Below are 144,179 nucleotides of genomic sequence, written 5' to 3' on the forward strand. Positions count from 1 at the left end.
CAACTTCTGCATTTTTATAACGATGTACTGGACTTGCAGCGAATTCTGAACTATACACAAAACATCTGTGGGAACCAGAGGCATTTTCTAATCCAATAAAAACAAGTATTCAGAGGCAAAGAGCAGCAGTATTTACTGACTGTATGCAAAATCTGCATTCACGAGTGAGCATGAATCAGCCTGAAAGCTCACTGAGTCAGATGGATCCTGTACTGACACAGCTATAACTAAGCAATTACACATCCCTTTTCCTGACTGTCTTAACGGAAAATTCAGCTTTCAGCCAGTTAGTATGTGCAGATTTATGTTAAAGAGAGTGGAACTAAAAACTAGCAACTTATTCTTCATATCACAGAGTCGAATATGCTATTAAATGAAGTCTAATGGTACAAAATGCTTTAGAACGTACCTTTTGTTTCCAAGGTGCTAAACGTGGTTTTTTTTCTTTCCCCAAAAATGTTTTTAATGAACTGTAGAAACTACCACAGATCACCAACTTTGCTACATTTTTCCTGCTTTTGGCTTTCTTGGCAACAGCTGCAGAATGCTGCTTTCTCTTTGAAAAATGCACACAAGACACAGATTGTGCTCAACAGGTTTACTCAGACTGAACTCTCAAATGCTCAAGAAAAAGGCACAGATTAAAAGAGACTCTGATGACTCTTTAGAACACAGCGAATGGGATTTTGTTTATATGAAAAAAAACACCTGCTATGAATTGTATGGGCTGAAAAATTCAAATATTCTTCCCTGTTACTAATTATTGGCCTTCATTAAAATGGATTTTAAATTAAATTGTATAAACATATGAAATAAAGTCTCAGTATTAGGAAGTTTTTCTTTTGTTTCCTCTATGTACAAGTCTTAGTATACAATTTTTACTTTTCATTATACATTTACTACATACTCTTTTCCAAACTGTGTGAGAGCAACTGCAAAGTACGTGTTTCAAGAAAATGCTTTGCATTTGGAAAGAATCCACCTGCGTTCTTGGCTGGCAGTGCCAATCAGAATTTAGGAAGAGATGACAAGGTAGGGAGGGTATCCACTCAAATGTAATCATCCTCTACTGGTTCACCGTTGACATCACAGTAATGGATGAAAATAGCCACCACACGTTGGAATACACCTTTTTTCATCTGGCGCAGTTCAGAGATCTCTTCTCCTATTGTTTCCATACAGATGTCTGCAGACAATTGTCCTTTCCTTCGGGGTGCATAAATAGTAGCTGTGGAAGGCACATAAGAATAAAAAGTAGAATCTTTCCTAAACAGAAATTCACAAGCAAATCTATTTTGCATTAAATGAGATAGTCTTGGAAAACAAAGCAAACAGAAAAATCTTCCATTGAGCAACCACGTTTAAGGAATATTATTCAAGCAGAAAAGGTATTCTGCCTTCCTCATATTTAAACCTTTTGATAGCTCCTACACTCATTTATTGTACACAAAGTCCATATGTCTCTGAGTGAAGGGAATCCCAGCACATAACAAAGCCTTCCCCCTGAGACTTATCTGACATGCTTTCAGGTTATCCATTTCAGTGATCACTTAAATGTTTTATAAACAAGAGCAATTAAGGATAAAACAGCAGTCTTGTCTTTATTTTTTTAATGCCTTTAACATGTTTAATCTAATTACTCTTTTAAATCAAATACATATTAATTTTTTAGAATTCACGCTACATACTGAACTACAAGTCTATGAATCTGTTTCAAATAAAATACAAAAAAAAAAATATTAGAGAAAGATATAGCCAAAAGAGATTTTTTCCGCCTCCTCTTGAGCTTCATCCCCTTGAACTGGAGCTAGCTAAGAATATCCGAAACTATGTCAATTAAAAATACCTCTAATGAAGGAGGTTTCAAGATTTTCCTAATTAAGTAGTCGAAGAACAAATTTTTCCCTTGCTACCAAGCAAGGTTCTTAATTGTGCCCTAGGAACTGCCCACTGTCACATTTCATAAGACAAGCTCCTAAATAGAAAGAGGCATATCTATCCTAAACCTAACCCACATCATCTCTTTTCCGGAGTTTTCAAATCCAGTTGTTTTCTCCCACATTTCTGTAAGCCTCACTTCTCTTTGCTGGACTCTCTTCGGCCTACCTTAATAACCTTTCATAAAGTGAAGCCCGAGGCAGTAGTACAGCTGACCTTTCAGCTGTAATGCCAATAAACTCCACAGAACATGCATTGCTGGGACTACACAACACAACATTAGTTTCACGTGTGTTTTAAAGGCACTTGTTCTTCTGGATGTGACAAACTCATCACATTTTTAGGCTAAGCACCGGTTGGCTCTCTGATTTTGTCAGTATTAGGGTCTCCAGTGGTCGCTACACTGTTGTAGTACTATGGCCTCTCCTCTGCCAGACCCCGTCCTCATCCAGCTCCTGACACTGCTACAAGTAGTTATTTATAGTCTACAAAAAATAGCATAAGAATTAGAAAACTGAAAAATAAAGGAATGCATTGTCAGCTTGGGACTAAGCAACAAGTTAAGCTCTTTGAACACACTAAAAAAGATTACTCACTTCTCTCATCATCCTCAAAGTCATATCTAGCATAGCTGTTTGGCTCTGCTGTTCTCAGTGATCTCAACCATGGGAAGTCAGTGATCATGGAGTAGGGAGCACCATCCACAATGCCTAGAAGACAGACAGGATGAGGATACAAAGAGGATAATGTCATACCTGCAGCATCAGCACTCATCAAGTAAATTTCACTGATATCACATAGATTCGTCATTCTAATGCAGGAAAAGCATCTCCTCACTTCAATTCCCCCACGCTGCGCCAGAAGTCCTCTACTTCCCGCATAAGAATTGTTATTGATGTCTCTGGTAACTTGACTGCAAAGTTACTTATTTTAGTAAGAGACTAATAATCAGCTTTCAGCTCTCTAAACACTTACCTTCTAGAGTGTAAATATCTCGTCCCCAAGGGTACTTAGTGTATTTCTTCAGGTCTTCATCAGTTCGTGTAGCTTCAGGGAAGAACTCATATTTAATAAGCTCTCTAGAGAGAAGACAGAAGAGATTACAGCCAGTAGTGATAGGAAATGTGAAGGCAGGAGAGAGAAAAATCAAATGTTTTACAACCACCATTGCAACCTTTTACACAACCTTTCCTTTAATAAGCCTGAATCCATAGAAACACTCCTGTAAAACCTGGAAACACTCCTCTAAAACCCTCACACAAACTCAATATGCAATCCCTTCGTTCTGAGAGTGACCACAGAGAATATGTACAGTTTAGACGAGAAACCAATTAAGCTACCTTTTAAGCAGAGCTTTCTTACAGATGTAAGCAACAATCTAACATAGCTAAACTAAACAAAACTTCAAAAGTAAATTTGCTCTCTTCATTTGTTTTAGTGAAAAACCAGGACAACAAAAACGCTGGTTTAACAGTTGGATAAGAGCCACCATATACAATCCCCTGCTGCAGGGAATTTTTGCTCCTTGTTAAGGAGCTGATATTGATTGCACACCATCTTCCCCAGAAACTAACATTATTTCTTGGAGTAAATCAGTCTTTCTCTTTTTTAATAAAAGAAACTTGTTTTCAGATTTGAAGATATTCCTCAGCCATCCTGACTACTTCAATGTTCAGTTGCATTACTGCTGGATGGAACAGAACTGGAGAATGTATTTTTCATATGGTTAGGTTTATTTAAGCTACATTTTATATTAGGTACATCTTGACACTGAAATGCTACATTGCACCATCTAGAATTCAACCTTTGCTAGTCAACGAACCTTTTTTTTTTTTCCATTTGGCCAACAGAATGCAGCAAGTTTACAGCTCAACTGAAGCCACAGCTGCTGAATTAGGCTGAATACCTTTTCCGTAAAGTTACTGAAAGGCAAATACTCACTGGTTGATATTTGCTATTGTGTCCATCCAGCTCCGAATGCGCACCTTATTGCGGACATTAGGTGGGTTACTGAATTCATGAATTATGCAAATGTGGTACGGATAAGGGCCACTAAATATCTTCTGCTCGAGAGTCAACGTGTCAACCTGTGAAAGGCAGCAAACAAAGAGATGTGACTGCAGAGTCAAGAGCAGTTATCTACCAAATCCCTCTAACTCTGGGGGAACATGTCCAGTGAAAAGAAATTTTAACAGCATCCATAATCAAATAGATGATTAAGTGGAGTCGCACTTTCCAAGTGCAGCCTTGCCAACGACTCCTCAAGAGTAGTGGAATTTGATGGGAAATGTCTATTTTCTGATGTGTTTCAAAACTCCCACTTGTAAGTCACCTTTCATAAAATTACATAATGCTCTAACTACAGTCACTTTCTCAGAATTTGTCTCTGGCTTAGGGGGAGGGTTGGTTTTTTGTTGCGGTTTTTCTTTTTTCTTTTTTTTTTTTTTTCCTAATAGGAAACCACTGTCCTCTAAGAGATAAAGCAAGAGATCTGATTTCAAAGAAAAGCTGGCTTTTATATCAAGTCAGCTTTCCCTCATCAGCCAGGCAAACTGAGGGAGAAAAAGCATTATCTTGCATGAGGCAAGCACCATGACAGTATAATACAGAATGCTCTAGTTAGAGGGATAAAGTCAAAAAAACATTCTGGATCTTAAACTAAGCCCTCTTCATTACTTGTCAAATGCCCTCAACAACTCACTAAATGCCAGTGCGTACATCTCCTACACTAATCTGGCGGAGGAAAGGGTGGCTCCCAGGACCACAACTGTCTTGCAACATTGTTTAGCATCAAAAGCCGATGCAGCTTTCAGCAAAGTAGTATTCAAATCACTAACTGCTGTTACTAAATCTAATAGGACATGGGTTAAACACTTCGGGTACCTATGTCTATGTCATGCTCCTGCTTATACGTTACTACAAGCTGACTAGTAGCATCCAGGTTCTTACAGTTACTTTTAGTTATTCAGTTTGGAATGAATTCAACACGTCATGATTTTTTACAATATCTTCTAATGAAATTAATATTGGAGATAGTAATATTAAGTCTTAAAATTCAGTATCATTCAAGTGCTAGATTCTGCAATAACAGCCTTGATGGGCTAAGGCTTTAATAAACAAGTTTCTCAGAGTTGTATTATTGTAACATTTACATTTCTTGCATTGATTGAAAAACACATGAAGCCAATAGTGATGAAAGAATACAGGCAGAACTTCAGATGATCAGATGAAAGCTGGTTGCGTACCTGCTGCATTGGACGAAGATAAATGATCCGGTTTCTTTCCGGTGGCATCCTGAGAATCTGATCCAGAACCTGATCCATATTTAACTTCTTGCACTGGGCATAGTCAAACCGATTGACAACAGGTGCGTTTTCTACTTTTAGGTGTTTCAATACACGGCACCTTGTAGCTATAAATCAGCAAACAAAATTATTAAAAGAAAAGAAATTTAATACTGAAAAGACCTTAAGAGCCTCCTGTCAGAGATTTTTCAAAGCCAACTGTTTCAAAAAAGGCCAACGAGTTATGAAAGTAACAGACAATTACTGAAGTAGTTTGGATAGCTGGCAACTTAAGTATATCAAAGAAGCAGACTACGTGTTCATTTCTTCCACGTTATGATCAAACTTTTCATTTGTGAACTTGTAAAAAGAGCCCTTTTAAAAGGCTATGTCAAATTTAATCTAACAATAACCTTCTCCTCCCTTTGTTTTCTTTCACAAAGCCCCCTGAAATGGTCTGTGGACCACCACAATTGAAAACCACTGACTTGAAAATCAGATCACATATGGAGTCATGAAGCCACATAATGTAAAATAAAGCTATTTCCTTTCTAGTAACACTGCTCATGTAATCAAAATTTAGTTCAAAATTAACGTATGTTCAAATAAATATTCTGGAATAAAATAATTTCTTTATTCTCTGCTAGAGTAGAGATACCTCATTTCAGAAGAAATAATGTTTTTCAGTGTAGATGTTGCAGAAAACAGTAAATGACCTAATGCTTCAATACAGGACTAGCCACACACCCTGGTATGTGAATCTAAGGCAGCCTAAATGCCATAATTTAAAACAGATTTTTATCATGTCAAAGAGGAAAGTATCATCATGCCAGCTAAATAATCTACGGAAGCAGGATGAAATGAGAGAAAAAACAAGGTACTCTGAAACTCATTTCATCAACTTCCAATAATTGTAACATTACTCTTCCATAAACATGTCATTTTCTTAACTGTCATATAATTTCATCTGCTTATTTTCAGATATACACCTTTATTAAATCTGCTATAAAGAAAGAGGCATTCAAACTGAGAAGCAGTTTAATATTTGGTGTTCTAAGCATCAGTCTGACATGTAGCAAAGCAGTTGATGAACACAAAATAAGCAGTGGACTGACTTTAATTCTTTCAGAAATTTCTAATAATGTCAGATGGAGGAGATACGCATGACATTAACTACATACCGTGTATGAACATCATTTTGGGGCAGTCTTTCAGTACCAAATCTGTTATTCCACAATTGGTTAAGGTGATTCCAACAAGGTTTTTGGATTTCAAAGTCAATATCTGGTGAAAATTAAAAAAAAAAAAAAAAAAGAAGTAATCTTTGACAGGGTAAAACTAAAGACAAATATTAAAATAAACTGAGTTTTAAAAGATATTGCCAGACATGGAAGGACATTAAATGGATACTAATCAATATAATACAGCTTCTGTTTGCAACAGATATTTGAGACTAGGCTGCTGATGGCAATGAGGAAAAAAAAGACTCTTGCTGATCAGCAACATCACAAAATGCAAAAGAACAACTTCTCAAGGTTAAAAGACAAGTCATACCAGAAAGCCCAATTTCTATCAGAAAACTTAAGTCATCTCTCAGGAACTTCAAATTCTCTACTACTCAATTTCTATTTTTCAACCATGATGACAAAAATGGTAAGTGTGGATAGTAACACTTGTTTAAACACAGAAAGAAGGTATGGCAGAGAATCACGGGTTGAACTTCCCATACTGATGTATTTTACCAGCACTATCTCAGAGGAAAACCTCACATGGAGGGTTGAAATTCATAAACGTAACTCATTTAATCCTCTACGTCCACTATAACTGTTAGATAAGTAAAGCACTCATCAAGCTCAAGCAGAATAATTTCCAATAGCATGAGCACAGGGAGAATATAATAAGAAAGAATCTTTTTGGGTTTACGTCTGAATTTTCTCAAGTTTTATCACTAAAAATTCTAGCAAAATTTAACAGCTCAAGGATGAAGCTGACCAATTATACAAAGAAGACTAAATGGTGTTCTATTAAAACAAAATAAACACGCATAAAGAATAAAAAAGAAGCATTCTGCAACAGGTTCTTTCAGTTCCAGCTGTTTCTTGTAATCACAGATAAAAACCCCCAAAACTTCACAATATTGTTCTTTCAAAATGGCGTATTTTAAGAAGAAAAATCATATACTCAAAAACTTCTTCTCTGCTAATTATAAAAGCTGTAATGCACCCTAGTTACCAGAAAAGCATGAAATTATCAGAAATTATCTTAAATCAGTGAGGCTAAGTGCTTCACCAGACAGAGAAGGGCAGGTTCCTCTACAGCAGAACTCAGAAGAGAAGCTTGAGTCAGATGTTCAGAGCCACCCTCTGAAGCAATCTCATGCTCGGCTAGAACACAAGCCCTGGGTAAACAGCCTCCATATAGTGAAGCTAGACCTTGCAATTTCTCCTCCCATGATTGGTCTTCACTTCAGAAGAATTAACTCATATTATTATATACTAAGAGAACCTCTGGCCTCCAAAGTAACAGCTGAGTTGCTGTGTCCAGAGGTAATTACATATCCCATGATTCTTTTAACAGCAGTAGGCTATGCTGTCTTTTCAAAAACAAATGCCAAAGAACAAATGTTTTCCCTGCACATCAAGACGGACACTGTGGGAAGGCAGGACTTCATGCAGCACTACAGCCATGAGCATTTGACAAACTTCAAGTTTAGCTTTAGCTTATACTTTGCTCTTCTCAGGCCAGACAGAGTATCACTGCTCCTGACACAGAAATTTCCTGTATATGGTTAAGACCAAAGAGCAGCAACACCAGTCATAACTCATCTGGCTCTACACGGAGGACAAGCTTGTTTAATTCCGTCATTGTTCATGAGCATCCCCGGCTGATAAACCTGTAGCAGGTGAGGAAAAAGACCTTACTTGAACATGGTCATCTTCAATAACTGGGTCACTTGTACTTGTGGACTTGTCAGCTGTCCTTTTCCGCTTTGTGGTTTGCCGTGGCTTTGGCTTGGCCACCTCTGGAAACAGAAAACCAGAAAAATCTTTCCTCTGTTTACATTTCAGAACAATGGAGGCATTCCCCAGCTGAAAATGTCCAATATGAACATACATTTATTGTATAAGCAGATCAAAATAACCTGTCTGGCTTGAAAACATCTCTTTTCCTTGCACAAAAACCACTTTCAGGTTTGCTGCTCAGAATCATTCACACTAAATAACTTGGGCCGGGGGGGGTGGGCTGTTTATAGATGAAAACACAGCAATGTTGAACCTACAAGTTCAACATCACAGAAAGATGCAGAGCCAAGAAAAGAACAGAAGATGAATTGCTAGGTTACACTTGGTTCTCTGCAGCAAACAGAACATTCTTGACAAATATAAGAACCAAAATAGCTTTAATGTTTTAAATAGTAGAAATAATCTCAAGCTACTTGAAAGTCTGCTCTTTACAACTGTCACTAAGTTTTTCCTAATATTGCAGAGCATGTCCAGGTACAAAATACTTTCATGTTCTCAAGCTGCTTCTTACTCCATTCCATGCACCAGAGACATCAAATTCCTACTTGATGTAAAAAACGAGGCTTTGAAAATAAATGATGATAGATGACCACACTTACTTCCTACAGTAAGAGAAAAAAAAAGCCCTAGAATTAGTTTTGTGTGATTAAAATACCAAAATGAGAAATTATTTTACTAAAATTAAGCTTCCTTTGACTTTTCTGCTAAAACATATGGCATGTTCACAAAGATCCACAATGAAGATAGAAGTGCAAAATATTACAGACTATATATGAACTGCTCCATGTTATACTACCATTAACATTGACAAATCTCTCTTTTCCTACTTAACATCAAATTCCACCAATACCTGTAAACTATTTATTAACATGCGACATTCAGTGGACCTGTGAGCTCCAGAATTCAGGCTACTGCTTTAGGGGATCCATAGGCTGAAAGATGTGATATTAAGTACTCAACTTGTAGCACTCATGAATCATCATCCCCAGAGAATTTTTTTGACAGTTCCTAGAGTACCTACAGATAGTGAAATACTTCCTGGCTACATTATAGGAAAAAACTTTCCAATTTTCTCTTGAATCATTCAAGGTGCAGCCCAAGGCCAAGAAATCTTTACAGAAGGTTTAACATAACGTGGTTTAAAATCTGAAAAGCTTACTTCACTACAAATGCAAACTAAAACAAGGTGTTTTTTTTTAAAAACAACATTTCCAACGAGAAAAAGTGTAGCTTACACTTTTACTAAAGTAGAAATCACAACTATACACTCGAGTTGTCCTGTAGCCAGCTAATCTGTGGTGATAATGCTTTAAAAATTTCACTGTCTTTAACACTTGACTTGTTCCACTGTTTGAGTAAATAATTTAAGAGAAAAAAAATACTTCCACTATCAAACATAGGTTTGTAACAGAAGCCGAAAACTACAATGTCATTTATGCTAGAATAATAGAAAGTAACCATATTCAAGGCATATTTTTAGACTATTTATTGAAAAACATTTCCTACTCCGTAACAAAGCATTTTCAGGTTATACTCTAATGAGCTGTATATCCTGTCTTAGTGGAGAAAAACACAGTCAGGCAGAAGCAGCCTCACTGTCCTAGGTATTAAATATGGCACATCGAGTCATATCGTGCCTCAAACATCAGCTGGTATCTGGTGCTTCACAGAGGAAAATAAGTACACAGACACGTACACACAATTGTGCAGAGCTGGGAAAACAGTTCGGACTCTTAGTAAGCTAAATGTAAGAAACTCGGAGACGTTTTTCTCCACGAGCAGAACGGATCTTTTTCCTGACTAACAACTGAAATATGAAAACAGAGATACTTTCAGAAAGATACTCATTTAATACTTAGATCTGACTGACTTCACTTCATGTTTTGGTAATGGATGGGGACAGGAAATACTTTGCTTTCATTTTTGTAGACTAATTACTAGTCATAATGGAGCAAGGTAGAAAACAGACATTTTAAATTTAACAGCAAGATCGTTTCTTCAATCCGAGATGCATCTAGCTACAGAACAGTATCGTAGGTGATTCAGGTTTTGTTAATACTCGGGAACATGAAGTTAAACTGGAAAGACAGTAGGACAAATTACAGAGGTACAAATTTGCTATCAATCTTTTCTACCTCCAACACATACAGTTCAGTAACTAGCACATTTCATTTTACTTGCCAGATAGTCTCAGCAAAGAATGCTGAATACATGAGGTAATTTTGGACGATTTTAAGACGATTATTTTGGAAAGCAAGTATATTTGGAAGAAACAGTAAGTTCCCCTCAACTCTATTCTTTTCACCCAACATTTCTGGCTTCATTCCAGTGCTTCAGTTTTTATTTTATTGTTTTGTTTGTTTTGCATGATATGAAGCATGAACCTGTTTAATAAAAAGACAATTTTCAACTAGTTTGATCACCATGCCTTATCACTTGGAAGTAGAATCCAACATGCAGGTGCACAAGCTTGGCTCAATTATAATTACGGCTTTCTTTACTGGCTGATAAAGTATCAGTTATGAACTTTTTCTTTCTTGCTAAGATCTGAGCATACCTGCTGTCTTCTTCCTTTTAAAGGGAGAATTTTAATGGGGGAGACAGTCTTATGTTTCAATGAATAACAGCCTTCACAGGAAGAGAGAAGCTGTCAAAAGAAGTTGCATTTGGTTTTCAGACGAGTAAATCAAACACTTTTTCGTATGTATGGTAGCACATACAGAAATACTTGCATGGAGAAAAAAGTCACTGATGCTCTTTCAGAGAGATCCATCACTTCACCTAGCTATAGTGGTGAAGTTAGCCATTTCTGTTCCATCAACATTCTGTCCCTTTGACAAATCACTTAGTTTTAAATTATTACCCAATATACTTCATATTTAACTTTAGTATTATCTGTGCACGTTGCTGCTGTTGTTCAATACTGTCTCACACCAGCACAGTAGTTTACTCAGAAATTAACATATGCATATAGGTCCTACCTGACTCTGACACCAGAGGGACATGAGACAGCTTGCTTCTAGCTCTTGTTAGTGGTCGGCGAGGATATTCTTCTTTATACTCCATTTCACAGCTCCTTCGCTGGGAGCTCGTGCTCTCCTCACTGGCAGGTCCACAGACACTCCCACTAGTCCTCTCCTCACTTGTTTCTCCTGGAGGCCCACAGTTTGGCAGTGTCCTAAGTGCAAAATCTGACCCACCGCTATTTGGTCCATTCCTGCCAGCTCCACTCGTGGAGGGGCATTCCCCATCGCAATACCCACTAGTCCTCCGTTGTGCATCCCGTGGCTTGTAGCAGGAACACCTGGAACAAACAGAGGTCTCCTCAGTCTCTCTCTCGCTCGAACCTTCACTTTTACAAGGCGAGCAAACACACTGTCGGGATTCATCTCCAAGTGCTGGACTGGTGCCAGCAGAGTGGCTATTAGCTGTCTGTGCATAGTCAGGGCTAGGAGAAACAGCACTGCAGGAGCTGGATGTTCCCGTTGATCCTGTAGAATTACTGCAACCTGGGTAAGAATCTTTGCTTTTGTTCCTTTCAGGCATGTCACTTGCTGCTTTCATGTCTGCTTTAATCTGTTCACTTGTTACTTGACAACCTTTCTCACAGCTGCTTTCCTCGGTATGGAACTGCTTTGTCTGGCTCACTTGGCTGGCACTACATCTCTTCCGCAGTGGTGTCTTGCCTTTACCGCTCACTGGAGGAGTTAAGCAAGAGAGAACAATGAGACAAGCTAATACACAATCTAAATAAATGCTAAGTGCTACTCTTAGAGACTACTTAAAACAGAAGGCAGCCTAGAGGCCAATGACAAATCTTGTCAGGACCATGCTGCTATTCATGTTATGGGAATTAATAGTATTTCTAGCAGCTGCTGAATCTCTACAATGCCTTGCAGCTATTTTTGTAGTGATGTGCTGGAGTGTTGTCAGTAAATGAGATGCATATTTGCCAGAGGGGCTAATATTTTCACAAAGCAGCTAGCTGGTTAAAAAGGCCAAAGCACAAAACCATGAAAACCACATTGATAATAGGCTTCTGTTTTCTTAAATTTAAGTAATAAATCTGAGGAATTAGATAGTAACATAGATAGGACTAAAGTTTATGTTTTCAATAGCAATCCTTAGCTCCCTCTCCTGGGTATGGAAAGTGGTGTCAACAGGTAACAATAGTCTCAGTTTACAGATTAATAACACACCATAGCAAATAGTGTACAAATCACAATTGGAATTTAATGTCTACTGTCTCAATTCTCTCAGCTAATTATACTGAAACAAGCTGGAAAACACATTATCAGCACTACGAAAGTTTATGCAAATTGTCTCCAAATGCAGGTTATTTCAGACCTCAAACCAGCACTGACATCCGTGCTGTAAGTGCAGCACTCTACAGGTTTCCAAGCTGAAACTACCAGTCTAGCTGAAATGTACGAAAATGACAGACCACAGAATCACAGAATGTTAGGGATTGAAAGGGACCTCAAAGGATGATCTAGTCCAATCCCCCTGTCTGAGCAGGACCACCTAGATCAGATCACAATGGGCTGATGTGCAGGCAGTATGCTAGTTACAATAGGAACATACTTGATTCATTACAGCTTTGATATGTCCTAGGCTTTGCAGAAATTAAACCAGTACTAGACCAGTACATTTCTCAGTCCTTCACAATGCAGGATTTTTACGTTAACTGCTTAGCTAAATATTCACTAAGGCTTAACACCATACATAAGTCATCTCTCACTTACTTATAGATTACAATTCGATTTCAACTTCCTCCTTTCTTGTGTAGGTACTACTTCACTTAGAACACAAACTACAGGAAACAGCATGTCATCTCTAATGCTGGAAAGGCTGTATGTTCCACGGCACTGGACTCAGGACTTGGAGCCACAGATGTGCAACTTATAGCTGTAAACTCAAAAGAGAGGGAATGTCCTTTTCTATGTCTCTCTCTAACTGTCATACTACCATGAAGTTCTAGGCCTCCAACTCTGAATGAGTCATAATAATATATATAAACCATTAATAATAATAACCACTACTAATAATTATATATACACACACATATTCTATAATAGTAAATGTTGTTCAGAAGTGAAGACAGTACTGAACATCACTCTGCGAATTCTAACTAACATTCAAAGTCCCCAAAGTAAACTTGATCTCAAAGCGTCCCCTTCAGCACGCTCCCACAGAGCCCCCGTGAACCAAAAGATGGCTACAACTCTCATGCACCTGCCCCAGTGGTCATGTTTTGTTTCAGCAGCAACGCTTTAACAGATGAATCATACAGACAACATAGCTGCAAATTTGGCTTCACAGACATGATAAATTCTGTGCACTTGGAAATCCAAACGAGGAGCTGCAGGTTTCTGCATGCGAAGCAGTGCAGCATCACTGGTTTTGTGTTTCTGTACAGAGACTATGTGATTTGAGCTGAGAGACGTGTCCTTACGCTTCCATTCTAGATTTATATCAGGAAGAAAAGAGTAGAGGGCAAAGAAATAAGCATGCTTTTACAAAGCTAGATATAAAACTGAAAAAGATGGAACGATGGAAGCTTAAGAATAAATTTTGCTTAACGATGCCCAGGAATCAATCTGTTCCACACCTGAAGGTTCTCTAGTTTCAACTGGATCTCTGCTTTTCTCTTCTCCATCTGAGTAATTCTGTGCAATGCTGTTAGAGATGCAGGCTCCTGAAACCTCCATGTTTTCTTCCTCATCCTCACTGTCCGAATCATGCACAGTAATAGGTGCTGCTTTTACAACAGGCTGAATGCCACTTGGTCCTGAAAACAGTAGAAGAACGCCAACAGTTCATGTAAAAATGGGCCAAGCACGGATTAAAGGGCTGAAGAATTTTTAGAACTGCTTGAAAAAATGACAAGAGATGAAATTGGTTCAATTTAGCCAACCATTCTGTGGCTCCCTCCTTAAAATCCAAAAACAAGAAGAGCAAAACACTGCATTTCAGCATTAAAGCATTCTAGTTCAGCAGGGGAAGAGTGTCACAATGTAAGACAAAACACAGGTTTTCTGTAATGTTTCTCTGCTTCAGAACAGCTTAAATGTTCTTCCACAATAGTATGAGTAACTGCACAACTACGTATTATAATCAGTCCCTGAAACCTCTACCACAAAGGCAGAAATGTTGGTCAGAACACCTGCAATTATCCTTCTAAATTCCACCAGTAGAAGTGGGAAGGAGAAGCACGAATTATCAAGCTTCAGCATAAATGTGCTTTGTTAGTTATCTCTCCTGGCTGCTAACTGAAGGCGCTAGGCAATCACAATGACTTATCTGTCTGTCAATAGCACAAGAAATGAACGTGAACATGGAAGTAAAATAACATTTTCAGGAGTTATCTTGAAACTGATCAGATGCAGCATACTCATATGTTACTTCAGGTTGTTGGCATATTTAGTAGAGAATTATGATGTTCAACAAATACAAGAAAATCAAGACTGCCTTATGTCACAAGTGTGTGTCACTAATACAAAATAAATTAACCCTGGAACAAGTTGTTTTGGCCTGAAAAAAAAAAAAACCACAAAGGCAAAAAATAATCCACATGCTGCAGAGAAAAAAGTAAGGCCATTAACACCAACATCAGAGCATGACAAGCTCATTCAGGCCTTTTTATTATACTGGGCACAAAAGTAAGGCTTTAAGATCAAGATATTTTACTCTACATGCAAAAGAAAACTGAGGAACGTAAACCAGATTTTAAAACAGAATAAATTTCTTCACAGCAGTAAGCTGTGCTAGCATCATTATCAGAAATGCACCAGACAATCCAGCTAAAGAAAACCACCCAAAACGTGACATACTGAAAAATTTAACCCCTCAAGTAGGGGAAACCAAAAGGTAATTCCTTTCCAAAACCAGAGTTACCTGCTTGCTCTTCATCAACCTCCATAGGAACAACAGCCTGGTTGTGAGCTGGGAGCTCATTCTGGCCCTGTCCAGCAGCCATCCCTTCTTCCTGTGCCACCTCCTCCATATCATTCAGTGCTGGAAAGATTAAGATGAGGTCAAAAAGAGGAAACAGAAGCACGAGTCCATAAACATAGGAGGAATTCAACCAGCACCCACAAAGAGAGTCTGAGAATCCTCAAGAAATAAGTAATAGCTGCCTTGATTCCTTCAGTGAGTCTCCAGATTGTACAAAGTCTCTGACAGATTTGTTCTACATCTCTTTAGTCAAGGCCCCAGCCTAACTTATGGCATTTACTTCTCCCAAACTTTCCAATCCTCCTCAAAAGTCTTGTTCTACTGCAGTGAGCGGCAAAACCAGGATTTACATATTCATTCTCATTCCCTCCACTGACTTCTGCCTTTGCTGGGAAAGTTTAAAAATATACCATCTGACACTGTGATGACTGCTGTGACCAGAGGAGCCTAGAAAACACTTCACGCTTCCACAGATGAGTATCACACTGAAACTCTACACTGCCAACATCTGTACTGACATACATCATTGAATTGTCACGTCCCTGTAACAGCTATTAGATACAACACAAAGACAGCTTTTATCACATCGGTATCAGAGATGTGCAGATAGCCCTCAGAAAAGATTAAAGTTACACACCAGGAACTGAAAAAGCAACAAGCTTTCAATGCATATTCATATCTTCTCTAGGACCCTATGTAAGTGGCAATGCAAATAAAATCACTTCCTACAAAGGTTCACCAAGACCAGAGATTACCCTCAGCTGCAATCTGCTGCTCTTGAGCTTGACCATCCTGCCGCAGCTCATTCTCCTCATTCTGGTCATTTGGGTGTTGGTGATTGTTGTGGTGGATGTTTGGATTATTGTTATTCTGGTGGTTATTGTTGTTGTCATTGTCATTGTTAGAGTTCTGATTGCTGACTAGGGCAGATGACACACCAATTCCTGTGCCTGCACTTAGACCTACTCGAGCACAACCCTGAAAACAAAGAGCAACTATTAAGATTTGAAAACATGGACACATTATCTTGACAACATATCCTAATGCCCACAGAAAAAACATCCTGTCAGTAGTATTCAGGATAGCAGAACAATATGCACATGAAGAACAGGGAAGTATTAGGGATAATTTTCCTATGCTACACATTGCAGAGGTTCATCTAAAGTTTGGCAACCCAGAAAACTTACACTCTGTTAAACTCCTAATGAAAGGGAACTCCACAAAGCATATAATCTTACTTTATTAAATTGCATTTCATTTGCTATGAGATCATATTACATCAATACAAATAGCAGATTATATAGTCTTCCCAGGAACACAGTAGCCTCAAGATAGAATTAATGATCAAAGAACACAGTTTTTTACATTAGGCAGTTTTCACTACAACAGCTGTTACAAAGATTTGTGTTACAGTACAGGAGAGGGGATAACATGAAGAAATAAAATTCCTAAGCTTGGAAAGCACTCCAACAAGGGAACAGTACCCCCATTTCATCTACTACCAAATCATAAAAACCCCTTAGCATTGTAAACAGATCCCTAAGTGTGGGAAAAAATCATATAAAAAGCAGCAGCAAAATGAAGTAGCAGCAGAGACCTCAACAGAAACAGAGTCCATGTGAGTCTTATTTCCTGGTCACGTATTCATACAAGATCATACCTTGTCACTGCTCCCATCTGCAGAAGAACCACCATCCTCCCTAACATATCATGATAACAGCAACTGCAAACCAAAGTAATTTATTTACCAAGCTATTTAGCTGATTAAAACTTTTAAAAGAATGCGTAACAGCTGCAGCTCATCATATTTCCAATGAGCCTGAAAGACTCACCTTAGGAGGTTCACGGAACATCTGGTCCAGAGAAATAAATTCTAAGCTTGGCAGTAACTCAATGAACTGACTAAAAGAATCTAGCTTTATCGCATGGCATCGCACCAGGGTGAGGTCAACCAGTCGGGTCCACCTTGAATGATCTGCAGAAGAAAAGAGATGCATTTACTGAAGGATTCCTATCTCAATTCTTTTTCATTATACCCTTTCCAGATTTGAGAGTAGGTATCTTCTGTATCTCCGTTCTGATTGTTACCAGCATCATTATGGTTCCAAACCAAGCATCATCTACTGTGCTTACTACGAAATAGAACAACCACTACTATGAGCAGAAAAATTCTCTTTTAATATCACAGCTAATCACAGAATACCGCTAAAATTTCAAAGGTGCGCAATACCTGTGATCCAATTATTTGGGTTATGTAGATGTGGGCAGTTGTAAATGACCAGATACTTGATGCAAGAAAAAACTTCATTTACAGCTTTCATACCAATATCTGTAATAATTCCGGGATTTTCAACCACATCAGCCAAGCCATACTTCACCAAGTCTCCATTCGTCATTTTACCTATGAAAAAGATAGTAGCAAACACAACAGTAAGTTTCAGAAACTTGCCTTTTATAGCATGATTTTCTAACTCCTGATTTTAGTCCAATTCAGCAAAATGGATCAGACTATCACTTCAGTTCAATAAAGCTGAGACTTTCCCAATTTCAGCAAGAGTTTCAGGAAGAGAAGAAAAACATATTTGGCTGTATGAGATCTGCAGCCTCAGTACAGGTACGTTAATATTCTTTTTGATTACTCCTAGAAAATGATTGAAAACGCATCAACTTATTTAATCCTCGTATTTGTCAAATAACTAACGTATATAAAAAATGTCATACACTGTAGTAAAAACTCATCAACATATCCTAGATGAAGAGTTTCAAACTGTGGAAATTCCAGTTCAGCCATCTTCAAAGCAGAAAAAACACCGTCTTTGGTCAAGGAAGGCTGGATCCGCACTTCATGCAACCTGAATGCAATTAAGAATTGTTCCTGTTAAAAGGCATGCCAAAACACAATTGCCATAGAAACCACCCAAGAAGATGTCCTCTCGTAATTAAATGAAAATATTCTTTCGATGGCAGGATTAAGAAGATATTTGTTATATCGCTATGGCAGTATTTTGCAGTGACATAGCAATATAGTTGTGAGACTAATAGCACCACACTTTTGAGATACAGGTCTAAGAAGAAGGCTTATGACACAAAGTGATTCAGAAACAGACAGAACAAGTTATTTTAACCACAGAATATTCCTGTTACATACAGTTTAAATCTTTATTCCTTAAATTTTTGAAGGTTGTTCTGCTTCTTCATGTTCTTGGACTTTGTTACTAAGATACTTATTTTGAAAAAGGATAAGGAGGAAAAGGAAGATCTAAAGGCCCATACCTTCGTGCAGCAGTTATGATGAGGTAGCCAAGATCCACTTCAAGCGCATTCTTGCAAGCTCCCAGAACTATAGTGTGCAAATTCCTAAAACCACCTGACAAATAAAAAGCATTCCTTCACTTCAGTCACAGATCACAACCTTAAGCCTTACACATTTCCAACAATGTGGTCTTGACAAGGGAATTAACAAAACACGTCTTTTTCAGCAAATCAATAAAACACATCTTTGCACCCAACTCCCCTCCAATCCTGCTAGTTCTACTCACCAAATGCAACGGGAAGGTTAGCAGTCAAGAGTTAATTGCAGTTAAAAGACCAAATCAATACTCAATACAGAACTATACTTAGCACCACAGCGATAGTTCCAAACTTAATACCTTTAAACTAATGATCAAGAAAGGATATGCTACAGACAAAAAAGCTAAGCTTCACATGTCTCCAGTATTTGCTAATATTTTTATTTATGAACTTGTTTATGTGTTTTAAGCATGAAGGATAAGAAGTTTCATACCTGATCTCCAGCTATCTTCTACTACATGCTGGATAAGTCCCCCAAGAAACGGAACACGAACCAGTTCTAAATGCTCCAAATTTCGAGCAGAAGCCAGGCCTGTCACTAGGGGAACATACTTCAAAGAATTTGTGGGTCCTACATAGACAAGGAAGGTTGTTCACTTAACACTGAATGTATCATGTTAAAAAACGTCCACATATATTCATCTAGATCAGGAAGTCAACAGAACTACATAGCACAATGTAACGTACAGGAGAGGGACACGTTTCTACCCAACATCATGAATAAAATAACTGTTTCCAGAATCTTGTATTCTAAGATTTCCATTTACAGTTGGTGCCTATGCAGCTTTAACAGGTTTAGTAGATTTCCTGCATGCTAAAACATCCCCTCCATACATGAATCCCACTTACCAGCACAGTTCCTCATGACAAAAGTGCGTAAGCTGATACAAAGGAAATCTTTAAAAGGCTGTGGTTTGGTGAGTCTCACCCACTTCAAATAAAGGTGCCTCAGCATTGGGATACAAGGAATCTCAGGGACATTCACCCCTAATAATATATAAACAAAAACATTTTAAACAAGTTTTAAACTATAAACTCAGGAATAAATTTATTTGGATTAACATTCTGGCTTTAAAAAGGAAGCATTTTCTTTGCTACGTGGCATGCGAGAAAAGCTGTAAACATTTTAAACATGGGTTGTTCACCCCAGTTTTTTTACATAGTTTTTTAGAATTTGCCCTTTGGACCTTCTATCATATGTATAGCAACTAATATTTCAAAAAGGCCACATGCCAAATTCCCTCTCAAAAAGAATTACTACCTTGCAGAGTTTCAAAGCTTTTAAATGCACCTGTGTTGAAGTCAACTACTTCACCATTACCACACTTACCTACTAAGTGCAAAGTCTGAATTTTAGCTCCTATAGGAATTTTCAGCTTGTTCTCAGGAGGAATTGGAAAAGCACCATTACGATTACGAAACTTCCCTAGAATGTGAACTTGTGGCATGTATGTCCATATAGCTTCCACCAACTCTAAATGAGAAGTCTCAACACCCTGGATAAAAGGAAGCAAAGCAAATGCTCTAACACCAGTTCAAGCAACAATATCCTCTTAACTTCTCAATAACACACTATACGTAATGCAATGTGTTATTTCACTTGAAATTTGCAGCAAGACTTGTCTTTTAAAAAGCAAAGGGATCAGAGTTTTAACTCATTTCTGCACTTCAGAGCACCTGTGATTCCCACTAGCGCAACTAAAACCAGCACCCATTTGCACATACAGTCACAATTAACTGCTACTCTGTACAGTCAAATCTGAATACAAAGCCCAGGTCTGAACATGAAGCCCTGTAGGCAATGAGTCCCTGCCACTTTTCTTCTGCTCTGTTAACATGCACCATCTCAGCTGCTGAAGGAGGTTCTCTCTCGAGTCTAACCACTCACCAGCAGATTTGGACAAGCCTGTAAAGCCTCTAAAACACCTGGAATGCTGAAAGCTTCATGGCCACGGACTCTGCGTCTTTCAAGATACCTGGGATGAAGACCATAAAGTTGTTCAATGTCCGGCATCTTCCTCAGCAGTGTCAGGAAACTGGAATCAGTGAAACCTAAGATGACAACAACAGATTTGGTATTTGTGTGACAGCAGACACCTCGCTATAAAGGGAAAGCCAAATACATTGTTCTTTTTATAAAAAGTGGTATAAATTCTACAATGTCAAAAGATGTACTCAGAGAAGCAATAGCTTGTCTTCTACTTCCAGATTCTAGAAATCATGACCTACATACTCTTCTGCCCTGAATTTTGCAGGCTTGCTTATAGGTTTCCTTCAGGGGAGTTGCATGGCTACAGGGTTAACTATACCTTCTCCCTTTCCAGATGAAGCATCTCTGCAGACTGTCAGGCTTTGTGTCTCTATCTTTCCTGGAATTCCATTTATCAACTACATGGCTCACAAATGCCCAGCTGGATCAGTTATATGCAGTTCATCACTATTCACCACAGCTCACAATTCTCAAAGAAATAAGACAGTTTCTTAAAGTATAAGATTATTTTATTCTAATATTAGACAGCACATTAAAAGGATTTTAAATTACTAAGTTACCTGTATTTACATGTATCTTAGGTTAGGTCTAACCATCTATCTGATATCAGCTCTAATAAATCTAGCTTTACAGATCCTCGCACTTTTAGAATTCACTCATCTTAGCTCTCTCCCCCAACAAATCCCAGCAGTGTAATTTAAATCCAACAGAAATCCTAATACTCACAGAGTTGACCTAGGTTGCCAAATTTATCTATTGATCTGAAGATCGCTTGAGGTGTGACATCAAAACTTATTTATTCTTACATTGTTAAGTGTTGGCAGATGAGTTGCTCTCTCATTCCATTGTATTTTTTCCTGCCTGCATGCAAACAGCCTCTTCTTGGATTAACCCTTGGATTAACTCCCTTACAATAATCAGACAAACACAGATTGTATTTACAGATTGCTACAGAGAATCCCCATTTCTGCTACAGTAATATCCAATATATATATATACACATACACACAGATAAATTTTCCAAACCACGTACTCAAGGAAGCCACGCAAATCTCACGAAAGTCAAAAGGAATTAAACATCTAACTCCTTTTACTGCTTTTGAAAATTTACCCTGCATATGTCATTATAAACACCAGGACAGTACAGTTAGTTTTACATAATATCACTTCAATGTCGTATCTTGAGTGTGTGCATTACTCACCAGTGGGCATGTATTCCCACCAACGGCCTGCACACAGATCCACAACCTTCACTACTCGCAGATAAAGAGTGACTGCTTCCTTCAGCTTCCTAGACAGGCATTCCATGCACATGATATCCTGCAAGGGAAGGTACCTTTGGGAGAGGAAAAAACACCCCTCTGATTTATCAAAGGTGGATCCTTTTTGACTTTTTCCAAACTAAAGACCATCTCAAGCATGACTAGACAAATTCATATATTTCTAACACCTAATAACATTAATTCAAACAGAACTGTCAGACCATACTCTAATAAAAGTGTGAAATTTTGCTAAGCAGAATGACTCACCAATTTTTGACACTGAATATAGGCTATTTAAGGTACAAATATAATATTAAAATGGATAGATGCTTTAGTTCTCTAATACTGCTGACCAAGCCATTTGCCACAATAGTTTCTACACGGTTTAAAGGTACTTTCATTTTCTAGTACATACTAGCATGCTCGACTTGCAAACATTTTGGAGAGCTACTGTCTTTAAAGCACTTGTCAGTAACACATTATGTTTCAAATATAGTAGGCATGAGTGAACATCTTGGAGAAGGACCATGCTGTAGGGAAGATTATACACTTATCCAAGTTCCCTTATGCACACATGAAGCAGATGCAGTAATTTCAAAATAAACATCTCAACTATGTAACACCCGAGATACATTTCTGCACTGCAATCAATATTTAAACACGTTACCACACACTGGTGAGCAGAATTAAATCACTTATTTATTTTTTCTTCCTTTTACCATTCATGATATTCACCTGAATTAATTTCCAAAGTATCCAAATGAATTCTGAGACTGAAAAAACATTTCCCACTCCTTTTTATCCAGTTTTTACCCACCAGTTCACTTGTGGTACAACTACGCTTGCTGAATACTATGTGATATAAGCACCAATGCAAGTAAGATTGGGGGAAAAAAAAAACCAACAGAAAACAATATAGCAACAAACAATAAATTGACTTCTGACAAGCCGCTCACCTAAAGATGTGGCAAAGCACCTCATGAGAGAGCTGGTTCATGTAATCTTTCGGCTCGTCAGCTTTGGTAGACTCAGAGCCTTCCCTGTTCACTGAGCACGGTTTCACATTTTTCCGCCGGGGACCCATATTTGCAATGATTTCTGATTAAAGGAAATGTTCACAATGTTATGCAAATTCAGTACAACTGAAAGAGAAAACAGACAGAGAGTAGAGGAGGACACACCAGTTAAACTCCATTTACCAGAAAAAAACACAGCAAAATCTGCCAATAAATACAAGCTCCAGTACAGCTGAACTGAGTTAACTAAGAGAAAAATCCTTCCAACAAGTTATAGTTTGCCTCATACATGAGGTCTTAGGCATAATCTGATGATTATTAACAAACTAGAAAGTCCCTTTGAGCCAAGGGAAATTGACAAAGAGGAAAAACACCACAGGTGTAATAAGAGATCAATTCTTTTGTATGAATAAAATGTCTTCAGAAACACCATCCATACACCAGCTGATCAAGACGAATCACAGGAAAGCTGTGTGGAGACTACAGAGGTTACCAAGCAAATGCCAACTAGACATATTCCAGTGAATCAGAAATCCCAAAGCCTCTGTCTAGCAGAAAAATAAATCATTTTCCTTTCAGAAAAAATAGGCTCCTACTGATCATTCCTAAAAAATGTCCTATTAAAAGTCGTCAAACTAGTTGTTCTTAAGAGGTTGGAATGCCAAATAAAATATTCAGGTTGCTTAGTTAAAGATCAAAGCCTCAGAAAAGCTGAAAGACCTTGCCTCAGCAGCAATGTGCAGGATATCCTCTCCTCTTTCCCTTTACGAATTAATGTGTTCACGTCTACATTGTTCCTGCAGCACACACACAAGCACAGAAAGACGGAAATAACAATAAACCATGTTTCATTTAAAAACATACAAATTGATTACATGAAGTAACAAGTAAGTAACTAAAATAAATATGAACTTAATGTTAACATTAGAATAACTGAGTTAACACCTCATGCAGATGAATGACATGAGAAACATCTTCACTACTGCTATTTATCTGCGGAATGCTTTCTGGTAAGGAGGGTAAAGCATCATTAACTCAGTAAACCTGTTTAACAGGTTGAATACCAAAATTCAGTGGATGAGGAGAAAAAACTTCAAAAAGACCATTTTGGAAAACTTATCAGATGTGTCTCTTACAGCATTCACTGTGATGTAAACATAGCACAGTGTCTGCTTGACATTATGTGGAAGTGGTAACTGAGAAGAAAAACAAAGTACCTCCTGGAAATTAAAAATAAAAATTTTGCTTTCTCCAACACAAATGATTTATATGCTGGCACAAAATTTGAACTATTTATAGTTACACTGTGATCTAATTATTGAAAAACATGTGCTTTCACACATTTTTTTGGTACGCATTTTAAATTAACTTTATGTTGTGGCAATTAATTTTATTTAAAATGGTGATATTAAAATAACTAAATTAGCACTTTCTGCCTATGAATAGCACGAAACGTATCTCTTCTCCTTTGGATTGGCTGGGATTTCTCCAGCTAAAGCTACACAAGCCGAGTTTGTTGCCTGTACACATACTACCCTTCTTTTTGGTGCACTGGAAGGGTTTAGTATGTTTGTAATACTGCATCGTAACGTTGTTCAACACCATGAAGTCCAAAATTGACTTAAAACTACTTAGGAGATTGGATTCCAATGAAAACAAGCATTACATGGACCGCCAGTGAATGTCACCTGATGACACAATTTGAATACAGGGCAAAATACAACGTAAAAAATTCCAGATTGATGTAGGCACATGATGGAGCACAATACAGCAGTATTTAAGGGACAGCATTAAAAGGACTGTGATATAAGGTAAGAGAAAGAAAGATATTAACAAACAGAGCAGCATATTGGGAAAAAGTCTGAAAGAATCCTGTAAAATTTAGATGCAATGAGCACAACCCGCCCTCTCAGTTTGGGCTGTAGTCTAGTTTGGCTCCTGTCATTAAGTAACAGGGAAAAAGAATGACCTCGTCTCTTGTGAGGCTGCTGTTTCTGCAAATACGTTCTCCTCTTGACACTATTTTGAGCTAACGTGTGCAGCTTTAACATGTCATTCTACATTAGGAAGCTGACCCCGTTTGCCTAAAACCCTACTCTCTTCAGATATTTTAAAAGGCGAGCTTTGTTCTCCCCAACTCAGTTAATTCATGAGAGCCTTTGCACGAAACAACAGCTTGGTGTGTTTTCTTCTCGATTAGTAACTACTACACTGAACTTAAAGAGCTTTAAAAGCCACGGGGAGACCCGCCCCGCCCGGCAGAAACGCCCGATTTAGGGAAAAACGCGGAGAACAGCCAGGAACGGCCTGGCGAGCGCTAATTTCAGGGAGGGGGGGGTGTTCCCTTATGGAGAGAAGAAAGAAAAGAAAATTAAAGAGAAGGAAAAAAAAGAGTAAGTTGATGCTTGCTTGGATAAGCAATACAAAAGCCGGTTTCCCTACAGCTCCTTCCATGCAGCCAGCCCAAACGCCGCCGTTCCCTCAGCGGGGGGGGCCGGCGGCAGCCGCCCCTAACGCATGTCAGAGCTGCCCCATCTCCCCCGGAGAGGCGGGAGGGAGAGCAGCTTCCCTCAGGGCCTGTCACACCGGAGAACGGCCCTCGCCGCCCCAGGCCGGACAACGACAGCCCGGCCGGGGAAGGGGACAGCAGCCCCGCTAGGCCCACCCGCCGCGGAAGAACGGGGGGCGGCAGCCTCCGGCCCGACGGCCCCCACCGCCCCGTCCTGGGCTCGTCCCCCCGCCGCCTGCCCGCCGCTCCTCACCTGCCCCTCAGCGCCGCCCTGTTATTGTGGCCGCGGGGGGAGGGCTCACCCCGGCAGCCGCTTCCTGCGCGTCCCCTTCCGCCAGCGCCGCGGCGCTTCCGGGCCCTCTTCCGGCACCGGCGGGAGCGGGGCTGCCCCGCCGCCATATTGGAGGGCAGCGAGGGGCGGGACTTTGCTGCCGACATCTTGAGTGCGGCGTCGCCACCGCCATCTTTGATGCGTCGTCCGAGGGGCGCCATGTCGGTGGTGGCTCCGGTGCAGCCGCGGCCGCCCCCTCGCAGCGCAGGGACGGCGTCCGAGCGCGGCTGCGGGACCGGAGCGCCCCGGCAGCCGGGTCGGATCCCGCCCTGCGCCGGCTGGGGGGGCGTGTGCCACAGGCACGGTGGCGGGGCGGAGATCCCCGCGGCAATAAACGCGAGCTGAGGTACAAGAACGTAAATGGGGTGTTTTAATAGAGGGGGAGCTGAGGGAACCCTGACAGATCGGTGAGGAGCTCTGACACGAAGCAACTGCAGCGCCGTGACAGCGAACCTGCGAGGGGGCGTGGGTTAAAACAGCCCGCAGGGAGGCTCCGAGGCCCCTTGTCACACGTACGGAGAGGAACGTGATTTATAACAATTACAGCCCAATCCGCCGTTCCGGGTGAACCGAGAAGTTACAGCGATACGTTATCTGCAGAGGCTTCAGCCCGGCCCCGTGCCCTGCTAACTGCCTTTGCCAAAGTGTATTTGCAGCGTTTCGTGGGTCTGTATTTAGGCCATCCTTTAATCGGTGAATTTGGATTGATCTCGGTAGAAATCACAATTTGCTAAACATGTTGAGGCACATTTCATGCAAACCCCAAGGAACTGAGTAACAAAGCTAATTTATTACTGAGCAGACCATTTGTGGTTTAAGGCCAACATGCAAAGAGTTGGTTACCAGTTTAATGATCATCCCAGGATAGTCCACAACACTCTGTGGTGAAATACAGAGCAACACATTTTTAGTTTGACTTTGCAAAATGAGCAGAGCAAGTCACAGAGACACTATTAGGAAAACCCACATGTGCAGGATGCATTGAGACCATCTCTTTCGAAGGATCATGCAACAAATGCATGCAGTAGCATTCACGTTCAGTCTGATGTTATCCCAACTGTGAAACGGCTTCAGGAAATGTCCCTGTTTAGCTTTTCCTCTTGCATATTAGAAGCAATTTGCATGACTACAAAAAAATCCAATAACTGCTCTGTCCAAGTCTTGTTTCTCTTCAACACTCAGCTGACTTCTCACATCATCACTGTTACCTATCACAAAGGCAGCAGGAACATCTATTGGTTAATACCTCATACAATCTACCCACAGCCTGGCAGGTTACAATCCTGTAAGATTCTTACAGTACAGAAAAAGAAGGCAGCGGCAGCATACAGCAGAAAAAGAACGACCCAGTGACAGGATTTAAGTTGGGTTACTGAAAGAGAGAAACTCGTGCCGGTGATGCTATTGCTGAACATAGAACAGTTGGTAACAGCTGTGCAAAACAGGGACAGACCCTTTTCTGGCAATCAATGTGGGTTTTCGGTGTGTCAACAACAGCATCAAAAAAATTTAGACCCCAAAATATGGGGAAAGTAGGCGATTGAGACCTCCTCTGAAAAGAAAAAAAACAAGAAAACGGAAACAATAGTTCATTCAATAGCAAGATTCAAGTCTAGTAATGCTTGTTCCTGCCTGCCCCACTCCCAAAGGTGGGGGGCACACAATTAGTGACAATAAGAGAAGACTGCAGAAAGAACACAAGAGAGACTGAACTGAATTAAGGAGTTTGGTAGGGCAGTTCGGTTTAACTGTCATTTAAACTTATGTATAAACAGTCATAGTATATGAATGGTTTAGGTAGTTACAAGATAGCAGAAACAAAAAAACACCCTCTTTTTTTTCTTAACAGAAATGCTGTAGCTTATCAGATAGATCAGTTACATGTGGATTTTTGAAGGCAGCTTGATAGCTCTATTTCTTCCTCTCTCCACTGCTATGTAAGAGAAAGTTTAGAGTTTGAGGCACTTGATACCTAAACTAAAACCCAAAGCAAAACAATTAGAAACTAGACAGGCTGAACAGCCACCAATAAAAATACTGTTCTGGTCTTGATTAAAATTGAGCTTTATCTACAGAACACTACTGAGAAGTTTGCAGAGCTAAGAGGCTGTAATTTCTTGAACTAATATTAAAGCATTGGCTTTGCTGCCTTTTATCCAAGGTATTAAGACCTCTCATTTAAAGCTGGTGGAAACTATTTGGACATACATACTACAAGTTTATACTTTAGGGAGGTCTCATAATCTTATTTCTGTAACACAAATGTTATTGAATCAAAAATAAAAGACCTGAGGGAGTTAATGCATTCCTTTCTGCTTTAAAGAAAAGAGCCTACAACCCACAGACTCTCAATACTTACCAGTCTCCCAAAGAGATGTTTCTAAGCTTTAATCTTATGAGACAACGAATGCTCTCCATCCCAGCTGATGGCAAAATTAGGAACTAAATACATATGAAGTGGCTTGCAAAAACTCATCAACATTTCAAAACTTAAAGCTTCTAAGCTAACAACTTATTAAACACCCATCTAGCTCCAAGCAGAAACTTCAGGCTAAGAAGGTCTTCTAAATGCAACACATTTACAGTATCCACAACTCCTCATTAACAATTTATGTATCACTTTTCTTGTATCTGTTCCTACCCCATCAGCATCACTCTTAGAAAATATCTTAGCACACCCTAAACCCCAACCTAACACTGTTTTCTCCCAAGAAGAATCTTTCCACATTTATAAGAAATCGGTACCTAATGTGTCTCACCTGCATCACTGAGTCAGCAGTTGGTATTTTGCTCCTCTCTCCATAGCAGATACCTGATAAAAGTGAATCAAAGGGATTCTCTCCTACAGGGTTCCTCTTACTTGTTAGTAGTATTTTTACCAAGGTTTAAATATCTAGCCTTATGGTTTTGCATCTTCTTCACATAGAGATTTTTCTATTTTAACAAGGTTAAACTTTGAAAGAATGAGTTCTATTTTCTGATAAGCACATGCCCCTCTTCACCCTGAAAGAACTCAAGAACATTTTATAAAAACTTTGGCGTTAGCATAGCACTGATATTGTAAAAATATTTACTTGTTATTTCTAATACTTGCTGTTGTCTGCCTGTTTCCTTTAACTGCCACCATACTGTCTGTATCCATACCTGGATGTTACAACTCGTATCTGCACTGGCCATGCGTTTGGCCATGAGACATAATTTAAATATAGAGGATTCTGGGACTACATGTATTTTCGCTTTAGGGAAAGTGGTCTCAGCTTGAACAATTATATACCTGTTTGTAGTAGTATAAAGTTGCCAGATCCATAGTGCTCTTGGCAGTCGTGGAGGTTTACAAAGTCATGAAATCACTTCTCACTAATTCTTTAATTATGGAAGGATTTATGGAAAAAAATGATGCGTGCATTTTAAAAACAGATTTGGTGCTGTGAACGTGATGTAAGTTCATTCACAGGAGAAAGTATCTCTTCAGTGGCACTTGGGCCCTTCTGAATTATATTTACAGTTTTGTACATGGGAAGTCCATCTGCTGCCAGGGTGTTTGGGTTGCACTGAGTGCAACTGCCTCGTCTTCCCTGAGCATAAGCCACCCAGGGCTGTCTTCTGTTGACTTGACTGATGGAAGCTGTTGTGATTTCCTCGGGTGAGAAAGAGACAGTTCAACTGCCCAGTGAGCATGTTCAGAATAGCCTTGGTTACTTGAAAACATGGAGGCATTGCTTAGAAGTTCCTGTAAACTGCTGGCTGTTTAATTTCCCACATGACAAGGGGTATCAGTCCGTGGGAGGATTACAGGGAGCCCTTTGTGGCAGAATGTGCCGGTGGTATCGAGAGGTGCGGTCTGCTGACAGGCACAAATGCACCTCTCCTTTAGGAGGGTGTGGAGTCTGTTAAAACAACAGGCTGTGCTGCAAGTCAGAATTCAGAAACAAAAACAGCTTCCAGAAACACAATAAATACTTAATAAATATTAAAAAAATCAAATAGTGTAGCATCTCAGTGTCTGCACTCTTCCCTCAGGCAGGCATGGGGTGAAAGGCAATAAGTACAGGGGTGATATTCTGTGATTTGACAGATTTATAAAGGGAGCAGAGAAAACTGTGTTTTCCCTTGAGCTTCTGATTTTTTTCCCTGCTCAGACAGGAAAGCTATGGTAAGCATTAGTCTCAGAAGGGAGCTATAGTTAAATGTGTGTTTGGAGTTGGGAGGTGGAAAGAAATTCACAGACTTCTGCTTCAGGTTAGGTAGGGTTAGGACTGGAGTAGGGAATTCAGGGCCTTCAGATCTGGAATTAAACTGGGGTCCTGCTCATTGTGGGAGATGGGTGAGGGCTGGGGCCATGACACGCTATAATGCAATACTTGTTGGGAACGGGGAGGGAACTCTCTTGCTTTGTCATTCCCCTGTCTGGAAGGCTGTGAGTCCTTCCCAATCAAAACCCTCAAGCCCTCCTGTAAGGTCGCACTGAAGTGTAGTCTATGGACGTAATGGCAGCTTCTGTCCTTGCAACGATGGGCTTGTCCACTGCAGGTGTGGAAACCAGCCACGAGAGTGGATGCAGCAGCAGAAACAAACCTGTGCTGCTCTTGTTATGCTCTGTGTCACGTGAAATCATCTTCCTTCCAGCTGTGCTCAGAAAGGGCAGAGGTGTGCTGGTGGGAGGCCAGCAGCTGCAGATGTGCTGTGCTTCTCCCAGGAGGTGGCACCTCAGCAGCGTGGATGGGAAAAACCTTCCCCATGCCCCCCACGTTCCTCTACCTTCAGGTGCTGCCTCTGGGAGGTCTGCAGGAGCACAGCTATAGTTTGGCCAAATTAGCATAAGGTTTCTGTGACGTACTTCTCTGTCAAGGGAGGCTGCTGTTCTTTGAGCAATCATTGACCTTTGGGAATGAGATACTAGAGCTGTCATGCTTGTAGCTGATGCATTCTGATTTCCTGCTATATCTGAGAATATCTAGGCCTAACAGGAGGAAAGCTTCATAATTAGTGATCTCTGTGACCGTCTTATGCTGGAATTTTAAAGTCCAATTAAGAGGGGAAAGAATTTTTTTTAGATCTTTTCAGTTTTTCAGCTTTTAAATGTGTGTGTCTGTGTGTTTCCTTGTGTCTCAATAGTGTAACACACCTCATGTCCCACAGAATTGGAAAAATATCCCTTTGTGGACAATTGATAAGTTAATTCATGTAACTCACAGTGTATGTAACTTTCATACAAAGCTTTGCATTACTAGAAATTGTCCAAACTGTCAAAGAATTTATATTCTGTAATATAAAAGTTGAAAACCTTGTTACATGCTTGTGAGTTGTCCAAGGACAGATAGATGCACAATTTGGATTACGATTTGAATTCGATCATGCTTCCTTCTGAGTGATTCCCAAGGAAGATTGCTACTACCTCAGTTTCCCAGTTCCTCAAGGAGCTGAATCCCAGAACCCAACTGTTATCAGACTTCAGTTGTTTTGATTATGGTCCATTTATTTTCTACAAAACAGATAGGAAATTTTGCTTCTTTAATGATTTTTGCAAGGACATCTGTAATATTTGAAACTGAGGAAAGGGGAAAAAAGCAGCCAAAAAGCTATATATGGAATTTGTTAAGGCATTAGTCCAAAAAATTGAAAGTCATCAGGTACATTTGCCTGAGTAAGGATGGTAGGTTTGAATCATGTTCTCTGAAGAATATTTGAGTTCATTTAATTTCAATTCACTTTAGTATTAGTCTGTTTTGGTTTATGCTTATGGTTGCCTCTGTTGAATTGGAGAAAAAAAAGTGAGACGATGATTAGAGTTGTCATAGTGATAGATGAAGTATGAAAGCCTAAACAGAACAGAAGAAAACTAGAGATAATGAGGTCCATGCCACAGAGAGTGGTTGGAATAGCCTTTTTGGGAAAGATTCCTAGGCAATTCTGTGTGTGTATCATTTCTTGATGATCATCATGACTTTTTGTTTTGTTTTGTTTTTCGTGACAGATATGTATTTTTCTCCATGTGGCTTGTTAAACTCAGAAGACGACCCTCTCTCTTGTAAGTGAATATGTAGAATCTTATAACCATTTTTTCTTTAAAAAAAATCTGTCTTTCCTCAGTCACCAATTTCTTTTCCTGCTCCTTGATTAATACACTATATGTGTGTTGATTGTTACTCATTACTGAAATGCATAGCTTCGGTACTCCGATGTTCTGCTTTGTAACTTTTAAAGCTTTGGGGAGAGAGGGCAACATACCTGTTTAAACAGAGTGTGTGGGAGTCTGCATGTTTTGTGCAAAGTAATGGGATAGCATTCCAGTCTCCTCGACTGTTAAAGGTATCAAATCTGGTAGGAAAATGTTTTTTTCCTATCTTTTTCTGAGCTTACAGTGCGAATGTGATCAGAGTTAATTTAACACCATAACCTGGTTGTTTTCCATTACCTTAGCTCAAGACTTGCTTTTAATCCTCACCCTCATTCATCTATTTTTTTTTATGTTGGAGCCAGCTGAAGAATGTTCCAAAGCAAGAGATTGCCGTGAAAATGCAAATCCAATAAAACCTTAAACCTTTGAGATGTATTCTTCTTGACATATGGCTGAAATACAGAGTGCTAAGTGTTGAGAACTTCTCTGGTATTTTGATGCTGACATTTTTTTTTACCAGTTCTCTTTGCAGCCACAATTTACAAAGTCTTATGGAATAAGAGCTGATGATCAAATAGTTGAAAATGTCTTCTACTTGCAGTCTCTAAGTTGTGACACTGAGGGCCTGTTTTTTTCCAAATACTCAGTATTATTAGAAGATTGAGAAACACCAAAGAACTGTGGTAACTGGAAACACTCAACAAGCATGAGATAACCTTTGAGCTATTTGGTGTAAACAGCCTGACCATTATCACACTGGTTTTGGAGTAGGGTTAGAATGCAGCGCTCCAGGCTGACCAGACACTGATACACCGTAATGAAGCCAGTCGAATGTGAATTATATTCCATTATACTTCACCAGTCAGTCATCTGGTATTATCTTCAATCCAGAGACATGGAATTCTGGTCTGATCTAGAGAATGGTTTATGCAATAGCAGCTGTAGAGCACAGCTGGCAATTTTTCATGTTGCCCTTGATGTCTTTAAGAAGGTAATTGCTAGTGTAGGAGTTAAGAGACCTGGATGTTGGTTCTGGCTCACCCATACGTCTCGGATATGTAAGAGGCTTTGACAGAAGTGGCTACATTCTCCCTCAAGAGTTTGCTTTCCAGGTCAATCTCTGAGGTCTTAGGGGCAGGGTCCATCCCTTATATCGAGCACATAGAGGACCTAGCACCAGTGGTCTTCATCTGTTACACTTACATGCTATAACAATGACAGTAACAACATCAGAAAATGACAGTAACGACAATATCAGAAAATATAGCGCAGGCTTTATGGACAAATGAAGTAGCTTTATTACAGCACTGGCATTTTCTTTTTCTGGAATCCAACCCATCTGATTTTAAGGCCTGTATTTCATTACGTCTTGTCATAGAAGTGAAAAAGAAAATGCCATAAGACCTTACTGTGAAAGCCCTTCTTTCTCCTCCACATATAAATAGATACACCAGCAATGTGAGTACCTTTTCAGTGAAGAGTTTTGAAAACTCTAATCCTCAATGACTGCAAGGAGTTCCCTTCTATTTTTCCATGCAATGCCAATATCTGGCTACCTTTATTTTATTTTTAGCAAACAGGATCTGAGCATGTTTCATCAGCTCACTCAAGCTACATACATTTTTCCTTCCCCATATTTCTATGTTGTTGCTCCATCACACAAACTCGACTGTCCAGATTGTCTGGCTGCTTCAGCATGTTCTTCAGATGTCATTTACAGCAATTTGCAAATCATGTTCTTTGCTATGGTATGTAGCAAAAGCTGGTATTCTTCTCAGCATTATCTGCAGCTATGGGCCAGCACAAGATGCTAGCAGGAGGTGACAAAAAGCACAAGCGCTCCATGTTGGAAAGTATTGCTCTCCAGCTGCTCTCATTTACTGTTTCATGTCAGAAATTATCAGAAACAAATTAGAGTCCCAGGGTTTATGGTAGATGCAGGGGTCTGTGGTGGACTACTTTAGATCTCTAACTCACAGGACTCTGAATCACCCTTGTGGTTGTGCATTGCCTGTATAAGAAACTTAATATTTTATGTTTGGTCCACAAACACAGCTAAATATCTCAATGTACTAGAGCAGATGGTGTGAATATCCACTTAGGCTATAACAAGCCAAGGTAGAAGGCAGAAAATATCCCCAAATTGTCTGCTGGATTTTCTGACATCATGATGAAACATCAGAGTTTGGCTTTGTTTTCTCAATTTGATCTTTGTTTTCTCAATTTGATCTTTGTTTTCTCATTTTGATCTTTGTCAGTCAAGACACATTCAGGGCAAGTTGACCTGTTGTGAGAATCTTTTTAGGTTAACTGTCTGGAACCACAAGCGTTTGAGCTATGATAAACTTCTACAATATTACCTTGCTCATTTGCATTCCTGCTGCCTAATTGCTGGGACCTGGTTTCCAGATAAACAGAATTCATAATAGTTGTAGATTTAGTCTGTGTCCTAGGATAGACAGAATAATTTTCTGCCAACTTCCTCCACTAATTCCTTTCTTTCAATACAAAGAGAATTAGGTTCCTTACCTTTCTCAGCTTATCTCTTTTAACAGGAAACAACTCTAGCTGATGAGCAGTAACATTTCATACTGGGAGATTTTTTGCTGCCACTGGTTGATCCTTAGTTTCAGTACCAGCCTACATTCTCATGCTTTATGCACGTCCTAATCCAAAAGATAATAGGCAGAGGCATCTACTAGCCTCTTTCACCAGTCCATGCACACAGCCCTTAAGTCTTGCTGGTCTTGCGCCAGAGGTCATGAGCACTTGTGGCTCTAACTAACAGTTTCTTATTACCTTAGCACAGATTTAAAATTTAATTCTTTACAAGCAACTTATCTAATTAATGCTGAGGTACTAATGTGAGCAGCGTAGCTAAAGAAGAAAGAAAATACATTGAAAAATACATTGAAAATACATTGAAAGTTCCTGAATAGTCTGGTGATCCAATGCAGGATTTTTATTGCATTACTTTTCTAGTCAGATGTCTTACTTACAACTTCAAGACATGGCAACTTCACTAGACTCTCAAAGATTTTTAGAAAATTTTTCAATGGTATGTAATGTCCCTATCTTTGGCCACAGAAAAATGAAAATACCCTCTAGTGTCAGTTTAAATCAGTATTTTCGTAATATATGCTACCATTCTAGTATTCTCCATCATTTATTCACAGAAGCTCCCTCTGGGTTGAAAGATAGTGGGAAGATAACCATATAAACCCCTAAAAGAGTCCATGTGACTTTGTTCATGTTAGAATTACAAGGATTTCCAGCCTCTTTATTTCACAGAGAAGATAAAACGATGCCATCTGCACCTAACCCTTTACTAGTGTTTCAGTCAGCCTGCAGGATTCTTGAGTACATGGCTTAGCTGATTGTGTGGAGTCTTCTCCACTAAGGAATGATGAGGAAAGAAAGAAGGCAGTATGGTCAATGTGTATTTTACTACAGATTTTTTCAGCTAACAGATGCGTCCTTAGGAATCAACAAAGATTATGTTGCTCTGGTCTGTGCACTAAAGTAAGCCTGAGGAGATAATAAGCAGAAGGAATGGAAAAATGTTCTCCAGCATCCTGGTTTAAAATCGTTCCTGAGCTTTTTTGTCCTGAAGGTTTCCTCTTATTTTTCTTAAGATTTGTAGTATTTGTTACGTTTCACCTTTAGCTTCCCTTGTGATAATATATTTTACCTTCCACAAGAAATAATCCTCTTTGACTTGAATTCCGTTGCTTCTCAGCATTTGATATAGTCATCTCCAGTGTTGTCTACATACCTTCTGTCTTCCCTTTCTCTTTTAGGCATCAAGGTGAGGGCTAATGGAAAGGAAGAGATAAACAAAATTCCAGCAATCTTATGGGATGTTAAGCTCTAATCGATATGTGTTGATCTCTGTTTGGTAGATTTCTGATTCACGTTAAAGCATTGTCCATTGGTTCTGCTTGATATTCACCCCTCTGCCCATGGTGCTGTCACTGCCACCATCTGAAAATGATTGAACATGCCAAGTTTCATCACCTGTGATTTGTTGCATCCATTCTTCACTTACATAGAAGGAAGGTCTGCTCTCCAAAGCAACCATGAGTGTAAATTACATTTGAAAATGTATCGTTCTGGTAACTTGCTTCAGCTGTTGGGGCAGTCTAATGAAAATATTTTAAACATATCCGTGAGAACAGAATTCATAGCAATATAAACTTCCCACAATCAGAAAATATTAATGATGGAGGGACTAAATAAAGAAATATGTGATAGAAACCTGCTTACTCTCTGTTGAGGCTCTCTTTTTTAACCATGAAATGAACGTTTAGTTTCATGGAAATGGCCTTTATTAACTAAGTCTTCATTAACAAGTGCAAAGGTGAAGAGTATAAACGTGATTTTTCTGTGAGCTTTTCAGGAATAACATCAATAAATTGGCATTGTAGGGAACTATAGCTTCTTCTTAATGAAGTGTGCTTTTTCTGTTTCATGACAAACACGGCCTCTGAAGATGAGCCCCTCCACCACTTCTCCCCACCCACACCACAAATTAAGTCTGATTTTACTGAGAGAAATAACCAAGCAGAAACACAGTCTGGGAGGTACCATGAAGAGTGACAACACTCCTCACACTAGAAGCTGTATGTTCCTCATATGCTTGTGTGATCTGGCATTCGGAGCAGTAGTCCATCCTTTGACACCTGGAGATGCTAATTAACCCTGACTTCAGTTACAAAGAGAAGGGGGCTATAGTCAGTGCAGAAACCCTTCATCTGTTTTCATTAGCCTCAATATTTAAGTTTCCAATTTTATCCTAGCACTTGGCTAAGACTGTTGTTCTAAACTGATAGCCTCAACAGAACATCAAAGTGAGTATCTTCTGCTTAGGCATCACCTAGAAGATAACATGCCCATTTTCTCCATTCTGAAAGATAAGAGTTAAAGCCAAAATCACAGGTAGCCTCCCATCAGTTTCAGTGGCCTTTGGATCATCTGGAGTATTGAACATGTTTTTAATGTACTAAGAGCATCACTATCCCTTAGAAAGGAGTCTGAAGTCTCCCACAGTGGGGAATAAACCCCACTCCGTCCCCGAAATAGTCCCCAGGCTCCTGTTCTACTACCTGTGGTTTCATGGGACACACCAGTGACTGGTTACAGCATGTAATGATGTTAAGAAATCCATCTGGCCAAGGTTTACATAACATTCAGCAGCTACTGCTATTTTGCCCACAAATGCAAGGCATTAGGGAACTGTACAGTCAGGAAAAAGAAGTTCCTTGTTAAATACACTCATTATTTAGTATTATTTGACATGGAAATGCAGAGTATTCACTTTCTATGGTGTTTGCTTGGTTGGAAAATATCACTCCATTTACATACTTAACAGCATTTCATTAATCCTCAATTTTTTCCATTCATATTTTGTTGTTTTCAGCTTTATTATTCTTCCAGGTGTTCCAAATGTACTGAGTGCAATAGGCAATTAGTGTAAAAATAGTTCAGCCAGTTCATGTTATAAATCAGACTAGAAATTAGGGTTACATCAGTGTGTACCAGCAAATTAAACAGACCCTTTCTCATCCAGAGGCCAGCTAGTTGAGTCTAGTCACATCTCCGCTAGGAAATGATTTTAGCTTCCAAAACAGGGTGCCTTCATCCAGTTTTCTATTTGGGAATGGTCTCTAGCCTCACAAGATGTGCTTGAGAACTGTTGGGAAGAATATTGATCCAAGACAGGATCATGCCAGGACCATGCTAGCAATTTCTACGTAAAAATGATGGAGTTCCAGTGCTCTGAACCGAGTCCTGGTACTGTTTAATTCCTTGGTAAAAAAGTAGCCTGTGGAAGGCTCTCTCCTTGCTTGTTAATCAGCATCACAAAGTCCAACAGCCTCTTCTCCTCTACAAGGAATGGGGGTGATGTTCTCAGCTCTGCCAGGAGAAAGAGCACATACTAACACTGTGGACTAACAAATCCTCGTGGTCCTTCCATTACAGAATGCAGCCTGCCTGATGCTACAGCAGCATTCAGCCAGCAGTGGAATGGCTAGGCTTTTTGCTGTCTTGCCTTCAAAGGCAAGGACATGGACTGCTTTCCTTATTTTCCATTCTTTTGAAGTATGGGTCTTACTCCAGCCCAACTAGCATACCAGACAGAAGTGATCAGAAATGATACCCACATTCCAGTTCCAAAATTTTCTTCATGTGTGAGCCCAGTAAAGTCAGTCATTGATAAGTTTTAGTTCTGGGAAAATGTATTCCCTTGACTGACTATTCAAGTGTAAAAGACAAACTGGCTTAATAATGAAGATAATAAGAATGTAAGAGCACAACAGAAATTTCTTCAAGTCTGAAAGCAGCCAATTTATCAGAAGGGAACAGAATCATTAATCATCACATTTAAATGACAGGGTTTAACAGAGACACTGTTATGAAGCTTATGCAGTCTTATAGTTTACTGGATTTGTTTCACCTGAAGGAAAAGAAGAGCCAGATTGTAGCTTAAATTCCAGTAACGTGAGGCCATCTAGTGCATATTACCAGTGTTACAGCTTTTGTTTTCCAGGCTTTGTTTTTTTAACCTCTGGCCCTAGCTCATGCTCTGAGACTTTTGGTAACTTGAGAAATATCTCTTTTGTGAATAATGGATGCAATAAACTTATTCTTTAGAAACGTCACCATGGACAAAAAGAGTCAACATTTATTTTAATAAACATGCAAACTAAGTAGCTAAACAACATATATGAATCAGAATTGTACAAAGTTAGAAGAAAAATAATGAGCATTTAAACTTTAGCTACAAAACTGGAAGAGTCAAAGCACTGCCTAGGAAAGCTGAAGCCTTTGAAAAGAAGAATCTGCAAACGTTTCTGGGCAAGTGAAAGAAAACACTTCACCAACAAGTAAAGCAGAGGCAATGCCTGCACTGGCATGTCTCCACTGAAATCAGGTGGCACTGTCAGAAGATTTGAACTTTAACCATGGAGACAGATATATAATGAAGGGCTCATGTGAAAACCAACTTGCTACAGGAACAGGAACGCTCCCGAGAATCCCAAGGAAATGCTTTGTAAGGAGGACAGAAGTGTCAATCCTAACACTCAGGAGCAGAGAGAAGCAGCATGTGACTGAGCACAACTGAAAAGCCTACTTTGTGTTTTGGGGACCATCATCAGAACAGGCAGGATACATGAAATTAAATTAAGAGATTGTGATAAGGCAGTGTAGAGTTGTTCTCAGCCTTGCAGAATTCGATCAGCATGCCCCTGCTTGCTTCATGTGTAAGGTACCTCGACTTCTCCTGCAAAGGAAAGGGAGGACATAGATATTGCAGACAGTAAGCTTAACATTATCAGCTAAAATCTCTCTGAAGTCCTCAGCCAACAAGTTGCTAACAGGCACTGTAAACATTTGTAGCAGACAAGAAGGCACTGATCTGTAAACTATTTTATTTTAAAAGTTATGTGTTTTATCCATAAAAAGCAAGATAGTTCCAGTACCACTTCTGGATTCTTGTTTGACCTGAATTGGGTCCAGGTGCCTTATCAGCCCTGTGTTGCTCATTGGACTCTTCTCTTTACTGTCCAACTGCTATAGTTGCTGCTACAATAGGAAGTTGCTCACACAAGTATCAAGGTCATTTGTTTAGCTCAATTAGACTTTATTGGTGGGAGAAGCAATTAGTCTATAAAGATTAAGCAAAGAGGCAGAGGAGTAGTGACCCTGAAAAAAGTGATAGCACTTAATTGGAATGGAAATACCAGATAACTCAGGTAATCTTAGATTTTGGCTTATTCAGGAGTAATTAGGTAGTGTACTTACAGGACAGCTTTGCAGAAAGAACATTTGTTGTTGTATGTTTTTCCATCAGAGCCACAAAAAGGTTCATAGAGTCTTTCACAGTAAATAGGCCTTCCTCTCTCTAACCTCCTGTATTCACTGCAGTCTACCTGCAAATACATTATAATTTTTTTTTTAATCCATCTTTCTTACATTCTCCATTCACCTATAGAAGTAATGAATATATGAAATTTTTGGACAAGCTTGTCAACTGCTCTAGAGCAGCACAGTCAATGAGACTCCATCTATATAAGCTGAGCCCAAGCCTCAAAAAAGAAATGTTCCTTCTGACAGAGATGAGCGTGATGTCACCCATGCCAGGTACTGAGCACCTTCAAGGACTTCACCATCTGTCTGAATAAAAATACAGCCCCTTTTCCCTCGACAGAAAAGTTGAGGCTTAGCATTTTTTTTTTTAGCTGACTGCAATTGCCAATAAATTCAGGTGAGGTTAGTTTTCAAGGATGTGAAGGGTTCCTGTCTCTTTATTGCACAAGTATCAGCTCTTGATGCCTTTTACACTGGTGGAAGGATTTGCCCAGGCAGAATTAAGTAAAGTCCTGGTTAAGTATTAGTATGAAGAGAAGTTGTTGAGAGGCCCTCGTCTGACAGTGAGACTGTATTCATTACAGATTTATATACGAAAATGGAAGTCCAAACTAATAAAAGAAATGACTGAAAACCCTCCTGTCCTAGTTTTGGAGCTCAATCTTCTGTCAAGTGAATGTTGCTCCCAGTATTTGACAAACAAGGTGTTCCTTTTGCAGTGCACCTATTCTATTTAATGTGCTCTTTGCTATCCTGAAAAACCTGGGGTTTGCTTGCCCTCCTGTTCTTGTAGGTGCTGTTGTAACTCAAATTGGTTCAGCTCCATTTGCTGCTAGTCTAGTGACAATCTGAAACATATTAGTCTTTGGAGGAACACTATGACTAGAGATTTTTTTCCTGAGGGTCTAGCCAAACATGTATTACAAATGCATATGTTTAAACCAGAACCCAGCCTTGCTGTTCTCTTGTTATGGCCTGATTCTTCTCCCCTTCATTCCAACTCTTAGTGGAGGACAGGAGTATTGCTTCAGCCAAAACCTGGAATTTACTACAGATTATGTGATTGGTTTTATGCTAGTCATTGCCCAGGACCTGCAGGTGGGTGAAGTGAGGAGCTGTGTGTAGTCAGCCCCTTCAGCAGCCCAGTCCCTGTACCATGCCTGCAACACAGACCCAGAGGTCTCCACTGGCAAAAAGAGTCATTAGCCTATCACTTTTTTTGGGTATTATGGGCTTAAAACCAGTGTCCCATTGAAAAAAAAAAAACATATAAGATGTTATTTTACCTAGGTTTTTCCTTCATTTGGTCTTCTCCCACTCCTCCAAAGCCTTGGCTGCTCACACATTTCAAGCTTTGGATGGAAAGCAGGAGGCAGCACAGCTCACCTCGATTGCTAAAGCAGGTCAGAGACCTGACATAGCTGATAGGTCTCCACAAGGTAACCCAGCAGAGGCAGTGGCCTCAGAGGGAATCTCTGTAGCTTGTAAGTTATCATTTTAAAGCTGGTCAACCACCAACACATCAGAGGCAAGGGCCAGCTAATAAAAAAAGTAGAATTAGGTGAATTTATGTGTAACAGCTGGTAAAATGGGGAAGATAGTTTGGCGTGGAAAGTAGAACAAGCTCTTCCTGGAAAAGCATATGTCTTGGTGTAGTTTTAGGCATCAGAGGCTGCATGTGCCAGCATGGGACCAGCTCTGTGTGTGTGTGTGAATTTCCGCTCCCTGCTACTGTCCACTGGACTTCCAAAGGGCTTGTCTCTGCTCATCCAAGTAAGGAATTTTACAACCTCATTTCTTTCAGAGGTTGACCCCAGGATGAATACTCCAGCACAGTCAGAGAGAAATTAAGAACTCTAAGTACATGATTTAGATCATCAAGAGAGCCTTATAATGTCATCATCAGATAGACATTAAAAAAAAAAAACAACCTTGTTTTCTCCAACTTTAAATTTGGCCTTGCCCAAGTTCCTGCTCAGATCCCATTACAGGTACAAACATCCAGAAGCTATGAGGGCAACTGTATGGAAGCCACATATCTCAAACTCAGGGATTTCTTTCTGAAATACTTTGTCAGAATTTAATTAATACTTAATATGGTATTTTTTTACCTCATGGATCTCAGTTGTTACAAACTATATATTTTTATTCAGAAACAAAGGAGAAAATTGCTCACCTCATTCTCTTCAGCAGCATCTGCAGTACAAACAGAACCACAAAAGATAAAATAAAAAACACTGTTGAACATTCAATTTGCAACTGAGATGGCTTCACTAGCTCCAACTCTTCCAACACCACCACATCTCTTGCCTGCCTTTAAGTAAATACTAACAGAGTTTTTCAGTGTTTAACAAGATACAGGTGTCAGGACCAATTAAACAGGTAGACCTCATTGTATTGTTAACTTCAGAAACCTGTGTCAGCAACTGGAACAGCCTCTGTTGTTGGAGGTAATTTCTCCTTTTCACCAGAGGAAGACTGAAGACCCGGGAGTTAAAATTATGTTCAATGGCCAGTCTGTTTAGGATGAACTAGTTGTTGAGCATGACTGGATGTTACTTCCCAAGTTTATAAAAAAAATTGTATGTGAATGTATTCAAATCACATGATCTTTTTATACTTTGATTTTCTGTCAATAATGAGGATAATACCTTCATTAAAATGTAATACTAAATATATATAATGATGACAATGCAACTTGGATCATAATACCACTTGAAAAAGTGTTTCCCCGTGCCAGTCAATATGGATTCTCAACTATTTGGCAGAAGGATTCGCTCCTATTTTGTATACACATGGCATCTAATACAATAGAGCCCTGTTCTCAGGTGGAGCTTAAAAAATCTCCTCCAAAACAATGATAATTGCACCTCCCAGAAAGTAATCAAGTAACGTTGGCGTGTCTCCGTTGGGGTGACACATTCGTTACTTTCTTTAGGAATGTATTTTGTTCTCCTGTCCTGTAATCATCATTCTGTGGCTTCCAAGGGATAAAAGTTATCAGGCAGAGGCTTCTGTACAGAAGGAGCAGGAAGCAAATACGTTACGATCTAAAAGGCAGTGCAACTCTAGCACTTGTCTTTTGACTAAATGTAGCTTTTTTTTATCTTTAAAGCCGTTAAACTTTCCACTGAAACTTCCTTTCATGGAGCTGCTTGCATCTATCTTCTCATCAAATAAAGTTGCCCAAGGTAAAGAAAACTAGCATAAATAATGTTCCATGTCAAGTTTTAATCTATGTCACCAGAAGTTTGACTGAGTTTTCGTTTTTCTGGAATTGGATCAGATTTAATCTGCTTCCACAAAAACATTAAGATATTGTTTTTTCTCTGGTAACCTTTTAGTATCTGCCATGTATTTGGGAATGAATGCAAAAAAGATGTTGCTCAAAAAGTATCGATCCATAAAGTTTTCATGCAGACAAGATAAACTAGGAAGTTCAAGGAAGGGATTTGCTGGAATTCTTATGAAAGCAATATTTATTTATTTATCTTCAGTTAAACTTCGTTTTGAAAAACTGTCTTTTTCAAACTTTGAAAAAATAATTTCCATCAAAAGCATGCCATTTCATTGAAATGGTTGTTTTTCATAAAAATTTTCATTTCAATTTTCAGAGCAAGCTTTTCAGAGCTATTCAAAATGGAAACAGATTATTTTGTTTCATAATTTTGGTTTTGTTTTAACATTTTCATTGTTTTGCCTCTTTAACATTCATAATGCTATTGAACTGCTATACTTCTAGCAGAGGAGATTTGGACTCTCCTCTGTCAGTTGTTCTAAATGTACTTATTTTTCTATATTATACTTTTTTTTTTATTGCAAGCTTTTGTTTTAAAAAAAAATTACCAAGCGAAGGCTCAAGAAATCATCCCAGCTTCCTATTTTATCATAGAGCAACCTGCGCCTCAAAGCTGTCTCCAGCCTGGCAAACTAAAATCATGAAGAGGTTATTCACAGCCATGTTATGTGGCCTGTGCATAATCACCTGTCTCCCGCTTGCTCAGTTTGGAGCAGGACCTCATCTGCTCCAAGCTCCTCGCTCAGATGGAAGGAAAAAATAAGTAGGCAAAAACTTGCTTTAGTTCTGAGGTTTTACAGTTCGTGTTTTAGTTACAATGCAGAATGCAGCTCTGATTCACACCACCATCAAGGAATAGCTTTCATCTGCTCTGGCTGGCAGCTGTAAGGCTGATGCAGTATTGCTTTCCACATGGTGCACAGGCATAAAATTCGCTTGCCTCCTGCCACCCACATCCAGTAACCATTCCTGACTATCCCAATAGACTGAGAAGCTTGCACTGTTTGAACATTAGAACTGTGATGTATCAGTAAGTAAAAAAGGTTACTCACTTGCTAAGCAAAGAACTGCCAGGGTGAGGAGCACGAAGGTGCCTGTTATCTTCATGGCAGACAGGGCTTCTTGACCTCTTTCACAGCCAATCTGTGCTCTCGGTATTCCAGTACACTTAGCTTAAACCTGTATTCACGTATCTGTGAGAGCAGAGATACATATATATAGACACACGTAAAAGCAGGAGCCCTGATGATGAAATCCCCTTTGTAGAGAAGGTAATTAGAAGAAGGTGTTGCCCATGGGTAGTGTCAATAAGAATGTCTTCTGTACAACATCAAGGTCATAAGTACAGGGCGAAGATGAGCGTCACAGCATGGATTGTGTTGATAAAGGAGATGTATTGTACTTTGGCTAATCCCCTTGCCTAATTAACTGTTCCATCTCCATTAGTGAGCTCAAGGAGTGACTCAGTAAGGTGGTTACTTATTGCTATTCTGTAATTGCCATATTGACCCTTAGAGCTGAACATAATTCCCAGGGAAAAAAAGTAATTCTTACTGGATGCATTCCAAAAGGTTTATACCAGTAGAACTGAAATGCTTAATTCCTATTTTCGTGATATTTTGGAGACCCTTGTCACTAGCTGTGGATAGAGGTGATGCTGGTTATTATGGCCATGCACTGAGCCCTTTCAGACTGCTCTGTGGTAGTAGGTGCTGCTTGGAAAAGTCTGTTTTGCATGAATACCCTCACCTTCACACACAGCCCAGAAGATCCCCCAGTCTTTCAGTGTTCTTCTGCCTTTAGAGTTCCACCAGTTTAGAGATCAGAAACACTTTGTGACAGAAGGAGCAAAGGTACTGCGCTGCACTGCTTAGTAAAGAGAAGTGACGAGTTCACAGCCATTGTGCATCCTGCTGAGTTAGTGCCTAGTTTGCTGTCATGGAGATGTGGAGAAGATCCCTCTGCCTGCCCATCTTCTCCTTTGTTGCTATTTCCAGCACAGCAAGTGTCATATCATGTGGGATTCTTTAAACTAATCCACCATACCAGTGTGTTAGAGACTTAATCAATAAGAATAATTTTCTGGCTTTTATATCACAGACCGTGGGTAAAGTCACAATGGGAAACTCAGATCTGAGATTTTCGTAAAGTTCAAAGTAATGTGGAGTTTTGTGCCTATAGTTTTGTTTGAACCCGTCCTTCCAGAAGTGCCTTCTCTTCAGTGATTTGCAATGGAGATGTGCAAATTGTCTCAATGTGAAAGATCCCTGCACACGATTACGATTCACTGTGTTTCAGTGATCACCCTCCCTACATTGCAAGGTAGCCTGAGGCTTTTCGCCGAGTTAGGGTCGTACATGCTGATTTCTCTAAGACAGAGAGACTGAAAGTTCTCAGAGAAAAGGTTGTAATAGGTCAAGTAGACCTTGGGCCCCATTAACTCATCCCAAGAGGGATAAGGACCGTCTTGTCTTTAAAGAATGTAGGTAATGAATAAATGGTTAATTTCTCATCACTTACTGGAACAGAAAAAACAGATGCCCTCAAATTCCAGTTCCAGGATATGTAAAGATCTGGTTTGAGGTGGAGGCCTGTAGATTTATTTTTTTTTAATGCCCTTACTTCAGTGATTTAATTTTAATTTTTCGTTTGTTCTTAATTTGTTCATCTGTGCATATTCCTGTGAGGCAGATATCACAAAAGACAGGCTGTGATCTAAATTGAGGTTGGTCTGGATTCTTCTGCTTTGAGATGTCAGTGAAATTTTTGTTCTGGAAAGCGCAAAACTTTTCTGAGGAGCCTGGCATAAAGTGTGTACAAACTCATGACGAATATTCAGGACATGTTCATTGGTTGATGGACAATTAGCAGCATTAGGCAACAAGAGCAAAACCCAAACCAACCCAGAAGGTACTCTTAGTCTGAATAGTTTTGAGCAAATAAGACTCTTGAGGCTATCTTGAAACTATAAAGCTGCAGCTTGACAGAACATGCAGGTTCCTTGACACTGGTATGAGGAAATCTGCTACTTTGGTTACACTGTCTTGCCTAATATGGTGCTACACAGTGTACTGTCTGATGCAACCTCAGTGTCCATCCCATCCCTCCAGCTGATGAACATGAACATCTGTTTACAGTCTTCTGAGTTCAGATTTTGGATCAGATTTTTCTTAGCATTTGAAAATTGCCTTGCTATTGAAAGGATTCCTGATGCTTAAACTGTGCCCCATAGCAGGAGAGCCATGGTGTTCATGTTTTCTCAGGTGTTTTGATTAGGGCTTTTGAATCAAATTAAGATTCATTTTCTGAGCAGTGGACCTTCAGCTTTGTAGGGCTTGCCCAGACCCCTCAGCTAGGAGGGGTACAGTTCTGATGAGAAGCTGTGACATGTTGCAGGGTGTGGAAATAGCACCTCGCTACAAGCAGGACACAGCAGACGGTCAGCCAAAGTTCTGGAGATTTTTGATTTTGAAATATCAAAGGTGTCTTGAAGCTTTGAGAAGAAAAATGCCATGCAACCTGTGATACCTTTGAGCATGCTCTTCTTCATGCTCCTTCATATTTTCAGTGTTTTCAGCTTTAGTTATTAGGAAGAAAATAACAAGATTAAGACCATTTAAAATTGTTATAACAAGGACTTGAAAACAGGCCTTTAAACCAAAATTTGATTACACATCTCTTCCAAATCCCAATTTAATTCTACTTATTTCTTCAGTAGGAAAATGCCATTAACTGAGCACTTGAATTATGAAACACAAGACAAACTCCCATATCATTGTCTTTGGTACTTTGTGAGTTTTGCCTTTCAATGAGTTTATTTCTTTAGCAAAATTATACTTAAGAAAAAGTTTTGTTATAGATACATTTAACGACAATTTTGTACAGAGCAAGTTCCTTAATTTCTGGTACATAGACAGGATTTTAAAATCAGGATATACAGACCTGCACAGGACAGAATATGGTATTAATTTCCTGGCAATTTTTCAACGCCAGACTTTGTCTTTTAAATCAATCGCTAGTTCTTTGGAATCATGTCTCCCTGAAGTTGAGCATTGCTCACATTTTCTCCAATTTATTTAAAGGTCTCTGGAACCGAGTACTAAGCTAGACTGCAATTCAAAACAAAACAACTATCTTGACCCAACAAGTGAGCATCTTCCTGAACGTGAAATTGAGTACATAACAATCAGGAACTAGTAAGCAGACAGGAAGCAAACTGAACCCCAATCTAGAACCAAGAAGTGATCTAGAACCTGATCTTGAACCAAGAAGTGACCTAGGGTCATAAACCGAGCCAGAGCCCTGTCTAGAGCCCTCTCACTGCTGAACACCAACTCCACAATTCATCCTTGATCTTGAGAACAACTGCACCAACACCACTCTAGATGAAAACCAGACTCAAACACATCCGGACCCAGAGACTCTAGGGCCCCAGGTCAACAGCAAGCACATTTCTTTCTCCTTTTCAAGCAAAGGGATTGGGAAATAGGGCAGATGAATGCTGATATTGTCTGCCACAAAACTAAGCACCACCACCCCAGCATTGATGGTAACTATTTCAACAGGAAATATCTGCAGGCTATAGAAAACTGGGTAAAGGCAAAAGGTTCTGTATTCCTCAGGTGAACAACTCCACCATGTATTTAGCTACATTTATAAAGAATTACAACCAACGTGACTTGGAGTTAGAATTTTAAGTCACTTTTGGTTTTTTTTTTTTCATATTTTAGAGCAAGTTTTTAATTTCATCCTCAAGACAAGGACAGGGAACTCTGGAGTCTCTAGTTTCCCAGAGTAGTTAGGAAAACATTGTTTTGATTAGGCATTCTGCAATATTGTCAGCCAGATCACCAGGCCGATTTAGAAGATTATTCTTCATTTTCCTTGGGAAGTTCAATGTTTCTATAAAACTTTGATTTAGTCATAAGATGTTTATCCAGTTGCACTCTTGGGGCATTTCATAAGCATTAAAAATTCCACACTATACTGAGAAGAAAGTAACAGTGTCAAAAAGTCTGACAGCATTGACAACGTATTCTTGATATTCAAACACTAGCAGATGATTTCATGTCATTAATTCAGGGGGATTGCCAGGAAATGTCAAAAACGTCTTTTGAAACCAAATTGACGTTTTTACCAAATAATGTTTTGTTAAATAGAAACATGCTAATGTCTCGTGCAGCTAAACACATTCAGAATTTTTCACTTTCTACAAAGGATGCAGGTACGTCATGAAATAACATCCTCGACAATGCGCTCAGTTTCAAGTGCGTTACAGAGCACAAATTTATGACAACAAAGCTTTTGTTTTGAAATTAATTCATGTTTTTACTAAACTTAGGCTTTTCAACCAAATTAAGGAAATGGAATATTTTCTATTAGCTCTCTAAACATTTTTGTAATGTTTCTTTCTCTCTTCTCAATCACTTGAGATTGCTCACATGGGGTTGGATAAGTTTCCTCATGGTACGTACTGCAGAACGTCCACATTCACAGCAGGTGCCACAGAGTAATCAACACAGCAGCGTGCACAAGAACATGAAAATGCCAGGTGTGTTCCAAAGCATCTGTGCTTCCACTGAATAACAGTGCATGCCAGGGTGCATGCCAATAATTAGAAAGACTCAAATTCTGCAAAATATTAATGCTGCATTGGTATGAAAATGCAACAAACTAAGGAAGCTTCTAGAACAGAAATCAAATCTTAGTGGCATTATACCACAGTTGTTGTCTTAATAAAAACAAAAACAAAACCAAAAAAAAACCCCCAAACACCTCGTGACATATATACATAAAATCAGTATCCAAATCCAGATCCTTTTTTCTTTTATAAGAGAATTAATAGGCACAAAACGGCCTTTCCAGCTAGGACAGAGTGCCGAATCCTTGAGGATTGCCTTCTGAGATTCCTTTGTAAGCCTCAACATGAGAGAAGTGGTGCTGCTAAAGGCAAATCAGGAGCTACACTGAGAGCTTAACAGAAGGTGCTAAAAGTTAGAGACCACAAAAAGCTTTCCTAATCTGTTCGCAGTTTAAAACTGGGAGGATGAAAAAAGTGAGTTTAAGCACATTATGGTCTCTTCCATTCATCCTAGTTCTTTCTCTGGGACTTTGCCTCTTTTAGGTTTTGGAGCCTGTGAATATTTGCAGGGAATGCTTTTGGTGAGGTAATCAAAGTTTTTCAGATTAAAAAGTAAAAAAGTATCAGGCATTTTGCGTGACTCAGTTTGCCAGATTTTAGACTAGAGCATTTGTTTCTTTCAAACAAAATTCAGCTCTGGAGTCCCCAACACAAGAAGGACATGAAGCTGCTGGAGTGAGTCCAAAGGAGGGCCACAAAGATGATCTGAGGGCTGGAGCACCTCTCCTACAAAGACAGGCTAAGAGAGTTGGGGCTGTTCAGCCTGGAGAAGATCTTCTAGCAGCCTTCCAGTACCTAAAAGGGGCTACAAGAAAGCTGGAGAGGGACTTTTTACAAGGGCATGAAGAGATACCACATGGGGTAATGGCTTTAAACTGAAAGAGGGCAGATTTAGATTAGATATAAAGAAGAAATGTTTTACATTGAGGGTGGTGGTGAGGCACTGAACTGGTTGCCCAGGAAAGTTGTGGATGTCTCATCCCTGGAAGTGTTCAAGGCCAGGTTGGATGAGGCTTTGGGCAACCTGATGTAGTGGAGGGAGTCCCTGCCCATGGTTCAGCTAGGTCAGAGTGCTGTCTTTGGGAACATTCAGTGGCAGATTGAGTGAACAGAGCAGTTCTGCTCTTCGTGGACAAGTTGCACATGAGTCAATGGTTTACCCCTATAGTAACAAGTCCAACTCTGCATACTGGGCTGTATTAGTAAGAAAGGAGTTATCAAGTCAAAAGAATTGTTGTCCCTCTGGTCAGCACTTATGAGGCTGCATCTGGAGTTCTGTGGACAGTTCTGGGCTCCCCAGCACAAGAAAGACACTGAAACACTGGAGCAAATCCAGTGAAGGACCACCAAGCTGTTTTGAGGTATAAAGCACATGTCGTACTAGGAAAGACTGAGCAAAGTGGTTCGTTCAGTTTAAAGAAAGAAAGCAAAGTCTGATTGCTGTTTTCAGCTACTTCATAGGCGCATACAGAGAAGACAAGAACCAGATTCTACTCGGAGGTGCACAGTGACAGGAAGAGAGAGAACAGTGCGAATCGCAGCACAAGAAATTCCAATTAGATGTGAGGAAAACAAATTTCACAGTGAGAGTAGTCAAGCATTGGAACAGGTTGCCCAGAGACATTATAGAAACTCCATCCTTGGAGGTATTAAAAAATTAGTGTCTTCTGAACTGGCCGTGGTCTGGTGGTGGGGCAGGCATGTGGGGAACCAGGCAACCCCCAGGGTCCCTTCCAACCTGAACTGATCCTGTGAGTCTCATCTGTTGCTGGCAGTCAGCTGCTTAGGGACTTTGTGGCATATTATGTTTGTCCTTACGAGTTAACGTTTCTGGATTTGACAAGCAGACATGAACAATGGACTAGCCGGGTAGATTTCAGCGACTTGAAAAAAATGTTTGTTGGCAAACAAATGTCCAGATCTGTTTAATAATAGCTGCTTCCCAGAGCTGGATAAGTAGGCCTCTTTACCACACCTTAAAACTAATTCTGAAATTCATGGTAAATGTTCTGTTTGGATTGAAAAACTGAGTGAAATTTTGGCCTCATCAGTGAACTTGTACTGGTTTCCATTGAGCTGGGAGGTTCTATTTGGATACCTGTATGTTAATCGTGGGCCTCTGAGAGTTTTCTACTTTTATCATTTTGTCTTGTCTTTTCCTGACTTCTTACCTCTCCAAGTTGTTATTTTGAGGGAGAAAAAGTAATTACTTGGTGAACAAATGTTTATTCACTTTAATACGTCTGTTATATCTGATAACATACTAGTGCGTATTTTTCTGAGAGGAGAACATCTTCCACAATTATTAATAATAGTGCTTTTATTTTTGGAGCCTCAAATAGAGCACAAATGTGATGCCAAATATGCTGCTGCAGCACGTCATTAGTTAAGTGCCTGTTTTATTCTGCATGGGAGGATGTTACCTGGCTGCATTCCAGAAAGCATTGATGCGAAGTAGCTTGTTCCGTTCCTATGATGGAGTGCCTCACACTGAGGGCATCAGCAGTGCTGAAAAAAGGGCACAGGAATAACTAAAAAATGTATTCTGACACACCAGGTATACCTGGAAAGAATGCACAAGCCAAGATAGTTATTGATATGGTCACGGGTGGGAATTCAGACTCTTTAGTGGTGCCAGTGCATGTTTACACGCAACCCAGTGCACCAGCTCCTTCGATTTTGGCGTGTGTGGGCGGTTAGGGTTGTCCGCCCATGTGCAATTAATGTATCAGGATTTGAAGTCTTGCTCAATGGAAGATTTGAGAACCAAGTGACGCGTTTCTCAAGGCATCAAACTGTGCCAAAACATTTGGGTATTTGCCTGAAGGAAGGTGAGTTTCCCATTTTCCACACCCTAGGAAAGATCAAAGGAGCCTTTCTTTAAATCCGCAGGTATCAAGCTGGGACAGATCCCAGCTAAAGGTTTCATATGTTGTTCTAGAAAGTAAAAAAATCACAAACCAACACCATGACTCCTTGCAAAGGCTGGAGCTGATTATTCTTTTTCTTTGCATCTTCTGATCTCTTTAAGATAAATTACAAGGCTGTGATACTTACTATTGCGCAACTAACTTGTGAATCCTTTGAGTTGCTTAGTGTCATACCACTGATGTTTCTGGATGACTTGATTCTTCACGGCTATATGCAAAATAGGCATTAACAGCTTCACACTTAGCGCTGAATGAACTGGATAGTGAGCATTGAATAGGACTTATTTTAAATTGCCTTCTGTTTTGTATTTTAAGGTTTAATTTCTGTGTGTTCAGCACTTTGAAATTCTGTCACACTTAAGTCAGTCAAACTGAAGTATTTGAGGAAAGGTTTCTTTTAAGTTTTTTTCATGTCTCAGAACAAGGAAGGTTAGAGGACATAAATTGGTTTTGCCTCTATTAAAAATATTGTGACTTTTATAAAATAGAAGCTACAACTTCTGAAGAATTGGGAAAGGATGAAGGTCAACATGGAAGGAGGGGTGTATATGAAGCTTTTGGACCTGAAATCTAACGTATGTTCTCTCACAGAACCCCTAATGAGATATGAGCCTTTTTTTCCCCCCTTTTGCTGTTAGCAAGTGCCTGCTTACCCAGATCTAATGGCCAAAGCAGTTAGAGGACAGCAAACTCCTACTGCAACCTCTCAGTGTCTCATTAAGTGCACCAGCTATTTGTAAAGCATTCTTTAAGATAAGGAGCACCTACAAAAAGCCCTGGAGGGAATTAGTCAGTCTCTGTTCAGCGCAGATTTAGCGAGGTGTGGTAGGCAAAACCTAAATTCACGTGTTGAATGATGAGTATGAATAGAAAGCTGAGGAGCTGCCCCTTCCCTGAGAATGGTGGGTCACCAGTAAGACAGGGGTCCAGTAATGACCTGTTATGTGTCTATATGATTAATGACTCTCGTACCATAGGGGCTTCAGGAATAAACTTAGTTCCATGATTATTTTATTTCAGAAGCTTTGATTTTGCAATATAAAGTGTTTTGGGGGCAATTTTGTACATTGTGCAGCCTGATTGAGTCTATACATTGTGACATTTATAAGAAGGTTTCCAAATTATTTGCAGTGCAACAGGAGAGGAATTAAGAAAGAGAAGAGCAAGGATTAACTGACACATCAACTATTATTTTCTTGACTGGAAGGAGTATGTTAGGAAACGATCTCCAGTGTATGGAGCCACTTTGGTGAATATTGGTGCTGTGATATTAACACCTTTTCCTACAATCTAGAGAGTTCCTCAGAGATGGGAGACTGTCTGACAATTTCTAGAGCAGATATTCAGAGGCACTTGGATCCATATAAGGCCCAGGAAATGGATAATCGAGGACTGAAGCCAACTTTCTTAGAGAGCAGCCATCTTACAATTGACTTGATTTCTGCAGAAAAAGGGACAGTTTCAAGCTGTTCTTTGTTATTTTTCTAAAGAGTCTTAGACAAAAACTTTCCTTGCTACCAGCTCCTCATTACCTCATGATCTATGCCAGAAAAGCTTCCTGTAGGGAGGTTTAACTCACCTTAGTGGATCATGGCACTGTTAGCAGTCGGGAAGAAAATTCATTTACACAAAGTAGACGAACAGGCACTTCTTCATTCCAGCATGGGGGACATGGGGGATAGCTCCGTCCAAATGTGTCCACCTTAGCATTAAAATCCTTAGGTTTTTATACAATTATTTTGTTGAATCATCATTACGTAAGTTCTTTTACATAAAAATACATATTATTCTCGCTGTTAAATTTGACCTTTCGCATGATTGGTTTCGCTAGTTACATAACCTTATCAATATTCCTACTCTATAACGATCATTGGTTACTTTTACTTAACTCTATTGATTGGAGTCCTTGATATGTAAATCAAGATGGGAAGGAGGAAGGGGTTTTCCAAGCAGTATAACTGGTGTCCGTGACCTTTTTGTTTGTTTCTTAAAACAATACGTAGAAAAAAATCCAGTAGCCAGCTGGTGAGGACTCTATGGTTCCCTGGCTTAAAACAATACATAGAGACACCAGTAGCTGGCTGGTGAGGTCTCTATGGTTCCTTGGTTTAAAACAATCCTAACTTATACCTTATGCTTTACGATTTTCTACCTCACTCTTCTACTTGATTAAATCTTGACTATTATATCAGAGTTTTTGCAACAGCACAGAAAGGCATATTCCCCTAAAGGTAATAGATCAATATCGTCTTTGTCAGGATACTTGTAAATTCAGCCCATTTCCGAGAGTGAGAACGAGGCTGAATCAAGGTTAATGAGAGGTTTCAATGACTGGTTTCAAAGATGCCAGGGTTTCAACCCAGATATCTGAAGACCAGGAAAGCTCTACTTACCAATTCTGAATGCTGTACCAACAGTATTAGAGAGAAACCTCAAAGACCTCAAGATACTTGTCAGCCTGGTTTCAGTTGCAAACCTCCTGACCACAAAGGCCAGTGAACTTCAGTGTACTCTTAGACTGCAAAAGAAACAATCGCTTCATAGCTTGCAGAAGATGATTTAGAAGAGACTTCTGACTACCAGACGTTACTTGTCTATGTTGGTCTGTGCAGTTTTACAGGCCATGACTTTGGAAGCATTATTTAGTAATATTACTTCTACCTACAAACATTGCCTTAGAAGTAGTGTATAACGTTTTGGTAGGAAAGTGAAGAGTGATATTAACTATTCTTCTTAAAAGGTCACAAGAAAACCACATTTTCTTGTTTTCAGATGTATTTATTATTTGCTCCTTTGTAAAACAAGCACAGTAAATTGCATTTATAGCAGAAATAAGATGCATACAATTAATATTAATAAACACTAACAGCACTTGTAGCTAGATTATCAACAGTTTTCTGAAATATCAGATACTTCCCACGTGTTTAAATACCTTAAATTACCACCCATTTCTAAGACTGGAAAAAAAGGAAGCATGGTCACAATGGAAGTCTTTCTTTAATTTAGGTGATTCTGTAACAGGGATTAAGGCCTAAATCTTCAAAGATATTTTAATGTATTTCGCCCTCCTGAAAGTCAGGACTTGAGTGGTTTGACAAAAAGGTACAGGCTTCAACACATGCTTCTGCTTCTTTTCAGACCTGGGGACTTACACTGTAAGCAGTTCAGAACTTGGACTTGAGTCTTTTTTCCCAAGGTTCTGTGAAGACATCCAGCGCATCTTGCAGTATTAGGGAAATACTTTCAAAATGCACTATAAAAATCTGTATTCTAAAACTCTCATTAGATACTTAACATCCACATATAAAAGCAGTTACCAATTGCTCTCTGAAATATCAGATACACTGCAGTTAAACTTCTAAATAATTTAAGCTGCCTTGGTTTTAGTTGCAGATTCCTGACTACTTGTGCCCTGTGGCTCTGCTGGTGGCACAGCAGGTCTGAATGGATTTTATTGTCAGAAACTCCACCGCAAGAGACGCACTGGGTACACACAGGGCTGAATAAACGGCCTCTAATGATTACATGCCTGAAAGAAAGGGAGTTTTCTTTAGGAGGTGTTTTATTCAGCTACTGGCTCCCATTTGCTTTCACGTTCATGAGAGCTGGCGACAGGATTCTTTAAACCACAGCACCTCAAAGCTGCCTCCACACCTGTGCTCCCCTCGCTTCCACTGCAGCTCGGGCTCGGCTGGAGGTGTAGGGCTTTGAGAGTGGTTGGTCTCTCATGTAACAGCGATTTGCAGCGTTCACCAGCTGGGCATCGACACCATGTAAGCACAGGCAGCCGACACAATGCAGCACCTCACATTCCTGGGGCTCTGAACTTGCAATTCCTTCTTTACTAAAGCATCTGCCTTCGGACTGGAAGGCCAGGATGGCCCTGACACATGATACACAGCTGCCTCATGATAAATACAATAAATAATTAAATAATTTAATGATTAAATAATGGACTATTAAACCTAAGCTACTTTCCAAATAAATTAAGACGTGAAACAGTTTGAACAGCAACTGCCATCATCTGACATTGCAATTCATATCAGTAAATAAATAACAATAAATAAATAAATAAATAAATAAATAAATGCAATACAAGAATATGCAGAACATACAATAATAGCTGACAGCAACATATCAAAATACGACACATGTTAATATAACATGATGTATGCTAAAGGTGCTTCTCGAATCCAGGGAATTTAAAAGAGCTGCCAAAATCAGGACCGTCTTAATCTATTACTAAAAAACTATGTTGTGGCTTCTCAATAATCTCAAATGCAGATTTTTCTTCTAATTATGCTTACGTTCTTGTGCTAATTCCTTCTTTGCTTTCTTTAGGAGCATTGTGCCATTCTTCTAGAATCTCTTACTGGTTATCTGTAAAATAAGAGAAAGTAAATTTACACAGGAACTCTCTGCACTTCCTCAGACCTAGACTTTTAGTCCATCTCTCAGTAAAGCTTTGCTGGTCTGAGCCATCTAGTGAAATGCCACCACTCAGTTGCTCTCTTTAGAGAGACTCAGGACCACATAATGCAAAGCTTAGAAGTTCCCGTGTCTGATGGCTGTTAGAGATTCAGCATTGAGTGATGAGAGTCAGGCACCTGTCCAGCTACAGCCCTTTCGAAAGTTTCCTTCAGTTTCCGTTGGCATCTACAAATGCCCCAATGAATTGGGATCCACAGAACAGTGTGATCTCATTTCAAGTGTTTCAACAGGGCGGCAAGTTTACAACTTTTCAACAGTGTGACCCAGAAAACTTGGAGGTCGGAGAGATTTGCCTCTACATCTAATTGAAAAAAACCAACCCCCAAATTACAAGAAAAGAAGAAGAAGATAAAAAAATCTGCATAATCATTTTTGGTGTTGATCTGAAGGAGGCTATTTTCACATTTAAGAACACATTCTGACCTGGAAAGCCAGGCTGCCATTTAGAGCTGCCAGAGAGCACCAAGCAATTCACAGTATAAGAAAACAGCCATTCCTAGGACCAGCAGGAGCTGCTAAGAGCTTTTCTTTCTGCTAGCAAATACTTCCCTTTTCTCTCTCTCTCTCACTCCCTTTCTCATTTTACTGGTAAAACTTGGCTGTGTATGGATTGACTGCTGTATTTGGGTGCTCAACATTGATTCATAAGCTATCAAAGAACAGGAAGTGTAAAAATCATCGCTAGCAATGGCCAAATGCTCATATATTTCTTAAAGAATATTTTATAATTGCTTAATTATGTAGAACCCTTCTCACGTCCATGAACCATTTAAATAGATTCTAATTGTTTTCTTTTTTTTTTTTAAAGAGAATTATAAACAGCCTGATACATTTATGTGTTTATTCTCTTACAGATAGTTCATGAAAAAATGTACAGGAAACAAAAATGGTTATGAAAATATGTGAAATAAATGAGTATTTAAGAAGCAGAAAAAGTTCATAGACCCCTTACTCTCCTAGGTAAGGAATCATCCCTGTTTCTCCGGTAGAAGGTTTTTTCAATCTTACCTGCAAAGTGAAGACCACTCACTCCAGGATGAATTGTAATAGCGATCCCTGGCCTGCACAGAGATCTTGTCTTTTGGCCCAGCCGTTGGAATCTGAATAGATTGCTCGTCAGCATCATAGACCTATGAACAGGGCACAGGTCCATCAGCGCATCGTGAAGGTCAAGCAGAACATACAACAAAGTGCCAGACAGATTGCAACAAGCATACGTAACTCAGAAAACCCACTGGTAGTCTGTTGTTTCAAAGCCACCAATCTTCACCCACAGATACCAAAGTCATGAGGACTTGTGAGAAGTTGAGCCTCAATAGAGACAAACTAAAATCCCACTTTACTGAAGTTAGTGTGGTAAAGTGATCCAAACCCCAAACTGAAACAGTCATGAACAAAAAGAGTTTGTTTATCTGGGTTTTTCTCTTTTTTCTTCTTCTCCCAGAGTGGGAACGCTAAAAGACAGAAGTTGCTGCTTTTCAGTGTCGTTGAAATTTCCGCTGAGGACTTGTGGCTGATACAAGAAGCAGCCCGTAGCCACATCAGTTTCTCTACTTAAGGGACTGCACAAGACAACCCTCCTAAATCAAGGAGTCAGCACTAGGGGAATGGCCCCATCTGCTGGTACAGGCTTGCTTGTCTTTTCACATGGAACGAGACATCCTCTAGTGCCTTTGGTTTAATCAGTTGACAAACTGGAATGACTAAGGAAGAGCAGCACTGCAGTTAAGGACCTGCACTGTGGTCAACTGCTTTGTGTATTTCTTTCCAGTTCTGCTGTTGATTTCTTTCCTAGAAGAAAAAGTTCTGCTGTGTATTTCTTTCCTAGGCAAATCGCTGTGCTGCTGTCGTGTACCCTGTAGTATATCCATGAACATTACCAAAGGAAGCAAAACCATTTTCTGATTTAAAGCTAATACAGAGTAGCAATGTGTAGTTAACAATTAACTAACTGGAAAGTGAGTGGCAAAGACTGTAAGTTTGCACCAGTCTCCACAGAAATGCTATCAAATGAGTCATTGATTCCTTATTTGCCAATTCACCTATAAAGAAAGGCTGAGCTACCCAAGTACAAACAACATACAAGGAAATCAGTGCAGCAGATCCTAGACTTCTTGACTTGTAAATTGGGATTTTCCCACATCGGGACCCACACAGCCTACTAATGAATTAGTAAATACTTTTCTCACGCTAGCACAGCTATGTAATGCTGGGCACGGTTTTATCTCCTCAGTTACATCAGGGTTGCATCCACCCCAGAGTGTGTTGTTTGGATCTTACTGCTCATAGAACTGGGAAGGTCTTTACTGCCAAGAGAGAACCTTGCCACATTTGGGTGTCACCATGGTTTTTTTTTGTTTGTTTTATTTTAGTCCATGGTTCTTGCTTACTAAGCTTATGTTACTCATACTGTCTGTTCAAGCAGGAAAATCGTGTTTCAGATGTTGTATCTCTACCTGGCTTTTGCGTCTCTTTGTACTGTCAACTTTGACCCTGAAAGTCAAAGGGAAGTAGGACTTTGGTGTGCTCCATGTTCTGGGATATGTCCAGGTCACTGTTCCATTTGTGGCCACATACTGACATTGGGGTGGGTCGGGTTTTACTGCAAGGGAAAATATAGAAGGAATTAATTCACATTAGCAGCACAATATCAGATGTTGGTGTACTACTGCTGGTAGTTTTATAGGAATCTACTTTGGGAGTTTCCATAAAATTAAGAGAGGAGTAGGCATGATGTGTAAGAACTGGCTTGTATGCTTCTTATGGAAAATTAAGCACACTCCCAGAGTCTCTCTGGGTAAGACACTACTTGTTTTTTTTTTCCTGGAAGTTTGCAAGGGGCTCTGTTGGAGGAATATCTTCAAGCCCTACTGACCATGAGGGCATTTAGCAAAACATCTGTGTCTTTAGGATCCTGCTTCATTTTCCTGTTGCCTGTGGCATCATGTTCAGAACTGATCCTCTTATTTCCTGTCACTTTCTATTAACCTGCCCTGGATGTCCATCTGTAAGAATGGATCAGGAGGGAAGCGTGCATACTGTTAGCCATTATCTGAGTAAATCTGCAGTTCTCAGATGGGATTTTGGCTATTCTCTGACTTCTCCCACATACTCCTTCCAAAACATGTCCATCTAATAGAGAAGGCTACAGAAACTTCTGGGAGGTGTGGGGGTGAGAGGGCTGGAGGTCACAAGCTAGGGAGATGTTGCTTCTTCACTTCCTCATCCTCTTCCAGACTGCTGCTATAAGTTGTTTTCCCCTGTTCCTGTAACTGGGGGCTTCATACAGATTTACAGTAGAACAGGGCAGGGATTCCCAAGTTTGGTTTGATCAGCTACCGTTGTTAGTTCCACTATCAGCAGGAAGAATAGAGCTAAGCATTAATCATGAATCCTGGTCTACTCACTGATGTCTCTGATGAAGAAGCTGCTGGTGTAGTTCTCATATTCTACTTCATCAATGACCTCCAGGAACATATCAACTGGCTGATGCTCTTCACCAAATGGACAGTAGTTTTCTTTCTGGCACTGGGCTGTGTATTCAGTCACTGATTTATCAGTGCGAGCTACGGGGCTGCTGCAGGTCACATCTTCTTGAGAGCTGAATATGGAACAGAGAAAAGTATTGGAAATGCTGGTTTGTTCTGAGAATTTGTTGCCACAATGATGACATGTATTTGGTAAGGAAATGTTTCGATGTTGCTTCAAGAGCTGCAGAAACAGTTCAGCGGGAGTTCTTACATTTTCAGTGCTATATTACATATTAATGTAAAATCACAAAATCCCCCTGTCTCAGCAGAAGGAATTAGTGTTTAAATCTAAAACGGGATATCTCATTTCTTTTTACCACTGGCCCATGACAAGCTCTAGTATCTCACTTTGCTTCTTAGCCCTTTCCAAAAGCTGGCTGGAAGAAATAAGGGAAGGTTAAAATGTACCCATTGGTAAATAACAAACCTCATCTATAAAGCACTACCTGAATCTGGTTCTATTTTTGCATTCAGCGAAATAAAACACTTTGCAGTTGTTTCTTCTTTAACAAACTGAAGTGACCTTTGCTCAAGCGCTCCATGTTTTGGAGAAACCCTCAAGAGTGGTGGGAGGCAGGAAATCCCCATGAGGTTCCCCTCACATATTTCCCTCGCAGGTTTCTGCAGTGTTCCTCAACAGAGACTTGTCAGTGGACATGTGGTTTTTGCAGTGGGTGCAACCTCCCACTCCCTTAATTCCACTGGATCTGCTGCGAAGGGACTCAGTGCTATGATTGTTTCTGCTTTTGGCTCAACTTCCTCTCTCTTCTCTGCATGAACTGTTCTTGCTATTGCCTAAGTTGTTCTGTGGCTGTTCTGTAGCAGCTGTCACAGTCCAGTGGGGGTTGTTCCATTTTCAAGTCTCTATTAATTTCTGAGCAACTTCTATGCCCTTATTAGTTAAGTTAGTCCCAGTGATGGCCCGAAACATTTTGCAGATGTTCAGACTCTGGAAGTGGGATTCCTTGCCTTCTACATGTCCTCAATAGCCTAAAATCCAGGATCTCCTACACAGAGTAAAACAAAGGGCTGCTCCAGCCTTCCTATGAGGTTGTTAAGGAAAGTACAAGCTTTTACCCTTTCAGACTTCTGATTGTGAACTTCGCATTTGGACTCTCATTTTCTGTCATCCATGAACATGTGAAAATTCCAGAGTAGTTCTTTGCCTCACATTTTAAAAATGTCCTGTTTGGCTCTAGAAGGAAAAAGAAAGAAAATATGATTTATTTACTCTTTTTGCCAAAACGGTCAAAGCAGAGAGCAAACAGCAATCCAACAGACTCCCACCTCCTTTGGCAGGTGGTGGGTACGTAGGCAGACACGGTCTCACACTGCCCCTTGGGCAGCCACCTGTAGTTACAAAGCCATATAGCCACAGTTAGTGCCTGAAGGCTGGTTTACACGGCACCACATTAGCCGCATCTGCGTGGCTACTGACAGGAGCTAGAGCACACCCACGCTGCTGCAGACAGCTGTCAGTAACAGATTTATATTGGCAAATCCCTTGTTCCTTTCACAAAGGAACACTGGAGCTATTCAGTGGGTGAACCTCTCTGTTTGTCACCCTGCGCGTGAGCGCGCACGCAGTGGATAATCTCCTGTCCTCACACACTGGGGCACTTGGTGGGAATGTTTCCAGTGTGAGAAGGGAGGTGAGGCCTCAGTATAGGTGTGTATTTAGTTTCTGCTGCCCAGTACTGCCAAATCTCAACAACTCTATGTTGTACCCTGGATGTAGCTGAAGACCAGCCTACTGCATCAGATATGTAGGTCCAGGATCCAGGGAAAAAAGTCTCAGAAATTTATACGTCCCTGGCACTACAGCGAGGGACTGCAATGTGAAACATAGTTGAGTGAGGTTCATGCAGAAAATGCAAAACATCACAGGCTTCTCACAGTGGGTTAATCGTGAATGGAGAAGCCCAAATGGCAGCACTTATAGCTGAGTCCCTGGTTCTGTGAAATCACGCAGCCCTGGCTTTGCAGACTGTCTCCCGAGTGCTGGGTCTGTGAGATGGAGGCAAAGCAAGCCAATTGCTCCCCCACCAGAAAAGCAGTGGTGTAGTATTGATGTCATCCTGTATCTAATCATTCCTACCACCACTCCATCCTATAGGTCTAGAGGGTCCTGAATTAATCCCATGGCAACTGACTCCTGTGCTGCTCATCAGCTGCGCCATATATGCACCCACAAAAGGAATCATTTGTCTTTCACAGTCAGTAAAGCACTTGAAGAGGACTCATTTGAAAGTGGATATTTATCATTCATTTCTCCAGAGAGCTCCCTCTGGTCCTCACAAAATTCCATCGCACAAAGCTGAGCAAGATACATCATATCATCCTATGACCATACCTTCAAAGCTTTTCAGAATTGACCTTATCATTTGCCCACTGGAGTCTATTTTAGTTATGAGGAAGAAATTATAGCTGACGATTTCATGGGTATTAGCTGTCAGACAGGTGTAGTTGCCAGCATCCGGGAATTCTTTCACTTCGGCAATCAGAGTCTTTCCAGTTCCTTTCAGCTCTGTGTCCTTTTCCCAGTAAACTGGCAGTGCTTCATCAGACGTGTTACAGGTGAGCTCCACTCTTTTAGCTGGTGTCTCATCATTCCACTCGGATTCTATGACGTACACTGGACATTGCAGAGAAAGACATGTTAGCAGCTACTCATACTTAACCATCTGAAGATTGAACTAAGCTCTTTTTTTCAGCTCTACTCTCCAGGAAAACTGCTACCAAATCTCTGGCTTTCTCACCCAAGGCGTCACCTTAACCTGGAATTCTTTACTACAAGAAGAGCTTCGACTTTGAAATTTACAGTGTATCTAGAACCTGCTGATCAATAGGGATGACATTTAAATGGAAAAAGTGATTTTATTTTTTTTTTACCATGTTCCCAGATAATCTTACAGTGGTCCATGACTGTGGGAAGTAGGCATGTACCTTTGGTTAAAGGTGAGGATGCCAGGACACACTGAGCCCAGGTATTCATCCTGCACTCTGAAGTGCCCTGCTATCTTTCCAAATTAGAAGACGCACCACATAACAAAATAACTTGGAAAAATTCAATTAAAGAAACATCTTCTTCTGTTATCTCTTTGCTGCGGTCGGCTGAAGAACTTCACCTACACTTCTGTGTGGCAACAATTGTCAAATTTAACTGTCATTGCTCAGATATACTACTGCTGTCGCAGGCTCCCCAGCCGTGTTAAGTGCCCTCAGGGACTCTTCTACATGCAAGAAGTGGCAAAAATTTGTTTCTTAGTGTGTCAACACCACAGCAAGCACTCAGCTCAGGAAACCGGAGTTCCAGTGAGCTCTAAGACCTTTTCACCAGAGCATTTCACTAGCAGAGCGAGAGCTTTAAGATTTTACTACAAAGAAGAAACACTAAGAGATACATGTCAAACGCTGCATCTAAAATGGCAGAAAACATGCAACTCTAGGAAGCTTGGAAGCTTACCAAACTGCTCATGGATATTTGAAGCTCAGGGAAGGTAAATCTTACAGACTTCAAACACAAAGATTGTTCTCAAAACTGACAACCATATTTGCAGTTTTCAGGACCATGGTGTATCTCAGGGAACCCACTCTTTTTAGTGTAAGTAATCCAATTACTTTTTACAAATAAAACACAATCAGATTGAGAATGCTTTTCTCATGTTGATTAGGGTCCTTTTTGGATAATCACATTGAAGACAGCCTGGATTATGGAGCTACCCTGGATAAATAAGAACAGAAAATTTGATTATCTGAATTTAGCCCAATTTTCTGGTAAGTTATTAAAAAGATTTGTTTGTTTGTTACTGACCCTGTATTTTTACAAATGTATTTGCATTTAAGTTATTTACCAGAAAAGCTGGATAAACTATGTCTAGGTTTTGGGTTTTACTGTGAAATATTCTTATTGACAAGTAATTCTTCACTTGATGGTTTGTGGACTGTTACCTAAGTCACAAGATACTGTTTCTGCTTCCAGACTGTGTGACTGAAACTTTTGGAACAAGAGGACAGGAAATAAGACAGTTTCTAATGCAAATGTTCAGAATGGCTGTTGTACAACATTTCAGGACTTCTAAATATTTCTTCTATTAATACCAATTAGTTGGCTAGTTATTCACAAACAAATAGGAAGAAGCTAAGATACTATAGTTGGATTCTGTGCTTGTAGACACGAGTATGATTCTAAAATACTCTTGTGCCCTGCAGTGAGCTGTGGGTCTCCGTAAGTGAAGACTGCTTACCGTTTTCCCTCAGTTTCCACTGTGCTTCCAGAAGGGCAGCAAAGGAAAATAATGAAAGTAAGGCAAACAGTAGGTGAGACATCTGTAGGGAAAAAAATAAATTACTAAACTTCATTGAGGATTGTTGAGGGTGTACTGAAATCGAGCTCAGTGCCGGACAGGATAAGACGACAGAGTCAGTTTCAGTGAACTAAGAAACATTCTCCCATTCTAAGAACTCTCAGGCTACATACAAATTGAGTGTCAGGTTTGTGCTGGAGCTTAAACCAAGATTTTGATCCACTTGTTACTCACACCGCAAACCAGTTTAGAGAAGAAATGACAGAACTTAGAGGAAATTGTTATGTGCGTAGGTCTTGTATGGTCAGGAGCCCAGAAGTGTTCCCAGGTCTCTTGGTTAAATATTCCTCATGCAAGAAAAGTCCTGCTGATGCCAGTGAGACTAGCTGCACGAACAAGGCATTGGACTAAAGGACCAATGGACATTAAATTCCGGTCACACAAAGCTCAGAAGTATATTCCTTGGTTTAAGCGTGTCGGTAGTCCTATTGAAACAAAGGATTGCAAATAAAATGAAGGACCTGCTGAAGTGTTTTGCTGGGCTGTAGTCCTCACCATCTCTATGACAAGAAGTGACAGCAGTGCCAGTAACGCAGTGTAGAGCTGGTGTCAGTGTTGACACTTGCCTAACTGTTACTCGTTCTAGTATCCACCTGACGCTGCATGGTCTAATTAATTTTACAAGCAATTTCAGGCAAAATTCCTACTGGATTCAATGCCATAGCTATGTTTGCAGAAATGGCTGGATATGTATATCGTCGTTACCGTGTTCATTCGAGACATATATGTACATCTCACCTCAGAATACGTAAGCATATAGCTGTATATACAATGTATATATGTATATTGAAAATACAGCTAGAGCTCTTCATGAAACACAAAACATATCTGCCAAATATTGTAGTAACCACTGGGTGCATAAAAAAAAAAATAATGACAGTTATTTAGATAGACTTTCAGACCTTTTTCAACTGGAGATTAAGCCAAATGAACAGGAATATGAACTAGAAAAAGAGATTGGTGAATATATCTTTCAAAGTCTATTCTGACTACAGTGGGAGCCTGAATGCACATGAAAAAATAAACTCATTTTCTGAACATCACTGATCAGTGCAGTTGCCTGAGCACTTCATACAGGAGGAGAGTGTACCAGCATCATATGTCCCCTGTGATCTGGAGCACGAGATGCTGTAAATCAGCACAGATTCCTTCACTGGGAATCACAGAATAATTTAAGTCAGAGAGGACCTCTGGATGTCATCTGGACCAGCCTCAGTCAAGGCAGGGCCAAGTCAATGATATTACATTTTTTTGAAACCAGAGAACAGTCTGACCATAAATGCATACTTGTCGATGCACACACCCCAGCAATGTAAATATTGGTAGGGTGCAAAAGATCATTGCCTTATAACATTAGCTGTTCTGTTAGTCACATAACAGTTCTATGAGCTATACATATATATATGTATACATACATATATATGAGCTATATACATATGCATATAACAGTTCTATGAGCTATATACATATATATGCACATATATATGTATATATATGTGCCTAACTTCAGGTGCATAGCTATACAAAAACTCTTCTGAGAAAATGCCATTAAAACTATTTAAACACACTTTAAAATAAATCATTTGAAGTTTCATTAGTTTCATCTGAAGCAGCCGGTACTAGACTTGTGTTGCCCCACTGTTAGAGAAGAAAGGAATTCTCACCTTTTCCTGGGATGCCTGTTAGCTGAAGTTGCCAGGCCAGTCGGTTTTGTGATCTGAAGGAAGCGAAGTGCTGGCTCCCTTATAAATACTTCTAAACTCTGGAAGGGAAGGGATGCTCCGTTTCACCGCAATACCACAGAATTGCAACACGTGGCTTGAGCTCCTTTTTTACATAGTGGCAGAGCTAAAGCAAAAAAAAAAAAAGTTTGGGACTCCCAGGTAAACTTTAAAGAGGAAATGAGATTATGAGATTGTTACAGTGACCTTTATGGCATGCCAGAGGCATTTCCTTTCCTGCCTGATTTTCTGTCTCTCTCATACTGCCTCTTCATCTGAGGAAGAGTAAATACAGACTAAATAAACTTCCAAAACTGTCTGATGGGAAATATATTATGAAAACAGAAAGAGAAAGTTAAATAAACTAAATCTATTTCTACCTGGTAAGCATGAAAGAGATAATTACATGAAACAAAATCCCAGCTACCACATCAATCAGAAGTAGAGCTAAGGGAAAATTAATTATTAATTGCCATTTTAGAACTGTATTTATTCTAAAAAAACCAATTAGTTCTGGCTTAGAGATGAAAACCTGAGATTGTCACATTATTTTATGTTGCCGTTTTTAAATACAACCTATTGTTTTTTCTTTATAAACTGATATTCCCTTTAGATCTGTACTCAAACATAAGAAAAGCCTCATATATAACTACACTTTTAAAATGAGGAAAAAGTTTGTATTGATTTTTTATTATTTCTGAAATAGAAAACAATTCACTTTATTTATCAGGCAAACCAAAACTGAGTTGTTCTTCTAGCCCTATTCCAAACCTGAATCAGGTGACCCAGAAGTTATAAGCAAGAAGAAATACATTGCTTATAAAACAAAAAAAAACAGTTTTGAAATTCAACCTGACATGCTTTAGGAATTCAAAAAGAGACACAGCTCTATCCTGTGTGCTTTCTAGTATTCCCACGGCCCAGAGATCAAAGCTATGACGTAGTAATCCAGCAATGAAAAGATGGTGCCTGTCCCTTCTGCCACAGTCAATGGTTTTTCAGAAGTCCTTCACATAGATGAAACAACACAAGCATCTGCAATATGTTGCATATTTGGTGCCCCTAAATGTAGCAAAAACATAAAACAAAAGGAAAAACAACCCAAATTAGTAGTGAGACTATGATGAACCCCAGCAGTTCCCAGCGCCTGAGGTTCCTGTTTATTGACACGTCTGGGAGGCAAACAGCAGAGAGGGTGGCACGCTCTAATTTGAAGGAGGGATTAACCGTGCTGAAAGCTTTACACAAATGTACAGTATTACCACTGGAATCCTTTTCTCTCCTAGCCATCCTCTTTGAAGAAACACTACTTGAGTAGGATCATGTACACCTTTGGCAGGTGAGCTTTAGCTCCCTCTCATCTGACAAAACACAAACCCAGACTTTTGCAGTCTCAGACGGGCCTAACAACTTCCCTGCTGAGTCCAGCGTACCCACACGGTTGCTCAGACATCAGCCCCAGACTTCCCTTTGCCAGAGCTCACAGCCAGAGCGGAGCAAGAGCGGGCTGAGAGGGCTGCAGGCTGGGAGCGCGGCTTCTGAAGCAGGTTTGAAATGGTGGCTTTGTCACAGAGGAAAAACTGCTCCCTTCACATAGTGTATACTGAATCCAGATCAAAGTGATTTATTGATTTATTTATGACAAGGAATTGACTAGCAACTAGTGAACTATTCATGACAGATCCATATCGATAATACAACAGGTAAGCCAGAGCACTAGACACTTGCAAAACGTTAATACTTATGCTTCTCTGCCCTCCACTTACTCCCAAAAGCTCCGATCTCCCCGTCCCACACACACACAGTCTTACACGCACACACTGGGAGGACGTGTGCGTTACAAGCACAGGTACCAGCTTTGCATCTGGCTGATGCCAGTCTGCCTCTCTTACACCATCATCTGGGACAAATGTCTCTTCAGGCAGTCTTGGGTCCTCCATTCACGTGCACTGTTTACAGTCCCACTCCTGTCTTAACAGCCGTAGCCACCCACGCCAGTTCGCCCAAGATGGACTGCGCGGACACTGACACTTTTGCTGCTGTTGTTTCACTGTTCAGAAAGAGAAGATGGCAGTCTGAGAAAGCATGGTGAGAAAGATGTGGCAGAGGCAGCTGAGGCGCAGGGAAGTAAAGAGTATTCAAACTGTTCCAGGTGATGAAATTGTCTCCTAGTTCTGGTCCCCGACTACCTTTGAAATGCATGTCAGAAGCAGGCTGGGCTGTGCACCGTATTCCCGTTCATCTGCTTCTCCTCCCAGGGGAAACCTTGTAATGAGAGTGGGAAGGAAGCCTCAGTGAACTGCAACACCCCTTTCCCTTTGCTGTCAGCCTGTCCTAATTGCAGCCTGCGGGGAGCACTTAAGGCAGCTCTCCTTCCGCAAATGAGAAAGATCCCAGGCTGAATCAAGGCTAGGCAGCACTTTGTTCCCATTTAAGATGATTTCCAATTTCCAAAATTCACTTCTGTGATAACACGCAGGTTTAACAGCAAGCCAGCAGTGACCAGGAAAACTTGAGAGCTGCGTTCAGTCACTGAGCAGATAAATAAGGACACAAGTAACTTTACATACACGTTGCCTACTTCTTTCTCAACCCATCTTAGCTTGCTTGTTTGCTTGTGTCAACCGTGGCTTCTCTGTTTTGATTGTAATGTCACTAATGCATAGCTTAAACATCTGCCCAACCTGATGGGAGTCTTTAAATGCCTGCTCAGCTCTGAAACATGAATAGTTAATGATTAATACAAAAAACTACACATTTCCAGGGTGTATGTTTGCACACACATGCATAAAGCCTACATAATTCCTTAGTTCAGTTATTGTTACAGGACAAACGGAGTAATATAGTATCCAAGCTTTATGTCAAGAATCCTAGGTGCCAGTTATGGAGCACAGACACATCTGTGTGGAACTTCCACAATGGGATAGTTTGCTATGATCCATCAGAGGACTTTTTAAATATTAAAACATAGAGATTGTGAAAATATCTTTCAATGACAGTCTGGTTTTCCATTATGAGCTCATATATTCTTAAGGGGAAATTTGGAGGAGAGCAGCTTCTCTCCCATCATTTTATCCTACTTCCCCTATGACACTGAAAGAGAATGGTGGAAACTCTATGTCCACGCTTTGCTTTCCTCTAATGCAATGGAAACACTCCTTTAGTCAGAAATGGCCTGTTTGAAAATGGTTTTCCTTTCTTTTGAAGGACAGAGAATTTTTGCTTTGTGGAATGACACAGTGATTTCACCACAATCCAGGAAAAAACCTTCGTAACATTAGTAAAAAGATGATTTATATAAACTGTATTATCAGTATGATTCCTCTGTATGGAATTTTCTTCAGCATCTGGCTAGTTTTGCATGGATGTCAATTTTGAGGTTAATGCCAAATATCAAGTTTTATTTCTGTTATTATTAATGTAGTAGTAGTGGGAAGGGAAATTGTTCTTTATATATCAATCACTAAACAGTGATTTATGTAACTGCATCACGAAATACTGTATAATATTAGCATATTAATGAACTTCCTTAAAAAATTCCAGTCGCAAGCTACTACGTGGAATCACTGAACAAAGATCAAACCCTGACAGAAATGCAAAACAACTGAAGGGAAAAATACATCCCGCTTCTGTTAAAAAAAAATAAATCCAAGCTTCATACAACAGTGATTCATTTGCATTATGGTAAAACTAGAGCAGCCACCCAAGAGGAGGACTTTGGGTATCTCTCCTTAAATGGAGAGGTCAATAAGATGTTTGCCTTATTTGTGCTCCGAGCTGGTAAGCCATCCACTACCTCCACACTAGAAATTGCACAATAGCATTACTGTGGCCTGACCTAATCAATTAGCCCATAGCATGCTAATGAGCTACTCAACGTTTGGATTAGAGCTAACTGTTGTTCGGCGTAGGGCTGAACATGGATATAAAATACATGTAGACACAGAGCCCTAGCTGGAGCTAAAGAAGAGAAGTGTACGGAAGGGGGTTTCATCTCTTAGTCCTGCTCCCTTCTCCCCCACTAAATCCCCATCTGCCCAGTCAACTTGTAATTCACAACGCATTAGGTGTCTCCACATAGACTCCATTATACATTCGGCCTGTACTTAGAGACAATATTAGAAGTAAAGAAAGAATGCGATGAAGGAGGTAGTACCACCTTGCTCAAGGATAAAAACAGTAAAAAGAGGTATGACATTCCAAAAGGGCTTTAAGAACCAAATCACATTTTCTACAGCAAATGACTCCAGAGAGCCAACGGGGTTTGGATACCTAAGTCTATGATACGGTTTTGCAAATCTCCACAGTCACTCAGAAAATATGAGGCAGAGCTACAGAAGAAACTGGTATCTCTGCAAGATTCATTGCAGAACTATGGAGATACCAGTCCTCTTTAACACAGCAAGGCACAAACGTTTCTCCCCAGAGCACACATATGAAGACGGTTCATTGCTTTTTTTAAGTGCAATGCAGCACAGTGCTTCCTATTACATCAGTCTGCTGTTTCCATCATAAATCCGTTGGTTACGTTTTGATAAATCCAATGGCCACACTCAACGGTAGGATCTAGATGTACGTTGCTCACTTTATGTGAAGTTCACTCATTTCTTGAGTGTGATGTAGCAACTATTTGAAATCCACTGTCACCATTACTTAGGCCAGGATATAGTGTTGGGGGTGGGGGAAATAACGTATCAAACTGAAAGTAAAGGGAAAAACCCAGTAGCAACTTACTGACTTCAATTCGAGCAGCATTTTCTTGTTTGTCAGGCAACTTCGATACAAAGGAGGCCGGACGCTCGATTTCTTTGCGATTCTAAAATAGCATATAGCATTTTTTCAGGTGTTCACAACAAGTTGGTAATAGGCATGGATAAAATCCCTGGGCAACAAACTCAGTAGCTGGGGATCTGTGCAGAGAACATGATGACATACCTGTTATTTGTACTATGCTAATAGGAATTTCGGCTGATTTAAGACATGGCAGGAAAAGGTACATAGGTAGGTAGATTGATTGGTCACAGTTTTTAGAGCCAGTGATTGTTGGCAATGGATGTGTGATGGGGTCAGATTGTCTTTTGAAACCCAGAATCACACTATCGGACTGGGATCAACAAGTCTACAGGAAAAAAACCTGTAGCCTTTCTACATAAACTTGAAGATGACAAAGGAGGCAACGACCAAGGCAGTCCATCACAGTACTTTAAGGCATAAGAACATCCTTGGAAAAGTCTGTATTTTCTTTACCAAGAAATATGTAAGACTTCTCTGTTGGTGTTAGGATCAGGCAATGCAGGAAAATCGTTTCAATGTGGACAATTACTAGACAGCATCTATTGTATGGTCTGGAAAATGCTTTGATGCTCTCATACTTACGTCAGTTATTCCTTGGCTACAGTTGAAGAAAGACCAATGCAGGAGAAAGGTAAAGTGGAGAACTTCAGCATGACATTGAAGAGAAGAAAAAACATCTACACTAACATTCAGTTAAAAAAGAAGTTACTGAGAAATTACTCTCAGGTTTTGGAATTGTATTAATCATCTAAAATTCATCAAGTACTTTTCTCAGATATTAATTGATTTTCTCATATGAAATACATCTATTTGATTAGATATCATTACAAAGACATTTGTTGATAGGTGGGAATTAACTTTGTGATACATGTCAGTTTTGTACAGCTTTTAACATACACACCTAAGACAAAGTGTTCAGTGAGTTCAAAATAGAAGCAGTGTAGAAAAGAATTGCAAAGGTTAAGCATGCCTCGGAGAAACAGAAATTGGTTATGACAACACCTTTTGCAGGTCTTTTATATTTCAGGAATCATTATGTTGTAATTTTTGTGGAACTATATGGAATGTTCTATTTTTAACCACTCACCTATCACTTAACAGCACAGTATTTGAAGGACCGTGATGCTTTATTTTAATGATTCTGTTTCAGCAAGTGTAGGAATTCATTTTGGCACTTGGATTTGCAGTCTCAGAGGTGCCTTTGATTCGCAGAGGTGAAACAAATAATAAGCTGTTGGCAACATGAGACATTGTTCTCCTTCAATGCAGGATGAGCTTGTTACACCCCTATGGCCACATGCAATATCAAAGGGGCTTATGAGCAAGAGGCTCTTGCGAACTGTAGATGAACGACTGCTGCTTTTGCACCGGCTGAGTGACCTGCACGTTTGGTGAAGGGAAGAGCTGGAGAAAAAAATTGCTGTTTATTTCCTCCCATTTTTGGGGGGAAAGGGGAAAATGTTGAAGGCACTGAAAGACATTTTGAAGCACTCCAGCCTTTTGGTAGTATATTGCAAAAATTCACATAAGTTGCCACCTTTATCTGGGACCCTCATGGCCATTCTCTTCCAGTTGCACCAGAGCTGGGCTCAGGAAATCTAAAACACCACCTGAAGTGTTAAGAGGATGATAGTGGTTAAAATTCTCACCTTTTTTAGTAGTAAGAAATCTGGACACAAAGGTAATGCTTCTTTAGGGGAGAAGAAGGGAGGAAAACAGGTCTTTCTGCAGAAATGGCCCAAGGCTTCTGAATGAAATGTTCCCAGAAGTCAGAAAACATCATTGCCCTCCACTCCAAATGCAACTTTTTTTTTTTCTTTTTTTCACCTTGCCTGCGATGTGTCTACAAAGAAGAAACAAACCCTCCTTCTTGCCCTTCTAATCTGCACACACTTCCTCCTCCAGGGAAAACAATCAATCTGTGCTATATACACCCATGTTGCTCAGGTATCAGGCTGTTACCGCGGCGTTAACGAGAGGAGAGCAGAGCAGACGAGAGGAGATATTCTTGCTAGTGGTTCCATTGACTAAGTCTACATTTACATGCTGTTTCATATGCAGATTTGAACCTTTCTTAAGAGGGCACATAGTTTGGGCTTGGCACTGTGCTCACTACTGCCATGCTACTCCTGATCAAGCTCCGGATCCCAGCAGAGCAAGCTGACACCTGCGTGTGAAATACTGCATTGGCACAATTTCGATCGTACTCTCAGTGCACGTACGGCAGTACAAAGTGTAATCCTTACGAAAAATACTTCTCTGCTTTTATTGCTATTTTGAAGGGGAACATGGACATAAATTAAAGTAGCCAGGGATATACCTGGAAGAAGAGGGAAGTCATGACAATTCACTATTTTGCTATGTAATTATTAATATGCATCTCTCTTTTATGCTAAAGCCTAGAGACTCAAACTGAGAACGCAACCCCATCTTATAAGGGATATTAGGAGTTCATAGTGAGACTCGCTGCCCCATCACGATCTAGGCATCTTGTTGCATCATTTTTTATCTGTCAGAAAATTCCAGGTTCCTGGAGGTGGTGAAAAGATATTTTAAATTGTGTAGTAAGAGCTTTAACACCTCCTATGACTGTTAACGAATGAGGTCATACAAGGCCTATTTGGAAAGCAAAGATGTTTCACAAACGAACCACTGAAGCGTCCCTCAACTTCTGAAAGTCAAAGGAAATTTCTGAAATGACTCCAGTGGTTGCTTTGTGATATGACATTCACTTCTGTAACTTTGTGAAAGTTAGCTTTGCTGAAGTCATGTGGTAATAAGTGGGACTACAGTATTACGAACCCTGAGTGCTAAAAATTCATGAGCTTTGACATGTGATGGTTTCTAGCAACCACAGTGGAGAAAAGAGAGGGATCATGGACTGGCAAATCCTCCCTCCTGCTATGCACCAGATAACACACAGGATAAGTGTGCTCAGGAGGGGCTACAGCCCTGCCAGCCTTCCACAGCCCTCGGACTGTATGCACTCCAGAGCGTTATTTTTCAAACACTATTTTCTGTTTTCTGCTGGAATTGTATTTAGGATTCACGGTGGAGCCAAGTTACACTTCTCAGCTGTTCTTTGCAGCCACAATAGCTAGAAGCTGATTCTGTAAAAAAATTAAGATAAGAATTCAGTCTTCAGTGTCATCATGTAAATCTAAGGCTTAAGATTAACTGCCATGTGAAGAAAATATGAGTCCCTGTAAAATTGTGAAAGTTATTAATAATATGATTAGGGAAACAATAAGGTTGCTTGGTACTAGTCTAGGACTAATTAAGACTATGTAATTCAAAACTTGACATAGCTTTTCTGTTAACAAACTGCAAAAGGTCAGGTAATCTGTGAGCAGTTTCTGGAACTTTGCAGTACTCTCTTGAAGGAAAGGTGAAAGAAAAGCCCTTTTTTTGGCTTGTGTTTTCTGTTCCTGATAGAAGACAAATTCAGATTAATGCAAATTTATACAGAGTTTGTACAGTGGAAAAAGGAATGTTCCATGTTGAAAGAGAAACCAGTACAGGCTTAATCCTTCTCCCTCTAATGGATGTTTCAGTGTAGACATTGGTGAAAACAGCTTTTGCACCAGTATTCGCAAAAAAACCTCTCGGGTACTACAGCTACAACGCTTAAACAGGAAAACTTATCTCAGCATCTCCAGCTCTGACCGAGGGGCCTGCAGAAAAGCCACCCCATGTGTGCCGGCCTCGGCTGAAACAACCTGGAACCACTGGGCTCGAGGATAGGAAGAACTTCCACTGCTTCAAAATGGATCATGATCAGACCTGAAGCATGCTGCCTGCCTTCTCGAAGAGCAGATCAGGAGACCCAAGTCTATCCTCTGGCTTATTTAGGGAATGAACACGTGTGTTGGGCTTTTTTAATGTATTCCGAGCAACAGAGGTTCGCGAACTGTCCCACAGCCTGTTCTCGGATGCTTATAAACGAGTTTTTAGAAGAGTAGGGTCACCACAGTAGTTTAAAATTCTCAACAGACATTTGAAATTCCACTGGAAAATTTGATGAAATATGAAACTCAGGTTTTCAATATCCACTTGAGTCAGATACCATGGCATTTCAAGGACAGAAAGCAAGTATATTCTGTTCTCTGTGTAGTTAGTTTCATACAGTTAATCATGCAGCAAACCCCTAGGGAGACCAAACACATGGGTTTGAGTTGGAAGTGTGTGATAGAATTCACATTCTTTAACTTTCTCCATTAAAAAGGTGTTCAGAGTAGATCTGAACTCTAACAGGGAGCATACAAATATTTCAATAATTTCTCAATCATAGAATGGCTTGGGTTGGAAGAGACCTCAAAGATCATCTAGTTCCAACCAATTCCAATGTATTTCTCTGTACATTAACACAAATGGAAGCCCAAAAAGTTATTTTTACAGTATCACTTCTTTCAGTGCAGAAACACACTTTCTGTAGCACTGCATTGTGCTGTAAGTTTGTATTACATTTTTCTATTTTTTAAAATTATGGTCCCTGAAAATTTGTCCTTTATTGCAGAGTTGTTAATTGTAGCCATAAAACAGGAGATCTGTTTTGTTGTTTTTTTTTTCTCTGCTCAACAGTATCAGCTCGCTTTCTCAGTTTTTAAACTCCTGAGCAGTCCTTGTTGTTACAATGTTTATGATACAAATCAGTTAACTGAATTTATCTTGGTTTTACTCAAAAGAGGGAAGTCTTAAAAATTTCTTTTACTGCTAATATGATGCCTCCGCAGCCAAAAGTAATCGAACAGGCAGAGGAAAGAGACATAAGAAAGAATCTTTGTTTTTTAACTGTATTTTGTCTGTCTCATTCCCAGCTGCAGTGAAATAGACTGTTACAAGACTCATGGGAGTCAGATTGTTCCATACTTAACCACAGCAGCTCCGTTTCTCGCCATCACACATTTCTGAGAGAAATCTTTGCAGAAGGCTTCTGGTTCAAGACTCAGGGGCAGGCGTGGGTGCCGACACCGCAGCTCTAAGAATGCAATAGTCATGACAACGTGAAGTTGCATCTCTGTATGGGCCCTGTCCTGAGCTTTCCCAATGTTTGCCACTGCCATTCTGCACCAGGAATACGGCGTTTCTGTTCATGCCAAGTGAAAGGCAGTTCTCTACTGGGTACAAGCGACTCAGTTGCTGGTTCCAGCCTACTGCTCTGCTTCTTTTCCCTGTGTGTGCTGTACAGCCTGTGGCTTTCACTTCATTCCGTGCCCAAAACATTCACTGCCTCATTTGCAGGTAGGTTCCACAAACTGCAGAGGACAGCCGCATGGACAGTCTCTGATCATGAGAATCCAGTCACAGCAGGTTTTTGTGCCCATATGGACACACAGAGACTGGATCTCCAACTTGGTTTCGGATCCTGTAGAAGTTACTCTTTTGCTGGTAGATCTTGTTGTACCATGCAAAATTTTTATAACCAGTTCATGGTTTAACAGTTCTGACCTCCTCTTAGGTTTTTAATGAGGGAGGGGGCAGAGGGAACAAAACAAAAAAATAAAATAGGAAGTAAAGAATAAACATACGGCCCAAGTGTGGCCAAAGGCCAGTTGCTGATTGGTCCATATGCTGGCGAGAATCGTACTCAGTGTTCACGTACAGATGCTAGAATGACAGAAATGATAGAAGTGTGTCTAGAAATAAAGAAACAAAAGAATATAATTTTTCTTTAAAGTATTTTTTCCTAAAAGTTCTGAGGAATCCTGGGGTTTATTTCTCATTTTAACCTTGAAAAGATCTGAACATCTACCTGACCCAAACACTATGGCAGAGGAAAAAACAAGAGGATAGATCCACTGCACTGTCCTGTGTCTTTGTGGCTACATATGGCACAAGACACATCAAAGCACATCGCAATGCCTTGTCTCAAGACTGAGCGCCAATGGGACTAACAGACATTGTCACGGTGTCGTTATTGCTATTGTTTTGCAGTTTCTTAAAAAAGCTTCTTTCAGGGGGTACAACATCAAACAAACAGCTGAGGTGGCAAACACCAAGCCAGCTGGTGTGGCCCCTGTGTTCAGAGGCCAGGAAGAGAGTAGGAGGGTGAAGCAATTAAGACCAAGCTGCTTCATCCAAGGAGCAGGTCTTCTACTGCCTGAACAGCACCGATGAAGAAAAGTGAGGAGCAGAGAGAGTGATCCCTGTCTGTCTGTTCTTACTGCCTGTGAGCAATGTAATTTGCACGGAGGGAGCAAAACAGGGAAGGAGGCGACTGCTTATGTTTCTTTTTTTGAGCAAAGCAAAAGCAGAGACACAGCTTTTCATGTCGCTATGGTGTGTCTTTTGAGATTTGGGGTGTGAACCTGCCTACTGTGACTTACTCAGGGGATACTAGTGGTTGGCCAATAACTATCATTTAGCAAAGATTTTACGTGACAAAGAGAGGAGAAAGCGGAAGTTCCCTCATGCAAGGCTAAGTACTTTCCCAAAAGAGTGACGAAACTCCTTGCATAGAGTGAAGACATTTGCTTCTGCTTACCATCACGCCATGGAGTATGAGGATGTGCCTGGAGTTGCTCATATTGGGAATTGTGCTCTCTTGCTCCTCCCTTGACTCTGACATCATCCTGAGTAAATGCGACACAACGGGTCTGTAGAAAAAGCATCTGTCACACCAATGAAATTGTTGACCAATGTCAGTAAATTCCTAGACTTGAGCAGGAATGAGATCTCTCAAATATGTCTGAGGAGACATATATAAAAAAAGAAAATAATATATTTCACATTTAAAATGTGTACTTAGGGTTGGTTTTTCCAAAATGTAGCCCAGGGCCTTTTTTTGGTGATCCTATACCCAGGGCCCTTCAGAGTAGTCAGTGGACTATCAATACTCAATTCAAGTTAAAATGGACAGCTTTTTGCACATACGAGATTCATTAGATCCTGTGCCAGAAGAGGAGAGTCTCTGCGGGGTTCTGCTCTTGTTATAGGCAGAAGATATGAAGGAAATGAAACCAGGACTGTCTGGATTATGGGGAGAAGAGGATGCTTTCCTGTGAAATAAATAAATAACCCCTGTGGCTGTCACACAGTGGTTGTTGACTCTCCTGTGTCACTTCCCAACTCTGCTCTTCCCTGAAGCTTAGCTGTGTTTTGTGCGGGGGAGTCCTCACTCGAGCTGGAGAACGAATGAACGGGATGAAAATTAAACTCAGTCTGCAACCCCACGGTGCAGAGCTGCAGAGCGTGACGGTTTGTTTGCCCCCAAATTCCACTTGACATTATGAGCTGAGCCAAGCATGCTCACTCCATTTTTAACTTTGTATCTTTAATTGGCTTTTTCTGTTGCTCCTTTCTATAGGCAAGATTCCCTAGGACACTCCTCAGAGTACTCAATACCAAAATTCAATTCCTCTGTGCAAAGCTAAACGAGGTTACACAATAGGTGTTGACGTAACGGATGCACTGTGGAGTTTCTTCGTACCTCCACCAACCTTTCCCCAGCACTAGAAAGTCAATCAAATGTGGGTTCCAGCCACAAATGACACTACTTCCTTTCCGCGGTAACAGCTACTGCAAGGAACACGCTATGAAAACCGTACACCTAATAGTTTATTTCTCTGACTTCTGTTGACTGAGCAAAGTGTTTGCATTTGTGACTTTCCACAATGTAAATTCCTCTAATACCGTGAGGCAAAGCTGTACTATCTTCCACTTGGTTATGGAATTTCTAATGCAAGTGAGAAACAGGAGGAGAGTGCCCTGCATTGCGGAATGTCTTCCACAAGCACACGCCTGGCCACCTCAGAAGTTAAACATTAATATTCCTATGCAACACTTGTTTGTATATGCAATAATAATATCAGTTTTGGATGTTCTGCTTCAGTTCCCTCACCTGTAGCTAACATCTGAAAGTAAGAATCACTTCAGAAAGCTTTAGTCTGGCAATCATAACAATAAATCCCTTTGTCAAAGGAATGGTTGTTTGCCCAAAGCAAACAAGATGTCAACCATATTTAGACAGTTCAGTTCAACAGAAAACCACTTTTATCACAGGATGCAGTCCAGTATAGGTAGCTTAATGCCATAGATAGATCGGACAAACCAGAAATTTTGCAGTAGAACAACGTGTATCAAATTCTATCCTTCACATGTGAACTGCTACCTTCTGCTCTCCCCCACCCCCCTAGCCAGCTGAATTTAATGAACATACTACTTAACTACTGTGAGCCTCCTCATGGAAGGACACTTCCATCTGCATCCGCAGGGAACTTCTTCCCAGCTGAAAGGGCCAGTAATGTTGCAGGTTGTGGTCAGCATCATGAGCCTGCCACTGCTCCGTGAGCCGACTGGCAGAAACACCACAGGCACAGGATGTGGTATGAAGATAGCCATGTTCCTGGAGTCACCAAACAGCTTTCCACGGAAGTCAACTCTGCAACAAAGCATGCCCTTTTAAGAAAACAGGAACTTTCCAATCTGCAGTAGAATTATAAATAACTGAGGGCAAAGCTTATTCACAGCTGCTAGAGGAGAAGGTGACTGGGCAGAGCCACGGGTTTGAGAATAGAGTCATCAGAACTAAAATCCCTAGCAGTCACAAATATCCATTGTCACAATACTATAATTACCATCTCGTTATAGAGGACTATATTTGCTTTGTCCTTTCCTTACAGTTCGTTGCCAATGAAAAGGAAGAAATAGAAACGCGGAGAAAAGAACCCCAGAAACATTGAACTCTCTTATGTGCAAACATCTCTTGAACGCCTGTGACTAAGCGGGTGAGACAGAACTTCATTCACTTGCACTGTAGCTTTATTTACATATAACAAATCTACAGGAAAAGGAAAGAAGAAAAGAGAAATGCAGATTCTGCTAAATAGCCTTGATTTTTGTCAAGACAGTGGTGGTTCCGTTATCGCACGCTGCACTGCTGCTGCACATTGTGTCTACATTCATAGGTTAGCTGGAGACATCTTTGTTGAGAAAGGTCCTATTTGACAATGTTCAATAATAGCACTCAGGTTTTTGCTACAATTTGAATCAGAATTCCTAGCAAGCAAGGCAGAAACATGGTGGAAAAGACACAGGTGCATTTCCATGAGGAGCACATATAAAGCCATTGTGATGATTTGATGTGGGGGAGAGGGTTCTGGTGGCAGGAGAGGGGATTTGCTCCCTGTGCCACCAGATCAGACTCCCACCCCCCTCGGGGTTGAGCCAATCGGCACCTCTGCGAATTGCCCTCTTCAAGTTGGGACAAAGGAACTGGAAATGTGTGCCTTTGCCCATGAGCGAGGAGAAGGGAGGAGGGCACTGCCACTGCTCCCCGGCTCCCAGCCAGGGGCTGCCCGTGCTGGGGCTGGTGCTCCCACTCAAAATGGTGGTGACAGAGCCGCTTGGGGAATTTGGGGAGAACCCCGCTCCTGGGGTGCCCGCTGGGCCGAGTTCACCCAGAGAGGACTAAGACCTGAGAGAAACGGCCACACAGACACCAGGTCAGTGCAGATGCCGCGGGAGGAGGTGTGCCAGAGCTGAGTTTCCCCTGCAACCAGTGACGAGACAGCAGGTAGCCCACCTACAGCCAGGATAGACTTGGTGGAGCAGAGACCCGCTCGCAGCCCATGGAGAAGCCATGTCGGGGAAGAGATGCCTGAGTCTGAGAGAGGTTTTGGAGCATGGGATGCACGACAAGTAACTGTAATTAATGGAGCATGGGATGCACGACGAGGTCGTGAGGCATCTAGAGTCCATGGGACGACCCACGCCAAAGCGAGTGGCCACAACTCCCTAAGAATCCAAGACTGTGGTAAAGCCCGCACTGGAGCAATCCGATGGGGAAGAATTGCGTCCTGTGGGTAGGACTCACGCTGGAGAAGTTTGTGGATTTTCCTCGTGAGTAGGGGATCCACTGGAGCAAGGGAAAAATGGTGTAAGGACTCCTATTCCTTTAAGAAAGAAGCAGCAGTAACAACATGGTTGAACTGACCTGCATTCCCCCATTCCCTGTCCCCCTGCGCCGCTGGGGGGGAGTTAGAGCCGGGAACAAAAGGAAAGGTGGGGGGGAGGTGTTGTTTTTAAGATCTGGCCTTGTTTTCTCTTTATCCTCTCAAGTAACCAATTTTGTTTCCCTTTGTCCTTTTTAAGCAACTGTTAATAAATTGTTTTGCTTTGAGAAATCCGAGTCTGTTTTGCCCAGGACCGTGGTTGGTGGGTGCTCCCTCTCTGTTCTTGTCTCGACCCTCAGTCCTTTTATTATATATTTCTCCTCTCCATTTCACTGGAGAAGGAGTGAGAGAGCAGTTGTGTGAATTTTAGTTGCCGGATCGGCCCTAAACCACGACAGCCATATGACAGGGACAAGGCATCAGTGGATAACATCATAGGTAGCTGTATATAGATTATGTCTGTTGTCACTAGTCATTGTTCAAATACTTAGCCATGATTGGAATTTTTTCATATTTTTAATGAATGCTCAGAGGCCCTCAGACTTTCCTTTTTTCCCCATGGTTTTTCTCATTTACTGGACCTTTCCACAGTGCAGAGTATTCCATGCTCTTCAGTAAAAAAGGATCTGTATGAAAACAGCAACGTAATGCCAGAGTGAAATGCCAGCTCCTCAGGTTCATTTTATCTTTCCTAGAAAATCTTATCTTGCAAGAAATTGGCCATTTTCACTGAGAAAAATTTCTCTACCTCAGAAAGTAATAGAAATATTTTTCCTTACAAAGAGTTGTATCAAGACCAACAAAGTTGAAGTGTGTCAAAGAAGAAAAAAACCCAACCCAAGAAACCCAAACCAAAACAGAGAGAACAAGTCTCAGGAGGCACTCACTGGAGAAGCAGATGGCAACACTGGCTGGATGTGGGCGTCCCATGTGCATTCATCGCAAGGTGCGGGACAACCCCACTACTCTGGTGGTATCCTTCATGTGCTCCAGCTAATACGTGGGGCCACAGCCTCCTCTGCAGCATGAGAAAAATTCACTGTTTTGAGATAACATTCAGTACATTGCACCTCCGTCCACTGAGCCTACCGAGAGGATTCACTGCGAATTCCTCCAGGAGCATAGTATAGGTCTGTGTGGCTTGTGTTCACCTTCTCACTCACCACAAGGTAAGAGCTTCAGTTTTAGACTGGCCATTCAGGACTACCTATGTGTTATTTGAAGTCATTGCAACGTACCGAATGTTATTTCAAAATAGTGACTCTTTTCTCATGCAGTCACAATTTCTGCCCCCAGTTCTAATTTTCAGTTTTGAAATAGTAAGACAGTTTTGTTACGTTAAGAATTTTGCTGTTTCCTTCTGCGAGCAGCCAGAGGTGGAGTACGCAGCCACTAATTTGCATAACCTCCTCGGCTTTGGCAAAGCTTCCAGTTGCTGACTGGTTATCTAGGGATGTAATAACCAGCTCCAGTCAAAACAACTCTGTGGTTTCATTTACATATTAGGGGAAATAAAACAATATGATGAGTCAGAAGTGGAGCTCTCTATTATGTAATAAAGTAGTAAGCCTTTCAAAGAAGATGTAAGTCTCTATTCGCTGTAGTACTTCCCCAGAGCTGCCTATAAGACAAAACCCAGAAGGCTGAAACCAGCTCCTTATTGTCACAGGAGATGGAGCTGTCGTAGCAGTCGTACGAGTATCAAGAGCGGCACAGTCGTTACAATCATCAGCAGAGTGGTGGGTTCGCACACACACAGAGACACATGCACAGGTGTGCAAACAAATTCCCCCCGCCCCTAGTACCTCCGATAAATTTCATGAGATGCAACCTCCCAAACTAAAGGAAGAGCTCAAAGAAAATTCTCACCCTGAGGGAAATTCTCACTCTGAACCGTTCCTCCTCTGATATACCTGCCACCTCTCTTACAGACAGAAATTTTGTTGCATGGAGAAAAGACAGGAGAAATTTGCCAGGTTTTCTTACTTGAGTCAATGGTGTTTCTACTTCCAAATTATCTCCAGAGTCAGAAGTAGCAGGTCTTTAGAAGATCATATCCCAAGAGCATGAAGACTGAGCCATGGGTACTGCTGTCACAGTGGATGCCAGCTGATGGAGTGAACAGTATCTCTATGTAGGTACCAGCTGGAGGATGGAGAGACAGAAAGAAATTTCAAGACCTTTAGATCCAGTGAATAAAGCGGAACAAACCCCACATTTGCTGGGGACATGAAGATAATTCGATCCAGTGAAATATAGAGACCATAAAACCTGCAATCTCAGTGACTAATATCTTCAAAAGTCATCTGGCAGGAGAAGTGTGCCCACCCACAAGTTGGTGGAGAAGAGTTTTGCCTGTCTCGAAGCGCAGCATATGCGAACATCATTTCTCTGGATGCCACGGAAAGAACCTGTAAGCTCTGATGCAAACTTGTGCTGAAATCCAACAGTGCTACCATGTTGTCATTACCTCCTGCCAGTGCAGTAAGGTTGTGTGGTGTCTGATTTGTGTCTTTTTAGCAGGTCTGAAGGCCAAACTCAAAATTCAGTGGGAAAATGAAATATTGCATAAGAAAAAAACCCCTTGTGTATTATAAAAAACCAACACTGAAACCCCAATATACATAGATTTAAGGAGATGGCATCCTTAAAGCACAGAACATGTGCTAATTCTCTTTAACTATATCAATATTTGGTACATACCTCATCCTGCTGACCAGTTTTAATTACCATATTCTACATAGAAAAATCTCTCACACTGTGGAAAATCAGGGTTGTCTATTCAAAATAACGATAAAGAAGCCGGTTTTCTTCATTTTCTGAGGAGAACTTTTCAAATATCGATTTCTACTGCTTTTCTTCAACATAAAATCCTACCATGTGATATTGGGCATCAACCAATCAACTCGTGTCACATATTTTTCATGTCAATACACAGTCCTGTAACTATGAATGGCGACTTTACACTGACTTTTTCAGAGTCAGGATTCGGCTGATGATTTCTAAAAACTGAAGTTGTATCTCTGCCCCATTTAAATAGCATTATTTACCTCAGAATAAGAGACTTGTGTTCGTTTCACTGGGTCAGGATTTCACTCCTGGTATTTACAGATGTGACGGGTGAAATGGCAGTAGGAATGAAAGAATTTCTGATTGCTCAGTGAAGAATAAATACAAACAAGGAGGATTTTAATTTCATACTCCAGGTGCTGCCAAATAAGAAAAGAAGCTCAATGGACACATCTCAAAAATACTAATCAGTGCTTAGCTGTTGGTAAAATAAAACATCTGAATAAACTATGAAGATTATTTTTCCCATAGAATTTCTGACTTGACAGAAGAGCACAGATGCTCTGATACATGTTTCTTACACTACTTACATCAGCTGTAGAGGTGTTTGATTTTCATCCCCTCTCATACCCACACCACTCCCCTTCCTAATGGAAGTTTTTCTTTGGGCTTTTACACGTCTTAGTAATTGACTTGCAATTTCAGTAATTTTTTTTGTGGCTATTCTGTCAGTATTTTTCAGTACTTACAAAAAACAAAACCAAACTGGAAATACAGAAGTCCCACTATGTCATGTCACATAGCCACTATATAGGTCATCAGGAGCCTTTGGACACCCATAAATGAGGTAAAGACTGACATGGTGAGAACTAGGGAGGGCATCATCTGTGCAAGTAGGATGAGATGTGACACATACTTTGAATAATAGGTTTTGTCCCAGTCTGCCGGCAGTGGAGTCACGTTGACCTGCAGAAGCCCCAAGTCCCTCTTATTTCTGCCAAGAACCTGCTCTAACAACTGTGGACCATGGTGGGTATCATTCCCTCTCGGCCTTCTGCCCCATGTTCCGCTCTGTTCCAGTCCTCTCTCCTGCAGTGTCCCAGCTGCCTTCCTTGCCTGCTAGTTCCTATTACTCAGTCTCCTCCACATCCTTCTCATCACAGACAAGCTGAATTTCATTCTTCAGACTTACTGCTGGAGACAAATTTCAAAAATGACCAACCACACTGGGTCTCTTATCCCTTTTCATTCCCTTCACACTCAATTCCCTCAAGCACATTTCAGCAGAATCTCTTCTGCTTTGAAGGTAATAAAAATAAATTTGCATAAAATGCTTGACTTGAATCATGAACGTTGACTAGAGTTTATACATTCCAGTTTGCATTTTAAACCCAACTTTAACCTTTCCTTATGTTTAATTCTAGGCTTTGGTTCAAGCCCCTTGTTTTATCAAGGAGTCATCTGCAGTGTTTAAAACAGATCCTGAATTCTCAAAGTTCAGTGATTTTCAAAAAAGTCCAAAAGAAACTGCAGTTTATTTGAACTTTGTGAACGTTTTCACTAAACCCAGACCTCATTAACATTTTTGAGACCACTACTGGCATCAGACTGCTGGAATCAGAAACTTCAAATGTATTTGTGACATTCAAATTGGGCAACTAACGTATTTTCCAATGTGACTACTAGTCTCACTTCTGGTGTGCTAAAGTCCATATGACCAATGCAAATATGCAATGACAAGATGGTATCAAAACCCAGTCTTGCCAGTGCTTACAAAAAGACCTGATTATGGGAAATGAAGAATCGTTCAAGCCGAAAGCTTGGCCAGCTTCACAGCAAGAGAACTAATGCAAATTGAACTGGCATAACAAAGAAATCAGGAACCTGTTCCGGACAAGTGAATTCGCTTTGGACAACCCTGCAAAGGGCACACAGCACAGTTTACTAAGAGTTACACTGCTCTCTGCATCACTGCTTTGTCTCCCCTTACTCAGGGACACAACACTGCCTGGCAGTGTATTGGGTTGGCATGGCAAGGTTTTGGTAGCAGAGGGGCTAGAGGAGTGGCTTCTCTGAGAAGCTGCTAGAAGCTTCCCCCATGTCCAATAGAGACAATGCCAGCTGGCTCAGAGATGGACTCGCTGCTGGCCAAAGCTGAGGCCATCAGTAACAGTGGTAGCATCTCCAGGATAACACAGTGGAGAAGAGGGAAGGAAAAAAAAATGGCTAGGCAGCAGCAGCCAGAGGAGAGGAGTGAGAATATGAGAGCAACAACTCTGCAGACACTAAGGTGAGTGAAGGAGGGGGAGAAGGTGCTTCAGGTAATAGAGCTCATTCCCCTGCAGCCCACGGTGAAGACCATGGTGAGGCAGGCTGAGCCTCTGCAGCCCAGGAGGCCCACAGTGGAGCAGAGATCCACCTGCAGCCTGTGGAGGACCCCACACTGGAGCAGGTGGATGCCTGAAGGAGGCTGCAACATTGTGGGACGCCAATGCTCGAGCAGGGTCCTGACAGGACCTGTGGAGAGAGAAGCCCACACTGGAGCAGGTTTTTTTTGGCAGGACTTGTGACCCCATGGGGGATCTCATGCTGGAGCAGCAGAAAAGTGTAAGGAGTCCTCCTCCTCCTGAGGAAGAAGGAGCTGCAGAGACAACATGTGATGAGCTGACTGCAACCCCCATTCCCTGTGCCACTGTGGGGGAGGTGGTAGAGAAATGAAGAGCGAAGTTGAGCCCAGGAAGAAGGGAAGGGTGGGGGGAAGATGTTTTAAGATTTAGTTGTTATTTCTCATTATCCCACTCTGATTTGATCAGTAATAAATTAAATTCATTTCCCCCCAGTCAAGTCTGTTTTACCTGTGATGGTAACTGGTGAATGATTTCCCTGTCCTTACCTTGACCTTTTCTTTGTGTCTTCTCTCCCCTGTCCAGCTGAGAAGGGGAGTGACTGAGTGGCTTTGGTGGGTGCCTGGTTTCCAGCCAGGGTCAACACACCACATTGAGGCAAATCAAACATGAAGAACAGAGTCTATTATAAGTGAACATTATTTCCCTGGAAACTACCACTACATCGTAAAAACAATTAGATTCTATCTCACTGCTGCCTATGTGTTTTTTGGAAAAGGCAAAAGTGATGAGAGGAATGAACATAAGAAAAGGGAAAGGAGAGAAGGAAAGGAAAAGGTAAGGAAAAGGATGATCTTACACAAGAACCGTGTGGCAGGTATTTTAAGTAGAAAAAAATACAAGGTAATGGGAAAGCAAATGACAGTATAACAGTAATTTTTTTTTGAAGTGAAATACAGTGCTGTAATCCACATTTTTTAAAAAATGAAGTATGACATTCAGGTATGCCCAAAGCAAGTGGACTTTCAGAGTTCAAGCCACCAAGAACTAGTTCACAGCAGAAAATGTTACCTGATGCAACTCCCCTTTCAACTTAGTATTTCACAACTGCCTTCATTATTTTAATATTATTATTTAAGCATTTGAACCTTCCCTCCAATAATTTCACATTGATAGTCTTGACTGTCCCTCTGGAACTCACAAGGCCTCAGTGTGGATTACTATGGCATTTGATATTGAGAAATTAACATACTGGAAGATTAAATTACCTGGCTGAAGTAAACACAAACACACATGAATTGCTTCTGCCAAGTGCTTTAATTACAAGGTCAGTCCCCTTCTCTGTTTAGGCAAATGACTTAAAAATAGGAAAGAAATTGTGTAAAGAATTTCCAGCATAGAAGATGACAATGAGTCTTTTACCTATGAATCAGAAATTCACTTCCAGCCTTAATCTACAGCGACTGAAAGCCGCTGATCTTTAATGGGTCTCTTCATAGAAGGTTTGAGTAGTTTCAGTCCACTTTCTGATAGATAAATCCCCGTTAAAAGACTCATATCAGGGGTGATCTCACTTGAAAGACTGACACTCGCAATTCATCTCAGAATTAACAAATTCCAAAAATATTCCTAAAAAAACGTACAGTCAATTCTTTTCTTCAGTCTACTTCCCTTTTGTTATTTCTCTTTATACCCAGTTCATGTTTTTGGCTGAATCAGACACCTCTGCTCAGCTGTGCCCATTCCCAAGGCACATTTCCCCAAGGCAGTGCTGCACTACCACCCTGGGGCTCCTTCACAGCCCAGGCAATTGCCCAAAGTCAAAGGGCTTCCAGCATTCAGAGCCAAAACATGAGAAGACTTTGCTTTTCTTCAAATGTACTTACAAGTCCTGGCCACTGGAAATATTACTCCTTGCTCATCAGGCAACTCTTACTTTCAGCAGAGGCCAATGAGCTCCACAGCCCAGCACCAAGAGCATGTGGCCGGGAACCAGTGGCAAAAATGGAGAGAAGCAAGACTGCTCCATTTTGCAGCAGTGTGTGGCTAGGTGAGCTGCAGCAGTCTCACAAATTTACCCTAAGGTTGCAGCAGGAGGCAATGTGGCTCTCCAGCAAAGCCTGGATCAGAAACAGCTTGCAGCCATCCAAATTCCTCACAGCCATTCTGCTACAGAGGTGGCCTCTGCTCCATGGTAGAGGAGACCCTCCACTCCATATCTTAGAGCCTCTCTGGTCCTCTTCAACCTATTATTGTGTCTTAGCAAATAGAATTTCCAGGGATGAAACCAATGCCAAAATAACTATGGACATGAGCTCCCCTCCTCATAGGCATGGGGCAAGCAGTGTTTGGGGCCACACAGCCATGTGAAATGCCATAGCTCCTTCAGTGTCTGTGACCATTTATTCCGTGCTGGTCATCTGTCTTCATAAGCATTCAAAACTCTTTCTTCAATAAGAGCAAAATCATAAAGTAACAAAAGAATGGAGTTTCTAAGAAAGCAATGTAATCCTTATCTCATGGGTGGGTGGAAAATGTCCCTGGTAGCTTCACTCCTATGACATCAAGAGACCTCTTACAAGACTAATAGGGGTATGAAATGGGGAAACTCACTGGGGCAATTCTCTTTTCTTCCTCTTTCATTTTCCACATGTGTGAATATAATGCCCTTAATTAGTAGATTCAAGTTTTTTTTAAAAAAGTAGCTGACACTGAAAAGAAAGACCATGTGTTGCAGTGATGGTCAAAGAGTTCATAAGCCCATATTTTTTTTGCCCTGAGGAAGAAAGAAAAAAAAAAAATCAAAGAAATTTATCCCCTTTGAGACTTCTTTAAAAAATGCCTCATAAAGAGATAAGAAATGCCTATTAAAAAAAAGTTGGAAAGGACATCTGGATCACCAAGATCAATTCCCCATCATCACAACTACACAAGAGATGTTTACTCCAAAGCATCCCTTGAACAGCCCCTTCCCAAGCCATGAAATGCTCCTCTAAATACTTTTAAAATTGAAGGTTACAAAAGCAGTGTCGCACAGTAACACAGCAGGAAGTACCAAGGACATTGAGTATAATGAGCCCCTCCACTTCCAGGGAATTTCTGAGATGGAACACCTGGAAAAAGGACCACAACTCCTGCTGCCAGAAAAAGGCAGAAGAAACTCCCAAAGTCTTTACTGAGTCTCACTGAAAAGTCCTCTCTGATCCTCATCCCATTAATTGGCTTAACAACAAATATGTGAGCAAAATATATTCTTAATGTGGTTTCTCTAAGCTATGCTTTGTAGGGAATAAATCAAAAGGCTGGGCAAAACCAGCATCTCCTCATTCTTCCAGAGGCTTTCCTCATTAACTGGGATGGTACCTGGACAGAACAAATATTCTCTCCCCAAAACCGAGGCTGTGGCAGGTGGGGTGGTTGAAAGCAGGACAGACATTTTGAGGTCAGAAGTGAACTGGTTGGGGCACTCTGCCTGTCGGTTGCTATCTGTGGCTGCCCCACTGAGGCTGTGAGCAGCCAGGTGGGTTGGCTGGCAGATCACTCCTATAGCAGCTCAGACATGCCCCCACGCAGCTCAGGTCTTGGATAAAAAACTTGCAGCCTCAGACCTTTGAGTTACACCTCAGTGGTGGCAGTCCTGACTTTAAACTGTGTCCCATGAATACGAAGTCTTTCCATAATCTTTGATTTTGTTGCTTTTCATCTGCAAGGGCTTGTTCTGAAAAGACGAGTACTGCATAGCAGGGAGGGGGTTTCCCCTACATCTCTGCTACCAGTTGACAGACATTTTATTCCTTTGTTAAAAAATCCAAAGAGAAAATCCACTCTTATTTGCTTTCCAAACCACTATGTTTCACTGTGTTAGAAGTTGTTTCATTTTTTCAGTCACCCAAGCAACAGCAGCAGTGTATCACAAACAAACACACCACAAGCCTATTAAACTCTACAATCTTCTTACCACGAATCTCAACCTTTATCTCTCATCTTAGCAAACATGTACCCACAAGTTTCCCTAGAGGTTTCACTGCTGCTAGAAAAGAGTTGTTTTGTGGATCCCCTTGTTAAAACACTGTCAGAACACCACTGACATAGTATTCCCAAATCAGGTTCTCAGTTCTGCAATATTTTCTCTACAGGCTTTGAGAGTTAGACACTTTTGACAACAGCAGTGTGGTTTGAGGAAAAGAAAAATTAAACACACACAAACCCATATGTAGAACTGAAGAATGATATCTCTTCTTGAGGTGAACAGAATTTCCATATTTTCTTTAAAGTATTATGAGAAAGGTACCCTTTTCATTGAAAAAGGCTTCTTCATTTTTTGTGGAGACTTGTTTCAAACACAGATAGTGAAATCAGCTCTCAGAAATCAGATTTTGTGCCATAAAATTTCCCCCCTTAGAAGTGGCTCTCCAATGCACAGTGTGTCTTGAAACACAGTCTTCAGTCTCAGTTTTGATTTCTTTGTGGGTCCCACAGGGTTCAGACATTGGCATTATGCATCCTTCCTGCCCCTAGAATCCTTTGATTAGTAGGTGTAAAGACCCAAACCGGCTTTCAAATATCAGATTTGTTTATTTATCATGGAATTTTATTAAAGTCTAACTTACTGCACATTATTGGCACAACTATCTTGCCGTGAAGTGGATAAGGAAGACAAGAGAGCATCACTGGTATATAGATCTGCTCCCTTAAATCATCTCTTGCTTCTTACCATGTTTAAATCCAGCCTAGCTTACCCTTTTGCACATACCCAGTTTGGAAGTCTGGCCTAGAAAAATAAATCGAACTGGTACACATTCCAAGGGCTGAACAAAACTATGAAAAAAACAGGCCCTACTATTACCTCTGTTTAAGGATTTCTCAAAAGATTGAGGGATATTCCCATCTCTAGGCAACACCTGCTTTCCTGTATACTTCAGAGTAGCTCTAACAATTTAGTTCAAGATTGTCTTACGCAGAAATCAGAGTATCACGTTCAACATTATTATAGGCAACTCCAAATGTGCCCAACCACCAGCCGAGCTAGAAGGTTTGAAATTTCTCCTTAATAAAATGTTGTTAAGGACTGAAGTCTATCAGGATTTGTGCCAGGATTGTATTTCATTAGGCACTAACACAGCAGCTGCCACAGGAGAATCTCTCTGCAGGTTGTACAAGCACCAGCTTTTGATCGAAGAGTCAGGCAGGCAGGGATGCTTCAATCTGACTTTCCGATTCTCTTCGGACATTGTTGTTGTTTCTGAAGCTACTAACCAGCAAGAAAACTGTCCACATTCTGTTGGGTAAATGCCTTTGTGCCCAAAAAGGAAAAAATAGTTACCCATACAGTACCCAGCTTTCTGAAAACAAGGCTCCAGCTCTCCTATGTGAGAAACAGTGTCTTGTTTCACTGCTCAAAGGCTACATTTTAATGAGTTGTAGACTTCATACCCATGCATGAGTCAAAAAGCCCAAACTTCCCATTCCTGACCCACATTCCAGTTTGTCTTTCTTGGCTAGCTTAACATTCACCAACAGTTTCTGTGTTGTATTTAGCAAAGCAGAAGACCTGCAAAACTGACACCATGTTTTGTGACCCGAGCACGTTGTGGATAGCTGCCCACAGAAATAAGGTCCAAGCAAGACGGTGTCAGAGTGAGGCCCTCATGAGCAGAAGTAGCTACAGGGCTGGCACCGTCGCAGCCTCTCTAGAACGGATATAGTTATCAGCGTGAGTACGCTGCACCAATATTAACTCCTCTCTGTGTGGAAACAGCTCAGCTGCCAGCTTGCTCAGGGGTTCCCTACATGATTTTCTTAACGTATTTCATGGCCTGGCAATTCATTAGAAAACATTCATTTCAGCAATGTAGCTCATTTTTGGGGGAAATCCAGTTTCCTTTTTTTGCCATATAGGTAGATTCTAAGAAATGTGGGGTGGTGGTCAAACTGGGGGGCTTTCTTCAGGAAAATAACCAAGACTAGGTCCAACAGGAAGACTTAGTTATATGCACACTTGTAGACAGACTCACTCTCTTTTGGCGCTGCCTTACTAGACACGAACAACCAGTCCACACAGCCTTGTAAGAAGGAAATGGGAACCTAGAAACAGTGTTTCCAAAACAGCCCCTCTCATGCTCCTTATCAGCTCAGAGCTAAGGTAAAATGCCTAGAAATAAAGTCAATTCCATTTGATAAGAGAGATGAAGGGTAAAGAAGAATACTACCATTTTGACACCGACAGTGGGATTGAGTGCAGCCTCAGCAAGTTTGCTGACAACACCAAGTTGTGTGGTGTGGACACGCTGGAGGGAAGGGATGCCATCCAGAGGGACCTTGACAGGCTACAGAGCTGGGGCCGTGCAAACCTCATGAAGTTCAACTTCAAGGTCCCACACAGGAGTCAGGGCAATCCCAAGCACAAAGAAAAGCTGGGTGGAGAATAAATTAATCACTCAGATTTCAAAATAAAATATCACTTCTGTTAATATGCCTAAATCTGGCTGCAGCTGACAGGCCACTAAAGCAGAAACCTGATTGCAATTTAAAAGATTTGATTAAAGATACTTGGAAGACATCATAAGCTTTGCTCCATGTTTGGCTAATCAAGGTGTTCAAGAGGCCACAGGTCCACAAAGCACCATTCAAGTCCTTCTGAAATCTCATCTGAAAGATACTTTGTAGCACTCACTTGAGTGTTGGGACCCCAGAGTGTGAATTTGGGTCTCAGTGACAAAGTAACACCTCAGGAAACAGACTAGAATATCCACATAATTTAGAATTATCTTTAGGATCCCAAAGAACTCCCTTCCCTTCCCTTATTTTTGGACTAAATTCTGCAGTTTCTAACTATTCAAATTTTGCCTTTGAAATCTATGAGAGTTTTTAATTAAAAGTTACAGAATTTTGGACCTCGTAGGAACATTTCAAGCAAACAGAAACTGTCTGTTCAGGAACTTCCTAACTCTAATTATTTCTAGACTCAAGTAGCAATCTTCTACTTATGAATTTTTAATTTGGTAGAGCAATCAGCTTGGTTATATATAAATATACATACTAGAGGTTGCAAGAGAGGCAACAAAAGAAAGTAGGTTGCCAGGAAACAGACATTATTTCTTTAATTAGCTTAGAAAATTAAAGGGAAGTAAAATAACTTCACACTATAAAAAGGTGGTGTATTGAGGAATAATATTCTGTGAAAACAAGGAAATTGTCTATAAACATGTAGAAACTACTACCACTATCTCAACCATAACAAAAATTCAGGTGGATGTTACTGAGGCTTATACAACATTTGTTAAATTCACTTTAAATAATCACTCCCCCACTTCTCTCATTACCTAATCCATAAGCCATTTGCAAAAGCAAGGCAGCAACACACTGAAAGAAAGGTAATTCTCTCTGTATGTCAAACGTGACTTTAGTTTCATAGTCAAAAGAACCACTAGAAAGCACTTCCTCCAAGGATTTCCATCCCAATAATAGATTTTTAGATCAGTTCAAAGATACTTCAGCTTATTTAATTACTGTATTTTTGGAGGTTCCCACTGTATAAGCATTCACAGAGTACAAAGAGAACCAAGCAAAAAGCTCTGGCTAGAAAGAGATAGCTTTGAATATGAATCTAAGGAATTCATCATATTCTTGTTTTACCAGAGAGCACCAGCGTAACAACATACCTGGGTCTGTGCATATCTAAGTGCCTCAGTAGATTCCCCTACAACAAAAACAACTTCTCACTTTCCTTTACCCTACAAAGTTGGGCACCAGAGTAATTTATACCTTCCAGCCAAAGGGGTGTGCTTAGGAAGGTGTTTCAACCAGGAATTAGCTGTAAACACCTGTGTCATGTTACCTCTGAACCTTGGAAGGAGATTAGCAAAGCAGAGTTTTCATATGAGACAAAGCAAGGCAAGATAGGATGCAGGGAGATGAATGATTTTATTAAAAAAATAATTCAGTTTCTAAAAAATATTAGTTTTCACTGAAGTTGCATGAAGGGGATAAAAATGGCCTCGTAATCAGAATCTAAACTCAGTGGTCATTAGGGCACCAGATTGTACGGCTCTAGAGGATCAGTAGTAATTCCCTCAGTGTCTCTAAGGCTGAAATCAAAAGGGATAGTAAAAATTGAGTTCAGGCCTCTTCTGCACTGGCACTGGCTGTATCATGGGTGGAAAGGTTTGAACCCTATGTTGTTATTCTCAGCAGTTTCATATTCTCAACAGCCTTGGAATTTTGCTGCCCTTAACATCTAAAAAGGCTTCAGGTATTCCTGTATTCAAAATGTGATGTGATCATTCTTTGCAATGAGAAATTGAGACCCTTTGTCTTCATACAAGCTATCACCTTGAGCTAAACACCACAGAAAACCTCATCTTAAGATCCTAGTAAGGATGTGACTTTATCTTTACTCTTAACTCAGGAGAATTAGTTGATCTCTCATGACATACTGAGAAAGCTAAGATGAGAGATAAGACACACACGAGAAGTTCTCTCATTTATTAAAATTCTGTACTTAATTTGGTCAAGCATGAGGAAGGAAAGGAGGATACAGACAGCAAGCATTTCATGACTACGTAAATGGTGTTTGCCTGGGAAGGGTCAAATAAAGCCAGAGACCTCTTTGTTCTCTTGCTTTGGTTCTTTCACACATGCAACAAAATAAAACTACCTAAAATGTAAGAAAGCTTAGAACTTGCAATTCATAGAGATAAGTACAAGCTATGGCAAATAGACGCCTTGGAATATTTGAATCCCTAAAATGCAGTGTGTCTCAGGAACTTTGAACTGGGAATTTTGTCTTCGATGGCTAGACTTACAGTGCACACTCGAGTTTTGGAACATTAATCCTTGCTTATGTGCACAGCACAGGATGTGCCATCCCACAGGTGTAATAAAAGATGGTCTCTGTTTCATCTCAGACCAAGCACGGCACAGCTAGGCTCACCCTAATTTCCCAGCACTGCAACTTGAATCTGGGAGGCTTTTTTCCAGTCTCAGTTGACCTTGTGTCTCTCTCTGTAAGAGTAAGAAGTATAAACTGAGGCTGGCATGATGACCCACTTGCTTTCCTCATGTTCAAGTCTTTTCAACTGGATATTAAAACCAGACTTGTTTTGCATACACTAACACTTCTACTATTGGCATCATGTCCTACTGAGAAAGGACTTAAAAATACTAACAATAACAGGACACTTGAAAATGGAAGGAGAAGAACTGCTGTTATATAACAGAGGTTACTGGAAATTCCTCTTCTGGTTCCAGAGCACTGCGCTCTTTGCAATAAACTATCATCCAGGGCAGGTTGCTCTGGTTCCCTACGGCAGCACCAGAAACACCTTAGCAAAAGCACTGTCTTTGGGGGAGGGGGCAATGACACAACTTTCCACAGACTAGTCTCTGTCGAGGAGGTGATGAACAGGAAAAGTTCCTTCTTAATAGTTACATCACCCTGAACATCACTATGGTTAGCACGAGTGATGCTGGCAGCATTACTGTCAGATTCAACTCGCCTAGAAGTGCGATATTGCTGCCCAGGATTGCTCAGATGGAAAAAATGAGTACACAGTGCAGCGCTTACTTATTCTTTGAATCTGGATAAACAGCCAGAATTCTGATATTTGACTAGAAAAATATGTAGGTAGGTAAAGGTAATGTGTCTGAGGAAACCCAAAAAGTGCATTACCACTACACGAATGCATTTTGCAGCCGGGAAAAAACAGCAGAGCATAGCTGTTGCCTGAGGAACATGTCTTGTACCTGGTTCTCTTTGGGATTTGGAGGTCTGCAGTGCGGGTCTCTGACACATCCGCACCAGGTGACGTGCAGCAGCACAGTCCAGAGGGAAGAGGAGAGGTGGCATTGCAGTGTGAATGCAGGGGAGCCCCAGCTACTCATAGTGGAGGAACCCTGTGGCACAGATAAAGACACTTTTTCCATGTGCAGGGCATGGTCTGATGTTTGCAGATAGCAAACCCACTGGGGCAAAAAACCCCAAGGCATTGTGCACGGTGCATTTGTGCTGTGCTGATATTTGGGCGCGATTTCTTTTCTCTGAGCTTTTGCAGTACCAGCTGTTTGGGACTGCAAGGCATAAAGCATCCCCGACAATACTTGAGTTTTACTACAGTCAAGTTCCATGGACAGAGAGGACGCTCTTTTGGGCAGCTGCCCTCATTTTGAGAGCAGTAAAAAAACCCAATCCAACAACTTGGTCTTTAGGACTGTTGCGTATACTGGGCCTGAGTGGTGGAGGGAAACGTTTGTATGTTTTGTTCCAGTTACAAACAAATGTTGATCTGATCATATTTTGGGGACTGCTTTGTGACTCATAGATATTCACATGCTTAGACTTCCAAGCTCCAGTATGTCCTGAATGAATTTCTAACAATATTATATGTTTATTTGGAAAGTTTTCATCAAGAATGCCTGCTGAGTTTGCTCTGCCATATAATTCTTATGGAAATATTTGCTAGAGGAAAATAGTGCCGTTAAATCATCGCATGAATGTCTAACTACTGGGCAGTTACGCAAATTTGATTGAATTGTTTCTGTTGGTTACAATAAACAATAGAATCACTCTGAAACAATGTGATTTCAAATTGAGTGTTCTGTTCTTACATTCCTAACTCGAATCGCGTTGGTTATTTGTGTATGTCATTCTGCCAGAACAGAGCAGGTACCACATAACTCATTACCATGACAGTGACAACAGCACATCCTGAGTAGTTGCAGAACATTCTGATGCAACCAAAGTCACAGAAATATGAAATCTAATGTAATTGTTCTGAAGGAAATATGCACCTGAATCTCTCTATTCCTTTATAAATAATAGAAGTGTGAAAAGTTACCTGATTGCCCTGAGATTTATTTTATTGCTTTAACTGGAATTAAGCTAAAGAGAGTCCGTTAATTTGTTAATAACAATAGACACACTGTTCTGACTCCTCGATAAATTTAGAATGATAATTGAGAATGAACAAACTGAACAATGCAAGACATTTTAGTGATTACATTTGTTAATCCCTTGAGATAAACACATTGATCAATTTATGTTATATAAATCGCTCCAAACCTTTAAAAGAATTTGAAATTAGAAATAGAAGCTGAAATTTAAAACAATTTTATTCCCTAGGAACCTTGAATGATTGTTTCTCCATGACAACCACAGTAAAAATGGAAGTTTTCAATATACTCCTTCTTTCCTAAGTATTTAATATTTAAACTCACCGTCATTTTGTCTTTCCCATTCTTTACCTAGTCCAGAAAGATGTCAGGAAATATAAAAATAGATCTTTATCCATTTTTAGGGTCCATTTTTATCTTCCTACTCCGGTTATCTGTCATTCAGTGTTGAAGACCATTTTTTCTGCTTTGGCAAGGAGATACTGTTTCTCACATTTTTTTCCTTCAAAGACAAAGTGATTTGGGATTGGGTTTGCAAGTTTTCTATTATTTTGAAGAAAGTTTTTTTTAAAAAGGGTAAAACGTATTGGAAATTCAGAGGTCTTGTACGGTCAGTTAAAGAACAATGCATGAAAAAACCTTCAGTTAACTTGTCTTCGCTTCAGATGCTGATGCTTAAGGACGCAGCCACTAGAGGGTAACATGAGATAAGGAAAAAGGGAACTTAATGCCCTCGAACTGGAGCTATAGCTTGTTTCCACAACTTAGAAATAAGTTCAGATTTTAGTGACAAAGTTTTTTCAGTTATTTTTCTAAGACCGCTTGGTCACAGTAAAGAGCTGTTGCTGTTACACAAAGGTGACATGGAGGAGCCACAGCTAAGGACAGGGACACACTTGTACAAAGGGAGGTGTACTTGGGAGGAGGAGTGTGATCTCAGTTTCTCTACATAAAAATCTACATTGACAAAGGAAATACTTTATAAACTCTACTGAACGTGGGAACATTGAAGACAACTGCTGAAAGTTAATTTCAATGTTGCTGTCAGGCAGGTGAGCCCAAAGTCCCCTGAAGCTGCTGTTTTTCCAGAGTGAAAGTGAAATTTGGCCTAAAGGAAATTTGGCCTTATGAATGAGAAATGAGGTTTTCAAATAGAATCACAGAAAGTAAAGGCAGAAAAGACCACCCTATTTGGGCCTAAATGAATGCAACCAAAAACCCTGGGAACTTTTCAGGGACCTTCACGGGCTGGATGGAAGGGCCACTGAATGCTTCCCAGACACCAAGGACTAGGTCAGGGCTGCCGATCACACTACAGAGCTCACTTACAGAGTTTATACCCTGAAGTGCATTGTCCTCTCTACTTCCAAGTGACTTAAGATTGAAGGTTTCTGCAGGTTCCTTGGGGATAAATACATCTGCCCTGACTCATACAGGAAATTGCTGAATGACATGCAATAGCTGGTACATTCTCAAACCTTTATGTGCAAGGCCGACACAAAATGTTCCAGGCACTGTACTATGCAAGCTGTTTGATTGTGCTGTGATTTAATTTCCCCAACTTTTCCTTCTTCTCATTTACTCAGTGCAAATGAATTTACAGATATGGCTTATGTCAATAGGGTCAGTACTGGAAGCTGTGAGCTGATCAAGACTGTCCATGAACACCACACCTGACTGACCGGTATTGGATTCAGATCAAAGGCACTGGCAAGAAAAGAGATCCATGTATTTTAGCAATACTTTAAGGCATTATGAAAACAAATGCTGTGATTACAATTACAGGTAAGTTACCTTCGCTTTTTTTCAGAAAGAAAATAAATGAGATTGCATATACAGTGAACTTTGCTGTGTGTATACGTAGGCTTGGGTCTGGCGTAAGCAGACCTGTAGCCCTATTGACAAATCTAAGCTTGTCATCAATAGATTTGGTTTTTGTCCTTGGGAATCCAAGAACTATAAGCCCAAGAAAGGTCTGTGGACCTTTGGTGATGGCTTTGTGGTGAGGATGGGAAGAGGCGTGAATACAGGAAGACGAAGAAGATATTTCATATTGCCTGCCTCTAGGACCCTAACAGCTTAATCTCTGTTTCGGGTGCACACAGGCAGTGTAGTGAGAGTGGGACAGAGTCTGCTCCAGGTGCAGCCCAATCTGATGCTTGCTTTGAACCTTCCCTTATATTTTATTTCTGAAATTTGGCACAAGGTTTTTTAATTTGAGACAGGAAGGCACCCACCAGATCCCAGTGATGGCTTCCATGCCTCGAGCTGTGCACATGCTGACTTACCTTGTCATCCCCTGAGATGTGAGGAAAATTGCACAGTTTGGGCCTCTGGCGTCTGGTACGTGAAAGGTGTCCAAGATTTTGCAGTAAAGCTGCTATATACAGCCAGTGTTATTTTGTCAAACAGCTCCTCACACTTTACTCCATCGATCATATGGCTCCTTCCGTGGTAAAATCCTAGAAGATTTCCTGTGAGGAAATAGACACAAATTAATAATAAGCTGTTCCTCTTTTGAGAGAATTTTGGGCTGATAGAACATATGTAAGAGATACTCTGAATCACAATTTGCAAGAAATATAGATTCTGATTTGCTACACTTGTTTAAAGAGTTTTGGTCAAGTCAAATCACTCCCAAATGTAGACTTCAGCACATAAGACCATGAGAAGGCATCATATTAAAAAATGCCTAGAAGTGTACTTACCTAGAGCTTGTAAATTTAACAAGTAGGCATTCTCCTGCGGTAGTCACAGCTCACACACTTCAGCATCGTTCCACCACATACGAACACTTCAGTAAAACTAATTTAAAACAAAAGAAATGAGAATTTGAAATACACCAGAAGATCAATATCTACCAGAATTTTTTTTTAAGAGGCACTTAATTATAAAACTCCTCCTGTCCACGTTATCTGTCTCTATACCACTCTAATGACTACTGAAAATCTCTTTAAAATTGGAAAGCAAAACTTTTTTTTTATTACTCATGCAAAGAAAAATATGGTTAGCACAAGCAGCAGGGTAAAGTCTTTTAAAGCCTTTGATCTAGTCTTATTTGGAATTACTTCATTACAGTATAGTCTATGGTTTATATTAATAATTATGTTTTTCAATGTATCCTTTTATTTAATCCCATTTTGGGGTGTTTCAAGTAAAAGGAGAATGTTTTTCTTTTTAACTGAGTTGTTTTGGAGGACAAATTTCTATTGTTGGGTTTTTCAGTATTGGCTGTTCATTATTACAGAGTCACACAGGACAAATGCTGCTCAGTGAGCTGCCCAAGAAAGCTTTCAAAGCCAAGAATGACAAGTGGCATGCTGTGAACAAGGACTGCCTGGTGCAGGTATTTTTACATTTATGCTTGTATTTTAATAGCCCTTAGGATCCGTGAATGTGTTCACAAAGGAAGCTGGCATCTCCCGACTATTCAGGCAGTTTTTCTCCATAAATAACAGCAGTGCAGATTTGTTAAGTCTTCTTGTGGGAATTGTGAACACTTTTAGTATTAGAAGGACAAGGAACTTTGCATCTTGCCTTTGGGAATGCAAAATCTTAAAATCCTGATAAACTAGTCAGGTATAGGATGATCTGAAAACACTGTAGAGCCATAAGGCCTGCAGTCTTTGTAAGGGACGGAGGGAGACAAGAAGTGACAAACCAACTGCCGTATCTTGTAAATATTTGTTTTAACTCATCTAAACCTCCTCATCTATGAACTTTTCAAAAAAGCCAAGGCATTTCTAAATCAAAAACCTCAAAAATGAAAACCAAGCAACACAACCCTCCCTCCTCCCAATTTTCTAAGATTAAGGAAAAACCGTCTTGTGCTTAAGAGGCGTGTGAATTATGAAACTGGTGTTTTCGGTTCTAGACAGCCATCAAACCCAGAGGCAGACAAGACATAAATCTTTCAATGCCTTATCTAACTTCCACTAAAGTCTCTCTTAGATATCACTTTTAGGAAGTGGGCCGCCCTGGAGCAACTCCCTGCCATGATTTCTTAGCAGAAGTGCAGAACCAGTGACAGCTTTGCTTCACAAGGAGAACCAGCATGTCTCCTTCATGGTTATATGCTGCTGAAAATTGTGTTACTACAGAAAAAGGGTTTCTGTAGAATATCTCAAAGATACTCTACATCCAAACCACTACTCCTCAGAAACAATGACCTGGAGCAATATTAAAGAAATTGAAACTTGTCATCTAAACTTTAATAAAATAAAAGGAAACAATTTTAAAGCTTTGGAGTATTTTTTTTTTTTAACCAGAAAATGACAACAATGACAGAGAAAAACAAAGAGGTCTTTCCTTGTCGGAAAGTCAACTCCATATCCTCTGATGTTACTTAGCAAGTAGACACTCATTGGGTCAGTAGAGGGGAAATTTATTCTACATTATGGGTCTATTTTGGGACAGCCTGAATACCCTGTTTCTTGCCACTTGCTACAGGGAAGCTGAGATAACTTTGTGGATTAGACTCAAGTCAGATTCGATGGATATTCTCAAAATATCTGTTAAAAAATAGGCTACACTTTATCACAGAAGCATCAAGCAGTGCAGGTCAAATGGACACTTTTAATTTTTTTTTCTCCTGATTCCACTCTACTTTGACCACTAAACATCAAAGTCATTGTGAGAAAAACATCCTCAAAGGTAACAGAGTTGAAGTAGGAGTTAACTTGGACTCAAGCAGCCAGCTAGGAAACTTCTTGCAAAAGGTTGTTGCTGTCTGTCTGAGATGATTTAGGGAATGTAATAAACATACTGCTGATCTCATTTTCAGTGCAAGCAAGAAGCAAAATAGATGTATTAACTCTTCAGGCTTAGACATTTCTCTTTCATAAACACTGAAAATTAAACAGTCATCTGTTGCTGTGGACCCTAGAATCCAAATTTAGTTACATAGTTGGCATAAATGTGTCGTTAAACATCAACAAGTTAATATTGCTGAGTTTAATCATGGAATAGCTCAGAAAGGCTCTGCTGAGGTCATCTACTACATTACTGAGTCAGTTTATATACCTTATTTAAGTACCTTGTTAAACTGAGACCCAGGCAACTACTCGTCCCTTTTGATTAATTCCTTAGTTGTGAGCCAGACATGTTACTGAACATTTTTTCCCCTTCCCTGTTGTGATTGTCTGTCTCCACTGATTCTCTTCAGCTGATTATTTCCTAATTCTGCCAAGAAAATTAACTTATTAGGTCCTCTAAACAGTTTTGCTTTTACCAGTATAACCATCTCTGAAACTATTTTAAGTCTTAACAGGATTGGGCAAGATTAAGGTAATACAAGTCCTTCCTTTTTCTCCACTAAAAGAAGCAACATTTAAAGATCAATTGATCTGACTATACTACCTCTTTCCCTCTAGCTTTTCCCTTTTTTCTCTACTTCCAGATTTGCACTGGCTTTTCCAAGTCTGTCTTGTCTTCATTCTGCTAGCATCTGCCAATTGAAGGCATTGCCTTTCCATTTATTTCACGAATTTAATGGAGTCCTCTTATAGCTGTCCTGTTTTAGGGGAAACCATAACAAAAATGAAATCAAACACATAATGTGCTGTTGATGGCCAGAACTGCAGACCCTTAGGAATGCTTAAAAATGTAAAAAAAAGAGCAGGAGGATCTTTAGTCATAGGAGAGCTGACATACCAAAACACTTCTGCTGCATTTGAAAATCACAGAACACTTATTTAGAATAGAATAGAATAGAATAGAATAGAATAGAATAGAATAGAATAGAATAGAATAGAATAGAATAGAATACTTTCAGTTGGAAGGGACCTACAAGGATCATCTAGTCCAACTGCCTGAGCGACTCAGGGCTGACCAAGTCAAAGCATGTTAAGGGCATTGTCCAAATGCCTCTTAAACACTGACAGACTTGGGACATTGACCACATCTCTAGGAAGCCTGTTCCAGTGTGTGACCACTGTCTTGGTAAAGAAATGCTTCCTAATGTCCCATCTAAACCTCCCTATGTGCAGCTTTGAACCATTCCCACGTGTCCTATCACTAGATATCAGGGAGAAGAAGTCAGCACCTTCCTCTCCACTTCCCCGCAGGAAGCTGCAGAGAGCAATGAAGCCACCCCTCAGCCCCCTTTTCTCCAAACTCAAAGTCCTTAGCCACTCCTCATAGGACATTCTTTCCAGCCCTTTCACCAGCTTTGTTGCCCTTCTCTGGACACATTCAAAGACCTTCACATCTGGGCCCTTCTTAAACTGTGGGGCCCAGACTGCACACAGTACTCCAGGTGAGGCTGCACCAGAGCAGAATACAGCAGGATAATCACCTGCTGACTGGCTGGTTACACTGTTTGATGCACCCCAGGACGCAGTTTGCCCTCTTGGCTGCCAGGACACACTGTTGACTCACAGTGAGCCTGCTGTCAGTCAGCACCCCCGGATCCCTTTCTGCAGAGCTGCTCTCCAGCCACTCATCTCCCCATTTATACTTGTGCCTGGTGTTACTCCGTTCCAGGTGCAGAATCTGGCATTTGGATTTCTTAAATTTCATCCCATTAATCATTGCCCAATGCTCCAATCTATTTAGATCCCTCTGCAAGCATCTAGATTCAGCAAGATGGAGGTCACACTGGAGAATGGAGCCAGGATACAAGGCTGGAGAACCACAAGGACCAGATCAAGCCCTGTGCTTAGCAGGGTCAGCACAGTTGGGCTTAGAGGCGTGGGACAACCCCATTCTGTGACACCGGTATGTGGATTCATTTACGCTTTTATGACTGTAGGGCCCTTTGCATGGTCAGAATTACTTACTAGCAACAAGTCTCCTGGGAACTGCAATGTACATCCCATACATCCTTTCTGTGTCAGGCACATTGCAGATTCCCACCGCCTCCTGCCAGCAGACTTAGCAGAAAATGTTCAGCCTCCTAGCTGGCTGCTTCACTTGATTGCCTTAGTGTCCTCATCTCTGTGGGGCAGAGGAAGCAACTGGACAAGTTTAGGCCCAAATTACCCTACTGGTTTGGCTCCCTGAAGATGGCAATGAAATGTAATACCTGTTCTGTATGGCTTTATAACAAAAATAACAAATAGGATGGCCTTTTAGCAGCTATTCACATGGGAGGGACAACACTAAATCAAATTCTAAGGGACTTTTTTCCTCTCTGTGGTATGATTCAATAAATATAATATATAGCTTTTAATAACTTTTTTTAATGTCACTAATGATACTAACCTGGGAGTTTCACATCACTCATGTTTATTTACATAACAGCCTTCCAGCTGAATTTGGCACAATTTCTATTGCTCAAGGAAAAAAAAAAAAAAAAGCGTGTGCTGTTCAGGATGCACATTTTTAGGATTCCTTCAGCACAAAAGGACAGTTTCTCCCATACTCAATAACACTTCATTTGTTCATGGCATAATACTAATCAGCATTGACTGCAGTTGTACTCTGCCAGTATTGCTATAAAACATGTCCTGGTGCTGTACATTAGAATATCATAGCTACCACAAAATTAGAAACACAATTAACAGCCACCTCCGGGGAGTTTGATTGCAGGCGACTGGCTCCTCAGCAGCTATCCTTTCTGTCCCTTCAGGCAGATCACTGACTCACTCAGGCCACGACTTGCCCTGCCTCCAACAAAGCACACAGCAGCGCTTTGCTATGCAGCTGATTTATTCCTCGAAGTTCACCCTGGGCAGTGGTTGAGACAGGTCCTCCATCAACATAGTATGTAATCAAGTAATTAAGGATTGTATTGCAATGCATAAACATAAGATGGCTGATTTCATGTCCATCAGGCAATAGCAGCTGTGGTGTTGCCTCACTGTTGTCACCTTTATGAATAACCTGGTAACATCGCTTCCAGTAGTTTCATATAAAATATACACACCTATCACAAATGTTGTGAGCCAGGGTTCCTGCAGATCATCTCCAGAAGCTGTCTTCCATCACAGTTCTCTCTCTGAGGGTCCCCCATGACATGAGTTTCATCCCTGATATGTTTTCTGATGGATCATTGATGACTGCTCCTCCATCTGTTGCACTTCCACAAATGACAGCATGACATGATGATTCACCAATCCTGTGTTAGAAGATTGCAAAAAATGTGTGTTAAAAGCCACAAAAATGTTATTTTTAAATCAATTCAAGATTATATCTTCTGTATATGTTTATTACAGCTGGCAGGGGGAGGCTATTAGCTATTCCTATAGCTCCCCTTACTGGAGAACTGGTTTGGATCTAATTTGGATTCCAATATGTATCAGTCATGGAGGAACATCAGTTTTATGCTGGCTGCTATAGTCCCCACATGTCATCATGCCAGGACCTTTGAAATTCGTTGTGTTTTCTCTATTCCCTCCTAGACCTCTCACATTCATATGCTGGAGTGAATAATATGAAGTGAGCGTATGGGGAGCCCCTCCTTTCTGTGTCAGCAACAGCAGTGATTCAGTCTTACCACAGCAAGCTGCTTTTGGCAGGGAAGGGTTTGTATGCAAATGCAGTTTATAGGTTGTCTCATCCGATGATGAGAAGTGAAGTTTTACTGACTAATTTTCCCCATAAAGTCACATTTTCCTCAAACCATCTTTCTTCTCCACTGATCTCATTTCTCTCCCACTTCTGCCACTTAACAGTTTGTCTTCTTCATAGGACAGGAGGAACTCCAGCTCCTCATTCTTGACTGGACAAGGCATAACAGCTTAGAGTACGGGAAGAAATTCCCTCATGGGGCTGCGATGTCCTTTTGTTGTACATGGAAAAGTTACTCTGAAAGGTCTCTGCCTAGCAGATGGAGCACCAGTCTCATTTCCCATAGTTTCTACCTTCTTAGCTTTTTCATGGCAATTAGCAAAGTGGTATCACTACCCACAGACTAAGAAAGGAAGTAGATATGTTCATTAAATGGTACCACGTATCTATTTACAGTATTAGGTATATTCTCCTGCCAGGTGCCCATATTGCAAATCCAACTAATTTAATCGCAAGCAGTGACTACACTCAGCCTAGATTTCTGCTTGATCCCAACTATCCTTCAGCCTTTCTATTCTTGACTGAAAAGCGTAGTAGTTCCCTTACTGTACCTCAGAAAATGGCCTGGCAGTGTTCCTCAGACCTGTACAGCCTGGATAAATATGCATCAAGAATTATTCTTGTAGGAATTTATAAGTAATAATAATCTTGCCATCAAATAGCAAGCTGAAACATTGCTGTTTCAGTCCTCTGTTTGAGTCCTCTCAGCTGTTACTCGCAGTGGGTCTGGGCTTGACGCTGACCAACATGGGAAGAAAGGCTTGCAGAGGTTTTGGTGGGGTGGGATAAATGCAGTGTGGACCTGTGACAGATCAGTATCTCCACAGCTTTAGTTTGTGGTGGTCTCTTTGAATATTTGGATTTATATGAAATTATATAAAATAAATTGCTTAACTCATTCCAGAGGCACCTTCAGCTTCTGAAATGATTTCCCGCTTGTACCTCTGTTCAATGAATTTTAGTAGAAAAGAGGAGAGAGAAGCCTATTGTGAGTGGTGTGGCTGGTCACCCTAGACAGTTCAGTGGGAATTATTCAGGCATCTTGCACTTGTTTTGCTTCAACTTCCTGCTGATAAATGCATTTGCTAGCCATTCAGTTAAGGAGGAGATAATGCCCCCTTATTTAGGTAACACCTCTATGATTAACAAGATGTAAATTGAAACACAGCATGCCCACTGTTCGAGTTCTGACTGGGACAGAGTTAGTTTCTCTTTTTAGCAGGTAGAAGAGCTCTGTGATTTGATTTTAGTCTGGGATTCATGATGAGAAAAATGTTGATAGCGCACTGTTTTTAGTTGGTACTGATACGAAGGACTTCTCAGCTGCCATGTGTGCAGGAGCAAAACAGGATGAGTGGCAGCATGGCTCAGACAAAGGGTTCACAACTCCCATTAGGATTTGAACCTGGACCTAGGATTGAGGGCCAAATTGGCCAATGGAGTATTCCATATGCATGCAATGTCATGCCCAGTATATAAAGGAGGGTTGACTGGGAAGAAGAGTTTTTGCTCTTCTGGGGGCTCACGCTCTCAGACTCTTGGAGTGCCAGCTCTCTCCTGTTCTCTTTTTGGGCCTCTCGCTTGTCTGCGATTGTGGTGTCAGAACTTACCTGTTTTGGCATCATGTGCTGGGGTGGGAGAGGCATTAGTCACCAGGTGGTGAGCAATTACACGGTGCATCACATGTTTGTATATATTATTATCATTATACATATACATATTCATTTATTATTATTATTGTTATTATTATTATTATTATTATTAAATTGTTCTTATCTCAACCCACTGGGCACCTTCTCTTTTCTCCTTTAATTTTCTTCCCCCTTCCCCAGGGGTGGAGGAGGGTGAGTGAGAGGCTGCCTGGTGTTTAGTTGTGGGCTGGGCTAAACCACAGCTCTCATCCAGTCTACGTGCGCTTCCTTTGGTCCACAGCTTTCATTGACACTTCATATCATTTAGAAAAAGGATATACTGCTAAGTTATCCAGAAGTTGTATATTGTGTTATTGCTAACAGCAATATTATAAGTGCAATTGAATGTGTTTGACTGGGAAGTATTCTTTCTTGCAGATCAGCTTGCTCTGGCTTTGACATTTATTTTGCTGTTACAGAAGACTGTAAACCAGTGATTGTTCAATTGTGCTGAATTAGATATGTGACATTTTTCACTATTTTGAAAATATGCCGTTTTCTCAAATCTCCATTTTTTCACGATGCCAATCTGTGTGCTGTTTCTGCATGATTAAGCCTTTTTCAGATGTAATTCCCACTATTTTGCTCTTGGGTTGTGAAAATTCGAGGTTGGTGACTTATTGTAATTACCAATAATTCTGTTCACTTCTGAAGTGCCTGCTTCCTACATTGCTACCTTTCAAAGTCTTGTCAGAAAAATGAACCCTGAAATCGTGAGTGGTTCTGCGCTCAGTGAGGGAAGGTAGAGCTGGTGTCCCCAGTCATTGCAGCAGTCACAGGGGCTGAGGAACACCTGGGGCTCAGGGGGAACTCTGAGGTGACTTTTTCAACCATGGCACCGGCAGGGCTGCTCTTCTTCAGCAATAGATGAGCCAACAGAAATGATGGGTATAAGAAACAGAGTAAGAGGCCAGCTCAGGGTCTCCAAGTTGTCCTTCACAGGACCTTTCTTCTAGCACAGCCTGTGGAGGGAAGCATGGAAGCTCATGTTTAACGCAGCCATTTAAAAGGATTTACCTCCTCAAAGTACCTTCCACATAAAATCAATATAGCAAAGCCCCTACTGAATGGCATAAAGTTTCCAGCTGTTGTTCTTTTAGGATAAAATTTCTGCTTAGGATTGCATTGTATTGTTGATCAAATTTAGCTTATCTCCTTGAGAGCTGTAAAAGAGAAACTAGGGGCAAGTTCTTCCCCAGAGACTGTTTGCATTGACCGCTGAAGAAAGTGCGATGCCAGAATTCCCCAGATGGCAGCATGTGAGCTCACAGGATCTCTTCAGGAAGATGGTTCTGAATGTACCATACCTAGAACAAGCACAAGAAAAATCCCTACAGCAAATTATAGAACTTCTATCTACTTAATTAGTGTGTGCACCCAAACCCAATGAAAACACGTCTTTAATTCTGTATTAATTAAACCCTAAACAGGCACACTCTTGCCGAGCTGGCTCTGCCCTCAACCTTCCCATTAAGCATTCCAGAATGGGAAACACAATTTCAGCTCTCCCTTAGTCTCAGTCCTGATGGAAACTCTGATCTTGGTGCTGTGAATGATGCTTAGTACCATACTGAGGCATGCAAGAGCTTCAGATCCTGTCAGATCCGATCGCAGCCTGCCTCGAAGCCAGCTGCTGTGGCTCACACCATTGCTAATACAATCAGAAGAGGAAGGAAGCTGGTATTTTTAGACTTTCAAACTGACATAAGCAATTGCCACTTGCTCAGAATAACTGGTAAGTTTTAAAGACGTTTAAAAGTTCAAAGCTTCAACGCGTGCCAGGAAACACTCACACAATGCCCTTTTACAAAAGCGAGCCTCTCACAAGTGAATGGATAGTATGATACTTTGGAGAGCGCTTTTCTCTGGACAGCACTCATCTCTCTGGATAAGATCATGCACTGCTACTAAGGCAGTAAAGAGGTGATTTCTTTAAAGCTCCAAACCTCCCTGTGAATAGCTGTTTAAGGTCAATATTTCTCCAAATGTCTGCTTTCCAGTCAATAAGTTTCAGTGTTGCCACCAACGTAGTTTCATCCCATGTCACATTCTGCATAGTTTAGTCCTCAGCAGGTAAAGCTAAGTTGTGAGTTCCTTGTACATACTCACACTTCATAAAATTTATCCCACTGCCTGCAGATGCTCTGTGCCATATTGCTGCTCTTAAAAAAATCCCCACTAGTCAGGCTTCCTGGCAGACAGACTCTGTTTATTGAAAGAAAATCATAGCCTGTGCATAGAAGTCTGGACAAATTAAATGCTCAGAAACGGCTTCAAACAACAATCTATTTCTAGGATCACTTAATCATTTTAGAAGAAAACAAGAGAAATGCTGATGGCACCAAAGCTGTGAATGGGTCATGATGTTTCACCCCATGGAAGTGGCTTCTCCACTAGCACAGGGCAGGTGTAGCCGCTGTCACCCCCAAAGCCAAAGCTGGCTTTAGCAGCCCCAGATGTTTGTACCCTCCAGGGCCAGAGGCTAAAGCCAGGCAAGGGGCGCTGATGCATAGGTAACAGTGGGAAGCAGTACTCCTTCATTAGCTCCAGCCACTTAAATCAGAGCCTGAGGTTTTACACCAAATGCTTCACTGGCTCCCTGAGGTACGTGGCCCTGGGCTGAGGGAAACATCTCAGGTAGCAGTGGCTGCTGGAGCAAGAAGAGGAGTGTGCTGGAGATCAGATGTTTTTCTAGAAGTCTCTTTTCACTATCACATGCTAAGGTCAGGAGAAGAGGCTTCGGGACCTAGATGGAAAAGGATGCCTCTAATTTGTATGAAATACAGCCTTTCCCTGCCACAGCCTCCTTCCTCCTTGGAATGGCAGTGAGGTGGGAATGAAGGCAGTTGGGACTTCATACGGTGATACATCAAGGAAATTATCCTCCTGTGGACCTGGGCTAGGGCTGATATGTGTTGGGATCAGTATTACACCTATCTTCTCTAGACATACAACACACGTTTTACAAATAAAACTTTAAGAAGCTAAGAAGAAAAATGTCCAAACACCAGCACTGCCTCCATTAGGTCCTTCAGAACTAACTCCATCAGGAGTGTGTTGGGACAGATAAGAACTTATTTCCATATGTGTACAATCCAGCCATATAGTGCTGCTGGCAGAAAATTCAACTTAGTAAGTCTAAAAATACAATTTCTTTCCTCAAACAAGTTCAATCAGCAGATGAAATTGGGGACTGTAACCGATGAATTTGTTTACTTTAAAAGGGCAGTTTTGAGCTTGTTGCCTCTCTCTGCAAAAACTGGCCTCAAAGCACTCCAAGCGGTTTGTAATGAATGAGAACCCCCAGAACTTCTGCCCCAAAAGCCTCTCTGCCAGCACATAGCTGGAAGCACTGTTTAATGTGTAATCCTACTTGCCAGTGTCAATTAGGAATTTCTTGACCTCTGGGCCAATCTTCATTAAAAGAATTAAAAATATAAATCTTCAGCAAGAAATTGAAGGTCTGGGGAAATGGTCCATGCTGGATTGCTATTAAGACTCTTCCACTCAGTTGTTTCCCAGTAATCTCAGAGGACAGCTGCAATAAGACATGCTACCTCAGTTTCCTGTCCTAGCAAATAACTTTCTAACAGCAAAGACTCAAATGTCTGCAGCTGTCAAAGTACAAACAAGCCCCTCAAGCTTCACAGACTGCTCCTCCTTCCATAGCTTCATGAGCCAAACTCTAAAAATTTGCACTTTATACAGTAAATTTCTAAAATGTAATAACCACTAGAAGTAGAAGGGAATCAGCCAGTTCGGGAGAAATTTCAATCATTTGTTTTGGAAACATGATCTCACTAGCTTTTTTTCCCCGAAATCTTCAAACGATCTGTTGGAAGATTGGGAGTTGGCTTAGGATGTTAAATAATTCTCACCAAAGGAAAGATAAGTCTGTCAGTGAATGCAGGCATGTTGGGTTCAGAAAGGGAGAAATCACAATACTCTGTGCATAGGTTTTGGGCCATGCCATCAAGCAGCTAAGGCCATTACATTACTGAAGAGCCAGGTACACTTCCACATTGAAGATTGTACCTTCATCTCCTCTCCATAGGAAATACCTTGCCACTGTGTTTTTACTGGACTTTCCCTGGACTACCAATTGCTTAAACTGAGGAACACATTTTTATGGACCTGTTCTTCCTCTGAAGAGACAGATCTTTCCTGTTGACTATGACTATGACAGCTATGTACCATTTTTACTATGGGTATGGCGCCTTTAGCTGACACTCAAACCCCCTTTTTATCTGAAGAAGTGTTTAAAGCCTTTGCCCCTGCTTCTTCTTAGAAGGCCAGAATAACATGTGAACTTCTGGAAGAATTTGTCTCCATTAGTTAAAAGGGAGTAGAGTATAAATCCTAAGCGCATTTCCCCCACTGAGGTCAGAAGAAAGGAAAAGTTTCTGCACCAAGCTCAAGATCCTTCAAGCCCATCCTCAGCACTTTATATCACAGGCCTGTAGCTCCATAGGGTGGAAATGTTTGGCTAAATATGTTCTGGAGAGAAACCTGGTCTTGCTTCTCAGTATGCAAAAGAGCTACAACTTCAGCAGAGCCACACAATTCCTCCGTCCTACGCTGCTTTCCTTTGTAGAGCCCATGTTACGAGGGACTCTTGGGGTGGGAAGGGAATTGCTGCCAGAAGTACACTTTCTAAAAGAGAAGTGATGTCCAAGAGCAGAGGGACGAGAAGCACTAAGGAGAGAAGGAAGGCAGAAGAGTATCCCAAATGATCCTACTTGCTCCATGACAGTTTCCTCTTTGAAGGAAACCTCTCTTTGGTCAAATCGTGAGTAACCCATGACTGAGCAGAGTGGAATGAATGCCCTGTTTCCTTATGTTCCCCAGAGATGCTCTGTTCAAACCAATTTCTGCCAAAATCTCACAGCCATCTGTTTTGTCTGCACATCCATTACTGTATTTTTGGAAGTCCGTGGAGTGGGGTGGAGTGCTACAATTCGAGTTATCTTCAGTGCTGCCACAGGGAATGCCAGGGTATCCTATGGTGCTCCACCTGTCTGAATTTCAGAGGGAATAAATATAAAATTCCCTTGGGTACAATTAAAACCTCAGGCTTCAATAATGCAGGACTGGTTTTCTCACTTAATGACAGTTTATGTGTTGGCATTGCTTCACAAAGTTTTTCAGAGGTGGTTTGTCTCATTTTCCTTTCCATTCTTCTCCAGAAAGGTAGAAATAAAAGCATGATTGTGTTTCTCTATGTCCTTGTTCTGCTTCACAAAAGAGAGAGATAGGAGCAAGGATGTTTCTTCATGTGGCTCCCTGTGTAAGACAGAGCAGCCTTAAAGCTGTTCTAGTTAGCACTAAGCTGGCCGAGAACAGGCAAAACACAGCCTCAGCCTCTGCACTGAAACACCCTGGGGTAGCAAAAAATGCTGCAGGGAAGATTTTCTGGTGTTACTGTGATGAGCAGAAAGTTATCTTGTGCTGGGGCATTCCCTGGTAGTAATTTCCACCAGGTTAGATGTCTTTTTCATGCAAATGAAGTGGTATAAGAGAATCAGAGTTCTAGTTTTCCTCATTAGTCTTTTGATAAATGCACAAAGCTATGAAGACAAGATCTGAAAGAGTGAGTGTGTGATTAATTCCTCTGTCAGAAAGAAGCAATGGTCTGCTTCCCTAGGAAGCGTTACAAGCTCCAGAGAAAGTCCTTATCTGGTTAAATAGCTCAGCATGAGTGTGGTACTCTCTTCCCTTTTCTTGAAAATAAAGACAGAACTAGTTCAGAATTGGTAGCTAGTTCTGTAGGAAAGGGAGGGACCTATAGTAGGAAAGAAGTAGTTTCCACTACCTGGACTAGAGCAATAATCTCAGATGGATTGTAAAACCCAGTAGCTGCTATCCCCACAGGACAGAGCTGCTGAAATATTTCTTGCCTGCTGGTCTCATGCCAAGGAAGAAAAATGCTTTTCATGCAGTGCAGTTCAGCAAAACTGACAACATAGTGTGAGGGAAGGCCATCGATGAATGATAATGTCACAAGATCTAAAACCCTCTTGGAGCTGTTGAATCTCCAATCTCCCCAAAGGAAACAATGAAAAGCTGTTTCTGGTTATTCCAGTTGATTCGGGTTTGTTCTTCATCTTTTTTCCTCAAAAGCTGCATTTCACTTTAAGGCAAAATTGCAGGAATTGGAGCTGGTGATAAGCAATTCCTCTGCACTCCTCCTTTTTGGGCTCATTTCACTTGCTTATTTTTATCTCCCTTAGCTTGTGTCAGCCTCAAAAGGAGCAAATGTATCATCATTTTTTAATTTCCTCACACGTATACACAGGCATACAGACTCACACTCTTGAGAAAAAACAAAAGCAGCTTGGATTCTAGTGACAGAAATGGCAATGAATGTAAAATGGCAGAAACTGGCTTTCTGCTTGGATACAGTTAGGGTGGCTTGGCAGAGCCCTAACACATTGTGGGGTTCTTCGTCTGTACCATCTCTACGGTGACCGATTTCTAATTAGGAGCAGTTATCACATGCGGTAACACTCTCTGTAATAGTTCCCTTATTCTTCACCAGCCCATGCAAACTATTTTTCCTCATCTTATTTTATTGGAAAGTCTTTATACCGTTCCTAGTCACTTGAGAAAATAGTTGTCTGTGTATTTTGGACATTGAAGTAAAAAGTGATCTACATTTTCCATTCTTCATTAACCCATACCCTCATCTTAGAGTCATACAAGGATTGTTGGCTCTGTCCTTTCTTCCTCTGCTGTTTATGGGATGGTCTGAAATTGCTGTTGCAGTGAAGGCTGGTGATACTACTTGGACAGCATAACTAACGCATGATGCTTCCCTAGTAGCAGATCTTAAGCTGATCTGCCACAGCCTCAGTGATACTTCTGCAGATCTATCCTCTTAAAGCCTTTGTATAGTCATGGCTTAGCAAGCCCAGGCTCCCTACGAAGAAAGTTTTACCCATTTGCATGAAGAGGGTCATGAAACTGAAACCGTTTGTGCTTTTCTGCATCATAAAGGAGAAGGGTGTGTTTCTTGTCATGGCCAAGAAATGGCCCTGATAAAGGCTTGGGGCGATAAGTAGGATTTTATCTGTCTTTGTGACACTAACCTAGAAAGACTACTTCCGTATTGGACCCCCGTGAAACAGTTCTACAAGAGTTCTTGTCAACACATACGACTTGTCACATCTTTCTATGCAGCCTCACTGCCTCTTTGTTTCATTTCCTCAACATAAACTCCTTACTAACTACAAATCCCCAGAGCTGTCACCCTGCAAGGGAACAAGTTGCATCAAAGCAGCAGATAGGAAGTTCTAAAAAATGCAAAATTCTGGGGTCCAGGGCAGTGCTCACACTTCTTGGCACAGCTGGACAGAAGCACTAAGGGAAGGTAGACATGGAAATGGAAACTGATCAGTGCCTGAAGGTGGAGAAGGAACTGGCAGTGACTGGGTACACTAGCATAAATTGACAGAAAGGGCATGCAAGGAGGATAATGGTGGGAAATGGTGTCCATTGAGCATATTTGCCAGCAACAATGGTTACTGGAAATACTCACATATCTATCATCATTTGCCATCCTTTGTAGCAGGGGCAGGGCATACAGCTAGATATCTTCTGGACAGACATATATAGCTAGATGCAGCCATGGTTTTGAATGATGGCTTTCTTCATACCTCCAAAAAGAATTTGCAGTCACATTGCTTAAGTCCATTAATCACTCTTTCTCTTTCCCAGAACCTCTCCTCTCCTGCTGTTAGCTAACATTTTGCTGCAAAGTTTTATGAAGCAAATGCCACTTTGGTCTGACAATATGATTTATTTACTCCGTTCATTCACAGCAAACACATGCAGTGCTTGCCTCTCTACAGGAGATGATTTTTCAAGGTATCTGTGGACTCACTAATCAACCACAAGTTACTAAACAGTTCACATTCAGGGAACTTTCTGCTTGGTGGAATCCCAGTTCCACAAAGCCTTCTTGTGTTGTTACCTCCACACACAAAGGACTAGTCTGGCAAAATCAAAGTGATTTTCTGTCAAGAAATGAGACAGAACTGTAGTTTTTCCAGGCTTACTCTGAACTAAAACATTCTTTTCTATTAAATAAAATTGCATACAAATTATGTTAGAATAATTTATGTTCATCGTTAATGTGCTATAAATAAAAAGTGCTGTACCCAGGGCTCTGGCCCAAGTGACATAGCTCTGCTAGTGTTATTACAGTTCCTCTTGCAGTCAGACTGGAATGGCTGGGATTGCACCAACTGGGACAGAGACCATGGTTCAGTATAAATACAAACCATCTATCTATATCAGAGGGTCGTGACTAGGCCTGCTTAGCAGTTTCTCTTTATGAAATTATTTTTGTGGGCTACGAGTCATATTCAGAGCGACTCAGAAAATGAGGGGTAATCATCACACACAAAGCTTTTACGAAACAGTGAAGAAAGAAAAAGATTTTGCTTGACATTTTCCTCAGCAAGAAGATTGATTTCTCTACAGGAACTCAAAAATACTGGAATATTTTGATAAAACCTGCAGTGTTTGTTCTTGTTCCTAGAAATGTTGCTGGGTACCTCCTCAATGTAGCACAGTCCAACACAACTGCAGAAATCAGCTTGCAGAGAAGTGGATCACTCACCTCTGCTCAGCACAGTCACCCTCAGGAAGAGGAGGGACAGCTATATCTCAGAGTGCCTGATCACACTCCAGCCTAACTTTCCACACCAGAAGCAATTCCTCTTCACTTCAACAGAAGGAATATCATCCTTCACCTTTAAAACATGTTTTTGTTTTCCTCAAACCACAATTAAAAGCATCAATCAAACAAATATGCATGTAAATAAGTATATATGCACTTAAACCAGTGGGAATTAAAATTCTGTTCATGCTACCTGAGTGCTATTCCTGCGACCACCATGAAAGCACGGCTCAGATCTGGTAGAACACTGAGGCCAAAAGCCACTGTCAATGCTATATAGTGTTTTACTCATGTGAAAATTGTCTGTGCAGAAAGTCAAGTTGGAGCTCTGCTGTCACTGCCCTGTGATGATCTGAGGGTTTGAGGCAGTGAATAACATCCTGCCACTGTCAGCTGGCATTATATTGTGTGGGGGATAATGTCACACTTCATTACTCCGTCCTACATGGGTGCAGTACTGGCAGACTGAAGGACGTGATTGAAAGGGCTGGCTGAGCAATCTGGTGCAGCCTGGCAAGTCCCGTATTCCTCGTTCAGCGACTAACTAAACTAGCATCCTTGCTGGGATCTGGCAAGGCTGCCTTTTACTGTTCTGATAAAGTGAGCTACAGTTATTGAATGAAAGAAATAAAAGGATTTGAAAAACTGTGTGTTTTCTTTGCACCCTTAGATGCAAGCCACATAGTTTGGAACAGAATGGTCTGCAAATGCGTGTTTCTGTAGCTCCAAATACTGTTGTACTTTCTCAATGGCGGTTAGTAAGGTAAGAAAAACAAAATCAAACTTTTCTGCTACAAATTCACCAACCAATTCTTTTCAGTGGATGCCGTACTCTTTCTGTCTGCCTAATTGTGGATATTAAATTTCCACTCTGACTGGAATTTATGCAAGTTATCCACTACGGAATCTGAGTTTCAAAGTAAAAAGTAGGGAAGTATCTGCATTTTTTCCACTGTGAAGTATGTTGTCAAATCCAATGCTATTTTTACGGGATGGAACTTCCTGGAGTAAAAGTGGCACTTCCCTCTTTCTTTAAATTTTCTTGATCTGTTTTCCAATGTTTCATGAAATATTCACTTATTCACAGAGTATGGAGAAGATGAAATATGCTTTAAAAACTGAAAGATGCTAAGCATTTTGAACCTTTTCTTAAAATCTGCTGGATGTTGAGGTGTCATAGTCCCAAATGAATTAATAGAAAAGGAGGATGACCTGAAAATTAAGCCATTTATCTTTCATTTGTTTCTTCTAGCCTGTCTTTCAATTCAGAAACAAAGTAAAAGGTTGAAAAGCTATAATCACAGTGGAATGGAAATTCCCCATTTTGACCAATTTTAATCATGCTTAATGATGTAAGCAATAGTACCAAAATTCAGCGTGTTCATATATCAAGCTCAATGATGTTTGATTTAAGTCTGTGCTTAAATGCTTTGCTAAATCAAGGTGTATCTGAGGAGAGATTTAGCTTTGTAGTTAAACTAGTTGACTCAGTTGCATGGACTGGAACTCATATTCATAATCCCTCCAAAAGCTCACACCATCCTCTGAAACTTCAGTGTTCAGCTGCTGTTCCTTTTCATTTTACAAAGACTTCAATTTTGTGAATTTGCCTTTACATTTAATTGAATAATTTATCCTTTCTGGACATTATTTTGCATGGTAAAACAGAATAGAGAGTGTAACAAACAAACTTTCAAAGAATATGTAACTCAGTGTGTGATTAAATCAGGATGGTATTCCTCCATCACCACTCACTCGGCTGTCCCTAAGGGCTGTTTAACAACTGCTAGTGAGACTTTGAAACGAAGAGCTCTTAAAGACTGCAGAGGACACAGCAGTTCACACAATGCATGCAACCCTAGGACTTAAAGTTAATGCCTGCTGGTGACAAAGCCTGTTTTCCCTCCATCTTTTCTTATTGTCAGTTTGGAAAACCACTTTCTTAGTCCAGTATATGCTCTGGGTCATGCCTCCATAATCCAGGGTAACCAAGATAAGGGAGGCCAACTACTCTCTAGCCTCACAACTGGTTGGCTGGTGCCTGAGGCTCACTGTAAAATGACACTGTCAAAGAAGGGTCAAAAGCAAAACGTCTTCTCTTACAAAATCAAGAATTCATTTGGCCTCTGTGACAGATTCCTCTTCTCACAATTCAGCAATAGTTCACTGTAGCTAAAAATAACATTCAAAAAAAGAAAGAAAAATCAATAAGTAAATGCACATGGCTCTGTGGCAATGATGTATAGCCCTTAAATAGAGATGAGAACTGCATTGCAGCTAGGAGCGTTGTAACTTTTTCTACTAAAATGAGAAGTGCAAAATGCTAACTTGAGAGAAAAAGCTGTATTGTTTGCCTGAGTTGGAGCATTCATCCAATCATCTACAGCTTACTTTTCACAAAAAGTGATTTTTTTTGAGGAGTGAATGTATTAAGAGTGTTGATGGCTGATAGATCTGGGGATTTCAGTACCGCCAGCGTCACTGCAAAATGCACATAACGAGCTTGGAAATCTTGCCATGCTCACTCAGAGCAGTCTTGCGTATAGGCAGAGGCCCTCCCTTCAGTGTCCATCTCCATTCAATGGGTAACTGCGGTTGTCCAACTCAATGCACATACTTCACTTAGAATCATATAATCATGAAACAACTAAGGTTGAAGGGACTTTCATGGAGGCCATATGGTTCAATCTTTGCTGAGAGCAGGACAATTTCCAAGCTAGATCAGGGTGATTATGGATTCATCCAGTTGAGTTTTGAGTATCTTCAAGGACAGAGATGACACAGTTTCTCCAGGGACGCTGTTCCAGTATTTAACCATCCTGTAAAGAATGTTGTCCTTACATCTATCTGGACTACACCTTGCTGCAACTTGTGTCTGTTGGCTCTTGTTCTTTCACTGTGCACCTTTGAGATAGTCTTGCTCTGTCTTCTGTAATACTCTCCCTTAGGTTAGCAGGAGTGTAGGGACATCTGGCAAAGTAGTTGCTAGAATTGCTCTGAAGACCAAGATGAAATCATGCTCATTAGAGGCATTTTGGATTCTGGAATCCATGCTCTCAAACAGCCCAAGAGTTGTGACTTCAGTTGCAACACAAAACTTTGTGTTCTCAAGGATTTCGCCAGACAGTGAAGAGTGTGCAATGATGATTTGCAGGCAAGCTGCCTTTTATGCCAGCATGAGGCATATGCCTGACTGCTGTGATGGAGTTCACTTCTGTGAGGGACTTACCATTTCAACAGTGTTTCTGAAAAAAACAACCTGTCCTTTCCCCAGGAGTCTGTTCTCAGCATACTTGATAACAAAAAATGAATTATGAAAATAATGAGCAAACACCAGACTTATCTTTATAGATTTGTCTTGAGGAAAAAACAAGAGATTGATACTTAGAATATCTGAGTCCCTCTACTAGGCATTTTGGCTAGCCTATGGCAGGACTTATGCTCCCATGCAGTGCAACACCTACTCAGAGCCACTTTTGATGTCTGCACAGCACAACATCTATGCAGAGATACCAGCGTCAGTCTCAAAAACAGTGTCACCACATGAAGTTATGGCTGGGATAATAATCTAAGAGCACAGCCAAATGCCCTCTCTGGAGAGCTAATCTGCCACAGCTCTGCCACTTCCAGTTCTGGACCTAATTAATAGTGTTATTGAACAAATGCCAGTAAATGGCAAGTGAAGCTTAGCCATGCCAAATCAACTCACTTATTCAAGTAACACAAAAATAAAAAATATGACAACATGTAAAACCACAAGGGAACCTTTTCATTACAGGTGAAACATGTTTTCACATATACAAAGATCAAATAAATCTCTTCTTCATCTCTATTTTTTTTTACTTGATTGACAGTATTCATAGTTTCTGCAAAGAAAACACTTATTGTTTCTCATTTTAAAATAGATGGTAATTTCACAGAGGTCTGGCTACAAAGACGATTGTATCTGAAGATCCTCAAAATGGCTTATGCACTAGACTGAAAATTAGAAATAGCTCTGAAGTGTTTGTAATATAAAGTAGGGAGCACTGGATCATTAGAAACAGTGGGACTTAAGAAAATGCCAGAGGAATTCTACTCTGCCTTCTCTTCATGCTGTGAGTTAAAGATTTATTTGGTGGCATTACCCCTGCCATTAGCTTTGCCTGTTTGCAGGTGGCAATTTTGTCAACCAGGGTCTCCAGAGAATACTTCAGTCACATTGTTTTAGCACAGAAAAAACGTGCTTCAGAGGGAGAGAACATTGGAAAAGAACTTGTGTCTAATGGAAAGCCATGAGAAGTACAAGAATATCTTTGCCAGCTTTGGAGAAGTCACCAGGAGATAGTGTTAATACCAAACTTCTTAATTCTTCACTTATACAGGACAACAGATGAGGTGCTGAAAAATCTGAGCATCTGAATTCAGAGGTTACTGAGAAGCTTACCTACAATTGCACTCTTGAGAAACTGAACTAGAGGTAACTCAAAAAGAAAAGAAAAAAAAACATTCAAGAGAAAAAGCATTATTAGCTATAAGAAAAGGGTTGTGATGCTATTCAGTCCTCCTGTGGTGTCTTCCCAAGTCTGTCACATAGGATGCCAGCTACTTGTCCTCAACCTATATCAACGACACACACCTAGCAGAGGAAGGCACATTACAATGCAGCAGCAGCAGCAGGATAACCTGACAGGAGCAAAAGAACAGCTGAATCAATCTGCCAGCTCAGTGTCTTGCCTCAGATATGGAAAATACCAAATAACTCGAGAATACAAGCAATCGGCAAGCTCATCTTTGCAATCTGCTTAGATGTTGCAGGTCACCCTTTGAAAGTAGGGAACTTCATTTGGAGCTGTGAAATGCTTAATCACTTCTCTTTACCTCAGCAACTGTCTATATTTGCAATGCATTGACCATTACCCCTGTTTGAAGGTCACTTCCTGGCTTCCTGTTGCGATGTACAAAACAGGGCTATCAACAATTCTCAGTGATAAATCTGAAATACAACATTAAGGCATCCTGACTCTTTGCTCCCACTGTTGTCTTCTGCTCGCTGTAATAAAAATGCTGTTTGTCAGTCCTTTTCTCTAGGGACAAGAAATGCCAACACAGAGAAGGTGATTTATAGAAGACAAATGAGAAAGGGGCTGATTGTGCTATTGTTATTCATGAAGAATGGTTGCTTACTCCATCAGGACCTGCTCTTGGATTGGCCTTAGCAAAAACTGCAAAAAAAGGCCTTAAAAAGTCATGTTTTTTCGGCAACATACGTGTTAAGCAGAACAGTAAAACAGCTGACCTTGGCACAAGGGCTGGTTCTGCAGTGCGGCAGAGCGAGCTGCCCTCGGCGCGGCCAGCAGCTGCTGTGCAGGGCGCAGGACAAGTCTGAGCTCTCGGTCTTAGATCAAATACCCGCTGGGCTAACAGCTTGCTGCATAGCCTGGCATCTCAAGAAGCAATATAACAACTTAAAAAGTCAAAAGGAAAATGAGACGAGTTGATCCAACTAACATTTTTTCTAATGCAGCCTGAGTCATTATTGCAGTTAGTAAGCCGTATCTCACTGCTTTAGTCAAATGATTGCTACCACCATATATTACATTAAAATCTATCGCTATTAGGGGATGAATGCTGGAAATTCACGCTCCTTATTATCCCCAAATGCCTCTGCATTAAGTGAAAAGAGAATTATTTCTTTCTTTCTCTATCTGAGCCATGAAACCGGAAAAGTTTATCAAACAGCAAAGGCCATTGCCGCAGCTCTCCTAGAGCCCTGCCAGACGTCCATCCTGCGACTCTCCTGAAGGCAGTGAGGCTGTGAAATACTCGGGGAAATGCAAAGCCCATCTTGCAAGATGAAGCTAGAACATCAGCCCCATGTTGATAGAGCTCATGCACTTCTGCATGATGGAGAGGAGTTTGTATTGAGAAAAAGACCCTGTGCATGTGGCCTGGAAAATGTGTGGGTGTGTCATACCGTGTCGTACCACTGCACCATGGGTATATACGTACCACTGGACCATGGGTATATATGTACCACTGCACCATGGGTATATACATACCACTGCACCATGGGTTTATACTCATCACTGGCTCATCTCTAGCAACACTTTGCTAGTATATACTGGTTTTGCTGTAAGACATATTAGCTGTGGACAGTCTTTGATTGCTGGGAAGTTTTGGATGCCCCCAGGACTTTACATCACTTGTATAGAATTTAATCAGCTGTATAAGCCTCATTTAGGGAATCCCCAGTAATCTTCTGTCTCATCACTGTGTTTCTTAAAACCTTCCTCCAGTTTTCTCATTGAGATTGTCTCTATCTTTACACTACCTTCCCCGTTATCTAGAATTGCACTTTTTTTTTTTTTTTTCCCCAGTTCTGAGGCTTCCTACTATCCCTTACAGTTCCACTTAGGGAATTTACACTTTTCCCAAAAGTCCAATAATTGACCTCCCTGCCCACTACAACACAGACAAAACGATTTACTATGAATGAAGTAGGCTAAGATATGAACCAACATCTGCTAATGATAGACTCTTAGTCATGGTAAATGGAAAAGGATTTAGCTATCTTATCCTTATTGTGGGATAGTACAGGACATAATCCTGAATTTGGGCAATTACTTACAGCTGCTCTGTGGGAATACCTTTGTTTCGCACAAGGAATCATTGGCATGTCCATACCCACAGTTCCTCTATCTATGCTATGGGAATCATGGCATTGACCCTCCTAGTACAGTGCTGCAGCACTAAAGCTCAGAACTACTGACTTCAAAACACCACGCTAATCCACACTGTGAATTTCCCAGCCTTGGTGGTTACTTAACACTATTTATGAATGTTTATGCCTGCATTTAATTCCCTGTGGTGCTTGAAGTCCTTCTCTGAGGCTTGCAAAACTAGCATCATATATTTCCCAGAGAATCTTTTGTTCAGCATACATAAAACATCTTGCAGCAGCTTCAATTTCCTGATAATTAAACGTAAAACTTTTCTAAAATGCTGGATGCACATCAGCTATAGGAAGAAAACACTATGTCGCTGAGGAGACTTCAGAGTCCAATTTGTGCACTAAGTTCGCTTAAACACTTTGATGCTCACATGTTTCTTAAAGCTGCACATTTAACCACAGTGTTAGGAAGCTGGGAAGGTATATAAAGGAAAAGTTAGGAAGGAAAACAATCAGGTCAGTGGAATTTTGTATGGATAGGGGAAGCAAGTAACATAAGTATTAGAAAGGAGAGACAGAAGGAAGCAGCCAAGATGTCAGAAGTGTTTTGTTCACTTACGTAGAGAGAAACATACTGATCTCCAAACTGTCTGGAGAAGATTTGAGCAGGTAGGACTCAAAAGAGATACGACCAAAGACTGAGTCAACAGGCTGTTGAAAGAGTTTTCAATTTATCACACGCTTAAAAAAAAAGCAGTTTTTAATAGTGTGATTTCTCTGTTTCCTCTCCTGCTGCTGCTGTGCTGTGACTAAAGTTTTTTATCTCATCTTCTCAGAGCCACAGCTGTGGCCTGTGACAAAAACAGTCTGTTCTCATGAAAATACCTGTGACTGGAATGAGGAGTCAGTCCAAGCCCAGCAGGAGCAAGGAAGGACTCACAAAGGCTGTGCAAGAAAGCCCTAGTTAATGCATTTGCTAATGTATTGCACTTTCATTTGCTAATTAGCAGGCAGGATGGAAAGAAAAAAAGCCAACAATACAGGCCACATCCTTGGCTACTGTAAACACCAATTTACACCAGCTAAAATTCTGTCCCCTTGATACTCCAAGGGAAAAGATTCTTGTTTTCTGCTTGGTTTTATGTAAGTAGCCCCTGGTTGCTGAGTTGAATTTTAGAGTTATAGGCCAAATTATTTGAGCAGGCACATTCTGAGTTATCCATCATGCAAAATCCTTTGTGCAGAGCTGCAAAGTTATCACTAACTGTGCATTGAAACAATCTCTTTTCATTTTAGTCATAGTGTACTGACTATGTACATACGCCCACTGCAGAAGATCAGGTTCAAGACCATCTAAGGAACCTGAAGGTGCACAAGACCACGGGACCTGATTAGATGAATCTACTGGTCCTGAGGGAACTGGTGGATGAAGTTGCTAAGCCGCTATCCTAGAAGTGTTCAAGGCCAAGTTGGACGAGGCTTTGAGCAACCTGGTCTAGTGGAAGGTGTCCCTGCCCATGGCAGGGAGGTTGGAACTAGATGATCTTTAAGGTTCCTTCCAACCCAAACCGTTCTATGATTCTATGACACTTTCCTTCTCATGAAGCAATTCTGCTTTCCTGTAAGATAAGCTGCTCAAGAAAATAGTCACCTAAATAGCAGCAGCCCTGGGGACACCAAAGAGCACCATGAATCATTCCTTAAGGAGAAAAACATGCTAATTTGCAGATCAAAAAGAGAACACTGGTCACAACTAATAATCTCTGTATATTAATAAGGAAATTTTACTCCTGTTGGCATTCAGAGCTGAGGTATCTGGCTTCAAATGAGGTCAGTTTCTTCCAAGCAGAGCATTTGCTAAGTTGGACAAAATAAGCATGATACTAGTGCTTGTTTTCCCCAAAACAGTTCAGCGCTTCATGCAGTAGCTGTGAGAACCCACTGTATGACTGAGCCATCTGGACATGTGTTTTCAAAACTATCACTTCAGAGAAACATTCATGCAGGTTTTGTTTTTCCAAATCTATCTAGAGCTTGTCCAAATTGACAAACTTGTGCAAGGGAGGAGGATGGACTGCACATCAGAGCACTCTTGTTTACTGGTAAATTCCATACAAGGACCAGTGCAGGAACATCTCTTTGAAGGATAAAAGCATTAATCTTTTCAGTACTCCCTGCCAATGAAATTTGGTGTAAGTTACTTACTGACATAGTCACTAAGCAGATCGACTGCTTGAAATGCTTTCCTATTCTTAGATGGAAGCTGCTTTAGAAGCTCAAAATATTTTTTACTTAGGTGACAAAATATGTTTTCCTAATAATTAGTACAGTAGAAATATCATTATGCTATCACTCAGTGAAACATGATAAAGACCGATGGCTTGAACTTTTCTTAAAAATTACTATGTCTAGAACAGGAGAGCATTTAAAGAGTTAGAAATTGCGTATGATGAACCACATAATCCTGACCGTTTTAATCTTAAGGAATAAAAATACAGAGCCACATCTTGATGTTGATGGAACTATGCTGGTGATGCCATGGCAGAATGTGATTCATGGCTGCATTTTTTATCCTTACGTTCCCACTGTGCTTGTTTATTCACATAAAAACGTGGACTAGCTTAGATAAAAATGCAGCTGAAACATATAATGGAGGCAGCAGCCATTTTCTTAAATCCACCAGAAGAGCTATTCCTGAATGAGCTCTGTGGAGCTGAAAGTCCTGCCTGGCACTCAAGATACGACACAAGTCATCAGAAAAACAATTTTGTCCTTTGGCTATGGTCATAAATTGAAACACAGAGTGTTGTGACTGAATGTTAGGGGGAAAAAAATTATTAGAACAATTAAGCGCTGGATCATATTGTCCAGAGAGGCTGTAGAGTCTCTGTCCTTGGAGGCTGCTTTGTCCTGTCTGAACAAAACTCTGACCTCAATGTGAACACGAGGATGGATCTGAGACCTTATGTGGTCTCTTCCACCCACAATGATTCTCTAATGTTATCAGGCATGAACAATCTTTGCTGTTTATATTTGTGTTTAAAAATAAAGCCAGAGAAAATGGGTAACTCCACCACTGAGAATTTAGCGTATCTTAATATAGTTCTTAAAATTTGTATTCAACGGTTTTGACATTTTACCTAGATGAAAGCAAACACAGTGAGGATATCCTATCATGAACCTATTTAAGGGTTTTTTTTCCCCATAGGCTCTGGCCTTGAGGAAGTAAAAAAAACATCTGTTCTTTTGGCTCCAGTTAAGGGTTTAAGTCTTCCCAGTCTTGAGGAGTGCTTCATAAACAAAGTCTGAGATCACTGGATGTTCCCACAAAACTGTTTGTGTAATCAGGCTAAGATGGTTGTAAAAGCAGCAGCACTGTGGCTGCCATGAGGTAGTAAGAAAACCTGCAGCAGTGTGCAGTCAGTCGCTCTGGAGATTTGCTTTTTAGATAATGAGGGGTCTGAGGACATTCAGAACATTCAAGATTATAAATCAGCCCTGGAATAATTTTTTGCTCTGAAAGCAGATTCCAAATTCCAGACACAAGAATTGTCACTCTCCAGTAAGCAGTTAGCTGGGTAAGAAAAGGGAATACAGACTGGTTGGCATTTGTATCTCATCTATCTTCTGAGTCTTCCAGGATCATCTTGGTTACTCTGATGAAGATGAGTGACAGCAAAGCTGCATAAAATCCCTTCTCTCCTGCCTTGTGACATACAACACAGTGGTTGATTGTACACAGGGGCAAAAGGCCACTGCCCCATTCATCCCCTTCCCATCTCCTGCTACATGCCTGGCACAGCTGCCCGAGCCAGTGGCTCATGTTGATGGGCTGCATCTGCCGACCCTTTTTGGAGTGGACCAGGCGGACTTAAAATGGTGGAAGCAGCTTGAAAAAATTTACACGTTTCCTTCAAATACCAGACACAGAAAATTCCAGAAATGTTTCCTGGATTCTCAGTTCTGAAAACAGGGAGGCTTGAAACAAAATGAAGTTGATGCCCATTGTGCTAGAACAGTTGCATTTTCCCACCTTCTTGAGGTTCAGGCAGAGGATATGACTACTTTTTCAGTGTGGCTTAGGAGGACAGTGGGGCAGTGCAGAAGAAACAAATGGTCTCTGGAGCTTTGGAGGCTTTGCCTTCACTTAGGAGGCAGCCTGAGTCTCCTCCACAAGCAACTTAGGAGAAAAATAATCAGAACTCTCTTTAGTAAAGTCTCCTGGGTTTCAGTGAATGATCATTTAATATCTCCAGGTTCCTGACAGGACTGCTCTTTTTTTATTTTTTTTTGTACAATTAAGCATTTCAGATCTTGTGTTCTGGCAGAGAGTTTCTCAAGGCCAATGGCTCAAGACCAGCCACCCCAGGTCTGGGGACACTGTTTCTGTTCCCTGAGATTTTTGATATGGTAAGCATGTTGAAGGAACAAAACCACATTTGATGACAGAGGCACTATCCACAAAATGGTGTTAAACTTCCCTGCTTTGTTTTATGACCACAAGTAGTTGTCCCATGAAATGACTGTAAAACCAACTGGTGCCCACCTCCCAGGTAGGTTAAATTGCCACTATCCTCTTTTTCCATTTTCAGCTGCCTCTTCCCACTGTGCTGTCATTGTCACCAGATACCTCTCTCACATCACTGTCCCAAATGTAACTTTTCTTTTAATACCATTTCTATCACTAATTATTTAACACCAGCTTTTGTAATCTGTATTTTAACAGCTGAGGATTCTTTGGAAATTCAGAGTTAGGAGGAGTGTTAAAGACAGGATAGACAGAGCTGCCTCCATCTATGCTTTCATTTCCCATTGACTCCAACCAGGCCAGGATTCCACCTTTGGTGTCTGAGAATTAACTACGTACAAGGCATTTTAAAATCTGAGCTGTTGCTCCTAAGTGCAGTAAATACATTGGTATACAAAAACGATGCTCTTTCAACTGAAAATTCTTGAAAAGCAGTCACACTTGGAATTTTCCTCCTCATTGAAAAGAATATGGTATTTTCTTTTAGCCCTAGCCCGGTGAATGCCATGATTTCTAATCAATCTGGCATACAGTCAGTTTAACCAGTTATTCTGGTGTGGCTAGTTTTGTGTGTGCACAGATGCTCTAGAGCCATCACAGTGCTGTTTTACTTTCCTCAACTACCATGCAGAAGCCACTGTCAAGGTTTCCCAAATGACAGTCTCTGAAGAGCCTGAATGAAGTTTCTTATATGTGAAATTAAAGCCAGTGGTATTTTCTCATCAGGAGCTATCTGGCGTGCATCATGAATGTCAGGTAGGTACAACCCTGATCAGTTATCAGGAGACAGGATGAAGACTGGAAATTAAAAAGCTCTTTCTTTGCTTCAAACCTGGTGAGGACAAAACCTTAAAAGATGAAGACGGTAATCAATCCTGGGAATGTGCTGTGTGGACTTTGGAGAAGTGAGAGTAATTACGCTCTTTAATCTCTCCCCGAAGCCCTTAGCAGCGTGTGGTCAGATATTAAATGAGTAATTCAGGAAGAGAGAAGATAAAGTAATCATATACGCAAATACTAGATTTAGTGAGTTTTTTTCTTTTCAAGTTCCTTATTTCTCAGCATGTAGAGCTAGCTACATACCTTCAAACCAGCATCACTGAAGGTCTTGTTTTGACTTCCGTTGAAATCCCTAAAAGGGATTTCAGGTCCCAGCTTCCACCTCCGATGCCTGCCTGCAAGATTCAGAACTGCAGCTGCCACTGCTGCTGTCCTGCAGAGCTTGTGGACCCTTACTTGAACCTGCTGGTCTGGACTGCGATGGGTGAAGCTGGTGCCCGCAGCGAGTCCTGAGTGCTGGTGCTGCTGGTCCAGAAGTCTCTGTGTTTGCATTGGTTCCCAGCTGGGGATGGCCAGGCTGTGAGCCTGGGTGCACTGAGCACACCATGCAGCATCTGAGAAATGGGCTGGACATCTTCATTTGTATTTCTAATCCAGACAGAGAGCCCAAATATGCCTTTTACAGACTGAGTTACTTTCCCAGCAGCACTGACCTCAGTGTTTACATTTTTAAACAAAACTATGAATCTCTTCTACTGTTTCCTGAGAGACAGAAAAAAGCATCTGTGATAATTGCACGCATATTTTAAAGCACAATCACTACCATTCACACAGACCAGGGGGTTTCCTATGCGTGCTGTTCCAAGCGTTTTCCCCCCAGCCCACACAAATTTTGGGGCCGCAGAGAAGGAAGAAACCTTCTTTCCTTTAGCACATTTCATAGTTCTTGCTGTTTTGTTTTCCTGCTCCTCGGAAAAGGGAACACTTTCCTTTTCACATAGCTTAGCCTTCAGTAGTCAACAAATCCCACTAGTCCTGATCCTCCCACGTTTCCATTTATTCCTGTGTAGAATAACCCATGTTTGAAACGCAAGAGAAACTCTCAGGGTGTTCTATGATGCAGGTATGATATAGAAAACAATTCATAATCATAGTAACGAATCTGATGATATGATGTTATCCCTGAAGACAGCAAAGATAAATGTTTATACACTAATCAGATAGAATGAATTATTCAAAAGAAAGCACAGCTGGCTTGGGGAAAGCTGAGAGGTCTCTGATGAACCCTCACTGTCCACTAACTAGCTCCAGTTAAACCTGGGAATTTATCAGTAGAAATTGTTTCATTAGAAAAGACAAATTTTTCAAACCCAAAACATTACACAAAAAAACTCTGGAAAACTGAGACTAAATTTTTAACTTAGAAAAAAAGAACACAAAACAACATTTAAAAATGTTAAAAGTGAAAAATTTTTACCTGCAAAAATTTTACTTGCAAAAAACCTCCTATACCTAGGCTAGTGATAATAGTGAAAACATTAAAAATGAAGAAGAGAAGCATTGGAAGATAAAAGCTTTCTAACATCCCAAAAGAAAACAATAGTTTTATTTTTATTTTGTCTTTGTACTTTTTTTTCCCCATATTTCATTTCTGTTTCAGCTAGGACAAATTTTGTAGACATTTGCAAGTTTTCAAGGGCTAGGAAAATCCAGTTCAGTTGCAACAACTAGTAGCCAATTAATTATAAAGTGATCCTGTCCAGGAGAATACCCAAGTGCAAGTTCAGTAACCAAAGAACATTATTTCCTTAAGCATGCAGCAGAATAACATTCCTAGACTTTCTACCTAAAAGACCACCCATCCTTTCTAAAAAAGTAGAAAACTACAAAAGGCCACCACGTGTCTCTCTGTGAGTTGGCAGCTGGCAAAGGAGATGATCATTACATGCTTCAGTACATCAATAATAACAATTCTACTGTTTGTTACTTCCAACATTTTCACTGAAGACACTGACGATACAAGCCAGGTCCCACTTGCCCCTGGGGACCAGCATGAGCTGGAGTCACCATTTTTTGCTGTCTTTCAGATGGTTGGTGGTCCACAGACTGTAGATGGAGGAAGTTCTTGCTTCTGTTTTTATTCCCTTATTACAGTTTCCCCTCCTCTGATGCAGGAAGGAGAGGCTCACCCATTGTTGCTCTGAGTTACGGCTCCAAAGAGTGATATTCCCCTTCCCAGAAGAGTCGTGCATCGCTTGGCTGCAGTGGAGTTTAGAAAGTCCCTCTCTTGTTGGTGATTGTGAGCAACTGTGAGCCACATCCCTTACTTCCCCAGGGTAAGTCAGCAAATTCTCCGCTCTGAGATGAGCCTGGTCTTTAGGTACAAGGATAATATAGAATTACTCTGATGTACTTCCAAATACAGCCACTGCCCTTGCATTAAATTTACTGGAGACAAAACCAAGCTGAGTTCACAGCTTTGGTGCCAAGGGAAGAAAATCTGTGATTCAGTTAAAGAAGAAAGAGAGGAGAGTAGATTCAGTGGAATATTATTAACCTCTCTTTTTTTTTTTTTTAACCAGAAATGTTTGAAATCGAGTTAACGATTTTCCTGCTGTTCTAATTTTATATATTTCCTTTACATCACTGAAAAGAATTCAAAACTTGCATTTAGTAAACCCAGTATGTGAAAGGTCCTTTGGGCTGGTAATAGGACTTTTGAAGTTGCAGAAATCAGTCTGTGAAAAGACATTCACTGGGTCCATTAACATGGAGTGTATCTTCAAAAGGGAAAGCTGGCTCACTGGAAAGTAATTCCTTCTCTTGCTCAGATGAGACTTTGATCTTTTTTAATGCAATCATGAACCTTACAAAGCCATTCGTAGTAATTGCAATCCTTGAATAGTAAACTGACCTTTCATATTTTAAAGATGTAGTCCTAAAAATAACTTCAGTTTCAGAAGCAGAATTAGCATTTGCAGTGCTGTGGCACTACCAATGTGTTTTGTCACTTCTTAATTCAAAAAGTTTTCAAAATGAAGGCGGCTTCACTGATGATGAGAAAACAGCTGTTTACTTTTCCTCTCCATAACTCTTTCTGTGTATTACTCCCTAACTTCTCTATCAGTGTATCAAAACCACCATGATCATTGTTTCCTGTCTTCAAAGGTTCCCTACACTTGCCATTTGGGATAAGCACTAAGTGAAGGCTTTGAGAGCAGCTATTTTAGAAGAAAAACAATGCACAGAAAAAATTCCTTCAAAAGCTCACAGGCAATAGGATTCTTCTTTTCTAATCTGAGAAGTTATCAGATATGTCCTTGCTTTGTTAGTAGCAATAGAAGCTCTGCTTGTTCGAAGAGCTCTCAGATGAGCTTGAGGGATGTCAGGAGGGATGCTGTTCTAGTGCTGCCAGTTTCATCGCAGGGAAATCTCCATTGCCAGTGAAAGTCTGGTCATGGTGGAGTTGAGCTTTGCCAAAGCTCCCTCTCCCAACTTATTCCCCACACAGCCCAGATGTGACCTGGGTGGTAAAGCCTGAGGTCAAGGTGGTGTGAGCTAGTGTAGCTGTTACACCCACCAATTTTATATATTTTCCATCATACCCTGCAATACTCTATTCCAAATTAACACTCCTACTGCTGGGTCATGTTCCTCCCTCCAGTCTAGCAGCTGGCAGCATTCCTATCAAATTTCCAAGCCTCCCTGCTATATTGATGGCTGAGATGAAAATTGACAACAGGCTAGTACAGAAATATAAGACTTCATTTGAAACTCAGATCCATTTCAGTCTTTGGAGTGTGGCTTAGTTTTTGGAAACTGAAAAAACATGGTTTTAAAAGCCCAGATCACTTGTAAAATGGTATTAACTTCAATATTCATTAGCAACTTGCAAGCTATGCACATCCCGTTTGAACAGATACGATCACTAAATGAGGTTTCAAGTCTTTTCAGTGAAACTCCGTAGAGTTTCAAAAAGGCTGTGAATAATTTTAATTGTAAACACTTTACATTAATGGCAATGAACAAGTAATAAATTTAGTGTTGAACAAAATTTACATATCTGGAAGGATCCATACAGCCTTTTTTGTAGCGGCAAGCATTTATATAGCTGATGAGATGAAGTAGTTATGTACAGGGAAAATGAGGAGATAAAGTTTCATATCTCGTGTAACCCTGAGTTTGCTAATGCAAAGCCAAGAGATATTTTGGCAAAAGCAGATGTATTTGTGTAGAAAAAGCTTTCAGAAAGAAGGTTTATATCAAATTCTCAAGGACTTTTTGCCTAGAGCTGATAATGGTTGCATTTATGGCTATTACTGTCAAGAAAGCTGCTTTCAAATCAAAATCATTTGAACATGAGGAGAAGGAGCTGAACTGAGTCCAGCTGAAAGAAAGGCTGTTTTCAGCACCAAGGTACAGCCAGGCTCTGTGTTGGTAGACCGATAGCCTGACAGCGTAGGAAGTCTGCATGGACCTAAGAGAGACAAATGAATGCTGAATGGAGATTTATTTCTCTCAGGCGCTTCTAAAAGGAAAAGCTTCACATCACTTGCCACACATTGTACGTGTCAGAGCTATTAGTGACCTCCAGCTGTAGTTAGTTAGAGAGGGACGAATACCTTATGCTGCTGTTGGATCCCTGCCATTGCACACAGCTCGTCTTTTCTCACCCGCTCCCCGGAAACCTACTAAATGTCCTCGGCTTGCTTTTTCTTTTGCTCTTTATAGCACTCTTTGCTGAGAGCTAGACAACCCTGTTAAATATTTGACATAAGTACAACTAGCAGGAAACAACTACTATATTTCCAAAAGAAATAGACACATGCAAGGATGAGAGGATGGAGGAGAAAACAGGGGCATTTAAACCACCAGGTCACCTCCAGACTCAAGAGAACTGCTTGATTCAGGCCCTGATGCTCTTTTCACCAGGCTTCTCCAACACCCTGGCCACTCGCAGGATGAGCAGAGGGAAAGCTGAATGGTTTATCATGGTATCGCCAAAGCAGAGGTCCTGCCTGGAGGGGCTATGGCAGGATACGTCCTCTGCAGGGTGCATCCAGTCCTGCCACCTGCCTGGGCCGGGCCTCAGACTCCCACCCCTGTGCCTGAGGCCCCCAGGCATAAATAACACTGCTGCTTCTGGAAGGGATTTAACAAGACAGACAAAGGCCACTCTAATCAAAAAGTCACCTGAGTGAGACCCGGTGATCCGAAAAAGGAGATGTGAAAGACAAAACTGGCACAAGCAAAGCTCCAATGTCAGGTTTTTCTCCTGCATCAGAAACAGGGGACAACTGGAATAAGCCATTTCAAGTACTTTCCAGTGGCTTAGGTGGCTTAAATAACCTTCCCCAAAAAAAGAGAAACATAAAGCCCATTGGTCTTGTGGTCCAAAAACCTATGGTAGTGTTGAAAATCTTCCTGCTCAGGCAGGGGGATTGGACTAGATGATCCTTTGGGGTCCCTTCCAATCCCTAACATTCTGTGATTCTCTGATTCTGTATGTTACTTCGAGTGCCCTGTTGTTTTGTAGTGATGTCCATGCCATTAAGAAAAGCTGTAAATGCATCTGGAACAGTCTTTTTTTCTCCAGATTAGATTTACTTCCTGTCTCGTAAAACAGCCTGTAATAATGAGACTTGAACTGCAGCTTTATCAGAATGACAATTTATGACTTTTGCAGATGTGTTTTGATATCTTTATATGAATTCTACCTAAGCCTTGGTGTTACAGAATTAAGCCATTTCTTCTATAAGAAATTACCTGCCTGCCTTCAGGTTAGTTTATGTGCTGACTCTCTCCCCAAGAGTCAAACTAGGCACAGCTGAGTAATGTCTCTATAAAAGTAGTAATTATAAATTTAATCCTTAGTATTTGTTACGACTGTGCCCAAGTCTCTTCTAAGATGTCAGACATAAACCACAGCCAAAACATCCCCTGTGTTTGCAAAGAAACATCCCTTTTCCAGAATAGTTTTTGTTACCACAGTGGAAACAATTACTATTGAATTAACTGGCATTGATAGTATGGAATAAAGGCTGACCTGATCATTCAGTGTGGAAAGCTAAAATTTCATTTCCTATGTTTGCTTTTTTCTTTTCCTTTATATGAACCAAATAACAATCAACAGTTCAGTGACATTTTATAGTCCTCTGTCTTCATTCTACCTCCAGTGTTAGCCGGCTCTGAAGGCTGTGATTTTAGCATACGAATAGTCATCTTAAAGCAAACAAATGTGTGAATTGAAAGTATATGTAAGATTCAGACAAAAAGTTGCTTTGGAAAAAAGCAGTGGACTAAACTGATTCTATACAAAATTAAAACAGCCCTCCCCCATGACTACAGCAAAAAGAAAATGTCATGCACAAAAAACAAGTTACAGAAAGACGGAAAAACATGTCACCATGTGGCTGACAGCAATATATATTATCCCCAAATAGTGATAATTTAGATGGAGACAGCAGCCTGTATGAGTCAGAAAAGTTTTATCTGAATACATCTAAAATAGGAAAAAAACAATTAAATACAAATAACAGGGAACGTAAGAGATGGAGCAAAATTGTCTGATCACATCCAAACTTTGGGGATATTTAAATGAGTTACAAATCGCTGGACTGAGCCCAGCCTCACAGGCAAATCATAAATCTTCGCAGGACCAGAGGAGGATAAAACTAAGACAATCTGAAATTTTGGGACAGAAAATAAAGCAAGAAATGTAACCAATTCAAAGGAAAGTTCAAAAATCCAAATCTAAACTGGCAGCCAGACAAGAAAATTCTTATAGGTTAGCAGACAACCAGTAATGATCAGGATTATAGAAATACAATTTTTTAACAGGTTTGCAGACATGAACCTTTACCTTTGCACCAGAAGAGCTGGACAAAATCATCATTGAACTATAAACCTAAAACAGCAAAACCATTGCAACTGAAAAATGTTTCTGGTTTTTTACACTCTTCAAGCATAAGAACAGTTTCAGTTTGAACAACCTCACCGAAGGTTCTCGCACAACCTTTGCACAAAGAAAGCATCGAGCATCCCAGTGACACTTCCTACCATGTGTGATAGAGGAATAACCCAAACCTCAGAGAAGAAACAAAAGACTTCCTTTTGGAATGTTTTCACACCAAATTGCTGCACTCTGACAAGAAAGAGAGACTCAGTGACTTTTTTCAAAGTTGCATGCCCAGATTTGCACACAGACTGTCAGCAGTGGTGCCAGTTCAGGTTTCAGAGGTTGTGTGCAATGCACACAAGCAACGCATCGCAGCAGCCGCCGGTCGGAGAATGCTGCATGAGGCAGTCCTGTCCCTCCCTCCGTGCACACGAGTGTCAACAGGCACAGCTAACACAGGGGAATGACAGCCCCGGCACAGGGCAGGTTAAAGGACAGGGAGTTGACTTAATTTGGTCGGGTTTCCTGTGTGCAGGTTCTCCGCTTTTGCTTAGAGTTAGTTCTACACACTGATTCATCATTACCGTCAGCTCACACTGCTGCAAAATACTCTGATGTGTCAGTGCAGCCAGGCAAATCAGGGAATAACAGATTGGCAATGAATATTTCATTATTAACATCACCTTTAGCAAACTGCAGTCATCCTACATACCGGTAAAGTAGACATGTAATAAAAATTAGGTAGGATGCATCACATATATTGCAGAAATATTACTCTCGAATACTGATGATTTTCTTGGGTTTGTGTCTGAGACGCAAAGATTTAATGAAATATGACAGTATCTTCCTAATGAGGGATTAGTGAACTCAGAGTATTTATCCAAATGGAAGTGATAAGTCTATATTTTTGAACTTTATCTTTTGTATCTTCAGTATTTTGGTAGGGTAAACCTATGCATGACATGCAGAGGGAGGGAAAAAAACTATATGGCTTTGCTCATCTACAAAATACCAGCCCAGACATTTGCAAGCACTAGAGACATGAATAATGTTCTCTTGGTTTGGGAAGGTGTTTGATGCCACGTGAAATAGGAAGCCCATCTGGCTGAAAAGAAATTTCGGAGGAATTTGAATCCCAAGTACCTGGCCTTCAGGAAACATAAGGGGAGGGGTTTTCCATGCCAGCATAGCTCCATCATTACCCTTTCTTTTCTCACATAACTCGAGGCCTGTAGCCTTGAGGGGAAAGCAGGGAGCAGCAATGCAAGACAGAGCACTTCCAGGAGGAAAACCTGCAGAAAACCTACAATGGAAAAAACACTTTCTGTCTCTGATCCTCTTCTGCTGAATGGCCTCTTCCTCCAGCAAGCACTGAGCCCCGGCAGCAGGAGGAAGCACCTTTTCCTGTCCTGTTCCAGTTTCACAGGGATCAGAGACAGGTTTGAAAATTCCAACTACATAATCACACTCTGTTTTCTATCTCTTAGAAAGTTAATATTAAGCAAAGGAAGCAACTGTTTTTAAATATTGACTCCACTGTTTCACTGTCACAAAGGAATCCCTGGGATACTCTTAAGGAAAATAAAGGAGAACAAATTTTTGGGTATGAATTTAAACATCGTGCAGTGCAGTGGCAGAAGAACAGATCACCAGCTGCATTACTGCAAACCTTCAACAGATGAGACTACAAGAGCAACAGAAGCACTGACATTTGACTGCCTGGAGTGAAGTGGAGTTTTGGGAAAGCTCCTAGGAAACTCAGCCTCCAGTGGTAGCAAAACATTTCAATGATGGCAAATTCCTGACTTAGAGGACCTGTGGTAGGCACTAACAACTGTGGCAGATGATCTCCTTAATCCTTGCAAGGCAAGATCTTTTTGTTCAAAGGCCCCTACTCCAGAAGATATTTTTTCTGGAGTTTTCTGGAGTTTTGCTGGAAAGGGCCATTGATACCCTGGGAGAAACATCCCCACGCACATGCATTATGCCAAGCTGGTTTGCAAATGCGAGAAGAGCTAAAGTCCTTTTGCCTAAACCTCAAATCTACTGAGGCTTGGCTTTATTGCATTTTTCTCAAAGCAAAACCAAAAATTCTTGGTTTCAGATGGATCTGGAAGAGGAACTCAGCAGAACCCTATAAAAAAAAAGGTTGTTTGCTGTATTTTTACCAAGACTAACTCAGGCCATATCAGAAATCACAAAGAAGGATGAGTCTCAAAGGGATTTATGGCCTTATTGGCAGTGGATCAAGGCTGGCCCTGTGACCTCCTCCAGATAGCGGGAAGTGAGAGAGAAGGATATCAGGCCATCAGTTGCTTTATCCTCTGATCCCACTACTGGGGAAAAAACAATACTGATAGTCAGTTGTGTCCACAACCCTCCAGTTTGGCTGTCAAAGAGGGAAACAGTTATCTTAAAAGTTGCACAAGTAGCTCAGAATAGAAGACCTCAGTGGCTATTTGCTTTGGAGTTACTCACACTCTTGGATTTTTAGATGCTGTTGTAATAAGAAATATTGAATTTCTCCACTGCTGATGGCAAAACAGGTTTTGAAGACAGTGTTATTCAGTAAATGCAGAAGATTGGAACTACTCAAGATAATAATAAAAGCACAGACTTAAGTAATTTGGCCTTGAGAAACTGCTCCCTCCAAACTTACCCCAGCATATCCCCCTGGTTTTTGTCACTTACATCTTTCTAGTCCTTTTTTGCATGGCTTTCTGTCTGTCACATCCCTGGGATCTGAACCTGCATTCATAGTTGAATTCATGAAGTTTCCATTCATCCCTGAAGTTTCATTCATGCTTCTTTAGTTCAATGGTACTGGTGGAAAACTTCCCTGTGAGCTGGCTCCTTTCTCCAAAAGTTCCCCCCAAAAGCAGAACCACTCAACCAGCCTTTGCTTATTTATGAGGTTTTGCAATTGCTACCTCTAATTTCTTCCTGAGGTCTGTCTATGTATGTCTGTAATAGGCATCTAGCCCAAAAGATATGGAACTGATTTTATAAAGGACTTTTTTTTTTCTATATGGCTGACATTTATTTTATTGGGTTGGGTCTTTTTTGCCAAAGTAATTTATTCATATAAACACAACCTGCCACATATGGAGGTATCCCAAGAACAGCTCAGCTATGACTGTGATGAAACTTTTTATACAGTGAATGTTGCCAAATAAATTTGGTGGACTATCTTACAACTACCAAATTCTCTGATTTCTTATGACCCTTGTTATGACATATATTGATATCAGAAATTTTACACATTATGACTTAGAAAAAAAAAGCCAGATGAAATATTGCAGCTGTGATTTTCTTCTCCATATGCAACCTCTCACCAAGAACACGCTAGAGTGTTTGATCACAAACTGTGAACCACACAACAAGACCACAATTCTAGCTACGCAGATCTTGAAAGATGCCATGGGTCTTTCATGACTCTCCAGAGTGAGCAGAAAGTCTAAGAATGACATGGCAGCTGTCACAAACTCTGGGCCAAAGAGCGTATTTATAACCTGGCTATTCTGCCTTGCTCGTAACCCCAGCAAAAGGCCTTAGGAGGAAAACAGCCACGTGACCTTTGGGAATCCAATCCATCCAGAGGTCTGGGCAGTTTCAAACCACGAAACTGAAATTTTTTAGAAAAAATATCAAGTTTGTTCTCAGTCAAATGAACAGTCTCTGTCCTGAGGCTCATCAGTTACTGCTTTCCTTCATGCTGTAGCAGTTCACAGTGGCTGCTGAAAGAAGAAGAAACATTTGTCTAAAGTGCCCACCCAAACTATAAATCTTGATCCACTTTCACAGACAGACCCCTGCCTTTTCCACCAGGGACGCTAGGGGAGCACGGTGAGAAACGGCAACCTCAGCTCAGCGAACAGAATTCCCATTCAAAACGCGGTATTACTCTTCCTCTTCACGCCCTCATCAGAGACTGATCTGCTCCTTCGTCCCTAGAGGTCACTGCAAAGCAGAATTAAAGTGCAGTCGTGGTGAGGCAGCGAGGGGAGCTGAGCAGTGCCGCGGCTCCCTCTTCGTCCCTATTCTTCCATTTACCTACTTTCTCTACTGGTACTGTGCTGCTAATTATCATAAACAGTTTTTATTTTATTCGGGGGAACTCTCTTTTATACAGTGCTTATCACAAGTAACACCAATTTGAAAAACACGTATGTGTGGTCCTGCGCTTACGAAGATGTATGTCCTCCATGCCCCCTCCGCGCTACCATAAGGCAGCTGCGTGAGACGCATTTTGTTCAGAAGGGGCTAAGTTTTGTTCCCTGGGTGAGCTGCTCGAATTAGCATCGCTGTAGGGCTGGTATGCCTTAGGTCACAGCACAGGAGTAGAAAAATTGCATAGGTCAGTTAGGAAGTTATTAAATCATTTTAATTCATTTTAAGCTATTTGTATGAATGAAACCATCTGCAGGAGGATGACACTAACAAATCACAGACATACCAGCAGAGAATTGTATTCAGGCCCATACTTCCAACAAGCCCTTGTTGGAAAACAATTACAACAGATCTTTAAAGCCTAATAAATACTAACCATTTAGCTCCAAACATTTAGGATTCTTTCAGGATTAGTGGCAGTTTAAGGCATGATAGTGAAGCTGCCTATAAGCTGATATCTTCTAGGACAGCAGATCTGCATTAATGCAGTGAATTATCCTCATCTGACTTTCATTTCAACTTTTTCCACCTGCATTTCCTACCCTCTCACCTTTTTTTGGCCTGAAGTCTGTGGCAGCTGGTTCTTATCACCAAAGGGTGGTGACATCACATCCCATCTTTGACACAAGCTGTCCACAGAGCAGCTAAACCACAGCAGCCAGAGTCTCTGCATAGTCCATTGGCTACGATGTAACTCTGCTAGGTTTCCAGCTAAAGCATGTGGGACAGCGGGCTGGAGATGCAGAAAGCAATTAAAATACAAGCATTTCTGACAGAGTTTGAGAAGGAACCAAGTTCTCATCAAAATGGCTAATTCATTAAATATTTATTCAACAGTATCCATTTTCTAATGCTGCTTTCCTCAGGAAAGCCAGTATTTCTCCCCATATTGCTGGAAGAGGTTTATTTCTGTCAACCTATGGCACTGACCAACCAGTCAGTTGCTGCAATTATACGTGTTCCAGACAGAACACAGATATCACTTCTTCGCCAAATGGAGTGGCTTGTCATTGTAAACCGTGAGATAACCCAGCCATGAGGGCTTATATCCACATTATGTTTGATCAATGGAAGGGGTCTGCTTCTTCTGTTAGCTGCACTGGATTTTGCTGACACATGGAAACATTAGTGGTAAGACAGAAAACAAAAAAAAAAAAAAAGAAAGAAACATGAGTGTCAGATGTTGGGAGATAAAGAATTAAGAATCAGATCCAGGAGTCTTTTGTGTCACCAGGACTCAGGATATGAGTGAAAGAAAGAAGGAAAACCATGAAATACTTTTTGTATTCAATAACAGCCAGCACCAGAAAAGACGACAGAGGAAAGGGAGTGCCAGCGGCACTTGATAAATATCACCCTGATGCAGAAGTGGCTAAAGTAATGACTGAGAAATGAGTCAGATGTACTTTTCCCCCCATTTGTCCTCTGCCTTTTTTTAGTTGTAGGAGATTATTAAATCAGGTAACATTATGAAATCTTTACAGTCTCTTTTATCTCTGCCTACCCCATTACATGCCCTACTAATGAAAAAGGCGAGATTGTTTTCAGTTCGTGCACATGGGTATGAAAATACCATCGAGAACTTTTGAAAGCTTACTCACTGTGACTCTGCCCTTTCGGGGCAGGGCCAACTGGATGGATTGTTACAGGTTTTAATTACTAAATAATGAATATAATTTCCAGATTTTTTTTTTTTAACTCAAGTGTGGTTCAAGATCCTTTTGAACAGACAATTATTACCACACTGAAACAATCTAGTAAAAGAAAGCTAGTGGTTACAATATGAGCCTTCATCTCTAGAGACATAATTTCTTGCTGTAAAAAACTCCTTCTTTGACCTTCAGCAAGTAACTTTTAATCTCTTTGTACCCATTTGTAAGGAGAACATGACAGCACTTCCTTACAGCACTTCGTTACCTCAGAGGGGTGCTATAAGTATCCAAACATTAAATATTTGAGCTATACTTTTAAGTATTTTCAAGTGAATACCATCCACTTTATATTCCCATCACTTATAAATACTGTAACTGCTATAAATTATAAAGTTATAAATTCCTTCAGCAGAGTGAAATAGGTAATTTTCTATCAATTATGTAGATTTAGTTTACTGTTTTCGGTTCTTCTAATATTGTCTTTTTTTCTAGCAGACCACACTGAAAAGAAAAAAAGACATTTGACTGTAACGCCTTTCTATGGTTTGAGACCACATGACAGACAAAAAGAGAGCAATTTCCTAAAGTGTTAAAAGAATTTTTCATCTTCACTTTCTAAAAAAAGAACACATTAAATATTATATCCTTGTGTATAAAAATCTCCTCATGTATTTTCAGTGAAAATAGCTACTTTCTTTCAAGGGAACATAATAAAAGAAAACAAAACAATATAAGTTTTCATATGAGTGCAGTGTAGGCTGTATTTCAGCATATTTATTCAACTCTCAGATTAAATTATCTGTCCTATAAACTAGTTGAGAAAGAGTGCTTTTAAAATGTAAGGGATAATACAAAGAAAAAGAAACTTCAGGCACAACAGCTATTTTTCCACGCTATAAAAGCAGGCTGAAAGTCACAGCTTTCTGCAGTCAAGTTGCAATCAAGTTGCCAAGATGACGACAATGCTCAGAAGAAGCCAAAGGCAGTAAAGCTTGTTTCTTACCTCGAGCCACAGCCCTGCCCAAAATCTCGTTTTAAAGCAGACATCTGCAAGAGTCCCCTCTGCAGCCGGCCTAGGAATGAGAGAGCAAGATGATCACAAGCAGTTGTTAGTGCCACTGCCCATCTTTATAATAATCATCTGGTTTTGAACAAGCTAAAGGAGGACATGGAAAGATTGATTAGGTACAGGCCTTTCTGCAGCCCACTTTGGTCAGGATGGAAAACAGGATGTCTAATTCAGTTTTCACCTCTCCCTTCTTGCCTGTTGCTTGTGCTTTTTAACACCATACTCACACTTATCCGCTTCTCTTACCAGCTGGGTACTCCAGCCTAAAATGTGCTGCACCACCAGCAGTGCTCTCCACTCCGGGATGGTCCCTGGCCACATGGGAGATACCCGAGAACATCCTCAGATTTTTAGCATTTCTATCTATATCTCAGTAACTGTCAGCTTCACTTTACCTTTTAGCTCTTCATTGCCTTTTCGCATGAAGCCTTTCAAAAAGTAGGGCTCAGCCCTGACAGTGAATCCTACAGCCAAGGCCAGGGAGGTCGACAGAGACAAACCAGCCCCAACGAAAGGCCCATTGCAGTGCCACTGCACTGTCACTCACTAATCACTCAGGTATCCTGTGGTTAGCAAAGATGTTTCTTTATTAATATGAATGAAAGTGCAGGATCAGTGAGATGTCACGCACAAAGATTTAACAATCAAAAATGAGTATACTGGGGTCAGGAGAAGAGTTTCTGCAGTAAGCATGTATTGGTTATTGTTAAGTGAGCAGTCTGGTAGGGTAAACGCATGCACATACGTTTTATGACAGTTCAGTAACCTCCTTGTTCTTTAAAACAATTTGTGCTACAATCCATGCTACCTCTACACTTGAATAGATACAATAAATCTTCTTGACAACAGTGTCTGACATATTTACCTGCTGTACAAGAAAAGAATGAAATATATTTATGTAAATTTTGTCAAGCTTTTAGTTTCTAACATATTGTTTGAAGAAAAGCAAGAAACTGTCAAATGGCTTCATGGAGAGGTTCTGCCATAATTAAGTATTTTAGCACAAGCTGTTCCATTCCAATTGAGAATACTTTCTATAAGAAAACAGACTGAAAAATCATATTTATTTCCCAATTTTGCTTAACAAAGCAAATGTTGTAGTAGACCTTTTTTTCAAAGTTTTAAGCAGAAAGGACTATTTTAGAAAAAGCAAATTAAATGTCAACATCACAAATTTTGCTCTCTGCTTCGTTGTGCGGAAACCAGACAGGGCTCTGAGCTGTGAAATCCCAACAGGAATCACTGAATGGCCCGGAAATTGTAGGTTTTTGTCAGCTCGGTGGTTCAGTGTCTGTTCATCAAAGAAACAGAGATTTATGTCCAAAATCTGGATGTGAACATAGGTAGGTTGAAGGGATACTGCAAATTGAAATTGGAATATTTGGATGCAGGGTTTGCTCATTATAAAGGACTAGAATTTTCTAGTTATCTGTTAAAATGCACCAATAAGGGTTTGTAGGTTGGTGACAGAGAAAGGCTCATGTCCCGTGGGGCAGGTGAGGGTAGGCTGCGGTGCACCTGCGGCTCTGCCCTGCCTGGGAACAGAGCACCCTTGCAGGAGAAAGTCACTCCTGGCATTGTAAGAAACTGTATGTGTATGGCCTTGTTTTCACCATGGCCTGATCCCAGGTAAAACTGAACGTGAAGGTACTGACATGAAATTATAGATTTCCTAAGTCTTCTTTAGGCCATCTTTGCATTTGATAATCACCTAAGGGTCTAATTGGGCAACAATATGTTCATCAGCCAGTGACAAAAGGAGAGCAAGAGATCGCAAGCAGCCCAGGCTGCTGCTCGCTCAATCCTAAAGAACAAAATGAGAAAGACCATTTTACTGTACACCACAGTCCACATCCAGAGCAAGTATCACCCTCAAGGTTGTTAATGTTGCATGGGGTGCAAATAAGAATATCAGCTGAATACAAGCTGTCCTTCTGTTGTCCTTAGCTAGGAAGCAGATTTGCTACAGCTTGAAAGTTCACTGAGTTATAATTTGATCAAGATTGAAAAGTCAGTCTGTTGGAAGTGAACTTGGCCAGTATTCAAGCAGCATGTACTTGGATTTAACAGCACACACCGATCAATCTGGGTCTGAGAAGACAGCATGCCTCAGAATCAGAGAATATGAGAAACATCACTACTTCAAGAAGAGTAAGAAGAAAAACCTCCCAATAGTTGATCATTCACTCAAACTGATGGACTCGGGCCTCATCTCTGCTGTAGGACATGCCTGTGGTACCGGTCTGGGCGAGTTCCCCTTGACGCAGCTCCTTGGAACCTTGAATCTAAAACAAATACATAAAAATTGATTTCCTGTTTCCATATCACTGGTGTGATAACCAGTTTCCAATTTTGTCTCCAGAGAAAAGAATGGCCACAAACTTAGGAGAGTTATGGGAGGATGACAGGATCACCCTTCCTGGAAGCGTTCAAGGCCAGGTTGGATGAGGCTCTGAGCAACCTGGTCTAGTGGAATGTGTCCCTACCCTTGGCAGGGGGGGTTGGAACTAGATCATCTTTGAGGTCCCTTCCAACCCTAACCATTCTGTGATTCTGTGGCTCTCCGGCTCCACCACTACTATTCTCCATTTGAAAGTTGCATATCAGCAGTCAGACAAACTCTGTTCTTTCAGGAAAACAGAACTCTCCACGTGCCTTTTTTTTTTTTTTTCCCTTTACGCAGAGTACAGCCAAAAAAAACCAATTCCCATCCAGGTTTGCAAGTTATCTTAATCAGCAATATTGTTGATGTGAGAAATTGTGTACTGTGGTTTTATCACACATTTTGGCAGCATCTTTCTCACACTGATATTCTCTGCAGTCAAGGCAAGGGATGGACATCTGCCTCGGTGTGCGTGACAGCAGGAAAGCAGCACTGATATCCAAAGAGAGTACAGGCATGTTAAGCCAGCACATACAGCTTGATACCATTTAATTCAACATCATTGATTTAAAGGGAAAATAATCTTTTCCAATCATAGATAGTCTTGTGAATGTTACTTAGTATTTATATTACAATTATAGACTCTCAAAATACATATTCTCTTTCCTTTCCATGTCCTTCATGATGGAGCTGATACAAAACACAGGGTAAGTGAAAGATCAGTGTAGACGAGGTTTGAATTCACCTTAGCTTTAGCAGCTGGAAAGCAGCAGATTGAAACCAAACTAAGGCAAAGGGTCAGCTACGAAGATGCTGAAGAT

At 40.7% G+C, this 144,179-nt stretch overlaps 3 protein-coding genes across 9 annotated transcripts; all 3 read right to left on the reverse strand.

The window, feature by feature from the left end:
• Positions 1-596: 596 nt before the first annotated feature.
• FBXO38 (F-box protein 38) lies at positions 597-25,644 on the reverse strand. 6 transcript variants are annotated; one of them, XM_086621301.1, is made up of 22 exons: positions 25,584-25,644; positions 22,762-22,903; positions 21,746-21,879; positions 20,442-20,605; positions 19,884-20,049; positions 19,403-19,540; positions 18,987-19,124; positions 18,476-18,569; positions 17,924-18,054; positions 17,433-17,603; positions 17,035-17,177; positions 15,958-16,180; positions 15,143-15,262; positions 13,857-14,036; positions 11,227-11,943; positions 8,144-8,244; positions 6,404-6,506; positions 5,184-5,350; positions 3,880-4,025; positions 2,914-3,017; positions 2,535-2,648; positions 597-1,228 (listed from the first exon to the last, which is right to left on the reverse strand). In XM_086621301.1, the coding sequence occupies exons 2-22, from the start codon at positions 22,887-22,889 to the stop codon at positions 1,050-1,052; spliced, it is 3,561 nt and encodes a 1,186-aa protein (XP_086477427.1). In that variant the 5' UTR covers positions 22,890-22,903; positions 25,584-25,644; the 3' UTR covers positions 597-1,049. The 6 variants fall into 6 exon arrangements, with proteins under 6 accessions (XP_086477427.1, XP_086477425.1, XP_086477428.1 ...); XM_086621299.1 differs by having other exon boundaries at positions 22,762-22,947; XM_086621302.1 differs by lacking the exon at positions 25,584-25,644 and adding an exon at positions 23,542-23,560 and having other exon boundaries at positions 22,762-22,947.
• A 13,374-nt stretch (positions 25,645-39,018) lies between these two features.
• Positions 39,019-44,059, reverse strand: LOC104377525 (ovomucoid-like). Of its 2 annotated transcripts, none has more exons than XM_009984331.2 (4): positions 44,002-44,059; positions 41,828-41,847; positions 39,586-39,713; positions 39,019-39,064 (listed from the first exon to the last, which is right to left on the reverse strand). In XM_009984331.2, the coding sequence occupies exons 1-4, from the start codon at positions 44,054-44,056 to the stop codon at positions 39,019-39,021; spliced, it is 249 nt and encodes an 82-aa protein (XP_009982633.1). In that variant the 5' UTR covers positions 44,057-44,059. The 2 variants fall into 2 exon arrangements, with proteins under 2 accessions (XP_009982633.1, XP_086477881.1); XM_086621755.1 differs by having other exon boundaries at positions 41,828-41,859; positions 44,002-44,056.
• Positions 44,060-57,015: 12,956 nt separating this feature from the next.
• On the reverse strand, positions 57,016-63,870 carry IL12B (interleukin 12B). The gene is made up of 6 exons (XM_009989983.2): positions 63,789-63,870; positions 61,895-62,176; positions 60,619-60,736; positions 59,419-59,612; positions 58,468-58,613; positions 57,016-57,141 (listed from the first exon to the last, which is right to left on the reverse strand). Exons 1-6 carry the CDS (start codon positions 63,868-63,870, stop codon positions 57,016-57,018), a joined length of 948 nt encoding a protein of 315 aa, XP_009988285.1.
• Positions 63,871-144,179: the final 80,309 nt, after the last annotated feature.

Source organism: Tauraco erythrolophus, chromosome 16 (assembly GCF_009769465.1).
Source record: "Tauraco erythrolophus isolate bTauEry1 chromosome 16, bTauEry1.pri, whole genome shotgun sequence".
NCBI lineage: Eukaryota > Metazoa > Chordata > Aves > Musophagiformes > Musophagidae > Tauraco > Tauraco erythrolophus.

Excerpts from the sequence above, each read along its gene's own strand:
- FBXO38 (XM_086621301.1), bottom strand. The coding sequence starts at position 22,889 with ATGGGTCCCCGGCGGAAAAATGTGAAACCGTGCTCAGTGAACAGGGAA. Across the intron at positions 6,507-8,143 it reads TTGAAGATGACCATGTTCAA|ATATTGACTTTGAAATCCAA; the intron begins GTAAGGTCTTTT and ends AATTTTCACCAG. Across the intron at positions 1,229-2,534 it reads CTTTGAGGATGATGAGAGAA|CTACTATTTATGCACCCCGA; the intron begins GTGAGTAATCTT and ends TGCCTTCCACAG.
- LOC104377525 (XM_086621755.1), bottom strand. The coding sequence starts at position 44,056 with ATGAAGATAACAGGCACCTTCGTGCTCCTCACCCTGGCAGTTCTTTGC. Across the intron at positions 39,714-41,827 it reads ATGCTGCTGAAGAGAATGAG|GTAGACTGCAGTGAATACAG; the intron begins GTGAGCAATTTT and ends ATGTATTTGCAG. Across the intron at positions 39,065-39,585 it reads TCTTTCTGCAAAGCTGTCCT|GAGAAGTCGAGGTACCTTAC; the intron begins GTAAGTACACTA and ends TTTCCTTTGCAG.
- IL12B (XM_009989983.2), bottom strand. The coding sequence starts at position 63,870 with ATGTCTCACCTACTGTTTGCCTTACTTTCATTATTTTCCTTTGCTGCC. Across the intron at positions 62,177-63,788 it reads GTGGAAACTGAGGGAAAACG|TGTACGTCATAGAATCCGAG; the intron begins GTAAGCAGTCTT and ends TGCAATGTCCAG. Across the intron at positions 59,613-60,618 it reads ACAATCAGAAGTCTGAAAGG|CTCTCAAGAAGATGTGACCT; the intron begins GTAAAAGCTTGT and ends TTCCATATTCAG.